Source organism: Chiroxiphia lanceolata, chromosome Z (assembly GCF_009829145.1).
Source record: "Chiroxiphia lanceolata isolate bChiLan1 chromosome Z, bChiLan1.pri, whole genome shotgun sequence".
Classification (NCBI taxonomy): Eukaryota; Metazoa; Chordata; class Aves; order Passeriformes; family Pipridae; genus Chiroxiphia; species Chiroxiphia lanceolata.
Genome location: NC_045671.1, coordinates 12,081,386 through 12,194,913, shown reverse-complemented (window position 1 = coordinate 12,194,913; position 113,528 = coordinate 12,081,386). Strand labels below are relative to the sequence as shown.

At 41.0% G+C, this 113,528-nt stretch overlaps 6 protein-coding genes and 1 long non-coding RNA gene across 28 annotated transcripts; 5 read left to right on the top strand and 2 right to left on the bottom strand.

The window, feature by feature from the left end:
- The first annotated feature begins 307 nt into the window (after positions 1-307).
- On the top strand, positions 308-10,743 carry CZH5orf34 (chromosome Z C5orf34 homolog). The gene is given in 13 exon segments (XM_032676049.1): positions 308-437; positions 440-501; positions 760-849; positions 2,446-3,080; positions 3,685-3,780; positions 5,028-5,151; positions 5,943-6,034; positions 6,250-6,319; positions 7,167-7,338; positions 7,979-8,075; positions 8,803-8,886; positions 9,677-9,717; positions 10,445-10,743. Coding segments are annotated over 13 exon segments (1,887 nt in total). The 3' UTR covers positions 10,639-10,743.
- A 498-nt stretch (positions 10,744-11,241) lies between these two features.
- On the top strand, positions 11,242-23,702 carry TMEM267 (transmembrane protein 267). Of its 3 annotated transcripts, none has more exons than XM_032676052.1 (4): positions 11,242-11,377; positions 13,513-13,640; positions 16,077-16,458; positions 21,688-23,702. In XM_032676052.1, the coding sequence occupies exons 3-4, from the start codon at positions 16,135-16,137 to the stop codon at positions 22,021-22,023; spliced, it is 660 nt and encodes a 219-aa protein (XP_032531943.1). In that variant the 5' UTR covers positions 11,242-11,377; positions 13,513-13,640; positions 16,077-16,134; the 3' UTR covers positions 22,024-23,702. The 3 variants fall into 3 exon arrangements, with proteins under 3 accessions (XP_032531943.1, XP_032531941.1, XP_032531942.1); XM_032676050.1 differs by having other exon boundaries at positions 13,513-13,698; XM_032676051.1 differs by lacking the exon at positions 11,242-11,377 and adding an exon at positions 11,395-11,475 and having other exon boundaries at positions 13,513-13,698.
- Positions 23,703-38,154: 14,452 nt separating this feature from the next.
- On the top strand, positions 38,155-50,272 carry CCL28 (C-C motif chemokine ligand 28). The gene is made up of 3 exons (XM_032675764.1): positions 38,155-38,277; positions 48,590-48,716; positions 49,433-50,272. The coding sequence occupies exons 1-3, from the start codon at positions 38,214-38,216 to the stop codon at positions 49,587-49,589; spliced, it is 348 nt and encodes a 115-aa protein (XP_032531655.1). The 5' UTR covers positions 38,155-38,213; the 3' UTR covers positions 49,590-50,272.
- A 5,902-nt stretch (positions 50,273-56,174) lies between these two features.
- Positions 56,175-67,652, top strand: HMGCS1 (3-hydroxy-3-methylglutaryl-CoA synthase 1). 2 transcript variants are annotated; one of them, XM_032675152.1, is made up of 11 exons: positions 56,247-56,337; positions 59,865-59,892; positions 60,882-61,339; positions 61,705-61,830; positions 62,321-62,485; positions 63,177-63,345; positions 63,471-63,641; positions 64,432-64,538; positions 64,878-65,003; positions 65,274-65,437; positions 65,837-67,652. In XM_032675152.1, the coding sequence occupies exons 2-11, from the start codon at positions 59,879-59,881 to the stop codon at positions 65,927-65,929; spliced, it is 1,593 nt and encodes a 530-aa protein (XP_032531043.1). In that variant the 5' UTR covers positions 56,247-56,337; positions 59,865-59,878; the 3' UTR covers positions 65,930-67,652. The 2 variants fall into 2 exon arrangements, with proteins under 2 accessions (XP_032531044.1, XP_032531043.1); XM_032675153.1 differs by lacking the exon at positions 59,865-59,892 and having other exon boundaries at positions 56,175-56,337.
- Positions 67,653-68,302: 650 nt separating this feature from the next.
- NIM1K (NIM1 serine/threonine protein kinase) lies at positions 68,303-96,501 on the bottom strand. 10 transcript variants are annotated; one of them, XM_032675157.1, is made up of 6 exons: positions 95,985-96,052; positions 95,600-95,738; positions 93,236-94,220; positions 77,921-79,084; positions 72,017-72,285; positions 68,303-70,069 (listed from the first exon to the last, which is right to left on the bottom strand). In XM_032675157.1, the coding sequence occupies exons 4-6, from the start codon at positions 78,210-78,212 to the stop codon at positions 69,320-69,322; spliced, it is 1,311 nt and encodes a 436-aa protein (XP_032531048.1). In that variant the 5' UTR covers positions 78,213-79,084; positions 93,236-94,220; positions 95,600-95,738; positions 95,985-96,052; the 3' UTR covers positions 68,303-69,319. The 10 variants fall into 10 exon arrangements, with proteins under 10 accessions (XP_032531048.1, XP_032531045.1, XP_032531050.1 ...); XM_032675154.1 differs by lacking the exons at positions 95,600-95,738; positions 95,985-96,052 and adding an exon at positions 96,127-96,501; XM_032675159.1 differs by lacking the exons at positions 95,600-95,738; positions 95,985-96,052 and adding an exon at positions 96,127-96,501 and having other exon boundaries at positions 93,891-94,220.
- LOC116780326 lies at positions 95,384-101,284 on the top strand. Of its 2 annotated transcripts, none has more exons than XR_004354423.1 (3): positions 95,384-95,534; positions 99,518-99,618; positions 100,880-101,284. It is a non-coding gene; the product is annotated as an uncharacterized LOC116780326 (long non-coding RNA). The 2 variants fall into 2 exon arrangements; XR_004354422.1 differs by lacking the exon at positions 95,384-95,534 and adding an exon at positions 95,735-96,145.
- On the bottom strand, positions 97,622-113,248 carry ZNF131 (zinc finger protein 131). Of its 9 annotated transcripts, none has more exons than XM_032675146.1 (8): positions 110,216-112,709; positions 109,493-109,631; positions 108,694-108,795; positions 107,540-107,684; positions 105,393-105,756; positions 105,068-105,290; positions 101,683-101,813; positions 97,622-99,874 (listed from the first exon to the last, which is right to left on the bottom strand). In XM_032675146.1, the coding sequence occupies exons 1-8, from the start codon at positions 110,324-110,326 to the stop codon at positions 99,212-99,214; spliced, it is 1,878 nt and encodes a 625-aa protein (XP_032531037.1). In that variant the 5' UTR covers positions 110,327-112,709; the 3' UTR covers positions 97,622-99,211. The 9 variants fall into 9 exon arrangements, with proteins under 9 accessions (XP_032531037.1, XP_032531032.1, XP_032531033.1 ...); XM_032675141.1 differs by having other exon boundaries at positions 105,068-105,756; positions 110,216-110,351; positions 111,146-112,709; XM_032675142.1 differs by having other exon boundaries at positions 105,068-105,756; positions 110,216-110,351; positions 112,019-112,709.
- Positions 113,249-113,528: the final 280 nt, after the last annotated feature.

Below are 113,528 nucleotides of genomic sequence, written 5' to 3'. Positions count from 1 at the left end.
ACTTATAAAACTTATAAGGCTTACCAATATTAGAAAAATAAAAAACCATTAGGGGCTTAAGGCATCAGTGCGTAGGCAGGTGGGAGAAGCAGCGCAGTTCTGCGTGAGGCTCCCGTGGGCGAGTGGGGTGCTGCGGGTACCTCACCTGGGAGGAGCGCGGGAGGAGCTCTGGCGGGAGCTCGAGCGGAGCTCAGCGCTGCCCCCGTCCTGCCCCGCTGTTCCCACCGTTCGCCGGCAGGGACATCTCGCCCCGAGCGCTGTCGGCCGCGGTCGATCCCGTGCGGTCCCAGCTCGGCCTCCTGGTGCGATGGAGGCCGAAGAGCTGATGGTGCTGTTCAGGGGCGACTTGGTGGAGGTGCCTTACGCGGAGGGGTCCCGCCTGCTGCTGTCTCCGTGCAGCTGCGAGTACCTGTACGAAGGGGCGCTCCGCGCCGCCGCCAACCCCTCCAGCCGGCGGAGACCACCCGCCAGCGGGTCGCCTTCGTCGTCAGTGCCTGCAGGGTGTGGGACGGGCATCGCCTTTGGGGAGGGCAGCGGTACCTCGTCCCTGTGTTGTCCCAGGAAGCTTTCCTTGAGATGGAGGTGCCGGGGCTGCAGGGGAGTCACAGCACAAATAAAGTTCTTGTTTCTCTCTCTTAAGTGGAGGGGGTTTCTTAGATCAGCTCCGTAAAAGATAAGTAAAAAAATTAGTTTAAAATGTTATCTCCTCATATAAAAACCCGTAATAGGGTGGTTTTGTTTTTCTCCACACTTCAACAGGAACAACTTTTACGAGCTGTAGATTTCTGGAACAAGTTTTCTTCTCACCTGTAATTACCTTCTCATGTTATACCTCCAGAGAGAAAAAAGGTGGGAGGTACACGTGCAGTACTTTCGTAAAATAAACTTCCCTGGTGTACTTAATGTAACTCCACATGCTTTTGTGTGAGTACAGGCCATGGAGATATATCGAGTGCAGTTTGCCAATGGAGCTGTCAGCTTGACTGGAATATTGCCATTTTAGGTTACAGTTTTAACTGTAACTTAGCCCTCTATTTGTGCATATCCTTTTTAGCCATACATTAAAATTAGTTTACTCCTAGTAAGACTAAAGATTTTATAGCATTTTGTAGATAGGATATAATGAGCTGTTTTATATGTTGTTACTTTTTGGCAGTAGAAGCCTTTCAGGAAAGACCCAGTGAAATAAGATGGTGTTTTCCAAGAGGCTGTCAGGTTCAATATTCCATTGTTTTCCCACTGAATGACCTGTGTGGGACTGTTGCTGGGGCCTGTGAGAGAAATGGGGCAAAGCATCATCTGCAGGAATGGCTGCTCTAGGTCAGACTGAACGTCCATCCAGAGACCAGTTTACAGTTTCTGGGAGCTTTACTCCTCATCAGCATCCCTCTGGTGTTCCCAGTGAATGCCGGTGTGGGAGTCTTAAGACAACTGGTAAATCAGGTGAGTTTTAAAACTTCTAGATGACACTTCACTAGAAGTGTAACACACTTCATGCTAATGCTTAGCAGCTTAAACACTGTCACTCGGTATCACTATATATGTGCCACAGGGCACAAAAACACTTGTACTGCATTACTTGGATCATGCTTGAGTTTAAAACAACTCGTTACTATGGTGTGCTTAGGATCTCCTTTGGCCACTCTAACCATCCACATCTCTAGACAGCTTGATGAGGGAGATCTTGTCAGCAGTATGGCCTCTTCAGAACTGCAAACAGTATTGAAAGTGCAGGTTAACTGTGAATACATATTCAGTGTTATCATTATATCTTCTGTTTGTTCTTGTTCCTTTCATAGAATTTTCAAACGTATAATACACTGATTAAACTGCTGTTGAGCATTGAGTATGTTTTTGTGGGACTGACAGTTATAACGCCAAGATCTCATTCCTGGTTGGAGGAACTCCAACAGTAGCAGTCAACTCAGAGCCCATTCTTTTATATAGAAAGCTAGGACTGCTTTTCCTCATATCACATTATGAATTTTTATCTGCAGCTTTATTATCTGGTCACTGTTGGGGATTTTTTAGGGTCCTTTTGCAATTCTTTATGAACTCAGCCAGTAACTGATATGTACAGGATAATTCAGCCATTCTCCTCAGTGTTTCTTAAGAAGCAGTTTCTTGGAAATGGAAATACGTACAGTCTATGGGTAGTTGTGCCTTGTCAATTCCCCTGTACCTCACTACTTAATGAATTATTATTAAATTATAACCTTATTGCTAGATAGAACTTTGTTAGAACAGGAGGAAGCAGATATGAAGGTTAGATATTTTGCTTCTTCTTGAGTTTATATATGCAAATAAATACAGAGCAACATTTCATGTCATACATCACCTTGCAGAAGAACTGAATTCATTTAAATGTAAATCCTCCATTGTAATTTCTGAGAGGCAGGTCATTTTTATCGTGCTGCACATTCCAGTTCTTTTTTCTTGTATTAGATTCTTCTCAGTGATATCTTAGAAATTAGATGGCCTGACCCTGCAACAGCTGGTCTGACAAGATGTATAGACAATGGCAGTGTGAAGATCTCATCTGTAGATGGCTATGCCCACCTTTACCTGTCAGAATTGCAGCAAGAATTTACAGTGGAGTTCTTATGCAAAGTCAACCAGTCATCTGCAGCATCCTTATGCTCCTCTCAAAGGTACAGTGACTATCAAAATGGAAAACCAAGTAGTAACTCTGTTACAGAAATGTCGTTGAAACAAACAAGAATAGAGAATAAGAAAAATGAACATGGTTGTGCTGAAGGTAAATAGAGAGAACCAACCAAACCAAAGGACCGAGGAGACAGAGATGGAGATCCATTGTTTTACACCAGTTGTTCTTCTGAATACACATGGGTTACACAGTGTTGGTCTGTTTCCTCCTGTCCCAAAGAATGGAAATATCCTTTGTCTTTGGCACTGGTGTGCTGTAACTTACATACTGTTAAGAATGTAATGAAGCCATGTGGGAAAAATAACCATGCACCTATCAAGGCTGATGTTGTAACAGACCCTGAAACACATGAAATAGTTTCTTGTTTACCTACAGCTTTGCCCCTCAGCTGCAGAGCCCCACATTTACACAGGTAATTTAAGCTCTTTAAACTGTAAATGTTAACGTGTTTCACAATTCTGCAATTTGGAACTTCAGCCTCTAGGGAAATAACTGAATTCTAGCTATAAAAAAAAAAAAAAATTAAAATCACTAGCAGTTGGGGGTTTTTTAGAATCTTCTTCAAACATGACATTTGTGAAACCAAGAAACCAACATTCTGTATCTGTAATGAAACTATAGGAATTAGTCCAGAGAAAAAAATAAATTCTGTTTTCTAACATGCTGTATAAACATATAAATGGAAAAGAGAATAGTACACAGGTGTTAGGTTGGGTTGGGTTTGGGTTTTTTTATTATTTTTGAGAAGATAATACTTCTGAGGTGGGTCAATGGCACACGTTCTTTTGTCAGCATCACTAAAAATAAAAACATTTGCAGGGTTGAGAAGTTTAATTTGGTAACTAATGTGAATAACTAAGGAATTGGAGGGCTCTGAAAATATGCGGCCCCTTCCTTTTGAATAGGTGTGCATGCATCAGTTCTAGTTACAGAAATGATTACCAGCACACACACAAAAGAAAAAAACAACCAACCAACCTTTGGACTTAGTGAGACTTTTATTGCATTTTACACAGGTGGACTTTCTGTGACTTCTTTCAGAATGAAGACACTGAAAACTATTCATGCCCTCAGCTAATTCAAGTTGTATGGTGCCAGGGTGTTTTTTATAGGTATGTAGGAAGTCACGTGTATCATCATTGGAAGACCTTATTTGTATGGGAATTAAGCTTTAAGATGAAATGTCTTACTTTATCCATTTATCACTCTTTGAGAAATTGAAGACAATCTTCATGTAAGAGTTTCTTCATTTCTCCTGTTTGTTCATTGGACTTCAGATTTTCTAGTACAGTGTATTTCCAGGTCTGAATCTGAAACCATGTTTAAGGCTTCTAAAGAAATTATCTAATTTCTTAAAGGTTTATTGGACAGCTGGACTTCCCTCAGATTTCACTGACAATCATGGTACTTGGTTTCTTTGCAAATTACTTAGCGTTCCTTTTGATACTGATGATTTAATGCTTTAGAAATGTTTGTCTTGGTGACCTCCATAATTCACATGTTGCAGGCAATTCAACTGTGGATTTTCCTGGCTAGTCACCTTGTCCATATGGTTAAAAAAAGAAAGACTTTTTTCTTTTAAATGCCCTTTCATATTGAAATGGTTATAATTGCTATCAGCATCTAAAGGTCTTTGATAAAAGCATCATTGCTGTTGAAACCTTTAATCCTTTTGCCCAGTGTTCTTCATTTTTCTTAGTGTAATTCCTAAATTTTCATCTCATCTGAACAAAATGTTTGCAGCACTTCAGAGCTTTTTTTCTCAGAAACCTCTTTTCTTTGAAAGTATGCTGAGTAGCCACACTTAACTCAAAAAAGTCCCACCTCCTAAGTCCAGGTATCTAACAACGGAGTTGGGTCATTAAGTGGGTTTTAGGCTCGAAGATACCATATGATCACAGATAAAAGACCATTGGCATTAATGAGAAACACACAGCTGTATTGTGTTTTTGAGCTTCAGATTGTTCAGGAATCATTCCGTCTGACAGTTTCCTGTGTACACTGGGTAGGGCTGGTCTACTAAGAAAATTGGTTATTCTCTTCAGAATCACTGTGTTTTGTGGTCAGTGATATGAGCAGCTCTTGTGAGATGTTTACCTCAACACACACAAAAAACTTTAATTAGCTTATTTAAATCCTCCCCCTCATGCACACATGCAAAGAAACAGCCCTGGTAATGCTAATCTTCTGTGTTAAAAGAAATTGTTGGTACATTTCGCTCTTTATGAAATTTTTTTCACGTGAGAGTTGCTGAAAATATGTTTCTGCTTATTGCTTTCTTCAAGTGTACTAACCTGTTTTGCTTGTCTAATGAAACAGCATTTTAAATACCTGTTAAAAATTATGTAATTTTTCTTAGATTTGTCCATGGTAGGACAAACATCACAGAAATTTATCCTGGTCATGACTCATTTTTCAAGTCAGGGGGAGCATTTTTTTGAAAATATTTCATACATTATGCAGTCCAAAAAGGAATGAAAAAGGTATAAAGCTATTTTAAAGTATATTCCAAATCCCTTTAAGTTAGCAGCTTTCTTAGTTTTAATACATTTGGCTATGCACTCTGTAGTGAATTATGCCTGTATCAAGCCATTGATCATACAAAAAAATGAGATTACTCCTTCTGCTTCAGAAGGAGTATTTTTGGAAATTACAGACACAATAAGGAAAATTTTATTCACTGTCACATTTATTTTATCAAACCCAAGAGTAAGATACTACTACTACCATTTGTCACTAATTTAGAAGTTTAGTTTTTAAACTAACATATTGATTATTAATCTTTATGGACTTGGAAGTGTTTTCTTTTCTACTGTATGGAGACAGAACCTAGAAGATGTGTTCTGGCTTTGCTACAAGACCAGCTGTTCAGTGCTGGAGAAAGGATTTTGCCTCTCTGTGTCTTCCTGTTGCTAAGTTTCCCCAGAGCAGAAATCCTCTCAAGTGCTTAGGCGGTGCCTTGTATTTTTAAAGCAGAATTAAGGATCAGCTTTGTACTCTTCAAACCCAGCCTTTAACTCATAGTCAGGTGTCATTACTCAGTAATGAACTACAGTCTACTCTGATAAGAGAACTTCTTGGCCCTTACTGAGTGCAGAGAAACTGAATATTTATTTTTTTTTTTTACTTTTTGAGGAGAAAGTTGTTCTGGAGCAGATTTAAATGTGATTATAGTTTCTTTCTGGGAGATTAGAAATTTCATAACTTGCAAGCTTTTAATGCTGTTTTCATGCTATGGTACCTCTAACTAATTAATCTTTCTGCTCTACTGCAGGTGGAAGAAAAAATGTATTCAGTGAACAGTCTTCCTCCTGATGTACCAGGAAATCCATACTCTGTATCCTCCATTATTACTCAGGCAACCAAGTAACTTTACCTTTGTTACATTAATTCTTCTGACTTAGAAAGGACAGGAGTTAAAATTACACGTAACACTTATTATTACATTAAGTATAAAAATTAAAGGAATTTATATTAGCACTGAGGACATATGTAAACATAAAAAACAAAGCTCCTAACTGCTTAGAAGACATAATAAGAATGAAATGCTTAATATTTTGTTTGGGTTTTTTTCTCCTCAGAATACTTCATTATTGCTGCAAGACAAAACTGTTATTAAGTCATAACTATCATCTCTGCTGCTGGAAAGCAGTATGTAGCTGAAAATTTACTAATCTTTCAGTGTTATAGGGAAGATTATATAGACTATAGGGAATAGGACTAAATCTAGAGGAATGAATGTTGAGTGTTGTCGGGGTCGACAGCGGGTCTGTCAGCACCTTGGCGCATACTGACGAAGCAATCGATGTTGACCAGATCAAAGTATATCCCTGAGATGGACTGAAAGACAGGAGTGAGAATGGAGGCCCTGATCCTGACAACATACTGATGCATCCTGAGGAAGCTGTCCCGTGGGAACAGAGAACACTGTCTCATGAGAACAGGAGCATTGTCTCATGAGAACAGGGACCTGTTTTGAACGAGAGTGGTTGGGAAAAACATCAACATGAGAGAAAAATAAGAGCAGGTGCTCGGGACTGTTGTGGGAAAGAACTGGGCTGTTTTGAGAAAGAGCAAACTTGTGAGAAAGTAGAGTTTAGAAAATGCACCTATTAGATGTAAGAATTCTGGTGTGAAAGTTTGAACTGTCCTATCCGTGTGAATTACGTGTGTGCAAAAACTGTACTTAAGGGGCTGCGAAAGCAGCCCCGGCGTTCCGCTTTTTCCTTGGAATAAACCTTGCTGGAACCTTTTTTCGTGTCGCACGGCTGTTCCTACCGCGACAGAGTGTATTCTCACAGATCAGAAGGTAGATATTTGGGAACCAAAAGCATGCACTGTAAAGTTATATTTATGAAGCAGAAAGAAATTGCATGATGAAGAGAGCTGGTTGTAATTGGGGAAAAACAAGTGAATTGAAAATCTGAGCCAGATACAAACAGCTATAATGATGTAAGTAATCTTTCCTCAAGTTTTTGATGTATCTGTTTGGTTCCAGGTACCTGAGACAGATGGATGAGAAATGTTGCTAGTTTTGCTGTATGAAAAGATTATTCCCAACATGGGAAGACTCGTTGTGTACTCAGATCATAAAGTCCATGCTGCTTTTTGGGATGGGTTGACCCTGATTGTGGTTTGGGATTTCAGCTCCTCCTCTAGTGAGATCCAGATAAGTTAGAGGAAGGACTATTCTTAAAACTTTTAATTGAAAAAGTGTTACTAGGAAATCAATGAGAAAATGAAGCAAAAGTTCTGATGCCTATAAAATACAAAAATAAAAAAGAATTGAAAATTCTGCAGGTTTGGAGATGTTTCTATGCACTTTTAGAAATAATTTATTCTTGAATAGCACAGAGCAGGTGTTGGAGCTATGCCAAGGCCTTTTTCCCCTGCATTTGTCATAGCAGACTATACCACAGAATCACAGAATCAGTTAGGTTGGAAAAGACCTCCAAGATCGAGTCCAACCTGTGAACAAGCACCACCTTGTCAACTGGACCATGGCACTGAGTGCCACATCCATTCTCTTCCTAAATACCTCCAAGGACAGTGACTGCACCATCTCCCTGTGTAGCCCATTCCAATACCTAATCACACTCTGTATAGAACTTCTTCCTAATGTCTGACCTAAACCTCCCCGGCACAGCTTAAGCTGTGTACCAGATTCTATCCTTAGCAAAGCACAAACTTATAAGTGTTTGAACTGGATCGTTCATAGATACTTAATTCTTAAGTTGGCAAATTATACTTGCTTTTTCTTTTTCAGACTGCAGCAGAAGATTAATACTTGTAATGTTTTTTCTTTTAAGGTAAATGAAGATATAGGCTGGTGTAAGTTAACTACTCCTGATGGGGTACAGCAGTTAATACAAATAAGTCATCCTGGAGTCTATGAAAGGTATAAACAGTTTAAGCAATTTAAATATAAAATAATCCTGTACAAATCCATTTAGATGAAGAAGCAGTATTTACTGACAATATACTGGGAGGGCTGAACCAAACACATAATGATAAAAGCTCCATCTTACATCTGGCAAAGATTCAGGACCTGTATGACCCAGGGCCACTGCATGCTGCCATTACATCATAATTGTTACTGCAATGTCTTTTTAGAAAAATAACTAGGGCTGCAACTGGGCATTTTCCTCAGTGGATAAGAAAAAAACCCAAAAGCATTTGTCCTGTGTAGAGTTGGTACATAAAACTGGACAGCACTTTATCCAATTTTTGCTTTATTACAGATAATGACCTCTGCCTGCAGATTACTTTCTGTAATCTCCTTGCTCGAATTACAGCCTCATTATGGGTATCATCAGAAGCTTACTGTGCTGCATTTTAGCAAGCAGATATTAACAAACAAAAATAACCACTTGTACACTGTTCATCACAAGTTATAACAGCTTTGTTACAGTTTTCTGTAACAGCATAAATCTAAATATGAAGGAGATTCTGGACAAAAAGTGTGAATCAAAAAATGACAAGGTGAACTAGAGAAAAAGCTAGATTTCGAATCATAGCTTTTTCTTTCAGATCCAAATGGATTGCTTAACACTTTCAGGTTTTTGCTTAAATTAATAGTTTGTTTTTCATATAAATAACTGCTTTTTTGAATTTTCATATTAACATAAGATCAGAACAGCAATAGAATGGTGCAGAAGTTTGAGTGAAAGGAAAGAGATTGCTGAATATACTGCGCACTCTGTAACTGAAGAAAACTGGTATTCATTGTTGTCCTAAAAAATTGACTATAAATAACGTTGAAAACAAAACTCAAAAATATTATAAACTGCGAATTTTATAGATTGCATTTCCTAGTAGTCAAAAAGACCATTTATTTTGTATGGTTTCATATTTTTCATTCTGTTTTTAAAATGTTAGGTGGGTTCCAGGTGGAGGTTGTTTCATTGAGCCTGTCTTAAATATCAGAATTATGGTGACTTGGCTAAAGGAGGATTAATGTTACAGAGATACCATCTTGCAAGGCAAAAAAAGAGAAACTAGACAAAGAAAGGTGTCTTTTAACAGAACATCAAGCAATTCAAAACAGGATTTTGAACTTAGCAGTTGTATCTCTTGCTGATGTATCTGCCCTTCTTAACATGCTACTGACCAGAAGTCTACTGAAATCACATGCAAACACATTTGGGTATTAAAAATGTGTTAATTGACGTCAATTACACTTGTACTTGTTACTTAAATTATAGCAGATTCAGCTGATACATTTTATAGCTGATGAAATGAAAATTGTATCTATATTTATAGATACATAGAGCAAAGAGACTATTCTTAGAGCAGAGCCTTGATTTTTGGGAACACAGATGATTAATAAATGTCAGCCATTGAACAGTGGTATGAAAGACAGAAATGAAGCATTTTTTTTTCACTTGGATTTTGCTGATCTAACTTTCAGTTTTGCTGGAAACTGTTAAATAAAATCTGAGTTATAAAATGTCTTTGAGAACCTTTTATTATACTAAATAGTTTAATAACCTTTATTTTTTTGGACAGGTCTGCTGATGCTGAGCTCAAAAAAATACAGAGATTTAGTTGTGTCCTTTTGAAAGCTGTAGATTTTTCACTTTTATATTTTGCTGTTCATCTGTATGTTCAAATATTTACTTTAGATCATCAAAGGCTCTCTATCCCGTTCCTGCTTTCTTTTACTCCCTTACTCACTTCTTAAAATTACCTCTTTTTCTTATTTATCATTTTTGTTTTATCACTTATCTTGTCCAACTTCTACATCACAGCACCAAAATAAAAAAGTCACCAAAAAACAAAGCCCTTTAATGGTCGTTGCATCAGTTTTGCTAAGTCATCTGCTGATCTGTTCTTGAAAGACAGAGAAGGCAGCTGCCTTGGGGCTTGTTGCTGCAGTACAGTATCTTTCTGTTTATCAGCTACCTTATTATTGTTTTATTGTCTTCAGCCAGCTCAATATGTGCGCTGTCCTGAATCTGCTTAAAGCCACTCTATAATTGTCTTTAAACCAGTGTACAATTCAATTAGTGTGAAAAGTGCACACTGTTAAACTCCAGTGTAACATTAGTTTTCTTTTTAAAGTAACTCTTGGGAAAATTGAAGTCTAAAAGACATTTTTATATAAACATTATAGACATTTTAAGTAATATGCCATCTTTATTTTTTGGCTATATGTAATTACCATGCTACAAAATGTGAGACTTTGCAATGCAGAATGATAAATACAGACATGCAGAATTATTTTTCTCATTAGGAGGAAGAGTTTGATCTTTTTCCTTAACAAAGTAACACTAGTTTTATTAGACAGTAGCAATGTTCCGGAAAGGAAGAATGCTGCAAAATCCAATCCGTCTGGTGTCGCTGTCAGAAAAAATGAAAGCGGGAGTGAATCGAAAGAACTCAGTGTCGGGTGTGTCTTCAAAGCTTTGGAGAAAACTTCTGAAGTCATTCAGGATATTGAACCTCTGCTTGCAGCTTCTGGGAAGTGAAGCTTCCTAGCAGATGAAGACCTGTGTTCCGTGTCCTCGTAGGAGCTGTCCCAGCTGTGTCTGAGGGAGCTCTGAGGGGGGCGACAGGAGGGCTGAAGTTGCCATTGTAACACCCGTGAAGTCTGTGAGCTGCCACTGTAATGTCAGTAACAGTGCCAGTGGTATATTTGGTATAGACAAAGAGAACAGGTGATAGTAGAGCACAGCCGTATAAACACATCATGGCTGACCGGACCTCGCTACTTTTAAATGTTTGAAGTTGTGTTTGAATCAATTGATTTTACAGAACAACTCAGTGAAATGCTGAACTGACTAGAGTAGGGATAGGCAGTTTTAATTGTAGAAACGTGCTTTTATTCAGAAGCTTACCCAGTCCAATAAAATGTTTCCCAAATGCTTTATATTCTTTTTTTTTTTTTTTTAAGTAAATAAATAATTTATATCAGGGCAGAAGACGCTTTTCTTCCAGCGGTGTAACGAACCACAACACGAACACCCAAACACTGTTTTTAAGCTCCCCCACCCCCCTCACGACCCCCCTCAGGACAAACTTCTCCCTCGTAACCGGGGAGGGCGGGCATGGGAGGAGACAAGGTTGATGCGGGTCCCAGGCTGCTCCGCGGCCACGCATGCTTCCTAACGCGCTTCCTACTCCGCTCCTGCTGGGATCGGGGCGGCCGGGGCGCTTTTCCCTCATGGGGTGAGGGTGCCGATGGCGGCGGCCGCGGCCGCGCTCCAGGTGGGATCCGGGGCGGGCTGGGCACGGGCGGCGGCGGCGGCTCCCAGCCCCGTCACCCCTCGGGGGCTCCGGGCTCCCCTCACACTCCGGGTTTTCCGGTTAATTTCCTGCCGGGTTAAATTTAGTTAGTTTTTCAGCGTCTTGGTAAATCCTACGGGTTCCTTCTGGGCTTTTGTCCTTTCCCGCCCTACAGCCTCAATAATAGATTATAATTATCTGACCCAAAGATACTTGCATTGCCAGATCTTCATAGATTGTCTTAGGCTGGGATCTCCTTTTCCATGAGTTAATATGCTTAACGTTTGAGCTGGTGTCTTAAATGGTAATTCTACGTCATGCAGTTTTTAATATAAATTAACATCCAATATTAAAGTTTTTAGGAGATAATAGAGTTTTAAGGGGCTGCAGTCTTTTGACTTCTTGCATAAAGTCCAGATAATTCTGCTGGTTGACATGGTGGTGTTCGCTCACAGGTTGGACTCAGTGGCCCCAGAGGTCTTTTCGAACCTAATTGATTCTGTGATTCTGTCGTTTTATGCATTAAATACCTATACGTTTTCCCATACCTCATAACGTCTTGCAAAACTGGAGAAAAAATTTGGGAGAGCAGTATTTCTAAGTGATAGTTTTAGCCATTGGACTTTTGTTTTGCTCATACAGCATTAGTTGAAAGGCCTCTTAGTGTCGTCTCTTTTCCCCAAATGCGTATTTACAGTTTTGATGTAAATATCTTGTGTCACTAATTTAAAGTGTTAACTGTGCGTTTGGTAAAGTATTATTGGTAACTTTCTTAAATTACATTAAACATATCAGCAAAATTGCATTTTGAGGGCGTAGGCGTAGATTATGTATAGTGCTTTATCTCATATAAAAATGACATGAAAAATCACAACTCTAGGCAGTGTTACTCTGTCAGCTTTTGTGTTTTATGTGAAACCAACATAAAGCTTCCCTTCAGCATGTTAACTGGACTGACTATCCAGTTTAAGCATTCCTGTGTGAATCATTTCCCAATTTTATGTTTTAACAGGAATGTAAATTCCACCAATATGCTTTCTGAGATTTATAGGATAGAAAACATATGACACTTTATTGTGATATTTTGTAAACAGCTTGAAAATCATAACTTTTCAGACAAAAAAAAGTTTCTAGTGCTACATTAAATTTATCATTTCAGACAAAAAGGGTTTCTAGGTTTACATTAAATTTATCATTTTGAAGATTATTTTGGTTGAACAGAGTTTTTGCCTTTTCTAGTCTGATTTCACTCTTAATTTGCAGAATATTTATAGTTAATGTTGTTGTGCCTGGGAATGTGACTTGATTTTTATACTTTTTTTTTCTAAAAAGGTGGCAGAAATAGGCTGTTTAAAAACAACATTTGGACATGGCTTTTCACTGAGGTCAACCTGAAGCCAGTTTTGCATCCTGTTTTTCATTCTGTATGAAAGAAACCCTTTCACATACAATAGTTCTTGTCCAGTTGGCATTATTACCTTTATTTCATGATAGATAATTCTCAAATCATACTCATTTTGGATTTTTAAAGTCTGTAGTGTTACTTGTCTTGTGTACTTTATGCACATGGTAATACTATTCATAGCAAAACAGTGTAAGTCTAACACCAAATTGACACAGATTTCTGTTGCTGTTTCAGTCTCTAGATCTCTGTTTATCTATTCCAAGGCCACTTGCTAATGGGGTGAAATTAAAAAACAGATCCCCGATTGTGGCTCATAAATGTTTCATTAGGTGGGAATCTTTCAGGCACAAGAAGGGATCTGTTAAAATAGATTGCTCTATATTTTGAAAGGCAGTTACTTAAAAGACAGGAAGTGTTCTTTTCTGAGTTTACCACTCTGGGGTTTATTATCTTTTAATTATTGTGTTCTGTCTTTATGTGTGCTCTTCTCTTGTTTTATGGTCTTTTTTTCCTGCTTTCTTTAACAGCAATTCAAAGCCCTAGCTGGAAGTTGCTTTTAGCTCAATTATATTTGTTCATGAATGAATTAAATATATGTTTATCCTTTCTGGGTTTTTTTTTACTATTGTTCAGATTTTGTGTGTGTTTTGTAAAACGTTTGAAGAGCTTTGTGTAGTATCAGTCTTACTGCTGCCTTGTTTGTGTTATTTAGAATGGAACAAATGGTGTTTGGTATTTCCTGCTTTGGACTGGGCAGACTGGATTCAGAAAGCACAGAGGCTCAACTCTGAGGCAGAGACCACATCTGCTACTGGAATAAGGCACTTGCAGTGGAAAAAAGTATGTCCTCCTAGTCCCAGGATAAGTTTGATTTTGAATACCGGTGTGCTTTTTAAAGGTATGTTGCTGCATCAACTCTGCACAGATTGGATTCTTACACAGATTATATGGTAATTTTAAGTGAAATCCAATCTGACATGATGATTATATAGAAGAAACATTTGTGAGGAGATCACCATTTTTTCTTTAAAATGGAAGTTATTCAGAAATGTACTGTAAAGTCCAGAAAATTGCACTTACAGTGTTTCAGGAAATATTTTGTGTCTACACGTTCATTCAGAAGAGGCAGAGTCATGGTTAACAGATGCTAAACTTGACCTACTTTTTTCATCTCTGTACAAAGACTATGTATTACTCATGTTTTGCCGCGGTCCGAATGGGGGGAAGGGGCCGTGGCACAGCACGGGTTCAGGATCCAAGGTAGGGTGCAGGTAGAATGCTTTATTCAAGCGTGCACGCGATTTTTTATCAGCTCAGGAGGGGGAAGGGACAAAACGTGGGGCGGAGAATGGGACAGACAAGCGGGGGAACGAATCAGGATAGGGACACGGGCAAAAGGGTGAGAGGCGTAGGAGGAACCGGGGAAGGAAAGGGCGAATGAGGGCTGTCTCCTCTCTGCAGCTTCTCCAGCCAACCAGCAGAGAAGCAGGGAAGTGAACAAGCCTGGACATGCCCGGGAGATATAAATTCTGGGGAAACATACAGTGTGTATGTACATAATAACTGTAAAGTCTGCATCATAAAGTCCTTTCAGTCGCTGTACATATTTTTCCACTTCTGAAATCGTTCCCATTCTGATTCTTGGTCCTCGACAATGCTTTCTTCTCTTTTTTTTTTAATGTTTTCCACAGAAATGATTCAGCGGGCTTTTTTTTTTTCTATAAAGATGCCAGCAGTCATGTCTTGCAGATAATTCTACAATAAGCAGGCATGGAAATAGTCTGGAAGAAACATATTTTCTGAGACTTAAAATCAATAATATGTTTAAAATCATAAACTGTTATGTGTCACCATTGTTATTTGTTTTCAGAGGAATTCTAATCACTCACAAAAAGTGCCTTGAGAGTAAAAGTTTACCTAATAGAACTGTATGAAGACAGATTATCAAGGTTTAATGTAGTGCACAAAAATGGCAAATTCATAGGAAGAACCCATTTTTAGATAGGATATAGGCTTCAAAACTGTGGTCTATCCCTATGGCTCCCCAAAAAGACTAGCACAGCAGTTAGGACAGGTAGAATTGGTACTATCCTTCAAAGACAGCTTTTCAGTATGTTTAACGTAACAAAGCTAGGGAATACTTCATTAACATGAGGACTTTTTTTTTCAAAAGTGTTCTTTTTAATGTTATCACGTAAATGAGTACTGTGTTTTTGTAATCCAGGTATCCTATAATTGTTTTGGGGGAATAAGATGGAGATCTTTAAGATCTTTAATTATTTTTGGAATTTCTTTTGAGGTGTTAATTACTTAAGGTAAGTAATTATTCCCAAGAAATCACCTCTTATCAGAGGGTTTCATAAAAGTCACAAAACATAAATAGGTTCTAAGAACTTCAAAATTATTATTAATGTATATAACAATGCTGTTATTTTCAAACGGCAACTTTTGAAAAGTAAAGTGACTGGGATTAGTTAATTTGCTTTTTTTTTTCTCTGCAAAAAGAGGAGTTATGAAGGTAATGTGGCAGACAACACTCCTAAAACTAACAGCAGAATTTGCTGCTGGAGAACATACTGAGGAAAAGCATATGTAGTTTTCTCCTGTAAGCACTCAGTTTTGGTTACTTTGGTTGACTGAATGGTTGTTGTCTTTGTGTTTATCATAAATAGTGAAGATATGTAAGTGGTTCTGGTTTTCTTAAGGCTTATTCTACGTCCCAGTCTCCAAACTGAACAAGGAGTTGCTCAGGAAAGTGTACAAGGGTGATAATACGTATGTTTGCAAAATATGTAAATTAAAATAGTAGTTTGGATTATAGATTAAAAACTCAGTTATAACAGTTGTCATATAGAGAGATCTGGGATTTTTGAGCATCAGTCCTAGGAATCCTCCATATTGGGTAATCTTTTGTTGTTACATTGTGAAGTATTTAATTCAATTAATATAGTGTATTTAAGACCAGAAGGAGTCTTGAAACGTATTATCATAGACGTGTTTCAAATTACTTTGTAAAATTTAATATTTCAGTAAGTGCAATTAGAACTTTCCATGTTATTTGTACTTGCTCTAATTAAAACAGGACAAGTGTTTTAATTCAGAGCTGTGGTGTTCAAGTCAACAAATTAACTGAAACTAAAAATTCCCTAGGAATATTAAGTGCTAATGTTGAATTTGGGGGGGGTTTATGCTCAGTTTTAGTTGTGATAAATGCTTTGTGCTAATGGATTTTTTCTTTAATAATTTTCTTTCTGATCTCTGACATTTTCCGAACAGTGACGATACAAAGGACAATGCACAGTGTGTATCCTGATGACATTTGGTGTGCTCTGACATGGCTTTTGTCATGGCATCTGAGACTGAAAAGGCCCACGCTCTTCTCCAGACTTTCAGCACAGCTTCAGTTATTTCCAGTCTAGGTTTGGGGATATTCTGCTTCATAGCAGACAGACTTCTGCAGTTTTCCTTCATTCAGCAAAATGACTGGCTCCGAGCCTTCTCTGATAATGCAGTGCATGGTATACTGGGAATGTGGTCCTGGGCCATAGTGATTGGACTCAGGAAGAAAAGTGACTTCACTGAGGTCACTCTGGCTGGCTTCCTCGCCTCTGTCATTGACGTGGACCACTTCTTTCTTGCTGGATCCCTCTCCTTAAAGGTAAGTCAGTAGATCAGTAATTTATTTCTTTTATTTCTTCATCACTGCTTACTTTATTGTCCTAAACACGAAAGTTAGATATATGGAATTATATGCAGGTTTTATGATTTTAAAAGCCATAAAATATTCTATTGTTCGGTTTCTGCTATTTAGAAAAAGAGTTCTGAAAGCTGTACGTGCTATCCTATGTGTGTCATGTAGTTGCTTTGTTACCCAAGTTAAGCAGTTAAAGTGTTGCCTTGCACGCTTTTGTGTGTAAAGTGGATTATTTCATTTCTGTTTACAGCAAGGGTTAGAAATATCTGAAATGTGAGGCAGAACTATCTGCAAAGTAGATGATAGAGCTGCTGTTTGATTTCATTCAGTCTTTCTGAGTAATACGTTTGGATCCCATACACAGTCACCATCACAGTGAAAATGTGTTCCCTCCCAGGAACCTCCTGTGTTTCAGTCCATTCCCATTGCCTCTTGCTCTGTCAGTGGGTACCAGGAGCCTGGCTCTGTTCTCTTTATGCCCGCTCTTCAGCTTGGTTGATTAATGGATCCTATAATGTTAACATTATGGAATAGAATTTAAATGTCTTAATTATTCTCGTGTTTATTTTCTTGTTTTAAAATCAGTAAATGCAAGTAATGAATGATTGGCTATTAGAAAGTATTATTGAAATTGTACTGCTGCTTCTTGCATTGGAAATGATTACCAGTATTTTTTTCTTAATTGTGAACACTAGATGTCTCTCTTCACCGATGTCTGTTTGAAAAATTGAGTATTGAATTGCATCATGGAATTAGGAGGTGACCTGTCTCTTTGCTGCTTTCAGTGAGGCGAGGTTAAATATTCCTACACTTTCCATGATGGAGAACGTTTGTGTATCTGAAACACAGTAAATTATTGTAATTTCTTGAATTAATTTGTTCCTGTGTTGTTTCAATTCCCAAGCAGCTAGCAATTCATTTTCTAATCCAGGCTACTGTTGTTGACATTTAGATCTTGTTTTCTTATTCTTTAAGGTTTTTCTGCAAAAGACAGCTAATTTCTCTGCTCTCCCCCAAAATGTTTTTCACATCAGAAACACACAGTGTGGACAGTAGAATCATAGTCCTTTCAGTAGCCAAACTTATTTAGCTGAGGTGAGGAAAAATCAAGAAGTCCAAAGGGTTTTTCGAAGTGATTTGCCTACAGACTCCTTCCTTTTCCATATGGTAACTGGGCTGATAAATGATGTTTAAAAAACATGTAAAAAACTGTAAAACATATCCAGTGTAGGTCCCTTGACTCTTAGAGCGGTAACAGCATTACAACTTGCAAGCCATTATGCTTTACAAAAACTCTCTTCTCAATTAAAATAACTTTCAAAAAAAAATTGTACAGGGCTGGATTTATGTTTTCTAAACCTCATACTATTTTTCTCCTCTCCTCCAGATTGCCTTTTGCCTGAATTATCTTCAGGGTCCTGTCCCAAACTATGAGTAGTATTTTAGGTGAGACTTCATATGAGCCAAATAGCATAGATTAATTCCTTTCAGTGGCACACAGATACAACACTTTTGTCTTTTTAAAAAGGAAAAAAAATCACTTGTTACAAGTTCTACGTCTTCTTGCAGTGCCATCAGTCTCTTTGGTTTGTGATGTAAGGTAATCCCCATAAACTTTTCTGCAGTGTGCTGTCTGGCAAGCTAGATCTGATTGTAATGTGTGATTTTTCTTTCCTCAGTTTAATATGATGCACCTCTCAGTTTCATGTTAATTTCAGGCTAGTTCCTATGTAATTTATTACTTCATGGGATACTTTTTTACTATGTATTTGTTAGTTACAGTCCCATTCTTTGTCTTTAAATTGCAAGATTGAGAGTAATTGATTTATGACACTACAATGTTTACTGCTTATGCAACACATTACTAATCAATTAAGAAGTCTAATTAACTAACCACACCACTATTACTAATTTGTAACAATAGTACTTTTCACATTACTCTACACAATTGCCTATAAAGCTCTTTATCATCACTTTTAAATCTGATGACAGATTAACTTCTTTAACCTTTCTGTGCAGCGCAAGGCAGTATTGCCTTCTGCCTCCACTTGCTACCTTCACACTACTCCAGTCACCTACTTCTGTTCCTGCTGACGCAGCTCACTACCTGGATTGTGTGGCCATTGGTCTGTTTTTCATGGCCATCATTATTTTTCTGGAGTATTCAGGGTAAATAGTCACCTGCGGTATTTATATGTTTGCTGTAATAAATACTTGTGTACCAAGTACCATGTGATCTGCCCTTTTGCCCACATTATATTTGCAGCAAGTATGAAATCTACAAGAAGTTCACTACTTGGAATTTGTAGTTCTTTGTGTTCCGTGTGCTTTGTACTGTGCGCCCGAGTGTAGAAGAATCAAGGAATCACTGTTTGAAGAATCTCTTTCATTGACTAACTCTAAAGGTGATAGGTACTGCAGCCTGTCATCAGTCAGGATTGCTGATACAGCATGAGGGGCTGTTCCCAGTGTCCCCCAGGATTATAGCCTAGACACTCATCTTGCAGAACAGACTTGCAGAAATTGCTGTATTGCTACTGAAGACTCTGAAAGTGTAGAAAATGCAGTTGGTGGCAAACAGGATTGTACCAGCAAATATACATAACACAGCTGGTTAATGTGCCACTGCTGATCAACATGGGCTGAACAGGGGCATTTCTGGAACTGGAGAATAAGCTTTGCACAAACACAAATAATATAGTGTTGAATACGACACTGTATTGTTCACATTATTACTATAATATAACTATATATGTTACATTGAATATGTTACTATAAAATAAGGACTTCAGGCTTGTGAAGAGTCAGAGGATATGCCCAAGGGAGCCTGTGTGGTTACTTAACATCCATGGCGTTACTGTGAGCAAAGAGTTTGCTCACAGTTCTCCTGCATGTGATTATTGTCTCCTCTCTCCAGCTGCTCACTGCAGTGCGTGAGAGGGGCTGGAGGAGCAGGAACTTCCAGATCATCTTGCACCTGACTGAACATATAGGTTCATTTCATGGAAAAGGGCATTTGCGAATAAATTCTGTTTGCAACATTTTTCAGGCAGCTTAAGGTAGAAAATTGTGCTAACTTAAATTATTTTTTTTAAAAGATCTGTTGATTTCTAAATGCAAACAAATCTGCCTGTTAGGAGAGTGTAACTGCTTATATTGCCAAACAGAATTACCTGTCTGTCTCTTGGGCTTGGCAACTCAAGGATGTAAGTGTTCCTCTAGTCACAGAATGTAAAAGTGGAAACAGACTATTCTGAGCAACTATTGCTGGGCACAGCATTTCAGAAGCCTAATAGTTGTACTGCTGTTATAAAATAGGGCTTTCTCTTGCTGAAATTGAACACACAGGTTGGCTGTATGAACAACCCTGCCCTCTAAAATTTGTAGGAAAAAAATTTAAGCCTCACCTTCCCAAAACTGGATAAAGGTTGGCACCAATACTGCTAAACTGGGTATGTAAGTAACATTAAAAATATCCTTACTCACTGTGTTGCTATTGGTACCTAACATTAATAGGGCAGAGGGATAAGACTAATTTAGACTTTGCTACTGATTTTTTCAAAGTGCAGAAATAAAGATCAGTCAGTCGGCTATCTGCCAAAATGTATCACTATCCAGGTTTTTTCAGAATTAGGCTAGTATGGACTTTTGAGGTTCTTGTTCACAGTGAGAAAAATCTGACTCTTTGCAGGGCAAGTGATAAACAATTTCACCATTGCAAGATATTTTTATTTTAATCCATGAACAATCTGCTTGTGTGAAACAGAAATTAAGTTGTAGAAAACATACCTTTTGAACCAACTTAAAGGTCCATAACATTAACCCAAACTTGGGTCCATAACATTAGAGTTAAAAATGGTTGAGACAGTTTGTGAGATTTTTAATCCCATCACCTGAATATGAGTCAGGGACAAACATGTGATGGGAAGCTAATAGGGCAAAGCTTTCTGCAGGCCTTGTAATGTTGGCTGTGGTTTAAAGCAGAGGCTGTTATATTCCAAGGTAGTCCATAACTTCCCATCTCTGTACTAAGGTACGGCTACATCAAAGTTTCCTTCACAGAGAAGACAGGGTTCCAGGCAGTTGTCTAAATTGTGCATGAAAGCTTGATGAAGCTGTTCCAGAGTCCCACTACCAGGTACTCCTGCTGTTGAACCCTGCAACGATTAAACACAACCAAAGACCGAACAGGATAGCAATGCTCTGTTTGCTTTCTGCATTAGTTACAGTGAGGGATTGTTCAATACAACAGTGAGATAACACCGTCAAGTTACATCTCTGGTGCCTTTTACAGTCCTTCCAAATGTTCACCAGTATCTGCACCTGTATAGATCTCTTAGCAATGTGCTATCGCTTCTCCCGTGCTTACAGAAAAATGAATCTACTTATTTGTCAATAGTGTCTTTAAAGATATTATTACATTTTTTTTTACAGTGTTTGAATTTGTGGCAGTGGTTCTAGCTGCTGCTAGTAAGTACATCCACAGGATATTTTCTCAAATATGTACATTAAATTTACATTATCACTTCTTAAAATGGCTAAATCAAATCTCACTAGCTAGATTAAAACTAAATATAAGGCTTTCAACTAAGTTAATGTTAAACAAACAGTTGATACAAAAAAAAAAGTCACAAATGTTTCAGATGTGGGCTTCTGAACTTTGTTTTGCCTGTCTGTGAAGAAGACTGTCTCAAGGCAATCAAAATCCATGTAACTTTGATCCCATTTTTATTGTACTGAAAATTACTGTTCTGTTTTAAACATTGTGCAACTGAAACAACCTTACAGGTGCTAACTGTAGTAAAATACAAAATGCATTTTTAAAATAAATGCCATTGAACCATATGATTTATTTCAAGTAAAGCATATTAAATATTTCAAGTGTATTGGTTGCTTGAAATTAAATACAAATAGTCAGTGCAGCAGATTATACAAGTTCCTGCACACCATATGACTGTATGACAAGTAGGATCCCTCCTTGTGTTGCTGTTGATAATGGGTAGTAGGATGCATGATTCATATCATACAATAGAGAGATAGGGGAGCACACAGGTCTCATGCATAAAATAGTCATATTGTTAGTTTTGATTAACTGTAGTGAAAAGGAGTGGTTTTTCTTTGCACTTCCACTTAGTCACCTGACAGTATACCTGTAAACATCCATGAACCTTATTATACTTTTCTTTCCTGCAGGCTGCTCTGACTCTTCCACGGAGACCACTTCTTCATTGTTCTACCATGATTCCCGTTGTGGCTCTGACATTGAAGTTTATTATGCACCTTTTCAGGCTTAAGGACTCATGGTGCTTTCTTCCCTGGATGTTGTTCATATCCTGGACTTCTCATCATGTCCGTGATGGGATTCGTCATGGCCTCTGGATCTGCCCATTTGGAAAAACTCCTCCTTTGCCATATTGGCTGTATGTGGCAATTACAGCATCTTTACCTCACCTGTGTTCATTCATCATGTATTTAACAGGCACTAGAGAATTAATGTCTATAAAACATGGAATTCACATTGATGTGTAAGAATGATGGCTTTTAAAGGCTGTATTATCTCCTGGCTGTCTATTACTGAAGGGGTTTCTTTCTGTTTCCTACACCTTCCAAGTTAGGCATTTTAAGGTTGTGGAGCCAGTTACAGCTGTGTCAATTCCTTGTTGTCATAGAACCTATTTAATGAATGGTGATAATTTTATATCTGTACACTTCCCTTGTAAAGCATGTGATCTCCCATGATAGCTCATGCATAGCTAGCTGATTTATAAAGTTCTTAGTCTCTCTCTGTAGTAATTGCATTTCTGTCATGGATTTTATTGTCATGGTGCCATTCTTCTGATCACCATTCACTTTGGATTTGTATTTTGCCTTTAGAGAATACATTTCAATCTAGATAGTATTTGTATAGCGCTTTAAAAATATAAAGTACTATATAAATGCAAAGTATTACTGGGGATTTAATAGTGTATGGCAGTTGTAAAAAAAATGTTAGCCTTCTGAATTTATTTATTTGTTAAGAGTCCTGCTGGACTCTTATATTGGACTGTTTTAAAAGAAACACTGTCTGTATTTCACACTGTGCAGCTGTCTACGCACCTCTTCAAACCCTGCTATCATGTAGAGTTTTAGTAAATTCTGTTCCCCTGTAGTTGCTTGGTACTAAATTTGCAGATAATTACTAGCTTCATGGTTAGAAAAGAGAAGGCAGTTTGGTTATAGTATTATGATGTGTTGACCAAATTGTTTTTAATTTTTAAAAATACACTAATTATGAATACTATTGAATTTGAAACTAAGGAATTTTAGTAAATATTTAAGGGTTGTGTGAAGGCAAACATTTATTACAGTAAAACATAAGCTTTAGGGAAGATAGAAGAAAATAAAAATTGCTCAAAATGTGTTTGCAAAAAAGACATTACTGTCTTACTGTACTTGTAAATGGCATTTTCCATTAAGTGCAATATCATCCTCATAATTGTTAAATAAAATGCATTATTATTATTATTATTATTATTATTAATTGGGATGACTGGTTTAATCAGTACCAGAGACCTACTGTGGCTCTTTGCAGCACACTGTGCTAATTATGGAAAATGTTTTACCCCTTTAAAATGCGTCTTTCCACCAAAAGAATAGTCTCCGCACTGTTTGTTCTTCATGTTAGAAATGTATGCTAATGCAAACTTGTCTGACAGTACAGTTTAGCCTTTATCATAAAATGAATAAAAGGTTTCTTTCTTGGAAAGAAAATTGGAAAAGCAGAACATTCCTTAAAGGGTTATCCTCATGCCATGGATTTCTGTCTCTTATAGGGTTCCAGAAACAACATAAGAAACGTCTTGCTTTAGAGCCCTCAGAGCAAGAACTGTCTTTTATGCAAAGGCATGATGGTTTACTAGAGAAGCACTGCTCATTCATTTACTTCTGTCCTGTATTTTAAACTGCAGGCTATGAATGCCAGTAATGAATATATTTGGTGCAAGGAGTGAACACTGAAGTCCATGTAGAAAATTTTCAATATTCTTGTTTCATGGTATAATATTTGTATAATTTTGTGCTTTATCCAGATTTGTTGCAAAGGGAAATGCATATAGGAACAAAGTGGAGAATTGCACTTTCTCACTTTCAGACTGTAGCTCTAGCATTTTTGGTAACTATGTGTCCACCAATAGTCCTTAAGATTGGTACTGTACTGTTCTAGCTATTTTTAAGGATCAATTAATGGGGATGTCTTCAGTAGTTTAAAACCACATATTTTCATTCTCTGTATTTCTAGCTATTTTTGTGTGAGTTTTTACAGTAATTGTTAGCTGTGTTTCAAAATACTGTTTTTTTCTGGTCATGTTCTTACACCAGTTCTACGACAGCAATGGGTGAACACCACTTGGAAATGTGTTAAGGAAAGCAGCAAGCACTTGTAATACATGACTTCTTTCCCTCTCCTTCCAAACAGGCATGGTAGTCTCGCACCTCAACCTGACATTCAGGCAACTATAGCTGACACTGGCAACTTTACAAAGTAAACAGAGATGTTGCATGTATTGCTGTAATTTGTACATAGAGTAGAGTACAAAGGAGGACTGAAAGTGTTTGTCTCACCTGTGTGTCACGGGCAGAGTGGGAGCTTCAGAAAAAGTTTATTAGAGAAGTCCCCCCCATTGAGTCAGGAGGCACAGAAGGGACCCTCTTGCTTTCTAAACTCCTTCTCAGAGGCATCTAGGTATGGCTGGATCCAGTCTTAGCCCCAAACTTTGCCAATGGTTTATGTCTAAAGGATTATACATGTGGAATTGAACCTTAATACAGCTTTGTCCCACAGAATTAAGAATGGCAATATTTATATAAAAATAAATTCTTTATTGTGATAATGATTAGACTAAAAGGTCTTAACTAGAATTATTTACTACAGAGTTTTGGTAGCTGTATAGTGCAGTGCAGTATTTTTGATGCAATATTGAAGTTATTATATTAAAGCAGTTCTATTGAAGCAATTATGTCAAAGCTAGCAAAAGCAATTATTAAGCAGAGATTGATGTTACTCAGCCATACCAACGACTGTGAGCAAATCTCGTTCTCTCAGTCTTGAGGAGTAACCTTGAGGGCCATCCCCACTCCAGGGAGGAATTTTCATACACACTCCAGAAAGAGGGATGTTAGAAGACACTCAAATTAAAAAGTGGAAACTGGGCCATATGTTTCTGGGTCAGCTGTGTCAGCTCAGCATCTTTCAATCAGTTTATCAGTGGTATTACTTGGTTGTCCTGTATCAGGTACTTGACCAGGTCTACCACAGCTTCACCTCACTATCAGGATGTTTAACTCTGGGACTGATGAGTCAGGCTAGTTTCAGCATTATTCCACACCAAAAGCAGCAGGACAGCCCCCTTCTCCATTCCCCCGTAGCTTTGCAAAGAGGGCATTGTTGGAGTTGTTTTACCCCCACTCCAGGCAGAGCATCCTGCTACACCCTGTCACCTGGGAGATACACCTGCCTGTTACAGGTGAATGGCCTAACAATTCCTTACCGGTATTGCATGTACATTTCAAATTCACTGGTATTTTTCAACTATGCATTGATGCCTGCCATGTGTAGCAAAACCATGACAAAAATAAAACAAAATGCTAAAAACATAATGACTTTGTGCTTTACTTCATGCGTTGCTACAGAGGGTAAATGTGAATGCGAAAAAGCATGTGCATTGCACAAAAGATGGTTTACAAACTCAAGCTGATGATTTTGCGCATCATGTGTGATATGTATCACTAAAATATTAGGTATTCCAATGGTTCATTTAGTATGCCAATCTAAATTTTTTTCATTTCCAGTTTTATTTTCGAGTTGAACTTAAAAAAGTTGAAGTAAGTATGGGGTTTTCCTGACCTACTCTTTTTCTGTTAGAACTGTGCTGCTTTTGTTCCTGCTTTAATGGATTGCTGCTGTAAAAAGCAGGTACTAATAATTGCCAAGTTAAAGGAAAACTGTTGGAATGTTTCTTCTCCCCAGTTCTGTAGAAATAAGATAAAATTTCTCCTAATTCCCTAGTGGCCATACCAGAATGAGTGAACACATTTCCTGTCAGTTCCTATCCATTAAGTTCCAGAAAGAGAGAAAAGGGGTAAAAATTCAGTCTAAAGGAAATGTTAGTACATAGTTAATGTGGAACACGTTTTTTTATTCCATCAGTTACTGTCAGTATGAAGCTAAGTGATGAAATGCATCAGAAGAGAACATTTCTGTTTAAGTAATTGAGCCAATATAAATTCTGTCAGTTATGCATATTTTTCAGGGCAGAAGAATTTTGTATTCTAAGTGTTACATATCACTTTGCATATCAGGCTTTGATCAACTGGTAATTTTGAGTCCACAAGCTAGGTTTTGCTTCCCTTCTACAGGCAGACCTTGCATTGAATCAAAGGAAGAGCTGTCAGGTTTAAGTACCCTTTGCATTCATTACTGAAAAACAGGAGTAAGACTTTTCCTGAAAATAATAAATTAGTGCCTTCAGTTATTTCTTAAAATTTCCCAAATTTTACATCCTCTGCATTGCATTATAAATTTGAATGCTGTACTGTAGAACTGTTTTCTTGTACTAAACCCTCTATTGAAGTGAAATGGTGCTTGTATTTATATGTGTGTATGTGTTGATACATATGTTTATATGTATCAAACACTGATATTTCCTCCTGTCTTCATATATAATTCTCAGTTTGCTTAACCTAATTTTGGATTGATTTTTCCTGGGGTGAGGAGGAGTGTTTATTTCTGTGACTGGGGAACCCAGGTGTGCTACTACTTAGCAAAAAATTTAGTTCAGTGTGAAGGAAATCTTCAGAATATTGAAAACTAGAAAAGAAATTGTACTGTACTCCTTTTGATGGAAGTGTTAAGTAGATTTCTAGGCAGTTTGTAGAAACAGATTTGTTTAGTCAAAATTAATTGACCAAAAACATTTTTATTAGTAAGAATGTTTGAAATGGTCTGTGTGAAAATGGATTTGTTTAATGAAACTGTTGCAGGGGTAATTGGCCAAGTTTCTGTATGCTGTTGCTATATCCAACACAGAAACAACTCCTTTGACCAAGGAATGTTACTAATATCTCTGGAGCTTTCCTCGTGTTGCAAGGGGAATTTAATCTTGCTTTGATCTTATTTTTCTCCTTAAAAATTGTATAACATTGAGCAAGGGCTCCTGGACTGATGTAGGGTAATTTCCTTGATCTCATTCACAACAATTTTTACAGATGAGCCAAAGAAGCTGGTAGCTGTGAGTTCTAGTACAGGAACTGCGGTAAAGAAATTAAATCAAAGATAGTAGATGTAATAATGGCATAAGGGGTTTAGAAGGTTATAATGCTGCTAGTTTCACATTTCAGTTTATTGCCAATAATCAAAACCAACTCCTTTTTATATATTACTGCCAACAATTTAGTAGCAAATTTTGTAATGACTGCTAAAAATATGAAGTGTTTCTGGGCCAAATGAATACTGTAAGATTCAAGTAATAAGGCTTTATCAGTGTATTTCCAGCAAAATCATCTGTGTCTTTTTGTTCCTTTAACTGTACATAATATGTAGATACAAGCACTCGGTTGTTTCCTAGTCTTGCTGTGGAAACATGGTTGTGTCTTGGGGAGTTTTGATACAGAATGCTCTAGCTAGCAAAACCTTTTAGCACAAGTAATTTTTTTTCATTAGTTCATGTAGAGAGAGATCTTTCCTTCTGCTAGACCTGTTTTGCTAAGGTGAAAATCTGAGTGATTTGCCAGCATCTTTTGGCTGAGTATTCTGTATGCCTTGCACATTAAATACAAATGAGCAAAGCAACGACACTTAGAACCTTGTACCATAAAAATGGACACAATTTATGTATAATTTTTCCCAAAGTGAAAAATAATTTAACATGTTTTTGCAACATGCATCTTGCATTTAAATATGTATAAAACTATTGACCAAGCATATTTCTAGTAATTTTGTATGGCTGCAGAGACATCAGCAGTGTTTCTTGCACTCTCCTTGTGCTTGACTTACCTCAGGTTGGATGAAAAGCGTGGTTCAGCAGACTAAGTGGTAGACATCTGTATCACAGCAAACCATCGTAAAGACCCTTTTTCTTATTCAGTGTGTAGCTGGTCAGTCTGTTCAATGGTGCTTAAAATGCAATTTTTGTCTTCCTAGAACAGATGTATACTTCCAGTGTACATGCTGAATTGCATTCCTGTCATCCCAGATTGTACTAACTAGATGGTAGCTGACTGTAATTGGCATTGTAGGTTGGGCTTATCTTCCTGTCATTCACATGATTTCCTATTGTTCAAAAAGGAAACTGTCTCTTCAAAGATTGTTTTATCCAGGAGATTGTTTGACATGCAAGGAAACATAAAAAAGTGAAATAACTAAAGGCAGATCTCATGAGGCACTGATTCTATGATTACTTCTAGACCAGTATATTCCAGTAGAGGGATTATCATCTTTTTAAATGAATTTTAATGTTTAAAATACAGATCAATCATTTGTTGTAAAGCTAGACCATTTTATTTCTCAAAATCTGTCCAAAGCCAGGAGTTTCTCTTTGAAAGATTTCACAGTTGCAGTTAGTACATTTAACATGGCTGAAATATGCAGTGCAAAATCTTTGCTTCAGTTTCCATTTCTTTGAAAAAAATAGTTTGTTCTAGCTCTAGTGTATGGGGACTTGGACTGGGAACATGAAATTTGTTAAAAACTTGCACCTCTTTCTCTCTTTAAACTAAACATAGAAGAGGCTCTACTTGGGTGTCCTACAGCAGAGCTTGTACTAGGTACTGTCAGTCTCTCTTAGTGGCAATACATAAAAGCTGATCACCTGATCTTGTCATGATAAATATTTATTGCAGTTAGAAGTCTCTGATACTGCTCTTCAGCACTCCCAGGGAGATGTGGGTTGTTCTCCCTGCTGCCATCTGCACACTCACTGCAAAGAAGGAGTGCTGGAGCATTAGGGACAGCCACGGCTTGAGTATGTGCTGTATGAGGCTCCATGATTATGTAGATTCTGCGAGTGTTAAAACCGGCTTCTGTTAGAAAGAAAATCATGAGTTTCAAAAAAAGAGGGTTTTTTTCCTAATGAATTTCTGCCACTGAAAGTCTAGTCGAATGATCAAATTTCTTGAAAACTCATTTCAGATAAGAAAACCAGTTTGGCAGTGATTTGATTTACAAGTAAGTATATTCTTGCTGCTTGTTTAAAAGCAATGAATGTTGGCACATTTCTGTGGTTCTCTGTTGCCTGGATTAGCTTTGCAAAAAAGGCATTGTTTTCTTAGTTACCAAGTGTGACCATTTCCCCACTTTATAGTGAACAAAAGTTTGGAAGTGATGAGTGCAACTTTTTTTGCCTTTGGCACATATTCACAAGCATTCACTTGTCACAGTTATGAAAGGTATTCAGCAGAAGATGGAAAGTGCTTAGGACTAGTCATACACTGAGCATGTAATCAGAATCTGTCCAAACTGCTTACATAGCAGGCTGTAGGTGAATCTGTGGAAGGAAGGAACTGATAGCATGAAAAAGGCTATTGAAAAACAAATAATTGAAGATAAGAGTTGCTTTGCTTTTTCCTTCACCCAGTAATTCTACCTCCCTGTCTTGCAGAAGGACTGGTCTTTTGGTGAGTTTGTTCTCGTTGCCACATAGTGTACACAAACTCCAAGCTTACGTGAAAGATTAAAGGTTTCAAGTGCACAGGTGAAGGTGAGTTGAATGATTGTAGCAGAATGCTGTGTTGCTCCGTTAGTGGTGTGTGATACCAAGTAGGGGCAGAGGAAGAATCGCTCAAAGGGATTAATATTGAAGGTAGAGAACATGTAATTTCCATGGCAGTGGTGATATTTCATTATGCCAGTATATCTCCAGTTTCCCTGGCCGGAGTTATTTTATTGATGGAGGTAGAAGCTTTAGCTTTCAGTTGAGATTCCAGGTGCTTTGGCACACTGACATTATTACTTCTACAGAGGTAATAAACACTGATGTTTCTGTGTAATGAAAAGAGCTTCTACTAAGATATTCCAAGTTTGTGCTATATCTAGACTTGGAAAAAAATGCAACAGAATACTTTTTATTGAAGATGTTGTCTGAAAACACTAATCCAGCCGTGCTTACAAAGGGTGTTTGCTATTTCTGCTGACTTTCTATCCCAAAGCAACCCATACTTGCAGGCTTTTATCCACTTCACAGAGAAGGATAGGACTTGCAGAGTGACATACAGGAGAAAATTTGGTTCTGGAGGCTTTCTGCTAGGCTTTCAAAGTCAAAATAGTTGAGCAGAGGTTTTGTGGGACTCAGATAAAATACATTTCAATGCTATCAAATGTTTTATCCCTTCATGCTTTATCAAAGTAAAATTTCACTGCCATTTGTTTTCTTTTCTCCAGTCCATGACTTGTCCTTTCTTTCCTCTATCTCCATGACTCTCCTGGTGGTAGCATTTCACATTTATCTCCAATGTGCTTTGCAAGAATTACCCAGGCTCACTGGGTCCCTAGTTAGTTTACAGGAGGAAAAGAGGTTTATTGTCTAAATTGAAAAAGTGGGGGAGCTGGGCCAAGAAGTGTGTTGAAAGATAAATTCTTTGAAACTGAAGAAGTAGAGCTGACTGGAGAATGATATGATGAAATGTAGTTTTTCAAGAAAAAGCTTGCTCTAGAGAAGAGCTTGTTTCCAATTTTGTAAAGACTAGCTCGGAGTTTCATGGTTAAATGGTATATATCAGTCACTTCCTGCTAGCTGACCTAAAGTGATGAAATAATTTGGGTTTTAAAGTTACAAAAACAGAGCAGGTTTTGCAAACAACTTTCCAATGCCAGAAAATAGGATTTGGAATAGTGATGAGGAACTAAGATACCAAAATCACTTGCCAAAGTAAATCACCTCCATGCCCCAAGTTAGTCAATAAATACAAATGTGTAGGACTCTTTTTCCATCCAGGTATTTGATGGACTGGAAACCATTGGATAATTTGAAAAAAAAAAAAAAAAGGCATTGAGAGAGATTACAAGTAAGACAATGTGTGTAATGTCCTCTGGAGGGCACGGAACCGTGCCTGGGCAGGACAGTCAGCATTTACTTGCAAGATTTGGTTTTTTGTTGAACTCAAAGACTGGATCCCTGAAGAAGCGGACAAGTCATGGTCATCCATCTTTAACTGGAAACATACAGTCAGTGGTACTTGAATGTAAATGAGATTAAACAAAAACACATATTTACTTGCCCTACTTCAAGTGGTTAACAACATAAAAGCGATTTAAGTGCAAATTTGTACCTTTGTATTTTCGTGAATCCAATTTACTCAAATATGTGGAGCCTTGATCTGTTGGCTGTGAGATGAGCTTGGTTTGCTGTGCTGGTTTCATGCAAATGAGAAGTATTTGCTGCAGCTGAGGAATGTTTTTGGTGATCACATTTCTTTCAGTGGAATTCAGAACAAAAGGCCAAATCCAGCAACCAAAGTCCTTCCCGGTATTAGTGAGTGAGAACCACAGAAGCAGATGTATTATTAATAGCATCCTTAATAATAATTTATTTGATCTGGGTGGCACAGGAAGGTTTCAGTCACTCATTACGTTAGCTGTTGCGTAGCGGGAAGACAGTCTGTGCCCAAGTGGTCATACAGTATAAATAGTCTGGTTTATATCATCTGGGTAACATTTAACTGTAAAAATATGAAAATAGAGGAAGCGATTCTGATCTTGTTTAAGTTCAAGTAACAGACTTTATAAATGTAAATTAGAACTAATAAAGGCAAATCAGTACTTCTTTTTTCAAAATGTTGGCATTTCACATACCTCTTGGACTTGTGAAATTCATGTATCTAGTATTCCAGAAAGAGAGCAGCCAAGAATAGTCACACACTTTTTAAAATTTTCCTTCAAATTCTCGTTAAAAGAAAATTCTTAGGTACGTTTTCCTCAGACAGTGGCATCATGAAGGAAGATAGGGGGGATCTAGATCCAATTCATGCATCGTTTTACTGTTCAAAAATTTGCTCTTTATGTCTCCTATTGTTGGTAAAGTACATCCTTTTTCAAAATCATTGTAAATCAGATTTTCTCCAAATGGGGCAGTAGAAATTAACCCAGCTGCAGCCCTGTCTATTGTGCTTAATCTTAACACATGATGAAGTTGTACACTGAAGTTCATTTGTGCCCTTCTGTGAAAAAAAAAAGAACCAGAAAAAGATAAAAAAGGCAAAAAAAAAGGAAAAAGCTGTTTGGGATGACCACTCCTTGCATGGTGAATTTCCCCACTTCTGCCAGGCTACCTGACAGCTCTGGAGACAGAACGAGCATTGATAGGAAATTTATGCAAGACCCTGAGGTGAAAACACACCACTCTTGTAGTAAGTGGGCCTGTTCAGAAAGGAAAGATCCTTCATTAGTGTCACCCTAACATTTCTTAGCCTGGGCTAGGAGAAGCATAAAAGTCTTGATCTACACAGGGCTTAAAGAAACTCTGAATTCAGCTCTGAATGAGGAACCACATATACTCTGTAAGACTAAAGAGTATTGCATACCCTTAGTGAGCGGACAACTACCTGATACCTGCCAGATCTGAGGTCATGTGAAGTTGTACAAAAGTGCTGGCCAAATAACAAAAATGTGACACAAGGGCATGATGTTTTAGAAGACAAAATTTCATTTCCTGGTATAAACGAGGGCTGCAAGAGATCATAGTTCATGGTTGGTAGTGACTTCACAAGCTACTGTAACGGTCAGTGAATTTGGGTCAGGAGAAGAGAGAGAATCGCATTTTTTCCCTATAAAAGTGGTGCAAGACTGCTGGTCCCCATGCGTTGGTGTAGCGCGCTGCATGTGCTCCACACAGACCCATGTTAGTATGACCTTGTCAGGAGGTTATGTTTGTTCTTGTCCCTGCGCAAGTCTCCCGTTACTGTAAACACATTTTCAGCCGAAGTGCAAAACAGAATGTCTGTGTATTTATGTGTGTTGGTAGAAAAGAGCAACAGCCTTTTTCTAAAAACGATTTAACACATTTCCATTGAACGTTTGTCACTTTTTATTGTCCCCCTATAAATGCAATGTTGGTTTTTAAAGATAGGGAGATCATAATAGATCTTCTCCTGAAAGCCAGCGTCAAGCTTTTTAGGACTCAGGAGAAGCAAGTTAGAAACAGAGCATCATGCTGATCCAGAGCACTGATATGTGTGTGGTCAGGTACTGCTTCTGTAGGGCATGAGTTTTCACATGTTTGTGCGTAGACCTTCTGTCCATCCCCCATTTTGATTTTTGTCTTTTGGAATCAAAATAATAGATTCACTCCCTCATTTAAAAGTTGGTTAAGGCCTACGACAAAAATAAACATCCAAAACTTAGGGGAACCTAGTCTTTGGCACTCAGCTTTGTCATGACAAAAGACAAAGGCTCTTGGGAGGCCGAGTTGGAAAGAGGCTGTGTGGACACTGATGTAAATGGTTCCATTTTACATTTTTTACTTGGTTTCAAGAATGACTAAACTATGTAGTCAAGAAAATATGTTTATTTTATAACTAATAAGGAAGCATGCAGATGTACTGGTCTTTGTTCTATTCAGAAAAACGAATCCCAGTCTACTTATTTCTCACTTGTGCATCTCAGCATCAGGTTTTCTCCTGAACCAATCAGGCATCTGCCATTCTTTCTCTTCAGCATCCATCTTGTGGTCCTCTAAATTATGATTGATTTTTTTAAATATAGAGATTGAGAAGGGAAGGTTCTTCAGTTTTTCCTTTTGCTCGCTGCCTCAATGGGTTAGGACATCTTCTAATGCTGCATAATAATATGTCAGCCTTAAGTGTCATACTGGATGTACAGGAAGGGTTATAATTTGGCTATCTCAAATGAGGGGAACATGCCATTGGAAGCCAAACTTTCCAGTTCACTGGCAATAATGTACTCCTTGGCAGTCCTGAAGAAAGTTCTTGAGGGGAATCCTGGGTCTCTGCTCAGGGCTGACTTCCCAGAATGGTTCAACATCTGCAACAAGATGCTAACTGTGCTGGTCTGAAAGTTAACCAGCAGAGGAAACCAAGCCAACTCAAAGAGAGATTACAAGTCAGAATAACAATTTAATAAAATAATACAATAAGTACAACCACACAGACAAGCAACAGGCACTAACCCACAAAAGCCCAAATGTACAACCCAGCACCCCGGGGCACAAACAAAGCGGTGCTACCTGGGCCCCCCCTTGAGTCCAAAGCAAAGGGAGAAGGGAAAAACCTGCTGGTGGGAGAGCTGCTGCAGTCCAACCAAAAGTGGTAATTGTAGTCCGGCCGAGGGTGATGAGCTGCAGGTTGAGAGCGACGAGCTGCGGTCCTCCTCTGGATCCCACGAGTGGTAAAAGGGTTCCGAAACTCCAGGTTTATATACTCTCCAGTTCAGGTGGGAATGTTCAGTCCTCCCCTCAGAGCGGGGAATTCCATAAAAGGGTATGAGGGTGCTCATTCCATAAAAGGATATGAGGGTGCTCAGGAACATTCCCCCCCCACCTCGCGGGCCTCTACTGACAACAGTTTCTGGGAAATGGCATGGAGGGCTATAGAATACACAGTTTGGGCTATACCCATTCAGTGATGAATCGGTCCCAGCTGTTCTAACCAGGACACTAACACAGCATTCTATCAAATGGTACTCCTTGCTTCTTCAGTAATGGGTTTTTGGGTGTCTACCTCCCTAGACTGCAATATTTTTTTGCCCATCTTCCCTGCAGTATCTGTTTCTTGCCTTCATAGAGGAACAGAGTCACAGAACTTGTATCAGCCTCAGTTTTCCTCATAGTTCTCGCTTCAGAGAGATTTTCTCTTCTCTTTTGAATGCCAGTCAGCTTCTCATCCCTGTTAGCATCTATGCCTCCTCCTTTGGTTTGGCCTCTCCTGTCAGGAGCAATCACTTTTTGCTGTGCCCTAGTGGTAGAGGATTTCTCTGTGCTGTTTCCATTGGTGGTGATAGCTGCTGCCACAGTAAGAGCTTAAGTCCAGCAGAGACACCCCCAGGTAAAAGGTAAAATGGGGGGTGTGAGGTGTGTTTCTGTCTTTCTGTCTGTCTGTGTCAGCTGCTTCCCATGGAATTCAGAATACCCATATGGAACATTTTACTGAAATGAACATGGAAAATAAGAGGTATTTCTCTGCAATTTTAGCACTGCACCCAGAACTGGTTCTTTTGTTTTATTGGTCTGTAAAGCCCAAAATATCTTTTTCAGAACAAAATCCTGCATTCTTCCAAAAAACTCAACTTTCATCCTATTCTGTCATAATTTAGCAGTCAGGGAGTGGGAAGTCCATGCCCTAAGTGCCAGGCAACAGCACAGACAGGGACAAGCCTCTCGGCTTTTCCTAGAAGTGCTGCAGCTCTGTGCACCAGAGGGTCCTGGGGAGGCTGAGCATCACAGGAGCATGACAGCATTCTCTGTTTGTGGGTAAATTCACCTGACGGAAGGGAAGTGGGTGCTCCAGTCCCACCTCAAGTTTCTTCTAGATTTTATGTAGCAAAAAGGTGTAATGCTGAGTGTAAAATACACCCTGCTGAGGCTTTAGCTGGCTGTTGGGGAGTTTTCCTGGGAATTGGGTCTATCCATACCCTCTTCTCAGGCAGAGAACTGAATCTGGCTGGCTTGCATCTTAGTAAGTGCATTAACCATTTATAATGTTCACAGCTCAAAGTTTTCTTCTAGACTCTTTTTTTTTTCCAACTAAACTACCCACAGATAAGGTATGCAGAAGGCTGAATGAGAGTTATGCAGAGAATTTTAAGTGAGGGGGTTTATGGTAGGCACAGGGCCAGCCGATGCAGTCCAGAATAGGGGACATCTGAGGAGTTCACAGTTTGGGATTTTGATGCCCACACAAAAATTGGAGACATTGCTAGGAAGGCCAAAATATAATTTTGTGAACTCTTCTATTCATAATTTAAGCAAGTCCAGGCTAAAAAAAATAATTATTGTGAGTTGATGATTATGATCATTTACGGAGTAATGGGAAGTACTGTGATAACCCTCTTGCATCTATCGGTATGTCAGAAGCCTTCATCAAATTAAGTCTTGCTGGAAACAGCAAAGATCCAAAGTTGTTTTGACATGAATTATCCTGCTTTAGCAAACGAGTCAGTGGTTTAGTCTTCCTCAGTAATCAGCACTCCTGTGGCAAAAGATTGTCTGATGAAAAGGAGTGGGTTACAAAAGGACCATTTACTCTTGCCTCCACTTGAGTAACTGGGGAAAGGTATATATAACTGAGGGTATCATGTTACAATGCATATTAATGTAGAAGAAGTTAAAATCATTAACCATTGCTCAAAAATTAAAGACTCAGATTAAAAGAGCTGTCAGTTTTAGCCTTTCTAGCAGTTTTACATTCTCAAATAAAAGCTAGAACTTCTGAAAAGATTAAAACAAGAATTTGTGTCTCAGGATGGACGTATGACTAGCTTCTCATTTGCAACACTTTCTGCCTGCAGGTTAGCGCTTTGATTTGACCTTTGAATGTAATCCAAATCAATATGTCAATAGAACTCTTCGCCTTCCTTCAGCTAACTAATGCCACTGTCAACTATGTCAGCCCAATTCTTGGAAAAGAGTTTCTGGCTAGCTCCTTCTTCCTTTGTATATTGGATGGCTGCCTACACATTCATGTGGAGCCATAGCACAATATTTGCTATTGTTCTCTGACTTTGGTTTTATTTTTAATTTCTCAATCTCATAGATCAGCCTTGTTTCCTCAGTTTACATTTTTCCTGTTCTATTAGTTTTAGTTCTATTAGTTCTATTAGTTTAGCATTTTAAATTGTTGACACACTATATAGCCTCCATAAAGTGAAAAGCATGTTCCGGGTCTGACACAATCATAGTTTCCTTGCTGTACTTTCCCATTGAAGTATAAAACCATTTACTTTATTTTGGACCTATGAATGAGACCATGAACTCTGAGGGAACATGAGATGTAAAACTTGAGTTCAAGCTGAAAGAAATAAGTTTTATTCAGTGTGCTGTTGTTTATTGCCAGCAGCAGAGAAAATAAATACCTGCAGATACCTGTATTTGCTTTGTGTTTTTGAGAACATAGCAGGTGTGGGTGTCTGAGTAGTCCCCTGGGAACACTTCAAACTTGTCATACAGGAACTAGTCGTAAGAAACACAGGGTGCTTTGGTTCTTTCTCCATCCCCATCACTGCTACAGCTCCCTGTACTCCATAGTACACTGTGGTGATACTTTTGTAATCTGCATCAGACTTTTAAAATTATACCTGGAGATCCCATGTGAAGCATTTGCCAGAACAAACTAATTGGTTATCTGCAAGGAAACAAAGCACCCCAGTTTGCAGCGTCAACCAGAGACTGGAATACAAATTCTAATATTGACTGAAGCTGTTCCTTTAACATGTTACTCCAGTTACACCTATCTTATTGTATTTCTCTTACTCTAACTTGTTCCTCTTCATGCTACTCTGAAGAACATTAATGCTGCTAATAGTCTTGTACTTATATAGGTTCAAGTTAATAAAGGTGTTGTGAGCTGTTTTAGTGCTGACCATCATGGTTTAGCTTTTATAATACAGATTTTTTCACTGTAATTAAATGGTGACAATGAATCAGCTTGTTGATTTCATCATAAGTTACTTCCCTGAAATCATACTTTAAACAGCACACATCATTATCATCTACTCTTTTTCCTCTTAACAGTAGACTTGCATTTCAAGTACAACATTTCAAGTGTTGTACTCTGTATTTGCCCCAGTCTCTTATCCCGATAGATAACAGTGTCAAGCAGAAACCAAGAGCTATGAAGTAAAACAATGATAGCCAGAAAGGTTGATTGCACTATATTAATTTATTATTAGATGAAATTGCAAAACTGGTGTTGGGACAGTGTAAGTATAGATTAAAGTGCCTGAGGTTAGCAATGTCTTCTAACCTGTGCTGTGGAAATTTAGGAATGGTAAGGACGGCTGTAATAAGCCAGAGCAAAGATGAGCTTGGTTGAGCAGCCTAGGTAATTTCCTGTCTCATTTTTCTGGTTCAGCCCTGGGAAAGGTCAGTGCAGACAGCCTGCTGGAATACAGCAACTGCTTGCTACTCATACAGCCACAGTGTTCCATTCAGACTGAGATTGCACACTAGTCTTTCTTTGTTTTTTTAAGGTTTGAACCAGTGCTGAATGCCAAGTGTGGCAAGAATAATATGGCCCTTGCTCAGGGTCCTTACAGACCTTACAGCACAGGTCTCCTTGAGGTTGTACCTGTTTATAACACAGCAGGTTTGGCCAACAGCAATGCTTGTTTAGCTTCATGGAGATGATACCTAATAGCAAAGGATTTTTCTCCTTTTGCCTTAATCCCGCAAGGACTTGTTTCTGAATTATTTCTACTCTTGGCATTTCTATTGTTGAAGAGCCTCATCAATGGGGGCTGTGAGGATCTGGCTGTAAGGCAGTACCATCTTGGGGCCCTATGTGGAATACAGCCGATTTTCCCGTCTGGCAAAACACTTAACCATGTGTCTGCAGGTGGGAAGAGGAATCCTGCTGAAGTCCATAGTGCCACACGGGACGCAGCCAACGTCAAGCGGCTGCTCAGGGTGGGGCTTTAAGCCACGTTCATCCCCAGCAGCCGGGAGGTAGGGTCAGGTGTTAGTCCTGCAGCTCAGCTCGCTGCCTGCTCTGTGGCTGTGCTCCCACAGCTCCTGGGAGGAATGGATACGAACTTAGTCACTGTTTTGGTTGTTCTAGCAGTCACGGTTAGTCAGACGTCTGAGAGTAAGTAAAATTGTATTTTATCTATTTCTATACTTTATTCTCTTAAAGAAAAAAAAAATACACCAAGTGTGTCTACCTGGAATTGTGTTTGCTTGAGCCTTTGCAGCTCTGTACAGGACCAGAGTGGATAGCTTAGAGGTCTCTGCTGTAGCATGGGAAGATTCAAAAAGTGAAACCTGGCTCTCTTAACTCCACAGAGCAATTGGCATTTTCAGTGGAGTCACCTGAGCATTTCCTCAGCAAACTCAGTGTTTCCACAACAGATGTGGGCACTTTATCATTCTGTGAAGTGGCCTAAGCAAGAAAAAGCCAAGTGAATTATTTGTCGTAGGAGACATTATCAAGAAGATAGCTGAAAGATTTTAGCTGCTGAAGGAGAAGCAGTGATCTCCTGAGGGAGCACCTAGTAAAATTTCAGTATTTTTTCAAAAGGATCTCTCTAGTTCAGGTGTGAATGCCTCCTTTCCAAGCTTCTCAGAGAAAATATGTTTAGAGAACCACTTAATGTTTTTGCTTTAAAGTGAAATTGCCCTGGGTGGCAAAGGTTTCAAAAACCTTTTTATGACAAACTTCAAGTAACTGATTTCTCTCACCAGAAAAGCAGTTTTGCATGCAGTTTTGCTCTGCATTCAGTGCAGGGTGTCTTGAGGATTCAGGAGATCTAATAACACTTCCATAAAAATTTTAAAAAATTCAAACAAGATTGGCCAGTGCTGTGCTTTAATTCTTTGGTTTTCAATGTAATTTTTATTATTAAAAAAACTGTTCACAGAGAAGATAACTCAGATTCTGGAGCACTTCATCCTTTGGCGTGAACCTTTCTCAAGCTCCACTGGCTTCAGTAGGAGTAGGAATAATGAATTTCCTTAAAAATTTACACAACACATGGACAAAATCTGCCTTAAAACTTTATCCTGTTAAAATGGCAACTGCACCTGCTGGCATGGGAAAGCTTTTGTACTAGATTTATGATCTAGCCAGTCAGCAAGGTCTTGCACAATAGGACTGGCACGTACATGCACAGGTCAAAGTAAAGGTTCTCTTAGAACATTCTTTTATACTGAATCACCTAGCACAGGGGAAATGCCTTTACCACCTAACTTTCCTCACCCAAACACACTCCATACTTGGCAACGATACTTAAATGATAGAACCAGCTGTCAGGGTACAGGCACAGCCTACCATGAGCTGAACTAGATTTGGCTTTAACCCAGTGTAGCCTTAGGCTTCTTAGGCTCTCCATTATGCATCCATTTATTTCAGGGTGACAGTACAGATATACAAGTGAGATTTGGGCTGGTACATGTAAACTTGCAAAAGTTTACTTTGCCTGTGGATGTGAAGTGGTAGCTGTTGACAGAGGCCAGGAAAGCCGTATGTTGGCCAAAACCATACCTGGCCACAGGAAAGAATGTGGCCTGGCCAGGCAATGCCAGAAAATGAGATCAAGATTATTTTGAGGAGTGTGATGGGGATTTCCCCTGCCACAACCTCCACTCCTCCACCCCCACTCCCCATAATACAATTCGACAGAAGTTTTTGCAATTTTACTTTAAAAAATCTTGATAGCCTTCTATAATCACATCTTAGCGCCAGGGATTTACAGAGTGCCAATACCTGCAGTGAGGGGAGCAGCACTGCATGACAGACTATCAGCAGGTTGGACAAGAGAACTTATTTTAAAGATGGTTGGTTTGGGAATTTCAATTTGAGAAGACAGAAATTCTCTTTCAGAAGCTCCTGCATGTACTTCATCTTGAAGAGAGAAATTTGGTAATCCTTACACAGTAATAGCATCTAAATCAAGTGTTGGATGCTACAGCATAGGAATAACAATTAAATAAGACTGACTGAGACTTTCCAGAAGAATTATCTGCAGTTATCCAACTCAAGTTATTCTAATAATGCTCGTCTGGTGAGACCTAGGGTGATCTGTGCAGTGTTGGAGATGGGTTCTCTGTTATCAAAATGTGTTGCTTTATAGATAAAAACAGATCTATATTCACATGACAGCTTTTTGCACTTAAGTGCAAGGCATTATGAGGTTTGGTTTTGCTAGGCGAGGCACTAGATATTACTGTTTGTTTGAGCACATCAATATTACACTCTGTTTTGCCAATTTACAGCCTGCATTTCCTTGGTGCTTTGTAATACAATCATCCAGGATGTTGTACAGGGACAGAGAGCTTGGAAGCTGATCATTATTTGATGGACAAAGACCAATCTGACAATCCTGATGTGTATGAAATACTCATCTGTCTATCTCCAGTCATTCTGCCAGCCCTGAAAATGTCCGTATTAACAGCAGTCCTCATAGCAAAACAGGAAAAGCATCACTGCGTAACTTCATTTGTATTTATTCTTTGCCACAGAATTATATAGTATGATTTATAGATTTATACATTATTAATTATATTTGATTTAGAGTTATAGGTTAGAAACTGTTCTATCCTTTTTCATCTCTCAGAATTGTGCTTTAATTGCACTAGTAGGATGCACTAGTGCATTTTTCAGCATTTGAGTTCCCCTCTCAAGTCCAGCTATTAAGCAACCTCCTTGTTTTAACAGACTGCAGCTATGCTACATTTGTCAAGGATTCTAGCACTCCACTTTGTTCACCTGACAACCAGGATCAGAGCCTTCTGCACAATGAAATAGTTACTGGTGTGCATTAGGTTAAGCTGAAAAGACCTACCTTGAGGTGCTGAACTCTTAAAATAGCCTCGAGTTTGTTTCAAATGAAAGGAACGTTTTCTGACAGCTTCATGAGCAAATGAATACTAAATGAGCTGCCTTACAGTAATTTAAAGTGTAGGCAATGTGATAGTAGATTTCCCTCCAAGGGCAGAGCCTGGATTCTACGTTCATAAGCCAACAACATGGGATTTAGGGCTGAAACTTGCCTGTGGCTGTATTGATACTGGAGCATATCAACACTTTCCATGTTCTGGCTAAGCAAGATATTAATCAAATTAATCAATGCAAATTGTTTTGTTTTGCTTTGTTCCTCCAGATGTAAAAAGGCTATTTTGTAACCACAAAAGAATTCCATTGGGAAACACTAATGCCTGCAGCTAATAGCACAGGTGTGCCAAAGTTGTGCAATGGGTGCAGAGCTGCATCAGTTCAGCGTGAACTTGAGGCACATTAGTGGCAGGTCTCACATTTCAGCATAGAAACAGCAAATGCCTAAGATTTATGCTTTGGGGGAACCCGTCCTGCTCAGTAACATTATGCATATTTGCTGGGCTACCTTAGTTTGTGTAAATTCCAGAACTATTATTCTTGGTTTTTGGTCACATAAAACTACCATGGCCTTTCACTCAGCAGTCCATGGGTCACAGCCAATGCAAAAAGGTTAATGGGGAGCTCTGCCAGCAGTACTGACAGTCTCCTCTGTGCTGCCAGCAGAGTTCAGGAGGGAACACCAATGGCCTGGTCAAAACACTAACTGCTGGAGCGAAACTTGTGAAGAAAAGAGCTGTACAGGTCCTGCCTAAAGCAGCAATAATTGCTTTTAATATTTCTTGCCTGAACCCTACAAGACGCAGCCTTCCTCAACTGATTAACGTGTGGCTCTCAAGTTTGAGAATGACAATGAAAAAAGTGAAGCAGAGGGATGAGAAAAGTTTCTGTGGACTAAGTTTGGCCAGGTAGCAAATAGGAAATGGAAAAAGAAACTTCAGGCAGTCAAAGAGACTTGATATTGATCAACTCAAGTGTAAAGACACATTATGTATGAATAGTACTCACAGAGGTCTCGTACCATCAGATGCTTTGTTTTCACTGTGCTTCACTCTGAAGTACTCCACTTCCATCATAGAATGGTTTGGGTTGGAAAGGACCTTAAAAATCATCTAGATCCCTGCTGCCCTGGGCAGGGACACCTTCCACTGACCAGGTTGCCCAGGGCCCCATACAGCCTGGCCCTGAACACTTCCAGAGATGGGGCATCCACAACTTCTCTGGGCAACTTGTTCCATTGTCTCACCATCCTCAGAGTAAAGAATTTCTTCCTAACATCTAATTCCTAACATCTAATTCCTAACATCTAATGTAAACCCGCCATTCTGCCTTAGGTACTGGAAGACTGCAATTAGGTGTCCCTGGAGCCTTCTCTTCTCCAGGCTGAACAACCCCAACTCTTTCAGCCTTTCCTTATAGAAGTGCTCCAGCCCTCTGATCATCTTTGTGGCCTCTTCTGGACTCGCTGCAGCAGGTCCATGTCCTGAAGACCCCAGAGCCCCATCACATCAATTGAAACTCACTGACTCTCACAGTCTTTGGGGATCTTCTACATTTAGGAGCAACATTTTAATAGAACAGCTTTAAACAGGTCTATCTGAATGAAGATGAAAACACTAATCTCTAAATGCCAACCGCTTTGGATTCTTTCAGCCTTAAGAAAGTGACACAAAGATTTGACAGACTTCCAAGAAAACAAGCCACCATGGGAAGTTTAAATTAAGTTCATGTGCTACATTCCTTGAACAACAAGTGCTGTTTAAAAATAATTAAAAATTTTAGGGATTTTTTTTGTTGAGAAACAAATTAAGTGGTTTTGGGGTTTTCTCCAAATGTGCTAAATAACTTAAAAACCAATAGGTCTTTCCCTGTCAAGAGTTCCCAGGGAAAAAAATACCAAAACAGATAATACCACCTGCTGAAATAACAACAGAGCAATCCCTGAGGGGACCTGTCTCAAGATCCATCACTAAGCTTGTTGGTCCTTTCCTCAGCTGCTGGTTAAAGAGGCTCAGTGTTAGACAACAGGTCTAAATAATTTTCGGTAAGCTGCTGTGTATTTCTGATTGTGCCACTGAGCCACAGAAACAAATGAAATGGACAGCACTGAAAAAATCTCACTGACTGATAAATGGCACATGAAGGGCCACCCATGTGGAAAACCACAGTTCTTTCCTTTTAACTACCGTTTAGATTAATGATTACTAATAACCTTGACTTAAACGATGAAACCACAAAAAATTATGATATTGGGTTGGGAAGAAATCATTAGCTTTGCTTATTACCTCCTGCTTTGTTTGCATTTGCAGGATTAGAGTGAAGTTGGAGTAATAATGGAGCTGCAGGATGGCTCAGTGCTCCAGGAGAGTAGCATCAGCTCTCCTGGGCTCTGGGGAAATACAGCAATTCCTTGGCTCACTGCTCTAATCATTCTTCACACCCAGGAAAAAAAAAAAAATCACTTTTAAAACTGGCTCCCATGTAAAAAGGTACCAGTTATCACAAATGACGCTGTCAGCAGAAGGTTGCTGATGACACTGTCATGTTCCCTGTCCCCTGGGCACAGGAAGTCCCCAGTGCCATGCATTCATCTGTGATTCAAAGATTAATTTCTATTTTCCATTTGTAGCTGCACTTTCACGCACAGAACAAAACCAAAAAAAGAGACAGCTTCTTTTTCATTAAAAAAACTAGTGCAGATCACAATTCTTTGAGGAGTAGATACCAATGAAAGAAAGAAGCCTCTCCAGGCACACATCTCCAATAAAAAGTTACTAGCAGCCTCTCAATCTCCATAAGAAACACTTTTGTCTCTTTAGCAAGAACATAAGCACCACCTTGCTTACACGATACAGAGAATTTCTCTTGGTGTATTGACTATTTCACATGCAGTCTGCTACCCGTGCTCACGTCGCAAGGCATAGCTTTTGTACAACTGTGTGAACTGGATGTCAGTGGCTTTAATGCTCCGGTTCAAAGGTTACACTGTAAAGTGCAATACTGATGGTTTAGATCTGAGTAATCAGATCAAAACAAGCGATGTTTTTAAACATAAAGTAGGATAGGAGCAAGAGATGGTAGCTAAGCATCAGCAAAAACAATTGAGCCACAGTTCAGAGGACAGCTGGCTCTCCCTAACACTTCCTGCTAATATCCAGCCATTCCACGGGAGCTGGCAGTGCTGGCCTTGCCAGGTATTTTAGTTTACTAGAACCCAAAAAAGAACAGGAATAGATCTCTCCAAAAAGCACAGCAGGCAACCTCAGATAGAGTTCAACATATAATTACCCTTCCTTGAGTTTTCATCCAGCATAATCCTTCTGTCAGGAGCTGACAAGCAACAATAAAAATTTATACTTTAGTGTTACCAATGCTGCCTTGAGGCCTCAGAAAAAAACTTACACTTAGTGGTGTTCAATGAGCTGAATTTCCATTTGTGAACATCAATTAATTGGCTTCACAAGAAGTATGGCGTTGAAGAGAGAAAAGCAAAGGACAACAGGGAAATTACACAGGTAATGCTCAACAATTAATTAGTCCTTCTGGACCACGTGATTATTTATAGTCCTTCTCTCTGGGTTGTTGAGGAGACAAATGCTAAGTCAGTTGCTGTCTTTCACCCTCCCTTCTGACTGTGAAATCCCAGGAGTCTGTCATCAGCCCCGCAGGTACAAAAGCCCCCCCTGCAAGCTGCAGTGGACAGTGTGACTGCTCTCCAGCAACTCCTGCTCCCCTGCCTGCTGCTCAAACTCACTTCTACAGCTGTGCTAGCATCTGTTATTCCAGCACTCAGCAAGCACTCTTGTCAGGACCAGAGAACACAGTCTTCTTGCATACAGGAAAAATTTTGAAGAGACTTCTTATCTCCTGCTTACAGGAACTGAAATTCATTCTCTGTCTTTTTTTCTATTGCTGTGAGTCTTGTGCTCAAAGCTAAATGATTACTTAGGCGACAGCATGGCTAGGAAAAAAATTCAAACAAATAGGAAGAACACTCTCCCCACTTCTCCCAGATTAGTTCATGGTCTGGGACACAGGAGTCCTTGCTGTGCTCACTTTGAAACACAGATTTAATCTTGAGACCTTCATCCTGGGTAAATCTCTAAGCAATATAGCTTTGTTTGTCCTTGAGCTGATGGAGGAAATTCCTTTCTGTGCCAGCACAGAGAAAATCAAATACCAAGATGTTAGTATTTGTCTTTAAAAAAACACAACCCCCCCACACACAAACTACCTTGAATTACAATCTGCTTTTTAAAGTTCAGTGACTTTTTATTTTCAAGATGGTATTAGCAACCAGGAAAAAATTCAGCAGATTATTCCCTAGTGGAGACACATTCAGGCATGGGAGTCCTTGAGGCAAAAGAAAACACAAATCCCAGCAACAGCATTAATAATTTCTAAAAGATAACAAGAAAATGGCCCTGATTCTACCTCACAAGGCAGATCTTTTAAATTATATTCCTGACACTTTCTCTGTCATTAATCTTGGTGATCTTCTTCAAAAAAATTAAAATAATTTTGACAGGAAGCTGAACATGAGCCAGCAGTGTGCCCAGGTGGCCAAGAAGGCCAATGGCATCCTGACCTGGATCAGGAACAGTGTGGCCAGCAGGACCAGGGAAGTGATTCTTCCCCTGGACTCAGCGCTGGTGAGGCCACACCTCCAGTGCTGTGTCCAGTTCTGGGCCCCTCAGATCAGGAAGGATATTGAGGTGCTGGAGCAGGTCCAGAGAAGAGCAACAAGGCTGGGGAAGGGACTCGAGCACAAGTTCTATGAGGAGAGGCTGAGGGAGCTGGGCTTGTTCAGCCTGGAGAACAGGAGGCTCAGGGGAGACCTCCTCACTCTCTAGAACTTCCTGAAAGGACGTTGTAGCCAGGTGGGGGTTGGTCTCTTCTCCCAGGCAATCAGCAGGAGAACAAGAGAGCATGGTCTTAAGCTCTGCCAGGGGAAGTTTAGGTTGGATATTAGGAAGAAATTTTTTACAGAGAGGGTAATCAGGCATTGGAATGGGCTGCCCAGGGAGGTGGTGGGTTCACCACCCCTGGAGGTTTTTAAGATGAGACTGGATATGGCACTTAGTGCCATGGTCTAGTAACCACAGTGGTGTTGGATCAAGGGTTGGATTTGATGATCTCAGAGGTCTTTTCCAACCAGGTTGATTCTATGATTCTAAATATTTTAAAATTATTTTTATTTTACTGTAACAAGCCTTTACATATGTGTGCACAAAGAGAGGTAAAATAAATTGTTCTTGAAACAACAAAACCACCAATCTCTCTTGTGGGAGGAGCTGAGAGGATGGTATCTCATAAGCTGTAAAGATAATTAACCCTTGACACCACTTTGAAATGCCCTTCAACTAACAGCATGGGGAGCAAACAGGACTCTGAAGTCTGTCTGCAGGTACAGGGCTGGTAGCTCACTGGGGTGAGTGGTGGGATGACTCACATGACTGCTGTGCTGCAGCTGAGGAATACGGGCTTTCAGGAAGAGCAGGCTGGAAGGCAAGGAGAGGAAGCTGGCCTTTATGCAAGAGAGCAGCAGGAGTGCATGGAGCTCTGCCTGGGAATGGATGATGAGCCAACAGAGAGGTCACAGGTCAGGATTAGTGAGGAGACCAACATGGGTGACTTGGTAGCAGGTGCCTGCTATAGACCTCCTCACCAGGAAGATGCAGCTGAGGCCTTCCTCAATCTTCAGATTCACAGGCCCTCATCTTCATGGAGCACTTTAAGCACCCTGATATCTGCTGGAAGAGCAATACAGCTAAAGCAATTGCTCAAGCAATCCACAAGCTTTTTCAAGTGCATTGATGACATCTTCCACCACAAGTAATCAAGGAACTAGCAAGGAAAAGCACTCAGCTGGACCAGATACTTACAAACAAGGCAAACCCAGTCAGGCACATGAAATCAGAGGCAGCATTGGCTACAGAATCCATAAGATGGTGGAGTTTGGGATCCTAGGAGAAGGGAGCAGGGCAAAAAAGCAAGATCACAGCCCTGGATTTAATGAGAGCAGATTTACAGTCTCTTCAGAGACCTGTTTGGAAGAATTCCATGGAATATGGTCCTAGATAAGAGAGAGTTGAGCAGAGCAGGTGGATGTTCAAGGGCCCTTCCAAGCTCTAGAAAGATCTGCCCTGACAAACAAAAAACTAAGCAGTGTGTCAAGAGGCCTGCATGGATGTGCTCAGAGCTTCTAACTAAACCTGAACATAAAAACAAAGTAAGGAACAAAGGGGTGGAGGCAGGGGCAGGTGACCCAGGTGGAGTCATATAGTTGTTATATAATATGCAGGAATGGGGTTATGAAAGACAAAGACAAGACTGACCTGGAGCTGAGTCTGTCAAGGGATGTGATGTGTAATAAAGTATTCCACAAGTAGATAAATAGTAAAAGAAAGAGGAGCAAATATGTGAACCCACTGCTAAACAGGACAGAGCAACTGGTGACAAATTACATGGATAAGGCTGAGGTGCTCAACACTTTTTTTGCCTTACTCTTTACCATTCAGACTGGCCTTTAAGAATCTCAGGTCCCTGAGAGGGAAAGTCTAGAACAAGGATGACATACTAGCAGTGGAGGAAGACCAAATTAGGGAGCACTTTTAAAACCCAGACCTACATAAGGCCACAGGACAAACTGGCCAACCTCATCTCAGTCCCTGGGAAGGTGATGAAGAAAATCTTCCAAGAAAGGATTCTGAAAGACCTGAAGGACAAAACAGTGATCAGGAGTAGTCAGCATGGATATATGAAGGGGAGATTACATTGTACTGACCTGGTGACTTTCTTCAATGAGTTGACCAGCTCACTGGTCAAGAGGACAGCAGTGATGTTGTGTCCCTTGACTTCAGTAAAGGCTTTGATGCTCTCTCCTGTAATATCATCATAGACAAGCTGACAAAGTATAGGATAGATGACTGAATAGTGAGGCAGACTGAAAACTGGAGGAAGGACCAGGTCCAGAGGTTTGTGTTCAGTGGCACAAACCCCAGGGACCAATACTGTTCGACATCTTAATTAATGACCTGGATGATGGAAGAGAATGTGCCTGTGGCATGTTTTGCAAAAGATAAAATACTGGGAGCACTAGCTGATGCACCACACGGTTTTATTGACGTTGAAATGGGCAGAGAGGAATCTCATGTAGTTAACAAGGGGAAACGCAAAGTCCTGCATCTGGAGAGGAATGATGGCAGACAGCAGTACATGCGGGGGGGCGGTAGGGAAGGGAAGTGGAAATCTGCTTGGTTTGTCTGCTTGGTTCATAGGATCTTTGGGGTCTGACAATGAGGGAAGGGGCATGAACACATGACTTGCTTGGTCACAGAATGGCTGCTCACCTCGTAAAATGGTGTTAGTTATGCCAACCACGTTATCAGGGGCAGAGCTTAAGCAGGACCCAGGGACCAGGTGGCCCTGCTTGAGCAGGGGGCTGGACCCAATGACTTGCAGAGGTCCCTTCCAATCTCAACTCCTATGGGATTATGTGCAGTCAAACTATGACTTGTCCCCTTCATATCTCTGTTCTTTCTAACATTGTTACTACACTTTTTAGCTTTGTTTCCTGGGGCCTTTAACTGTTGCACAAAGATTACAGAAGAAATTCCCAAAGGAATTCTCCGAAGAGTGGAGAGGTTTGAAATCCAGAAAGCTGATGGCCTGTGTCACCTAGAAGCTGTTATGTAAGGAATATTTTGAGTCCTTTTCTGGGAAAGGGAGTTAAGTATAATCTTGGAAAACTAATACAAATTCAATGAAAACACCATTGTTTGTGATTTAAGAACTGTCTTTCCTTGTGCTATTTAAATTTTTTTGGTAAAATTGAATTTCTTTTTCAGTATAATATTGATCATTATTCAGCCTGCACGTAGACTCTCACTTTATTTTCAGAACTGAAAAACTATTCATGCACCTTAAGACTTCTCTGTTTTTTCCAATTATTAATCCCCTAAAAAACCTTGCCTAAACTCATTAAATAAGCTTTGCTTTTGTACATAAGCTATTTCTAATTTTATTTCTGGTACAATATCACATTGTTTGGGTTAAATTGGTACATTTGCTAGACTTTTGCATGGTAGTAATGACAATAATAATAATTATAGAGTGGCCTACTTATTTATTTGCAATAGAAATGTACTGCTTTGCACTGTGGTTCTTTTTGCATTGAAGTAGTAAAGCTTTTTTTCAGATTTTGGAAGATAAGTTTAATCATGTAAAACTTAGATCCTGACTTTGACTTATTTGAAACTAAAAAAAAAAGTTAATAAACACAGTATAAAATATAATTTATAATTAATCAAGTCTGACTTCATAGGTGAGTGCTAAGTATGGTAATTTTAAAAAGTTGGAGGGTTTACATCTTTTCTTTGAAACTGACAACCAGTTTTTTCTCTGTCAGTCTCTATATAGAAGGCAAAAAGTTCTGTGTGAGTCCACGGATTAAAAAAGTTAAAAAATGGATGAAGAAGATGAACCACAAGATTCACAGAAGAAAACTTCATGTTAGAAAGCAGAGAAGAACGAGAATTACTAAAAAGAAAGGACAGAAACAGTAGCATGATGAAGCAAGCCCTGTGATGAAGATACCTGTGGCATACGGCACTGTGAACAGAGACACCAGATTTCATCAACGATGGATGATTGTAGCATTAAAATGACTTTCTAAATGTCTATGTGCTAGAGAAAGCAGAGGCAGAAAACATCACTGGTACTCAGAACAATGCTGATCAGATTACCAGACAAATGACAAAGGCAATGTCTTGTAGCAAGTCTCTGCACCTCCTAGATCTATTGGCAGATTTAGATTCTCCTCTCTCCCGCTCTGCTTTCATGGAAACCTCCCCTATGATTTCTATTTTAACATGGTAGTATGCTGTTCCTTCTTATTCCTCCATTTTTTCCAGTCCTATCCCAAAAATAGTTATTCTTCCCTGTCATCTTTGTGCTGTTACCTGTCTTGTTTCTATTCTTCCAGACATTAATCTTATTTCTTTCTTCATTTTACATAGTTTTACAGATACCTTTTCAGATACTTTCAGTTTAAGTTGGCCAAAACCATGTGTCTTTTACCTATTCCAAACAGGTACAGGTAAAACCATGTGTCTTTTACCTATTATCTGCTCCCAGCTGTTACTATCATGAAATATCATTGCAGTGATAATATCTGAGCCTGTTCATAGGACTCAAAGTGTGGCATGCAAAGCTATGCAACAAAGATCATCTCTATTGCTTTTGTTCATTCAATTCCCTATTCAGATCCTTCAGCTGGGTCCTTCCTACCCTCTTTGCCGAATTTCTCATCATTAGTATTGAGGATTACACATGTCCACCAAGGTCTTTCTTTGAAGACTAGCAATGATGACAACCTGACTACCCACTTCCATAGCCTCTCTCCCACTGCATGGCACTGCCTGTCTCCTGTGACACTGTCACAGTCTCTGATTCCCTCCCTCCTTCCACGGAAACTTCAAAACTAACTTAGAATTTCCACAGAGCCAGCTCAGTCAAAAGCACTTCTCCTCAGCGACACATACACAGACAGCAGCAAATGAGGGTTAAGAAAGGTCTTAAAAAGAGTAAGTGCCATAGAATGCACACACTGAGGGAGCCAAAAATTACATAATATAGCAGTATAATTCTGTTCTTCCTCCTCTTCCCCTAATAATTACTGTTTTTTTCATTCACTGCATTCGACTTAAATTAGCTCCTCTGTGTTTGTTTTGTAATTGTTATGTCTAACTACATACTGCAAAGCATAGGAGACGGCAAGGCCAATGACAGGGGACAGAAACAGCTGCTGGTACGTTCCCTAAAAAAAACCAAAAGGAACATCTGTAGCAAGGTCACTAGAGATAAGTAGTACACTGCAACAAATGCAAATCTGGTGAAAGAAACTTGACTCCTTCCAAAACAGATAAACCAATTATCTTTCCTTATGAGCCAACAGCCTCCCAACAGGGATGAGGTAACTCATCTAACTCTTATTCCAGATTCTAGGGCATATTGTGTACCCCAGATAACATAGCTCCATCCTCTGCCTGCCAGCAGGAAGCCTGGATTGAATCCGGAGCAGGATCTGGGATTGCTCTCTGACTGAACCTGCACAGAGGCTCTTCCTCTCGATGGCTGTGCTCAGCTGCTGAGGCAGAGGAGGTGACCCCGGAGGATGAAGGTGAAATGGCAAACACTTTCCACCATTTCATTTGCATTCTGATGCTGCGCTGCCTGGACACCACACAGATACTTGAAGAATGGAATTTAGACAGAATCCAATCCCCTTGGGCCACAGTCAGCAGAGCACCAGGAATGCTAAATTGCTGAAACATTTTATAATATGGCATCAGTATCTTACTGCTTCTGGCAATTCTATTTTCTTCCTCATGTTCTGCTCTGGGTTCCAGATTTTACCATCATGCTTCCCTCTTGAGTCACAGATTCCTAGGTGGGTTTACGATGGCATCTCAGCTCCTAACAGCTGTTCCATGAACCCAAACAGCAGCCTTTCGAGTGTACAAACTGTACTCAACATACTGACTAATGCATGGAGTGTACCCTCATTTCCATGCCTGTCCTATGGGAGACAGCATGGGGTAGGGGAGGAGAGGAGAAGGGAAGGGAGGGGAGGGGTCTGCATTGGTTTAGGCACAAGCTGCTGGGAAGCTCGATGCAGTCCTGGCTTACAGACCTATCCTCTGCCAGTTGTAAGAACACAGCACAGCTGCAGTTGTCTCTCTGGTTTCGAAAGCAGTACAGATACTAGACGATGACTTGTCTTTGCACTGTCAGCTTTCCTGGCCCCCAAATCTTTGATTCTTATCTGTTCAGCAATTCCTGATTTGTATTTGAAATTATAACACTACTGCAGTTTCTCCTCTTACACATATCATAAAGAACCAGCCAAGTATGATTTAAATGCATTTTTATAACTTTTAAAACCTGTAATTGATACAACGTCACAAATATTTTAAGACTCAGCCAGAACCGCAACTCAAATGTTATTGAAATATTTGCATTTACTGGGCCTACTTTAAAATACAGGGTTTGATATTTTTGTTTAAATTTCCCAGTTCTTCAGATTGGGTGTTGTCTTCTATCATGTTAGCCTGGAATCAGTAGACCAAACTGAGATGATTACGAGATGATAGAAGGCCACTCTCCACTACCAACTGTGTTTCAAATCTGAGTTCCTGTGCATCCTTTTGGGAATTGAATTAGAAATAACTTTTACTAGTCATTCGATCTAAAAAAACTTTCTTCCCTGATACTGGTATATGAAATATCAAAACAACACTTGAGAGATCCACTGTCTTGTACAGTTTCACTTATCCCTGAACCCTAACACACATATGTAGAAGAAAAACCTTCCCGTTTCCAAACTTTCATTTGTGTGACCTCACACTCTCTGTCCCTGAGCATTATTTTTGACCTTTGCTATTCTGTACTTGGCAAAAAATAAAATCAATGCCTTTTTCAGTAAAGTCTTCTCAACATCTTGTTTTGTAGAAGAGATTGTTAGGGCACATTACTTTGTTTTCCCTGATAATGCTGGATATAACTCTCTTTCCAATGGGTTTAGGTGCCTAAAGATGTAGTTGGCTGCATCTAAAAACCCCAGTGAGTATTTTAGTGGCTTAGAAGTGTAACTTCCATTGAATTAAGTTCGAGTTAGGCTTGTAATAAATATTCTTGAAAATTCCAACAAATGCACTCTTAAAGGGTTTTAAGAAAGAGCTTAACAGATTATTATCATCTGGATTTTTTGCTTATTTTAAGAGTTATTAACCTAATGTGACAATCTCTATCTCTCTAGGAGGCTTTAAAACAATGTTACAGATAGCATTGCTTAAGAACTACTAAGCAGAAGCAAAAAAAGAAACTGTTGGATCTATTGAGACAAAACCAGCACCCTGAATTTGATACTCTGGCTTTAAACTAGAAGGTGAATCATCAGACTGCAAACAGTTTTCTTTCAAAACAGTATCAGGTTAGGAGTTCCCACCCACTTTTACATAGCTGAAAAACATTGAGAAAAAGTCAAATTCAAACTCCTCTTTTATCAAAACAGCCTGAATTTTAACAGAGGAAGAGAATGTGTGCTCTCACTAGCACCATCTGAGCATGTTTCTGCTTCAAGGTTATTCTGAGTCATGCTGAGTTTCTCCGGTAATACCATCTTTATTAAATGGACCAGTCTTTTCTTAGGTTTCCTGTTCTAAGGTTACTGAAGTGCAGCATTCATTTTGGTGCATTAGTACAAATTAACAAATTCAGCCCCGACTAAAAATCTCCCTGGGCAGACTGGTTGAGCTCTAGAGCCATGAAAGGGAAATGACCTGCATTCTCACTAGCTGGGCTGCAAATAGTACCATCACATGTCTGGAGCACAATTTGCTTAGAGGACTATAATTAATTACCTAAGAGGTTTGGAACAATATTCACCAGCAACTTTAATGATATTAATGCAATCTTTATGAGAAATGAATGCAAAACAGTTGTAGTCTATTGCAACAGGAGTATAGGCATATCCTTTCTTGTGAAGAAACATTTGTAATTCTTTTTGTAAGTATTCCCTTGTAATACACTCAGTGGCAGGAAAAGCAATAGTCTCATAAAGCTGAATAAAAAGAATAATGCTATTGACAACAATTATAAAATAAAGTGTACTGATTAATAAGAAAGAGTAGTTTTTAGTTCTTAGGCTATAAAGAACTAGTCATCCAACTAGTCTGCAAGAGGGGGACATCTGGATTAGATATAAATTTAAATTAACATCTGGATCCATAAACATTCTGAAGAGGCAAATACATTGCTTTTAGCAGCACAGAGACCAGGTAAGTCTCTACCTACCTGGTAGAGATATCTAGACCACAGAAAAGAAAGCAATAATATGGATCACCTCCCCAAGCTAATTAGCAGATAGTAATTTTGGCAGCTTTTTTTTAATCAGATCTGTTAAGATGTAACAAAGAAGATTGCTTTTTACATCTGCATTTATTGTTGACTATACACACACAAAAAAAATTACAAAACCCAATTCAGACTTCACGGTTGTGAAAGCAAATACAACATTTGTCATAAAAAACCCACCACATAAATGCAGGCTCACAGGTGAGCAGATTTATGGTGTCAGGGAGCAGGAAGGGCAGGTGACCCCAGAGCTGGACACAACAAGGCAGCAGGTAGGGCAGTGACCTCACCAAGGACACGCTCCCACAGTGCCCAAACAAACACGTAGAGCAGGGCCAGTGATGGTAAAAAAGGATCAACCAGGAGTCCAAGTTTCCAGGCAAATCTGTGGAGATGAGTAGGTCGGAGCTGAAGCTGGAAAGTCAGTGGGTCAGGATCAGCAAAGGTCAAAGGCAGGCACAGGCACACTGGTGGTACCCTTCAGGCAAAGGCCCAGGTTTGAACAGGGCTCCCAAGTGAAGGGAGAGAGGCCACCCAGGAGGCTCCTCACACCTCGCTGTCCCTCTGCTCCCTCCAGTACAGCCCCATCCCAGGCTACACGAGCAGGTCGGAGCAGAGGCAGCTCTGCACACAGGTAGCTGAGCCCCCAGGGAGCAGGGAAGGGGCTGCAAAGCTCCAAGGGGCACTTGCAGCCCTCAAATGAGCTCCCACAAACTCAGTGAGATGGACTGATTCATCTGCCCCTGAGCACCTGTTCCCTAGAGCCAGGACAGTTCAAGCACCCCCATGTCAAGAAACTTTTTGCCACCAAAGCACATAATGGTATTAGGAACCCATTTTGACATCTAGAACAAGGACACAGATCTCATTCTGGTTTTTTGGTTTTGTGGGTTTTTTTATGGTAGGAATGGAAAAGAAGAAGCAATTGGAGTCTTAGATTCCTAGAACAGAAGATGAACTTTCCTAACAAGTCTCTTTGGTCTGTAGGCACAGGAGGTAACAGCATCTCTACATGATGTTACTAAGCCATGACATACCAAGTTTGCATTTTGTCAACATGTTTTTTCAGAACACCAAGTGGAACTGGCTTCTACGCAGACTGGCACAAGCTTATCAGGAGACTGCAGGGTAACATGTGCAATCAAAACTTTTCTCAATTTCTCAGTAGTATTTCTCACTCCTCTCAAGAGAGTTATGTGACAAATCTGTGATGATTTTGCATGACAAGAGCAGAATAGTCACAAGTTCAAAACAGACTGAACAAACAGGACAGGAGGTAGCACTTTCAGTGACAGTTTTTCCCTTTCCTTTGCAGTATTTTTACCTGCCCCTAAGATGGTGGTTTAACACCCTGAGGTGTCAGGTGGTGGCCTGTGCTAGCTGCAGCAATAGGATGTCACAGAGCCTGACAGCTGCCAAGGGAGCACCATTTCCCTGACCTGAGCAGGGCTTTACAACCTAGTTATCCAGGCTGTAACATTTGTGTTTGACTTCTGTCAAGCAACTTCCCATAGGCAGCAGAGGTTTGTGCTCCCTGTTCTCTGGGGATGCTCCGTGGCCGGCGCAGCAATGGATTAGGTGGATATTAATCATGGCAATGGATTCAGTGGATATAAATCATGGCACGGCCCGGAGGCACGCGGGGCTGGTACGGGGAACCCGCACATTAGCTAATTGCCAATTTGTTAGGCAGCGGCTAGCCCGTGATGTGCAGCTTGACACACCGCGGATTTAACGATCTGGGACGAGACTGTGACGGGAAGATCCAGGGCAGGGCAGCGCTGCATTCATCACATTCATCACATCCTCCGTGAGGCAATTCTGCTGGCAGCGCCCCGTGCGAGTCCCGGGACCGAGGTACGGCGGCGCTGGGGCACGGAGGGACCGGGATGCTCCTGGGCCGGGACACGCCGGGTCCGCGATATGATGCTCCGTGTCCGGGATGCCCCGAGAGGCCGCGGCCAGGGCACGCGGACACTCCCGTTGCCGGGCAACAGCCTAGAGCACGGTCCGCGCCCGTCCTACCCTCACCCGCGGTCGGCCGCGCGCTCCCATTGGCTTCGCCAGCGAGGCGCTCGGCTCCCATTGGGCGCCCGCCGCCTCTGCCGTGTCCCCATTGGCGCGCCGCCCTCTGCCCACGCTACGTCACTTTCTCACGCCATTGCCCCCCGCCCGCCCCGCCCGCCGCGAGCCTGTTGGGAGGCGGGGCCCGGCGCGGCCGCAGCCGTGATTGGTGGGTGGGGCTGCCACTCAAGGCGCGCGCCGGGCGGCGGGCGGTGCGACTGCTTAAAGGGGCCGCGCGGTCGCTGGTGCTGTGCTGAGTGAGTGCGGAGCCACGCCGGGATCTACGCCGGTATCCACGCCGGGAGTCACACCGGGAACTGTCGCCTCCGAGGGGTGAGCGCGGCTCGGGACGCGGAGGGAGGCCCTCGGGGCCGGGGGGCTGCGGAGCCGTGTGTGGGGAAGCACGCGTGGGGCGGCGGGGCTGGGGAGCCGCAGGCAGGGCTTGGGGACGGGTCGGCACAGCTGGGAGAAGTGTTTTTAGGGGATGTGTTTGGAGTAGAGCCTGCAACGCGGCGAGGGGGGGGAGATAACAAAAGCGGGGGGGGGGGGGGAAGGAGGAAACGAAACAAAAAGAAAAGGAGAAAAGGAAAGAAAGAAAAAGGCAAACCAACAAAAAATACCCCAGAAAGGCGTGTCATGGTGTCCTAACGTCGGTGCCAGCCGGAACCCCGCGCCAGGCGCTGTCTGGAGCATCTGGGAGTATCAGAGCCCCTGGGGTGGCGTGCAGTGCCCCCTGCACGGGCAACCAGGCCTCTCCCGAAGGAGCCGCATCCTGAGACAGGCATCCCGGCCGCTGCCCACGGGGGAAGCCCCTAGCTGGGTGAGCTGCGGTGGGTGGATGATGCGGGGCTCTGCCCCCGCCTCGGGGCCACCGAGAAGCCCTCGGTGTGTCCCTCCATTTCGCCTCTCAGTGTCGCGACAGAGTCGCCCTCCCAGACCGGGAAAGGCGGGGCGAGAGTGTCCCCCAGTCTTCGCCGCCGCCTTTCGGGTAGAGGCAGCCTGGAGGTGCTCCCAGGGATGCCGCCGCCCTCCTTCCCAGTGGCGTTTGCCGCAGGGATGTGGGCATCCCGGCGCCCACCCGTGTTGCTGACGCAGCCCCGGTGTCGGATGTGCCGCCAACCCCGCGGGCGGGACAGCACGGCTCGGTCCGAGGGTCTGGCCCTGTGGTCTGGGGCTCTGCGCGGTTCGTCCGTTTCCCGGCGCCCACAGGTAGGCGAGCATCCCACGGGGGTGCCCGGAGCTGAGCGTCCCGCGGGAATGTCACCGCGATCTGGGCGGAGGAGCGGCATCTGGTGGCAGGAGCCGTGCGGGGACAAGGCAGTGATGTCACAACCCGGGGCTGCCACCAGCGCGGTCCCTCCCACCGGTTCCCCAGAGCTAAAGGCAGCACTTGAAGCAAAGAAGGCCGGGGCTTGTTTTCGAACTTTGAGTAGAATGTTCTGTTGGAATTAAAAATTTAGGCAGGAATTAAAAGAGTCAAATTATTGACATAATATGCTCAAATTCTTAAGAAAGACGATGAACGCCACTAGTTGTTGTGGGAGAACATGTTTCTGGTAACACCAGCAGTGGCTTGTCTTATGCTTTTTGTTCATTCCCAATGAAATCCTAAGGTGACACAAAACAAAGCAGGTTTCTCATTTATATCAAAGCATTTGGGGTTGTTGGTCTTTTAAAAGAAATCATACTTCTGAAAAAGTTTTAGTTTTCAGTAAAAACTGAATGATGGGGTGTTGTTTGCTGTTTGACCAGGAGGACAAAAGGCTGCTTGTTTTAAACCAAGTAAACACATTTTTTTTTTCTGTAATGACTAACTGACGTAAGATGTCAAAAGTCCCATTTCCTTCAGTGATCAGAGCACGCTCATAAAGCAGTGCTTCTCACTGCAATACATCCCAGTAGCCCAGACTGCTGCCCTGTTAGGAGTATCTGGGGAGCTTAGTATTTGGTGAGCCATGGGAATGTGATAGAAAGACCCTCCCTCTAGTTGTCTTCTGCACAAAGTTTTCTGATAAGAGAACTGCAACCAGTTAAATGCCAGTTTTGGATCTCAGAGCTCTGTAAGGAGCAAGTACAAAGCACACTGTTTTTCCTCAGCTCTCTCAACAGTAGAATTCCTCTTGGCATACTGCTTTTCCTAATAATTCATTGCCTGCTGTTCTTCTATGGCTACTGTAGGTGAAGTCCATTATGTGCTCTATGCAGGCTCTGGGGAGACCTTGCTGCAGCCTTGCAGTACTTAAAGGGAGTTTACTAAAAAAAAAAAAAAAAAGGAGGAACTTTTTGGATGGGCATGTAGTGACAGGACTAGGGGGAATGTTTTCCAGCTGAAAGAGAGTAGGTTTAGATTGGATATTAGGGAGAAATTCTTTGTGGTGAGGAACTGGAAGAGGTTGCCCAGAGAAGCTGTGGATGCCTCATCCCTAGAAGTGTTCAGGACCAGGCTGAATGGGACATTGAGCAACCTGGTCTGATGAAAGGCATCCCTGCCCTTGGCCCTAGGGCGTTGGAACTGAATGGTCTCCAAGGTCCCTTCCAACCCAAACCATTCAATTATTTTTGTATTCTTCTTAAATAAAATGAAGCCTCTGAGATTCTCTGCAGTTTCCAACTTTCAACTTTCTGGCTCTTGGAGCAGGAGTGAGCTCTGGTCTGGGCTCACCCTCAAGGTGGCAGCAGCTGGCACTGCTGAGCTGGCAGCAGCTGATATTTCCTTTTGGAAAAAATCCTTTGGAAAGATAATGAGGTATTTTGTGCCAGAAAGAGAGCTGAACTCCAGAGCCCTTTTCCCAGCAGGTATCTTGGGATCTCGCTGTGGGTGGTCTGTCTGCATTCATATGGGAGCCGAAAAGCAGCATCCTCTTCCCCAACAGTGGCTGTGCAGATTTGAGGTAAAACAGAACCAAGTTTCATACCCCGGTGCTGCTCCGTGACCCCTGGCCACGTGTATGCCTGGCTCATGGTGTTGCTGGGAGGGGATGTGACATTGCCTCTCTCTGCATGAGAGGGGATGTGACCTTGCCCCGCAGCTCCTGCGGGCCCTGGGGACCACCACGCTGCTCCCTCCCCTGGCTGAGGCTTTAGCAAATCAGCTGCTCCACTTCCAACAGCATCAACCTGCTGCTGTGCAACAACAAATCCATAATCCTGCCCAACAGCTCTTCCTGGAGGCAGGAATAATGTCTGGGAAGGGGTTGGGTTTTGGGGTTTTTTGCAGTCTGGATAATTTAAAGCAGGATATGGCACCGTTCCACCATTCAAATAGTAGCGAAGTGCCACCACTGTGGGGTAGGGTGTGGCCAGGGATTGTCCAAAAGAAAAAAACAAAACAAAACCGCAGGAAACCTCCCCAAACTGGAATTTTGGGTGCTGGTGATTTTTTTTATTATTATTTATTTATTGTTGGGGGTTGTTTTCGCCTCACGCGAGGTGGTGAAGCCAGCCGCACTACCTCGGCACTTCTCGGCCGTCCCCTCACGCCCTGAGGCGGGAGGGCGTGGCCATTCCCGGCGCACGCGCGCCTCCCGCGGCCCGCACGCGCGTTCCGCCGGGATCGGGGCGCTGGGAGCCGACCATGGGATTCCGCCCCGTGTAAGGGCCGGCAGCGGCGGTGGGAGCGGAGAGCAGGGAAAGAAGGCGGGAATGCGCCCGGGCCCCGCGCTGTACCGGGAACACGCGGCGGGAGGGACGCGGTGTGACCCCTCCGGGCCCATTCCTGGGGCTCCCGGCCGGCTCTCGGCTGGGGTATGGATAACCTTGAGGCGGCGAGGGCGGCAGTAGCGGGCACAAACGAGACGAAATTGGTGGTTTTGCTTAAAGCAATATTTGCTTTAAGGGGCGTTCTTTATTCCTTTATACAGCTCATCGTGGTTTTATGGAAGAAGCCGGGTAAGTCAGTGCAGCGGTGCCTGGAGCTCGGTAGGGAAGGGACAAGGGCTCCGTTAAGGATGGAAGGCAAGGCACAGGAGGATGGTGCCTCTCTGTGTAATAGAGGTGGGGCTGAAGAAATAGAGTGTAGTATGTGCTGGAGTGTAATATGTCCTCGGGTGTGGTGACGGGAAAGTCATGAGATTAAAACAAGGAAACTACTCGGTCTCTCAGGGAGAACCCTGTGTGTTCATCTTGTCTTAGCCTGTGAAATATTCCTCCAGGCTCGGTGTTGGGAGTTCCGGTGTTCCGGAATTCTGAAACACTAGAGTATGTTTGAGGAAAACAAACAGGAAGACCCCAAGGACTATACAAAACACCTCCCCCTACCTCGTGCTGAAAGAAACCCCAAACGTAAAACAAAAAAACCCCACTCTGAAACAATTCTGCTTTGTTACAAGTATAAACAAAACACAGTGACCTGTATCACTTTGTTTAAAACTAAAAACAATTTTGAAAAGCCCATGTCTGTTTAAAGGTAGTGATTTTCTGGTAAGGATAAGTTTTCAATTTAAGTTCTCGACTAGCAACATTAAAAAAAAATGTCAGTGTCTCTGGCTTGGTTGTTACATGCAAAATTGAGACTTTGCATATAAGCAGAAGTAAAATAATGAACATGAATTTCTCAAACACTGAACACTTACTAAGTGTGTGTTTTGCCTTAGGAAGATAATTTAGGCTTAACCTACGTCTCTTCATCTTTGGGGCTGAAATTTATATTTTCACTTGAAAGTACTTAATAAAAAACATTACAAAACTCCTAATGATGTTTACTGAATGCTCTCCCCAAAGTTTCACCAGAGGCAAAGGCATGCCTTTTGGAAATGACCTTGCAGAATACATGAAATATAACTTTTTACATAAAACTACAGAAACTGAAAGTAGATCCCTCAAAATGAATGTGAATAAATCACCTGGTTTTGTGGTTTTCTTTTTTTTTTTTCTTAAAGATCTACCACGATGCCTGGGTCTCTTCCAGTGAATGCTGAATCCTGTTGGCCCAAAGATGTGGGAATTGTGGCACTGGAAATATATTTTCCCTCTCAGTATGTTGACCAGACAGAGCTGGAGAAGTATGATGGTGTGGATGCTGGAAAGTATACCATTGGGCTAGGCCAGGCCAGGATGGGGTTCTGCTCCGACCGGGAGGATATCAACTCTCTCTGCTTGACTGTGGTCCAGAAGCTCATGGAGAGGAACAGCCTTTCCTATGATTGTATTGGGAGATTAGAAGTTGGAACGGAGACCATAATTGATAAATCAAAATCTGTGAAGACTGTCCTGATGCAGCTGTTTGAAGAATCTGGTAACACAGATGTCGAAGGAATTGACACCACCAATGCATGCTATGGAGGCACTGCTGCTCTTTTTAATGCTATTAATTGGATTGAGTCCAGTTCTTGGGATGGTAAGTTCATGGTCATTTTTTGAAAAGTTATATCATCCTTACATCAGTCTGCCCTACAATGACAGTGTTCATGTCTAACCATATGAAACCCAGAGGGTAAACTGTTTTTCTGTTCTGGTCTTTTTCTTAAATGCTGTGGGCATTTGCCACTAGGAGAACAATGACATAGCTACGAATTGCTGTTCCCATGTAAATTTTGGCAATTGCCAGAAAATAAAAACTTGGGGGAAAAAGTCAGGATTGAAGATCCCTTTAATTTTGGTGTCATCTCCTCAATAACCAAAGTCTAAAAGTTGCTGATGGATGTTAAGACAACGCCAGACGCTTGGCTGCTTCTCACGGTTTTTCCTGTGTGTTTTTCTCAGGACGCTATGCCCTCGTGGTGGCTGGAGACATCGCTGTCTATGCCTCTGGGAATGCCAGGCCGACTGGTGGGGCTGGTGCTGTTGCCATGCTGGTTGGTCCAAATGCACCCTTGATCTTTGAGAGAGGTTAGTGCTGTGGGAGGACACACACTGTTTAGGCAGATTTGTTCTGAAACCTGTTTCCCTGTTTTTTGCCTCACTGGAGTGGTGGATTAACTCCCACTAATGTCAGAAATTCTTCTGTGTCTCCTCCTGCTCTGGGCTAACTCAGCCAAGTCCTGTTATAGCATGAAGCAGGAAACAACTAGAGATGGTCCTATCTGTTTATTTCCTTGGGAATTCTCCAGTAAAATTGGCAGAGTGGACTAGAGCTGAATAACACAACATTCTGCTTCCAGGACAGTATGATGACTGTCTTTTGTTGCTCGTTTGTCATGCTCAGTCCTACTGTACTTAACAAGCAAGAGAACTGTGTGAAACCTTGCCTAAAGGGTGCTATGAAAACCTGCTTGACGGGGGGCCAAAACTGCTTGTTTCCGTATGTGTGCTGTGTTCCAGTTGACTGGGAGCAGCCGAGTAAAGCAGTTTTCAACTTTTGTCAATTTCTGCCCACCAGGGTTGCGTGGAACCCACATGCAGCATGCCTATGACTTCTACAAACCAGATATGATCTCTGAGTATCCTGTGGTGGATGGCAAACTCTCTATACAGTGCTACCTCAGTGCTTTGGATCGCTGCTATACTGTCTATCGCAACAAAATCCATGCCCAGTGGCAGAAGGGTACGTAGCCTCTCCTGATGGTACTGCAGTATCTGGCAAGTGCCGGAATGTGTAACTACACAGACAATGTATTTTCAAGTTTTAGATTCTGATCTAAAGACTATTCTGTGGGTCTCTTCATGTTTGTGTGTTCTGATGCGATTGAAATATTTGCTCTCTCTTGTAAGAAATTACTTCTGTTCTCACATGGTTAAGTTCCTGACAGTCTGTAATTACAGGCATGTGTTGGCGTAAGGGATACTATCTTGTTCAAAAGCATGCTATTACCCACCTCCACCCAGGCTTTTAAGAAATTTAGATTAATATTTAAATGTTATGTAACAATACTCTTTTTTTTTTAATCCAATATGTTTAGTAATTGCTTCACCCAAGTGGCATAGGCGTGAAGAGAGTTAAATGACAGATTATTATGTCGGAATGCTGAGTAGAGATTCTGCTAAGCTTATATCTCTTTATTCTAGAATAAGAGCAAACACTGTTAGCTGGTGCAAAAGATAGTAAGGAATTAATTTTTAAGTAGAAGCACTGTCAGTGTTTTAAATGCACCTGACAGCAGTATTTGGTGTTACTCAGTGTCTCTTGTATGCTGACATGTTACGATGACTGGTATCCTGCCAGCTCCCTGCTTTATTTTCATAGTTGAAGGGAGTACTAAACATAGGTTGTAACACAACACTTCTGCTACTTCCAGAGGGGACAGACAGACGTTTCACCTTGAATGACTTTGGATTCATGATCTTTCATTCTCCATACTGTAAACTGGTACAGAAATCCGTGGCTAGACTCTTGTTGAACGACTTTCTCAGTGACCAGAACCCAGAAACAGCGAATGGTGTTTTCAGTGGTCTGGAAGCTTTCAGGTGAGAATGGCTACTGTATTCCTTATTCACATAATCTTATTCTGTTACACATCCAAGGTGTGTTTTTACTTTTTGCTATTTTAGTAACTGTTTCTGAACTTCTTTTTTTGATTTGTTTTTAATAGGGATATAAAACTTGAAGATACATATTTTGACAGAGATGTGGAAAAAGCTTTCATGAAAGCTAGTGCAGAGCTCTTCAATCAGAAAACCAAAGCTTCATTACTCGTGTCCAATCAGAATGGAAATATGTATACCCCTTCAGTGTATGGTTGCCTTGCCTCTCTTCTAGCCCAGTAAGCATAAAATTTGGAAAAAAGTCATAGCTGTTTATGAATAAGGACATAAAAGGTTTTTGTTTTAGAAAGACTTCTGTGAAACCACTGTCTAGTAAACCTTTTCCTACAAGATTGCCTTGAGCAGAAAGACTAAAGTTAAAAAACTATTCTGCACACACATTGAGTTCAAGTGACAAGCAGACTGAAAATGTGTCAGAAGCTGATGTGAAACAGCTGCTTACTGCCTTCCACAGTAGGATCTTACTTGTGAGGCGATGTCTCTTCTCAGCCCCAACTTTTCCCCTTTCCCTCCCCCTAGAAAAATACCTGCAGTGGAAAAGAGAATCAGAATGTCTTCTTTGTCTCACTATGACCAAACTCAAATTAAATTAGCATTTAACATTTTTTTAATTATTTTTTTGCAATGACAGCCTTTTACAAAATCATTTTAAGTTTAAATTAAACCACTCTTTCTGGATCGCTTTTTCTTTATTCTGACATTACCTTCCAAGATGTGTTTGTTCATTTTAGGCTTTAGGTTGCTTAAGAATGAAAACTGTCTGCCTTCTAGATAGTCATACTCTGTGCATTTCTCAGCTCTGTTTTGCTTAGGCAGCTTTGGAACTCATCACATAACAGTATCTGAATTTGTGTTTTTAAAAGTCATCATTTATGCACATAGGTAAATGTGTATTGTAGACAATGTGATTTGCTGGCTGCTTTTCCTAAGCTAGCTGCAGTTTCTAATTATTTAAAAGTGACACCTGGGCTTAATTCTCACTTTAAAAAGCTGTTGTTTGATTTGCAGGTACTCCCCAGAGCAGCTGGCAGGACAGAGAATCAGTGTGTTCTCCTATGGCTCTGGTTTTGCTGCTACCCTGTATTCCATCAGGGTCACACAGGATGCCACTCCTGGTGAGTGACATGAGGAGGTGTTAACCACCTCCCTTGCACAGCTCACTCTCAGTGCACTATTACACAACCTACCAGCATCATAAAACCTGCAAAGCAATGCCTAAAGACATCATTGCCAAACTGAGGGTATTCTAGCTCCAGGGAATGTTTGTGTCTCCTTGAACAAATAATATTCTTCAAACTCCATTAATGTTTCGATTGGGTAATTGGGAATACTTTTAAATGACTAACAGTTGAGATTCTGTAATGCAAAGTACTTTAAATGGATTTTAAATGTTAATGTCCTGCTGTGCAGTTCTCAGCACTGGTGCTGCCTTACACGATGGTTCTGTATTGCAGGTTCTGCACTGGACAGAATAACTGCCAGCCTTTCTGATCTCAAAGCAAGACTTGACTCAAGAAAGTGTATTGCACCTGATGTCTTTGCTGAAAACATGAAGATCAGACAGGAAACACACCATTTGGGTAAGAACTTCATAAATATAAATCATTCCTACTCTTAAAGCAAAATGCTCATCACTTATTTCAGCTGACTTTAAATTATCAGAGCGTAGAATGAAGGAAATGTCCAACCCTTTCTGCTTCTGAGTAGCTTGTCTTCACTGGCCCTATGTGGCTGAACTAAAATCCAGAATTGTTTCTTTTCTGTCTTAGTGCATTCAAACTGCAAAGGCCTGTGTTGAGTAAAACTCTCACCAGGAAACAACTAACAGTCTGTTATTCCCTTTTTTACAGCCAACTATATTCCACAGTGCTCAGTAGAGGATCTCTTTGAAGGAACCTGGTACCTTGTGCGCGTGGATGAAAAGCACAGGAGAACTTACGCCCGGCGCCCACTCCTGAATGATGGACCTCTGGAGGCAAGAGTTGGAGTTGTGCACCCAGGCATTGTTCATGAGGTGAACGCTCGGCACTCTTTCAAAGTTTGATGTAAATGGTGGAACCATTTACATGTCTGTCTTAGCATGTGCATGTATGTTAAGAGGAAGTGGTTTAACGAGTTATATTAAATACTTTATTAACGTGCCTAACATACAAGCCAGAAGTAAAGAGTTGAACATGGGATTTTAAGAAAGTACATTTCATCATAAAGAGAATGAAACTGCACAAGAACAAAACAAGAACAAAACTGGCTCCTCTCACACAATCTGTTTGCATGAAGCATGACCGATTTGACTGACTTTAGGCCAAGCCGTCCAGTGTAGCATGAATGTTGTTTGAGAGTTGGACTAGCCATGAAGTATGAATGTATGTGAACTGGAAATCTGTATTTAATGTTTTTTTTCCCTTCTTCTTAGCACATCCCAAGCCCTGCTAAGAAAGTGCCAAGAATCCCTGCAACAACAGAAACCGAAGGCGTTACTGTTGCCCTTTCCAATGGGGAGCATTAAGATACCTCTGAGAGGTGGGGAAAAAAACAAGGTGTGAGGGTAGAGTGAGCAAGAGAGAAAAAGGATTGCAGTAATGCTGAAGTTTCAGTGTACACTAGTACTTCACTGGAGCATGAAAAACCTGTTTAAGCTCCTTGAAAAAAATCATCATAATACGGTGTGCTGATTTTAAAGTATTTTCAGAACACTAAAATCAGGAGTATATTGGAGATAGAGGGACTTGCTAGGTCCTCTTTGGATTCCTTAACATGTCTGAATTTTTTTAATTGCTGAGAAGTAGCTGTAGTCTATTACAAGGTCTTTGTACATAAAAAAAAAAAAAAAAAAGGAATCTTCTGCCTGCTATTTCCATGTAAAATGACTTGAAACCTACACTGTTAACTTCTACTAGTACTCAAGTGTGTGCAAACTAGTCCATGCTTTTAATGTTAGGGTTCTCAGTGCCTTGACAATAAGCAGTCAGTCTTCTGAACACTGCAATTCTCTTTCACTTTATCACCTTCCCTTTCTTCTCCCAGTCTGCCTCCCATCACCCCATCGCTTTGGGAAAGGTATAGAACCAAGTAACATCCATTGTTGGAATGGAATCTCTCTTCCCTTCAAAATTACTGGATCAAGAACAACTAGGCTGACAAGTAGTTTTCTTGGAAGAAAGTCTGTTATCCATTGGGTTAGTTACTACGTAATTTCTCCTAATATCCATATTATGTGTTTTATACCTGCATTGCAAGTCACAGCAGCCTGGGAGGAAAGAGGAAAAAGAAGGGAGGTAGTAAATTTTTTCTTCTAAAGAAATGGGATCATTGATTTGGCACCTTTCTGGATTGTTAAGTAGAAGTATCCAAGGCAGCAGAATTTTCAAAAAAAACTTCTAGACATTATGGAGCTGTTGTAATTGGCAAACAAAGGAAGAGAGTCGTCTTCATAAGTTTGTCCAGAACTCTGGCCTCTCACTAGTCTTTATATAATACATTTCCAAAAGACTATTTCTAACTTTGAATTTGGCTTTGTACCTTGAAGTCCTTCTCACTACTGTTAATACTGTAGACTAGTGTCTTTTATTTCTTTTGTTTTAGTTTGGTTTTTTTTTCAACAAGCTATCCATTTTGCCAGTAGTAGATTTATAGTGGTAATGGGGAGCCCATTCTGGTAGATTTTTAAAGCCCAGATTGGAAACGAACTACGACATGAGCCTTTTAAGCCTGTAATATATATATCTATCTATCTATATCTATATATATAGATATATATATTTAAATTGAGCTAATGTACAGATTAAGTTTTGTCGAGTTTATTTCTTTGCTAATTCTACAAAGCCACATTATCTAATATAAAGTAGCAAAAAATTATTTCTCTGTTAATCACAATTTTTTTGTGTGTGTAATGAAGTGTTTGTATTACCTGTCACTCACTAGGACTTGATAACTTGCTGTATTTGTGCGGTCAAGCCTTGATAAAATAGTTGTTTAATATAAATTGATGAATACTAATCTGTTTGTTCTGCTAAAAATGATGGAGCAATGATGCATGATGATAGTGTTTGCAAGTATTTTGGTTTAGATTGCCCTCGTGAAACTTATCTTGGCACCAGGAAAACAAACTGTCATGGAACAAAGTCCATTGCTGGCAGTGGACGAACCAAGAAGTGAGCTACTAGCAGAGACCTCCCAGGTCTGTGAGGCTGATCCTTTATTAAAATAAAGTTTGAAATATTTGAAACCTGTTGGAGTAGTGCTGACTTGTTGGGTTTTCAGGACACTTTATTTTCAACAGGAAAGAAAGAGGAAACTGGCTCTGTGAAAACCTGAAGTTGTGGGTTCACAGGCTGTGTGGATATTCTGGATCTCTCTTCTTTGTGTCATTCCCAACAAAACAAAGGGGTTACTTAGGCTGGTGTAAAACCACTCCATCAGGGCTATGTCTCAAGATAACTTAAAATGCTTTCATATGGAAACTGTTTATAGCAGAGGAATTAATCCCCACCTCATGAAATGGAATTAATCTTTATTACTGTCTTACAGAAGATGGTATTGTTTTATCCACCTCAGAAAATCTGCAAAGGGGGCTTGGTTCTTGCTTTGTACATACCTGAGCCTCACTGAGTCCAGTTTCCCAGGAGTGGCTTTTCAGACTCCTTCTGTTGCTCATTTAAATTAATTACTCCTTCCAAAATCAACTTATCGTCCCATCAGCCCTAATAATAGATAAGGCATCCTGCCCTTAACATTTGAAAGCACCAGCTCTACCTATGTAAACCTTCTGTCAGGTATCTTACCTTAACTAAAGTCATACAGGCTCTACGTCTTAGCTTAAGCAGGTCTTAGCTTAAGGTCAGCTGTCCCTGTTCAGGGAAGAAAGCTACCATTCTTGTCCTTTGCATTGGAGCTGATGCTGTTGAAGGTATAAAATCAGCAATTAAAGCTGAAAATTCAAGCATCTACATCTTGGTGATGCTCAGAACAACTGTTGGTGTCAGCCTATCCAACTTTAACTTGCAGTGGCCAAGTGTCAAAATCATATTTGTTCCAGCTTTGGTTGCCAAAGCAGCGTGGCAGGACTGAGTGCAAGCCTGTAATGCTCAGCAGATACAAGTGGATTTTGCTACTGGTTGTGTTCAGCTATTGGTAACAAGTGCTACAGCAAGAATTTAAAACTACGTGAATTTTGGAGTACACTTAAATCTTTCGTTATTGAAGTGCAATGAGTTGAAGCAGTTCCCAACTGACAGAATCATGCAAGTAGTGGAAGGGGTCAGAAGGTTAGCTGATAGTAGTCCAACCAGTCAGGCATTAGGAATGGCAACCACATATGCACTGTATCTTAATTTGTCTTTTGGAATCATGACAAACAGAACTGCAGTCAACAGCAGCATTGCTGTTTCTTAAAAGAAAATGCTTTTTTAAAACTATCTTGATGAGGAAGTTCAAAAGAAGAATTTGCAATTGTTTAGATTATGGTCTGGTCTCTGCTTAAATTTAGTTCTGTGCAAAAACTGTCCTGGTTTGCAGTGGTAGAGTTGTGTCAAGCTGACATACAGCTTTTCAGAAGTTAGCTGTTACATTCCTGTACCAGGAATCTCCAAGTGGCTTAAATACAGTGGTATGATCTTTACTAAACGATCACCTCCACTCACGATCCTTTCAATTACTGGGGTTCTTGCACTGGCTATACCATGTCTCTGGAGCAAGGATCAAACAAATGCACGAGAGCTCAGTGTTTGAGTGCTTCACTGTGACTTGAGAAATGCAAAGAAGAGGAGGCATTTTTGGTTTATTCAAATTACAAATAAAAAAATGTAACACCAGAATTTAGGAAAAATCAATAATCCCCTTTGAAAAGTGAATAATCCCCTCTGTCAAATGTGCTGAGTATAAAGTCTGCAGTGCAAATTTATAAAATAGAACACAGCTTGGATGTGTGCTTAATCCCACTGTAAGAATGGATTGCTTTCCTCAAGTCTTGTTCTGTGGGATCTGGGTGGGACATGATAGGAACAGATTCAAGTGCCCTTTTCTTCTGTACTCTATGCAGCACAATCCTGTAGACCCCTGTTATTGAGCTGCGTGCATCTCTTCCCCGGTTATTTTGAATGTGCTGCTCTGTGATTCCCAGATCTTCCAGGATATTTTTCACTTCAATTTCTTCTTCTTTGAGTGTACTGATGTCTGATAAATACTTAGGATCCAGTTTAAATGTCTGTAAAGGTTTGGGAAACTGTATGCCTTGCATCCATTCGCTGTTCATAATCAGTTTGACAGAGTATCGCTTGGTTGGTATGGGCTGAAGGACTCCTTTTATCAGTTTCTGGCAATTTTCTGAGAGGCAAGGAGGCAAAGTGTATGTCCCTTCAAGAATGCACTTCTTCAGTTTGCCTACAGTATCTGCCCGAAATGGCATGCTACCCGTCATCATGAAGTATAGTAGGATTCCTAGTGCCCAGATGTCCACATAGATGCCTATATAGTTTTCATCTCGGAAGAGTTCAGGAGCAGCATAAGGAGGAGAGCCACAGAAAGTTTTTAAAGTTTCATCTCTTTTACTTATTGTGCTGAATCCAAAGTCTCCCACCTTAACACAGGTGTTACTGGCGTAGAAGACGTTTTCTGCTTTCAGGTCCCGGTGAATTATGTTATTGTCATGCTGTAGGACAAGAGGAGAAGTTGGTATTGGTTTGTTCACTGGGAAGTTCTCAATGGCTACCCCTAATTGATTAGCTACCCCACAGGAGAAGGGGAGTTATCTTGGGCAAAGTCAGAAACTAGTATTGCAACAAAACTGAAAAAGTATTAAACAAATATAACCTAATTCTCTAATGATACAAACCCAATTCAGTAGGGGGAAAAGAAGGATGCTGGGATTTTTTTAAGAACAGCAGTCCCAAACTATAGTAAGTATTTTTGTGAAGCAAATTTGTGAGGGCAGAATGGCTAATCCTACAAGACTAGATAGATACCTTCATGTGCAAAATCAGTATTTTTTCAGGGTTCACGACACTTGGTTTTGCAGTTACTACACGTAACAGCTTGTGGAAATAAGTGCTTATTTAGTTCACTGAGTGAACATAATCACAGATAGAGTAAGAAAGTTACTACAATTGTGTTGTGTGATCTAATTCCTATGAGCAACTGGTGGTGGCAGGAGAAAAGGACCACAGACTTGGGCTTCGTGGTATTTCATGTTGCAGGATACCAAGTTTAGTGGTGTCTTCTAGTTTTAAAAAGCTAAAATAAATACATTCACTGTAACTTCTACTTTTTTTCCCTTGGAAATAGTAGTAGCTAAGGCCTCAAACTGAATTTGTTCTGCTTAGTCACAACATACGCATCCTGATTAGGTAAGGGTTTAGCGTCATTTTTGAACTAACAAGAAGGAATGGATGTGTTTGAGCACACTCTGCCCTACCCTCTGGAGTAACAAGGTGCAGTATCTGGAGGCAATAAGGAAACCATTTGACATCCTCTTTCAACTGACGTCAATAACAGGCAGGGATCCTCTGTTCTTGTTGTGGACTGGCAGCAGTCAGATGGGATTTATACAGTCTGGATTTGATGTCTTACCAAAAGTAAAATGTTGTGCAGAAGTCTGTGTGTACAAGTGAAGAGGTTGGCCAGCTCAGTAATCTGGGTTTAATTCTAGGAAATAGGTGTGATGTAATTTTGAAATGTAAATTAAGTTCCTGTAGCTGCAGGGTATCTGTCCTGTGGAAAAAGTGTTGGAGCTAATCCATCACTTACAGGGCATACAATCATTTTGTCAAAATATATAAAAAATGCATACTGTTTATGTAAGAGAGGAGCAGTGAGTGACCTGGGAACACCCTTGCTTCTGACCTCACCAGAGGCTATTATGTGGCAAGAGAACATGAGCCGCCGGAGGGCACTCTGAGCCAACTTTAACGAATACTACTTGTCAAAGTTGTAGAACAGTCCTCCGTGTTTTCATGCTGTTGTTTGAAGTACCTGTAGTTACTATGCAAGGTTCAGAGGACATGGTATTGAAGTAGTTAATTGCTCCTTTCTGCCTTTACAAGGTGCTTTGGGCTCTACACAAATGGCATCATCCCAGATACAAGTACTGAAGACCAGGCAAGGGGGAAGGGACTTGCTGGGTGTTAACCTCACGCTAAAGTGAGGACCAGGAATGGCCTGTCTTTATGTGACAGACTCCCATGTTCATTAATAAGCAAGCTGGATTTTTGCAAACCTAACAAGCCTCTCTGGAACACTTCGTTCTAGCAGAAGAGTGACTAATCCCATGTTTTGAAATAAGTGGAGGGAAAAAATGAAGCTTTGTTCACTGGCGCCCAGGCACCTTAAAGCAGACAGAACACTGTTGCAAAAGGGATGATTTGAACACCCACTAGGTGTTCCCACTTCAGTCTCCTCCCAAAAGCTATTAACAGAGAGGCAGTAACTGGAGGTAGATGTGCAAGCTCTCTGGTATTCTCTTCTCCAGCTGTTTTGCTTTTCAGAAATGTGGGCCTGAAACTTGCGTAACAGTAAATCTACTAGTTGAAATCCAAAAGATATACCCACAAAATCTGCTAAGACTAGTGAGGGGCAACATGCCTGTGTAAGAGCAACTTACCATGTGCTTCACAGCAGACACAATCTGGGAGAAGATTATTTTACACTCCGTTTCTAGCAGCTTTCCTTCTGTACTGATTTTAGTGAAGAGCTCCCCACCTGCTGCATACTCCATCACCAGGTGCAGTTTTGAGAGTGTCTCCACCACTTCATACAGCCTGATGATATTTGGGTGGTGCAGCTTCTCCATGCTGGATATCTCATGAGACAGCAAACGCTGAGTCTTCCGGTCTAGCTTTGTCTTGTCTAAAATCTTAATTGCAACTTTCTCTGAAAAGGAAGATATTTTTCCATTATACCATAATTATACCTATTAGTGCAATAGGTACAAATGGTGATGCTTTTTACGACAATGCTTGGTTGTTTCACACCAGACAGACAAACTTGGGGGGAATTTAGAGGCCTGGCTATAACCCTGAAGGTTTATAATGGAGAGATTTTGAAGCAGATGCAACTTACAGAACTCTTCCCTAACTACTTCTCTCATCTCCCTCCAGATTCTCGGTTAGCAAAATCAGTGTTGTTGAGGTTTGTCTTTGTCAGGATAGCTGTACCAGTTTCTCCAATGTGTTCATGTATTAATAGTTCTTGGTACTGTTCAGAATACAGGAAAAGTACGTTTTTATGTCTGTATGACACAGTGGGCCATGAATCCACATCATACACAAGATTTTATTCTGAGGAAGGGAGAAAACAGTGAAGCAGAGTACGCTGCAGGGATCCTGTAGGACAGCAAACCTAGCTGACATATGCTGTTCTGGTAATGCAAAGCTGCTGTTAAGTCCTAGATGTTTTCTGTAGTATATCTACAGTGAAGGCAAGAGCCACAAAACACAGATATACATCTGCAGCTGCACCACATCATCAGGGTAGCTCAGAGCAGGATGAAGAGGTCAATCACAATTGCCCTTATGCTTCTGTATTAGTTTGTAGGTTATGGCCTTTGTCTTTGCTGTTCTGAATACAGCTGGTATTTGAAGGATTAGTCTGGTTAAAACAGGTTTACAGTGGCTTTGTATAATTTGTCAGGACAGCGAAATTAAACTGGATCACAGCAATAAAAACAACTATTTATTCCTGGAAATAAATATCTTAGTCAACCAATCACAGATTTCTTAACAATGAATCACTTTTAACCAATCTTTCAGAAAAAAACTTCACCCTGCTTTCTAGCACATGGGAGTAAATTAGAAAAAAAAAAAGGGTATTGTTCAATTTTTACTGTAACAGGAGAGTGATAAGGGTATTATATTTGTACATGTGTTCTGGTATAAAAGTACTCAAGACGTTTTTACTTAATGACATAAAGTTTGTAACTCAAGTTCAGTATTTCAACATATCTAAAGGAAGTGTTAAGGATACTTATGCATATATCTTACAGATCAAGAAAAGCCCATGTTTGGTACATTTACATTTTTTAGTACCATACATGCATCAATTGATTTCTCTACTGAAGTGCAGCAAGTACTTGAAGCAAATATGATTCTTGTGGAAGGTACTGAATTACCCTTGATGTGCCTGTTTTCAGGAGTCTGTGCTAAGTACAGGGCAGTTTCCCCATGCTGCTTCTCTCTGACCTGTTTCATGCTTTCTAAGGAGCTCCTTGGGTAGGCAGGTACCTGCTCCTGTGTGGCGAATTGGGAAGAAATGCAGCTACTGACACTCATCCTGGCAGTGCTCTGACTGCTGACCTAGCAGTGACAGACTAAAATCCTTGTCATGTTCCTAGCATACTGATCTCTTAAACCACAAGGAATGAACATCAGCTTGCAGTAGGCTACTCAGCTAAATGGTTAGATACTACAGGCAGAACAATTCTCCCAATCTTAACCATTCAATTTCATCATTACATCTTGATTTATAAAAGTTGGGGTCATTAGGGCTTTAAAAAAGAAATCTTCTCCCCTTTCCTTTTGCTGGAAACTACTATTCCTCCTTGTCAGTTTTCCTGCAACGTTTTAAAAAGAAACAGGGGGAAAAAGAAGAATGTTTACAACTGAAGGCCTGATCCTGTTCAAACACCACCATAAATCAGGACCAAGCTCCTTTAAGTCTACATAATTGCAGTTGCAAATGCATGACATTCGAAGAAACCCAGCCCACCCAGAGGGTAAGAAACCTGACACCTTCCTTTTCTTTTGTAAACTAGTCCTCTCTGCTTCCAAAAAATTATTTGTTTGCAAATCCTCTATTACCCTTGCTTGGCAGCAGTGCTAAACAGAAGGGCATTTTTAGCAGGCAGCTTATTTACCAAAAAACTGAGTTGAAAGATGTTTGATTGACTATATACAGTGTATGCTGAGGTTTGAAAAGTGCTGGCTGAAATCTTAGTAAGAGAAATTAGGAAAAGGTTGAGAAATAATTTCAGGAGGAAGTGGTATTCACTGTGATGGCAAAAAAGAAACAAAATACAAACAAAACCAGGTTAAAATTGCTTAAAAAAAAAAAAAGGAAAACTAGGTGCCTGGAAATCTGTGCTTTTGCAATTCATGTTTCACATTACACTGACTTTTTATTAGCTGTACATTTTGGATGCTCTTAATTGCATCTATTCAGGTGTGCTCTCACACTACTTTTGTCAGTTGGAAAGCATGTAAAATAAAGGTTACACAGAGCTTAGGAATGTAATGGTCCTTAGCAAGAAGTTTCACAGGTTTCTGGAAAAAATCTCTGCCAAAATTCTGGTTGATATAGTGGATAATGCTCCTGAATATCACAATACACATAGAATCATAAAATCAGAAAGTACCTCTAAAATCATCACATCCAACTGTTAACCCAGCACTGCCAAATTCACCACTAAACCATGTCCCCAAGTGCCACAACTACATGTCTTTTAAATATCCCCAGGGATGGTGACTCCCCACTTCACTGGGGAAAATGTGAGGAAATTTTTCCTAATGTCCGATCTAAACCTTTCCTGGCACAACTTGAGGCCGTTTCCTCTTGTCTTATTGCTTATTACCTGGGAGAAGAGAATGACCCTCACTTGGCTACAATCTCCTTTCAGGTATTTGTAGAGAACAAGGTCTCCCCTGAGCCTCCTTTTCTCCATACTAAGCACCCCCAGCTCCCTCAGCCACTCCTCATCAGACTTGTGCTCCAGACCTGTCACCAGCTCTGTTGCCCTTCTCTGGACTCACTCCAGTCCCTCAATGTCCTTCTTGCAGTGAGGGGCCCAGAACTGGACACAGGATTTGTGGTGTGGCCTCACCAGGGCCCAGTACAGGGGGACAGTCACTGCCCTGGTCCTGCTGGCCACACTACTGCGAATCCAAGCCAGGATGCCTTTGGTCTTCTTGGCCACCTGGACACACTGCTGGCTCATGCTCAGCCACTGTCAATCAGCACCTCCAGATCATTTTCCACTGAGCCACCTTCCAGACACTCTTCCCCCAGCCTCTAGAGCTGCCTTAGGTTGTTGTGACCCAAGTGCAGGACCTGGTACTTGGCCTTGATCTTCATACCATTGGCCTCAACCCATCGATCCAGCCTGTCCAGATCCCTCTGCAAAGCCTTCCTGCCCTCCAGCAGATCAACACTCCCAGCCAATTTGCTGTCATCTACAAACTGATTGAGTGTGCCCTCAATCCCCTTGTCCAGATCACTGATTACGATGTTAATCAGGGCTGGTCCCAACACTGAGCCCTGGGGAACTCCACTAGTGATGGCCTCAGCTGGATGTAACTCCATTCACCACCACTCTCTGGGCCCAGCCATCCAGCCAGTTTTTTACCCAGTGAGGAGCACACCTGTCCAAGCCACATCACTGCACCAAAGATTTTTCTGTATTCTCTAAACAGCCAAGACAGCCCTTATGAGAGAAACAAGGTATGTCATCCAGTAAGATCCTGAAGTTTTTTCCTCTCTCTCTCTCTCAATCATGTGTCCTGCTGTGACAGACCACAAGGACAATAGAAAAGCACACACAGTGTAATTGTTACAAAGGCTCGTGGTAGTAAAAGCCAAAACTGTTTCTCTGATATAGGGTGACATGTATGGAGAGAGACCATACCTAACACTATGGTAGCAACTGAGGAGCTGAACAGCCCTGACACATATGCCACCCCCTACCACAGAGATCCAAACAGCATTAATAACGAAGCCTTTGTATTTATATAATCAGCAAAAACAAAGACTAGTACTCATTAACATTGTGCAGGAACATCATCACCAATACAATGATGTGCATCTACTGCAAAAAACAGAATCCTCTTTGTGGGAGTGGGGAGTGGGTATGGATGCATGCCTGTGTGCACGTCCCTGTTCTTCTGTCTATGTACTGTATTTTATGAGCACAGATAAGCTCACAGGCAGAGAGGGGTCAGGAAATGCTTATCTTTTATTCTTCCTTCCTCATGACAGTTGCAAATTTAGTATCAAGAAATCAACTCTTTGCCCAGTGAACATTTTAACCAAAAAAAACTACAAACAAGCAAAAAAAAAAAATAATTGGAGAGATTTCTGATGAAAAAAGAAACTTTTCAAGAAAAAGGAAGAGTTTTGCTTTTGGTATTTAGTTTGTCCAAGCTTATTGTATTCACCAAGTTCAAATTTTTTCAATCAATTCTATTCAAATGCTAAAGCAACCTGGTTTTTAAATAAGTTCAGCAAGTAAAGGGTTCATCCAGATCAAATTTCTAACTGCCTTTCATTAGCATTCCTGCTGCTCCAGATACAGGAGCAGAATTTCTTCCAGCAGTAAGTACAAGACAGTTACCTCTGGAAGAAAAAAAGAATCACAGAAGAGGAAACAACTTGCCATGGGCCAAGTAGAACTGAGTTGCTTTTCTTAAACAAGCAAAATCAAAAACTCCACACCCAGTTAAAGCGACCCTTGGTCAGAGGCAGGCTTAAAAGTGAAAAATTAACCATTAGTTCCCCACTTAGATTCCCAGTGCAACAACTCTTGCACACAAGTTCTCACCCTCTGAAGTCTGGGCTGAAAGAGGCAGTCAGAGAAAATAATGGGAGATAATACAGGTTTTGGGGCATATCTTGTTCTCTCACCTACAAGAGGATGGAAGGAAGGACAGTCAATCAGATTGAAAAAGCAAGCTCTGGTATTGCCAAAGTGGTGTTTGTGTTGAATTGTCAAGTATTTTTCTCGGCTTAAATACAGAAAAGCACCCTATCTATGAAGGACTAGAAGGGTTAGGTAACTGCAGTGGACATTTCAGTCACAGGTATAACTAAGAACTTGTCATCAACTGTCCTATTTCTTCTTCTGCCTCTGTCTGACAATAATAGAAATTGTTCTTGTTTTCCATCAGGGTGACTAGTTTTCTCTGCATCTTTGTACACTTACTATTGCGGCATTTTTCTCAATCTGATTCTCCTTCCAGAGCTTGTTTCCTTGCACCTGCTCAGCCCACACCTATAGCCCCACTCCAGCTGTCTGTAATGAGTCTGTAAAGCGGGCATAACAGTTGTCACCAAAATTACTGTGACCAAATAAAATCTTGGTCCATAGTAGTACTACTTGTTATGAAACAGAGGAAGCCTTGCTACGTCTGGCTGCAGGCAGGAGCATGCCCAGCCACACTGCCATGGGCATTCACCACCTGTAGCCCTGCAGCCCATGAGCTGGGGCAGGGAAGAGGACAGATTGGCAGGACAAGTTGTAGGAGGGGAGGCACAACACATGCTTTAAAGTGTGGAGTGTTTGAACCATGGGATGAGATATGTTAACACCATGGAGTGCAGTGATGAACTTTTCTTGTAATGGTTGCTATCTAGAGAAAATTTTTCCAACCTTGACCATTTTTCTGTTACACTGCCCACAGATTCACTTAGCAACATTAAAAAGACACATACGAACTATATATGTATTTAAGGTTCAGGCAACACCTTTCTTCCCATAGAAGGCCGTTTGTAAGGGCACTCAACGTGCAATGGTGCCTACCTTTAGTTAGGGAATGAATTCCAAGCTTCACTTGTGAGAAATTCCCACTTCCTATTTCTCCTCTGACTCGATAGAAGGCAATTCTCTTTCCCAGGGTTAATTCTTTCACCACTTTTTCATTGTGAGACATATCCTGCATTAGTTTCTCAAATGGGGTCAGCCTGTGTTGCCTGTTCACTTCATCTCCTCCATAGCACTCCGGGTGCCCATCATCTTCTCCACTATCCTCATGATTCCACCTGGAACAGCGGTGTTTTCCATGACCTCCTTCATTCACATATCCTGTTGTCATAGTCTACAGGGTAATCACTTCCCCATTAACCAGATGTCGCAATAGCAAGCTTAAATGAAGTAATTCTGAATGAATATGCAATCCTGCACATAATAGAAACTGTGACAAATGTAGCAAAAAAAAAGCTGTTTACGGAAAGTCCAAGGATTAGTTTGAAAATTACTCAAAAAACATATCTGCCCAATCTGCATATTGCATGTCCTGTTCAAAATCAGAGATAAACTGGAAGCCGTATACATCAATTTTTCACTCACAGAGTGAGTACGTCGGGATCTTCAGCTACAAGGTGAAAGAGGCTTTGCAATTAAAACTGCAAAATTTGTGCAAGAAAGCGGCAAGGTGCTCAGTGTCTACACAGTACATTTGACACATGGAAAATATTTGACACAAATATTCAGGCTTTAGCTTGATGCTTTGAAAAACAACTTGATAGATAAAGGTCAAACAGAAAGCTGATTAACTGCTCCTAATAAATTCAGATACCTCCAGTTAATTTTGAATAGCTGACCTTAAGAGCGGAGTTCTACTTGATTCTGGTACCAGTCCAAGAGCTGGCTGTAGGGTTTGCCTTTGATTCATTCTTCAGCTGTGAGCTTGTCACTGTGCCTTGGAAATGTCACTGTGTGTTGAAGCCTTGCTGTAGAAAGTTCGTTGCTCCTCTGTTTCCTTCCCATGGTGGGTTTAATGAAGCACCTAATTCTAGAAGATGACAGGAAAGGCAAAAGCAATGCTGCGCCTTAGTATCCCTGCAGTCACATGGCAGGACAATAAAGGATTAAGTAACTGCAATGTCACGTTAACTCTCCTTTATTTAGATGAGCTTTCTTTAACGCCTTGAGCCTTCTCAAAATTTTGCCAGACATCTCGTGTTCCTAAGCAGACAGATGAAGAAAGTAATTAAAACCTTTACATAACAGCCACATGCTTCACTAAATGACAGCCTCCTGCATACCATTTCACCAGTTTAACTCTGGCAGCACAGACGTGGAAGTCCTTACTCTAAATACACAAGCATCACTTACCTTTAAAGCAGCACACCACTATTTTCTTCTTTACCTTTCTTCTTTAACCTTGGAAAACAGGAGTTGATCAGCAACTGCTAATCATGCAGCCTGAGGGTGATGAGCTGGGCCTGAAAGCTCTTAAGAGTGCAGAGCTCACCTCCCCTGCTCTCAGCCTGCAGCACATCCGACTGATGAACACAGGAGACACCTCACTGCCAGGACAGATTCGCCAGACTGAGGAGGAGTGAATTAGACCAGTAACTCAATGCCTGGGGCTTAGGTAGACAGTCAGCTAAGGTGCTGCACTAGCAGAGGGCACGTGACATTGCCAGGTGGAGCTGCCCTCCACACCCCCTCCCGCATCTCCTGTGTGAGCAAGACAAAGAGAGGTCAGAGGTACCACCTCAGGTGTCTGTCACTCTCTCTGCCACTTCTCTGAACCAGGAATGCCTCTTATATTCTGTTTGTTCTCCCTTTGGGGAAAGGATGATTTCTTGCAGGATTGCCTGAATTCTGACCCATAGTTGTTTTCTGCTTTAACTTGTTTCACATCACAGTTGTAAAAATATTTTAGGCAATAAAAAACTCTTTATATGAAACTCAACTGTATTTCACAGTTTTTGTGGTGGACAGCACTCTAGCAGAGCAGGGCTTTTGAAAACCACTCATCTGCTCTATACTGCCACAGCAATGCAGATATTAGAGAGGCAGAACTCTGATCCCATTCTGCTCTGTGAGCTTGAGGATAACCACAGCTGCACAGGCTATCCATACAAAAGCCTGGAAAATTCCATGAGCAATGTCGGAAGTCCCATGTACAAACAACAAGCTATTATTTAAATAAGTGTCTTTGGATGGGCGGTGACATCCGTGTCACCTTACCAAAGAACAGCTGTAACTTATGGCTCTGAGCACTCCAGAATGGCAGGTATGGGCAATCCTGCTTTGCAAAAGGAAAAACACAGAACTACTAATGGTGGGGAAAAGCCTACCAAACAAAAAAAAACCACAGGAGGGTCTGGATAGCTCAGTCTTATGAATGCCAGCCTATTCAGCATCAAGTCAAAGTCACCCAGCTGAAGACTATCTTCTGCAAAAATTATAAGGGCCCTTGCAGTTACCTGGCTGTGCAGAAAAGGCTGACTGTGTAAGAAGGATTTCCTTCAAACAGACTTGTACAGACAAGTCCCTCCTGAATACATTTGGTTAAGGCAGAGAAGGCAGCTAGCCCATTCCATGAGAATCACGGGGACCAACACACCACATGGGAATGCCAGAACCTTGTGGGGATAGAGGAGTCAAGAGAAAGGCAAAACTGCCTTGAGCCATCAGCACATGGCTGAATTCTTCCTGAATTTGCTCCTGCGGAAATTTCTCCTGGGGCTCAACATGCTCTTTTTTAGAGCACAGCCTACCATTAATCTGCCTTTCAGGCCTGCCACTTAATTGTCAATCCTGTAACCTCCTGGCATCTGGCCAATGGGTGAGGTGTTCCCTGTCTTTTGAGATGAGCTATTTCAGTATTCCTGCTGTTACAAGAATATATGCCATCTATTTATGGCCTACATTCTTTCCTGTATTCTAAACCAGTAAAATCTATCCTGATATCACACAAAAGGGCACTGGCTGTAAAAGAAATTCTAAGAGAGAAGGGAAAACAAGGAAATCAGAAGCGATCCAAATACAATGAAGGACAATAATTTAATTTTTTTTTTGCCAGTCTGGCTGATTGGTGACCTTAAAAACCTCAGAACTTATCTGCCCAAATAATAACTTTAAAAAACAAAATAAACAATCAAAAGAAAACAAAACCAAAACCAAACCAAACCAAACCAAACCCACTACAAAAAGCAAAATAAGAGAGTGAACAAATGTATCAATCCTATAAGACTTGTGCCAGCACAACACTGCTGTTGTTTAACCTTGTTTTTCAAACTGACATTCTAGTACTATTTTAACTGCTAAATACCCTCAGGCTTCAGCTGCAGGCTCAGTTTAAACCCTGCATCACAACTCAAATCCTCAGAGTAACAGAGTTTTTATGAGGATGCCACTGGATACTGCAACACATTCACCAGAGTTCCCTTTTCAAGCCCTCTGCTGTCTAGCCCGAGGAGATGAAGATTTTGAAGGTATTTCCCTAGGGTAGGGGATTAGCTTAATTTGTGTAAATTCCTTTGAAGAACAGCATGTCTCCTGCTTAGTACATTATATGCACCATGAGCCAATTCCAGAACCAAATTGAATTTAAAGTAGCAGGGATTTTTTTTAATGTCATTTGCAGGAAAAATATTGTCCCCTTTTTTTAATCGTAGCTTTGAAAGTACAGTTTTTGCAAGCAAATACTAACAATCTAGTATACTCCTGTGTATAGAAGACCTATCTTTTATAAAAGACAGAATAGTTCACCTGTACCACAGACCACACATAACACAAAAGCTCTGCTGTGCAGCCAGACACCACAGGGAAAATAATAGCTCCACTTTTCTGCTTTTGCTACAGTAATATTGAGTGCACAGCTGTTGTGGCCAAAGGAATTCAACATTTTTTCAAGGTTTGCCCTGAGCACATTTTTTGATTTAAGAAGCACTCTCAGTCTTACCTCTGTGAATGCCAGAAAACAGAGTACCTATATAAAACACAACCCAGAGCTTCATAGGAGTTGTTAAAAAAAACCCAAACAACTTTTCAAAACACAAAATATAGCACAGTTACAGGCTGAATGCAGACCTGCATATTCCCAGATCAAGTGGGAGGAAATACTAACAGCAGAGAACCTCCAGAAACAATTTGCTCTCTCTGCCCAGGGCCACATGCCACCCATTTCTGTACATCCCAGAATTACTGCAGTTAGTTGGTATAGCACTCAGTTTGCCCTTGGCCTTACCCATCTAAGAGAAGGTGACTCTAATCAAACCTATATCCTGAGGACCTGGCTGCCACCGTCCAAGCTCGCTCGGCCCTGGCAGATGAACCTTAGGATTAAAGGGTGGGCTCAGTTCAGCGCACACTGCATCTCACCTAAAAAATCCATTGCGCAGGCTTGAAGGCCCTACCCACTTTTGCAAAGCCCTGTAGCGACATCTTCTACAAATGCAGTGGTATTGGCCTTTTTAGCCACCAGAGCGCTTGTGACAAACGTGGGTAGAGACCTTTCCCAAATCTTCGTTCGTGAAGCCCAGCCATGACTCAGTTTGCCAGTTATTGTTTGACAAAAACCAGACATGATGAACATTATTCTTATCAACTTCCTGCTGTGCCTGGGAACACTTTGATAGCAGCCACAGTGATGCCCCTGGGCTGGCAGGTGACCAAGGCATCACTGCTGTTCCTGTGCTGCTGTGCTGGACAAGCTGGAACTCCTGTGGGAACTCAAGCTGAAGGGACTGTGACCTGCAGATGAATCCATGTGGGAGCAGGTGCATCTCAAAGCATCTGTGGCTGTAGTTATGATTGTGCCACAGCTAGTATGCCTCTGAAGGGATTATGGTGCATTTCAAAGCCACTGTGGCTGTGGATAAGTCTCTCCCACAGCAGGTATATGTATCTCTGAGGAGACTGGCTCAGAGATAAAGCTCCACTCCAAGCAGGTACAATCCTGTGATCTGTGAGTAAGTCCATGCTGGAGCAGGGGCAAGGGGAGAACTTCACTGCAATGTTAAACCATGACATCTTAAGGATCTTCCAACCTAAATGATTCTATTATTCTCAGTCTTATAAATATTCTTGCCTAAGACATGGCATTGTTTTTCCACATACAGAGTACTAACATATGCAGCAGCCCTGGCTGAAACAGAACACAAACACCTTCAGTGGTTTCTATGTGAAACTGTACTGACTCCTTCACCACAACAGAATATCTGCTGTACACACTGCTATCAAACCAAGAAAACAACAATTCTGATGTAAAAAGGAAAAAACAGCCACAAAACCACCCCTCCACATTAGAACACACTAACTCTTGCCCACAACTTAATTCTACAGTTGTAACTCAGAGGAGAAAACAATGGACTTTGAAACCTATTTAGAAGTTCAATAAGCCTGAGCCCTGCATACTGAAGCAGGATACATGTGGATGCTTGCTCAAGTGTCTCCCCTTAACTGCACCAGAAAGACTGAAAACCCTTATCTTTTGGGTTGATCCCACACTCGTTCTGGAATGGACCTCTAAAGACAAACACAGTAATTTCACTGATGGAACCTGATCTCTCAAGGATTTTACCTGATCAGCCTATTCCCAGAGCTGCTGACGGGATACAGGCAGGAGCGTGGAAAGCACAACTTGGCACAGGTCACCGTAGACGAAAACTATAAATCCAAGCAAGTTCCCATGTTCATTTAGTCCAACTTCCTTCTTGCCAAAACCAGAGATAAGAGATAGAGGAAAATCACTGGTGTGCCCTAATCTGTAACCCAGCCTTAAGAGATCTTTCCATGATCTTTAGGCAGTGACTGGCTGTGTCTAGGGAGCGTTCCAGCTTGACTCACAAGACCCACCAGGGACTGACAGGCAGTTCATGCCACACTGATATCAGGGTGCAGCACAGACTCACCTTTCCACCTCCCCAGGGGTTATCTGCTGACTGGCTGGTATAAGCTCTTGGATGAGAGATGAAGGAAGGATGCACAGAGCCCTCAGCACTCAGAGCTCACGTTACCCTACCAACACTGGCTGGGTGCAGCCCACCTGGTGGAGCCTCACATCAAATCCACAGTCTGTAGAGTGCTTAGGGTATATGGAAAAGAAAATCAATGTATAACAATCAATGCAACACAAACAATACTAAGCTAATACATTAATATTTGTGAAGTAGAAACTAAAATGAAGGGGAAAAAAATCCCTTTCATCCTTTCACAGCTAGAAAGAGAATTAAAATTAATTACTCTGTCTTTGAATTGTGCAGAAAATTGCATTAAAAGCAAAGACAAAAAAAGAATTTATTAGCAGAGCCCATTGATTTCCCAGGTCTTTGAAATACATGGGAGGGAATAATTTGAAGTCTTTTGAAATTAAATTTACCCTTTCAAAACTTTAACCAGGCCAGTCTATTTTATTTCCTTTCCTGAGGTATAATGCATATTGGTCAATTTGCCTTGAAACTGTTCTTCTAGGATAAAATCAGTTTCCATTAAACATGTATTCAAAGTCAACAGAGATGCCTTTTAAATAACAGAAAAAACTCACATCTAATTCAGTTATTTCACTAAAAATGATTTTGACATATAAGTTTTCCATGAAAATAAAACAAATCCTCTGGAAAAAGCAAAGTGTAGTACAAGAAGTAAGAAACAGGCAATACTTTGAGTCCCACTGAAATCACAGAAGAAATCAATCTTTACTCATATCAAGAAAATAATTGTATATTTAGGCAGATAAGCACTGCTAAGTAGGTGGCCTGCAATAAAATCACCCTACCATTATTTGCAAGGAAGAGAAATTTAAAATGTATTTCCATACAAGGAAAACAGAAAATGTTCTGGTTTGGATTGCCTATCATAGTTTTGTTTCACTACTCCTCACTTACTAGATTGGCCCTAGCAAATAGAAACAACATTACCTCTTACAATGTAATCAAGTTTATTACTCTATATGCACTCCTCAAAAGTACTGAGAACTAAAAGGTTAAGTACTTATAAGGTGATTTTTCAATGTATCTGGGCAGAAGAAAAGCAGTTGATATTATTCTTCAGGGAGTAATTTGAAAAGACATAACAGATATCTTGCCCACTAAAGATTCCTTTCCCACTGGATTGAGAACAGGAGTGAAATTAGGACGGGTATTTTTGAAACTGGGATTTAGAGAAAAAGTGTAATGTCAGCAAGAAATATTCAAGACAGCCCACTGCAAATTCAACTTCTCTCAGCTTAATCTGCTGTGATGCATAGTAAGGATCCTAAGTGAGGGATATTAACCCAAAGAAGATAGAACACAACTCTAGATTTTACTCTTCTTTTGTGACTTTGGCTTCAGTATTGCTGCTAAATGCTTCACATGCAATCCTAGGCTCTTTTATAAGCCTTTTTTTTCCCTCCCCCTTAAACTTGTCTGGTTTTGGAGCACTGAAAAATTCATAATATTGTCTCTCAAACCAAATGCTCAAATACATCAATGTGTGCTGAGGAGGCTGTACCCCAACAGGTTCAGGCAACTGCTTTGTTCTGCTGCAAGGATCAGCAAAGAAGCCAGGGTTTGAAGGCAGGGAAAGCTGCCAGTGATTGGGGGCAGGCACAGACCAAGACCCTTCTGGCTGGGAAGGTGCAAAAGAGGAACACTACAGAGGGCCAAGCAGTACAGGTCTCACTACTGATTCACTGAAAGGCAGAATCATGCAAAAAAATCTGCTACATCTCAAATCCCAATCTCAAATCCATCCTACTTTTCATCACATTTGAACAGCAAAACCTTTCCTGACTTGAGTGAATATTAATGTTAATACATTTGGCTAGTATTTAATTTCATTAGCTAATCTCATTGGCACTTGTTCAGTATGTGTCCTTGAACTCAGACTATTATTTTTGTTATTATTATTATTATTGTCAAAATGAAGGTAAACAGTGTTCCATTAGAAAGAACAGTGCAAATCTGAGTATCCAGCAGCATTAGGAAACCCATCAGTGTTCTTTCCACTTTACTTTTTCTAATTAAATCCACTGGAAAGGGAACTGTTTTTCCAAAGATTTTTGGAACAGCTAAATATATATCATATGGCATGAACTGCCATACGAAAGATCATAACACCACACAGAAGACCACAAAACATATCAAAAGCTAAGACAGCTGATATTTTGTTAAAATGTTAATGAGTAACACATTCAATGTTCAAGTTTAGGGACCAGATTTTGTCAAATTTGAAAAATGGAAATTAAGAGTAAGTCCACGGCATTACATGTAACTCTATTCTTACATATAACTCTATGGTATTACACAGATACAAATTACATTCCATGATTTCAGGAAGTATAGGTTCACTATGGAAGCAAAAAGCAAATATACACTGAAGTACAGCATAAGCAAATTTTAGAACATGTTTAAACCGCAATCTTCCCTGCAAGGATCCACTCCCCCGGTGCAGTTCCATTACAGCCATCATTCACACAATACGATCTGAAAGCCCACGTTTATTTAAAAGTCTACAGGTAAGATACTCCAGTTCCTCACCTTCCCTCTATTTTTTCCTTGAAGAAATCTGCAGGAGAATTTCATATGAGAATCCAGAAATGCATCTGAGACTAGAGACATGCAGAAGAGTTTATAAGCTATTCCTATTAGACTAAAGTTCTGAAATAGCAACCTATTTTTAAACAGACGACAATGTAATGCTGCTAGTGGTTCATTCACTGACTAATCTATCCTGGATTTGCTTAATGCTCTACTCCTTCCCAGCAACCTTGTATCAGCTCAAGAAGGAGCAGCTGCCTGAGGGAAGCAAAATTCAATATAAGGGAAAAAACTCTAGTTTCATTTTATTTTGTAAAATGGGGGAAAAAAACAATAGGAAAACAATCAGAGGAACTAGTTCATAATTAGTGTTTAGGAAAAAAAGAGAAAGGAAAGAGAAAAAAATGGAAAGAGTAAAAAATTTGTAAGAGTCTGTACTACTTTAATGGTGATAATTGCTAGAGCACATTTTTTTTTCCATTTACCATTATAATTAAACTATAAAACCTCTTGGATGGGAGTTTTTTCAAGACTGCAACTGCTGTTTAAGTGGTATGCACATGAAATTATATTACCAGCAGGAAAGGATGCTGAGAAAAAAATATGACTTTAAAACCACAATGATGCTTTGGTGTACTACTAAAGGCAACACACAGTGTCACTGGTGGATCATGTGACGTCATTTAAAAACATAAAGTCATAAGACCTGCTAAGGTTTCTAGGACAGTGTGGTAGTTTGGGCTAGGCCTTCCTTGGTGACCAGTTTGTAACCAAGGAAGGGTCCAGATCTACCCAGTATTCCCTACGATTTTTACATAAACCAGACTATAAGAAGAAAGGAGGAGAGGCCTTCGCTCTCTTTCCTTCCGGCGGCTCGGAGGTGCAGGTTCCCTGGTGTTGAGTCTGCCAGGTTGGGGAGCGAGGCCTGGTAAGGCCTTGTCGACCTTGGGAGGCGGAGGTTGCCGGCGATCATCCCGGAGCGACTCTCGGTTGTCCCAAGGAGAGTGGTGGGATATTTCTTTGCTAACTCTTTAGTTCCTAGATCTCGGGCTACTGATTGGGATATATATACACACATATATATTTTATTTTGGTTTTGTTCCCTTTCCCTTCCCCCTTCCCCTTCACTTGTGAAATTGTATATATTTTAAATTGTATATATTTCAATTGTAACATAAGTGTAAATATATTTATATATATCACTTTAGCTGTCTCTCTCTCGTTTTGGGTTTTCTTAGTTGGTTGTTTTTCTCTCTCTTCTCCCTGAGGTTTGGGGGGGGGGGGAGACTTCAGGTGGTAAGGTTTGGAGACTTGGCAGGGAGCCAGCTTCAAACCATATCAGACAGCTTTTGCAAATAGAGGAAAATGGAAACAAGAGATACAGAGGAAGGGCCTGTTCAGCTTTTCCAACTACACAGGCTAACACCATGAGGCCAGAAAGATAAAATAAGACACGAAATGCTTAATGTTGCCCTGAAATCTGAACAAAGTGCAGCTGGCAATCCAGAAGCTTACATTCTCTCAGGACAAACTCTGACTTGTCAGGTGCTGGGCAGGACATCAGTCTGGGCACAGTCAGAGCCTCTGGAAGTAAAAGGCCAAGTTCTCACCCCTTCTCAAGAAGAGTACCCTTCCACATCCCTGATTGTTAAAAAAATGCATTATGAAGAACTGCAGAGTCAAAACCAAAACCTTTTACTCTTCACAGCCATTTACAAATGACATTACATTGTTTTAGCACTACAGAGCGATAGCAGAAATCAGGTCTGGAAATGAAGACATTTGCAGTATTTGCAGTAACAGCTTTATTTTCAGGTAAGAGGGGACATTTGACTTATTTGCTCTCTTACACCCTCTATCTAGCAAACAAGTTCCATTAAGAGCCTGAAGCCTGTCAGAAAGCAGTCTCACGATCAGCTCCTGAAGAAGTGTATTTGAAGAAATTCTCCATCAAGCATCTCAGAGTAGACATGACACTGCCTTTAATCTTGCCTGGTGATGTACCACGTGTGAACAGTCAACACTGCCTTGAACTATAACTGCCTGCTCTGCTGGCACTAAGCTTTTCAGCCTCTAACACAATGATTAAGAGCTTCTTCTGGTTCCTTCAAAGGTCTCTGACTCAACCTTGATGGACAATATTTACTCTCCTGTCTCTCCATGGCAGCAGCATTTCTCAGTGCCACAGCACCAGTTGAGAGAGAAAAAGAAAGAAAATGCATGTCTCTTGCATCCTCTTCATATAATTAGTACTTAACCCAGCTAATCACACCACTTAATCTGGTGACACCATGCAGAGCTCAACAGGACTGGAAAGAGATTATTCTCATAACCTCTAAACCACAGGGCTGGCATCATTTGGTTTACTGGATGAAAGAACTTCATACATTTCTGTATCTCATTTTAAACCTGGGGTATACCCCAACCACTCGAAAGGCAAGGATGGAGTTATTTATGGCAGTGATCATGTACTCAAAAAACAGAGAACCATTAATTTGAAAGCCTGTTCCCATCTCAAAGCCAGCATCAAGCTGATATCCTGTATCCCCTGCACTCTCCAGATAGAACTCCACAATTTTTCACAGACATGATATGGAACTGAACATATACACCACTTGTGTGCAAAGTTAAATCAAATTCTCCTTGCTATGCTCTATTCTTGTTCATTAAAATGAAATGAGATGAGCACATAGACTAACATATTGTTCACTTTAGGCAATGCCACAACTTCTGCGTACTTCCCCTGATGAGGATACTCCTAATATTCCTTTAACGTGTTTTACATATTTTTCCCCTGTACGACAGCCCTAATTCCACATTTCCATTTTACATCCTTCTGATCCCACACTCAATTATATCTTACAATGTACCTATCACATAGACACGTATGTAAGCAGACAGCCACCACAGACTCACATGTGCCATATCCAAGGAAAACCTGCCAGAGAACTGGGGGTTACCGCAATTCCTCTTCCCACATTGGCTCTGACTACCACCAAAGCACCCACTGCTGTTATCACTGGCTTCTCCCTCCCAACAGGCTGCCAGCGGTGGTTCCTCACTTGCCTGAAGAGAGCAAAGCATGGAGTGGAGGTCAATGGAAACAGCTTCTCCCATTCACCCCTAGATATTGCAAGTCAACAGGTGCAGCAATTTCCAGTTAAATGTCACTGTCACTGTGGGCAGCCCAGTGCAATACAGCACATTCAAAATCATTTAGTATATTCATCCAGCCACATAAAGGCTTTTATCATTAAGAAGTTCTCAGATCAGACTGGACAGAGGAAAAATAACCAAGAAGAAAACAAGGATACTGCCAAGACAGGCTCTTCTCCGAAGGAAACAATTTCTGAAACAACACATCTGTACAGGAAGCTACATTCTTATGGTGAGTTACTGATGTGTTGGCTCCACTTTTCAGTTTCATTGATACCAGTGTCTTTTCCCTATGAATAGCCCAAGATTCGATGTCCCGAATCAGTATCTTTTTTAGTAAAGGTCCTGTATGGCCCCATATGTTGGTTATGTGGAGCTGATAAAGGCAATTTAGTTTAAGAACGCGAAGTTATTCCACATCCGGAATAAAACAACTTCCATATGTTTTTAAACAAAACAAACCCAACAAAACCCATGTCAAAAGAGCTACCACAAAATAACTTCATGACTGGAACACCTACTCAGATTTTGGTGGTGTATTTGAATCCCTGTCCTAAGCCCTGAAGAAGGGTTTCAGATGCAGTCTTTCCATGTGCAGAAGAACACTATCACTGCTCAACTATCCTACAGGCATGCCTTAGAAAACCCATAAGTGCCTTTAAAGTAAATTTCTAAAAGGTTAGACAGAAGACAATTCACTGATTGTGATGCAGACCCATGCAGCAATTTACACACAAAATTTATGCATGAAACTATCACCCCCTCATGTGAAGAAAAGTTAAAAAATATTTTCTCAACATCAGGCTTTATGGGCATAGCTCTGTGTGAGACACCCAAATAATGTGATGTTTAGCAAGAATTAAGCCTCAGTCACAATGATTTTGTTCTGCTAAGTACAGAATTTTTGGCAACACCAATCTCTATTCCTATATATTCAATATAATTTGCTTAATGACTAAATATTCATGTCATGGGCTGGGCTAGTTTCCAGGTATTTCTTAACTTCAATCTTTGATTTTTCTACCAAACATGTTCTCAGGCGGTGTACCAGGGTGAATTTATGCTGATACTTTTGGTCTGTGTTTGGCCCTGCCACCTGCGAAAGCTTTGCTCTTTCCCTGCCAAGTTATGGGAGAACAAGCACCGATAAACGGGAAAGTTGTCCTTGAAGAGAGCTTCTTGTATAAACTGCTTTAATTGGTATTCTGTGATTGGCTAGTTGTCCTCCAAGGTCACTTGAAGGAGAAATTGAGGAGGAGGAGGATGAAGGACGCCCCCAGACTCATTTGGAAAAGACCCCCCCGAGTACAGTACGCAGGCGCAGGGAAAGCCACGCGTGCGCAGAAAAGATGCACTTACATAACCGGGAGGTGCGACTGAGGGCCTCTGGCTGGGCGGTGCTGGCCACACCTGGGAGGTTGTGTTCACTCAATTAATTGTATAAAAAGCAGATAGTGCTTTCTTGGGGGGAGCTAACTTCACACCAAGGACAACGTTGCCTTTTGGCAGGGACGCCTGCCAGTTTGTGAACTTACTGACTCTCCAAGGATGCAGCTTATGCTAGGTCGGTAAGATAACTTTATGGGCAACAGCTGGGTAACTGGAGAGGTCGTGCTGGGGGGTTATTACTCTCCTCCTTCCTCCCTTTTGGGTTTGTTCGTTTTGTTGGCCACCTCTTGGTAATAAATATTGGTTTTTGTTAAGCTTTTAACGGTGTCATGGTTTTAAGTTTCAGTATGGTTTTGAACCGTCCCTAATATAGGCAGTCATTGAATCCAGGGTCATCAGAGACCAGCAAAGAGGATGATATAATCCGCATCTGGGAAAAAGGCCAAACCCAGCTCTTACTGATGCTCCTATGCTTTGATTCTGAAGGGAAACCTGCATCTCATTTTTCTCTACTTAGTAAGATATCAGCTGTTTCAAGTGATATCAAGAAACCAAAAGGGGTTTGGGACAGAAAAAAGCACAAGGGATTAAAAAACCCCAAAGCAAAACCCTAAGGAAGAATAAGCAAGAGGGCACTGAAATAAAATCTTTACAAATTTTTATTCATTATTTATGAAAAAAGTTGTCAATCTTAATTGCAACTGAACTGCTGTCAAGAGAAATCTCTGCCAAATGGAGCTGATTACACTTCAAATTAAAATAAAAATTTGTCATCGATATGCTGTAGAAGCTGACACTTTGCATTAGTATTATTTCTGAAAAGCTAACATCCCTGGCTAAACATCCCTGGAAAACTCAAATCCCTATGCACCTCTGGCATGCTGCTTGATAGCTCAAACAGCCTTGTGCACTGCTGAGAGTAAGTAAAGAAAGACTTCCCTTTAAATGCCAATGAAAATGTGCCACTGGAAATTAAAAACTGATTACTCATCTTAAATGTTATATTTACTGAAGCTGGTAAGTGATCAGCTCTCCTTCAGTGCAATAATGCCATGCTTGGCCAGAGAAGTGGAACTTTATTTATTATTTATTATTTATTGAAAGAGACTCTTCAACTTGAGTTCTGCAAAACCAAATGAAGATTCTGTGGAATCCGTAACCAATGAAAAAACCCCCCAAACTTACACTGCTCTGTCATGCATAAAAATGAAACCAAAACCGAGAAGCACTGGTAGATTATCCTTCTATAATTATTAGCGTACTTTCATGCTGCCCCTCTCAGCCCACAATTAATTCATGGTGGCCTGGCAGGGCAGAGAAGACAACTGCCAGTGCAATCAACTCCCGCAGGACTAAGAAAAGCTGATTCTTTCAAGTGTGCTCTAAGGAAAACCGCATTATCTGTGGGCCTGCTGTGCAGGACAGGGCTGACATTTTACACAAACACAGCCCCTAGAAGAGGCCATGTGAACTGAGCCTGGTTACCTTGACTTCATGAAACCTTTTACAAACACTGAAGTTCACAAGTACATTTCAGCAAATTACACGAAAAGCTATGGAAGTAATAATTGCAAATAATAATGGAAATAATATAGAAATAATAATTGCAAAATAAAAAAATATACTAATTATAAAATAATGAAAGAAGGTTCAAGACATACCAGGAGTAGTTGTCTTGAATTGTTCAATGCCAGATGAGTTTTCAAGCACACCCTAACTGCCTTGCAGGGAATATTCATGTTTCTTAACTTCCTTTCAGATTAAATACCTCCTTATTTTGCAACAAGAGCTTTAAAGGTCATGATAGCATCAGCACGCATTGCTACACAGTGTAATAACCAGGTTCTCTTAATGAGGGACTATTGAGTCCTTAAACTTCTGATATAATTTCTAAAACATAAATGACATCGTAATTCAGACTGAGAAAAATTACGTTAATTATAAACACCTGAAGAATACGGGACGTGGGACACTGAGCCAAGTTGTACACTGCTATTACAGCAGCAAATTGCTCCATGGCTTAACACCATGTCTTTCCTAGAAAACTGGAGGCGTACTGGCTGGACTCCGGGTGCTATTTTCAGAGAAGTGAACAGACAGCATTTAAACCAGCTGTTATCTATCTGTTCAGTATTGATGATCTAATTTGGAAATGGGATTAAACTGCACGCACAGATTAATACACTGCTGTGCAGCTGCATGGATTTGTGACTGTCATGACAACCAGCAGAAAATGTATCCCAATAATCCTCTACGAACAGATCTGTCTCCATGCAGTATTAAGAAGATTTATCACTAGCACAGACATACTTACAATTATTTCATTGCAGATACCGAGAGTGGTATAATCTCTAACCCTCTCTGCATCTTAAAATACCAATTCACAACCAGAAGAGAGGCTCATCGTATGAATGAATGCTGAAAGTAATGAAAATCCTTGGAAGCTGTTGGAAATGTATAATTTCTGAGAAAATATTAGTGTTTTCCAAGTAATTTTTCATGGTTCTGAGTGTGCAAATTTGTATTTATTTTATAAGCATAACAAAGTCAGTATTATCCCTATACTTCCCACATTAGGCACAGCCTCATATTTCAAGTAAGATTTCTATTTTGGAGTTATCTTTCTTCCTAACTTGTTTTCCTTGCAATAAGAAGAGTCTTTGGTTTTATGCTTCAGGAGAGAAAGTTAGAAAGCGGGACAGTGTTTCCAGTTACATTACTGCCTGCTTGCAGAATTATTTAGTCTGTGTAACCATAAAAAATACAGAAAGTTAAAAAGGGGAAAATAAAAGTCATTTATGTACTTTACAGGAAGACTCAGAGGCTGAGCTAAATAATATTTGCCAAGTGTCCCAAAAGAGAGTTGTCTATACATGAAGGACTACTTTCTTCCCAAATACAAGGAAGAGCCATGCTGGAGATTTTTCTAGTGTTAGCCAAGAATTTCAAAGGTTGAATTTATTTCCCACCTCACAGTAAAAATCAGGAAAAGAAGCAAGCACGCCTCACTTCCAGGGCTTCGGAATAACACTACAGGCTACAACTGGCCATGAAAAAGTTGTGTGGTATTTGCAGCTGTAAGCAGTTAATCCTTCTAAGAGCACCTTTTGGACATGTATCTTACAACCACTTCAGTTACAAGTGCTTCCCCAAGCAAAGCTCTACAGCTGCCATGATGCTGTGTCTGCTTGGGTCAGTGCTGTGTATCTCGTGGAACAGGAACTTGCAGTGGCTCCACTCCATGGAGCATCTCATTTCCTCAGAGGTGAAATCCAGAAAATCCTGCTATGAAGTTCAACCTACAGGAACCAAAGAAAAATCCTTTTTAGCAAAGGGCTAATAGATCAGTTTATTGCAATGTGGAGGTAGTATGAACAACCAAATATTTTCCAGTGCCACTTAATTGCCTTCAAAATTGCCTAGTAATATCAGAATGTATTATAATGAATTATTTGCATTTGCAATAGTGCAAATCCTGTTTACAAAATCACTATTTTCATCTGATAAAGCTATGGACTCCATAACTGGAAAATATTTTTTAAAATACCCCAGAAGGTGCGATTTAAAAAACAACAACTTGGAAATATTCCAAACAAGCAATTGTTAAATATAGAAATATCAGCATATTCAGGCATCTTTATTTTGCAGTTCCCAAACAGACCTACTATCTATCTATCTATCTATCTATCTATCTATGAAGTCCTCGTGTCTCGTTGTGAGATAAGATACTATTTAGAAAAGAAGTCTCAATTGAACTAAAGGCACTAGAAGATGGATGATAATATTTAAGTGGACAGGAAAAATAAACTCAAATTATTTGCTCATTTAGAGTCACGAGATTGCTCAGCTCCTGGAACTGGTATAGATCTGAGAAAATATTTAAAAAGTAAATACATAGTGCAAGAAAAAATGTCATATATATAATTTAGGACCCTTTTGGATAGGTTTATACATCTTAAATTCAGGTGGATTTTTTTATATATACATATAAACAAACACTCTTCTCTCTCTGAAAAAAAGCATCAGTTTTCAGTTTTCTTCCTGAACTGGGACCATTTAAACATGCTGGAACATGTGTGTACCCATAATATCAACAAATCTATTGGTGTGAATCAACTGAAATGCCAGATTACATCCTTAAAGGAGCATTCTTCTGATACCTGCTGTTAGGGAAGTGACTGCGCCTGACGTTCTGGAGCTATATGGAAAGATTACACTATCTAAGGAATAACAACCCAACCAGAAAACTTAGTAGTGTGTCTCTGCTCCTTCCATGGTCAAGCACAGGATGGGATTTCTTCGAATGAAAATATTTTTGCCTCAGGCTCCCATTAATTCTAAATGTGAGAGGGTGTCAGATAAGACACGCGTTTCTCTCAAAAGAATCTGCATTTAAGTAACAAATGGAACCCACTCCCTGTTATGAGGTATAGCCTCATGTTGCTCCGAGGGTTTTGAAAATGCCTCAGCGTTAGGAAAATGCACCAATAAGCCCACCGGGAAATGCCAGAATTACAGAATCGTCAGGGTTGAAAGGGACCACTGGAGACCATCCAGTCCACCGCCCCTGCCAAGGTGGGTAACCTGGAATAGGTAACACGGTTCGCGTCCAGGTGGGTTTGGAATGTCTCCATGATTCCTTTTCGCCAGGATACTTCCTCTAGGCAATCCAACTCACAAACTAGAACAGCAGCGACGTGCTATTACTGAAATTATCAGTAATAACTCCCTCAGCGGCATTTTAGCAGATGCTCGAAGGGGGGTTCTTTCGCCGGCACGCAGCCCGCGATCCCCGGTGCCCAGGCTCGCTGGACTCCCTGGCGAGGCAACTGAGGGCCAGTTGCCTCCCTCCGCCTCCATCCCCGGCTCCGCAGGGCCCCGCCGGTCCGGCCCCTCCCTTCCCGAGATCCCAATCCCGGGCAGCAGCGCCGCCGCAGACCCCCGGCCCTTTCCCGCTGCCCGCCATTTGCTGCCCTCAGGCGTCCGCGCCATTTCCCCGCCTCCTGACACCGCTCCCCTCGCTGCCCTCGGGAGAGATCCCCGGCACCCGGGAGCCTCCAAACCTCGGACAGCTCCGGCCCCGGGCGGCGTCGACCAGCCCCCGCTCCCCAGTGGCATCTCCAGGCCGTCCCGGCCCCCCTCCCCACCCCGCATCCCAGGAGCTACAGCTGCTCCCCCTTCCCGGCTTCAGGAGTTTTAACTTACAGACAGGCGTAGTTCCAAGGTACAACTCCCAGGACACAGGGCTCCGGGGACCTGCAGTGCGTGCTTGTTTAGGGAGAAGAAATCTTCCAATAGTGCATAGGGAATACGGAGCTGAGAGAGGTCTGTGTGTCTATACAGACATTGGGGGCTGAGAGAGGATGGCAAGGTGGCTTTTCCAGACCTTCCACTCCCCCATCAACCTTCCCTCCTTCAGGATCAGCTGGTGCAGCAAGGAGGCACAAAGGACATCATGGATGGGAGCATTTTGGGCTTCAGTCATATGGGAAGGGAATTACAGGGAAGGGGGGGAAGGCTCTCTAGCAGAGCTACCACTTGAGGAGAGCCTTTCTCCCTGTCCCTTCGGGGGAGGAGGGGATGAGTCATAATCCCATCATACTCATTGGGAATCTAGACAGGGTACCAGTGGGCCCAACACCAGAGTACTGTTTCTCTCCTACCAAATTAATCATATAGTGCTTTTGGAAAACTCCATAAAAGAGTATGGCGTAATAAACACTTGAAGAAAAGCACCACGATCAGTGTCTACAAAGCCATAGTGTTGTCCACTCTCTTATATGGTTCCGAATCACGGGTCGTCTACCGCCACCACCTGCGACTCTTAGAGCGCTTCCATCAACGCTGTCTCCGTACAATCCTAAACATCGACTGGTCAGATTATGTGACCAATACATCTGTACTAGAGCAAGCAGCAGTCACAAGTATTGAGGCCATGCTGCTGAGAATTCAGCTGCGCTGGGCAGGGCACGTCTCAAGGATGAAGGACCACCACCTCCCTAAAATCTTGCTTTATGATGAACTTGCCACCAGCTGCCACAAGAGAGGAGCCCCGAAGAAAAGATACAAGCACTCCCTGAAACAACATCTCAGCCTTGGCCACATTGATCATCATAACTGGTCTACTCTGGCCGCAAACCGGGAGGCCTGGAGACACACCATCTATAACGATGCCGTTTCCTTTGAGAACGCAGGCAGGATTACTCTTGAGGAGAAAAGACAATGCAGAAAGAATCATATCCTGCTGAATACACCACCTAAGGAGTCTTTCTGCTGTGCCTCTTGCAATCGGATATGTTTATCTCGTATTGGCCTCTTAAGTCACCAGCGTGCTTGTAACAAACGTGGATAGTGCCTTCCTAAATCTTTGTTCACGAAGCCTGGCCATGATGATGATGACCAAATTAATGAACTGTTGTTGGAAAGGGGAGATCAAACTGAACGAAGAAATGGCCCAACTGTGCTTACCAAACCACTGGCCTTGTTACCAATACCCAGAAACTGCTCAGTTGATATTGGACTTTAATTACCTAAAAGTAGGTTTCACTGGTCAGGCACACAGATCCCTCCTTTAATTCCACAGAGACTGACTTTGTCAATATGCACAAATACCCCCACAATTTCAGCGTTATGCAGCTAAGCAAGGAGGCCTGTCCCCTCCATGTTATCAAAAGACAAGCTGCTTATCAGAAGCCAGGTATAAATATAATAACTGATTTTATTTTCATGATTAACACTGGGCCACATTCTTCCCTCTGCACAGAATCTCATCACAAATTACTTGCATCTCAGAAAACACAAAACATAATAAAAAAAGAATGCAAGTTACATTAATCAAATTGCTTGAAAGTTTAATTGAGATCCATGTTTGTTTTGCAACAGTTTCTCAAAAGCTACAATGAAACATATTCTTGAATGAGACTAAATAAATGCACAAATCCCAGGAAATAGTTCTGCATTTGAACATGGAATACAAAAGCCTGATTTTAGCTAAGACCTACAAGATTACCAAGAGCATTAGGGAATGTCCTTGCAAAAATTCCTCCATTTAAGGCTTTGAAAATAGTTTTTCAGAAATGTGGAGCACCTCTAACCTCCAGCAGTAATTAAGAATTAGTAGTTCTTAGCATCCTTGAGCATAGAGATAGACAAGTATTTTCTAAACAAATCTAACTTTACAGTAAAGAGATAATAATCATATTAAAAATGAGATTGATTCTTAACACTGGAAGCTGGCACTGTAATTGCCACTCAGTTGTTCCTAATGGATAAAACAAGTAATGCAACATTTAATGGTTGGTATTGTTTTATTGTCTAATATTGATTAAACTATTTACATTTCTACTTTTCAATCCACAGTTTAGCACTCATACCTATGGCTTTTACTTTTATGTTTAGCATATCTTTGTGTCAAGTGTCAGAATTTCTTTTCAAAAAAACCAAGAACCTGATATCATATAGACAAATCTCTATATTTATGTTTAAACATATTCATTTTCAAAAATGATTATTTATAAAAGAAGAGTCTGCTAGTAGCTTTTTTCCAATTTGTGTTTGCCACAAGTTTTTTCTATTTTTAAGTGTCCCTTTTAGAGTGTCCTGCTGCCTCCATGTGGAATCTGTTCCCTCCCTCAGCCCCCCACCTCTAAATTTAATGCAAAAAGAAAACCAGTAGCTGACAATTTTAAGCAAAAATATAAAGCACTATAACATTACCTACATTGCCTTTTACAGAACTAAATTCTCAAAAACTCTAGAAACTTTTGGGAAGTTTAACTAGTCAGTGCCGAAAAGGCACGGGATTTCTGTGCTCAGACACCTCCAGCAACAATGCTAATTTTAGCCCAGCCTGAAAGATCCGAAAATTCACAGGTACGTAATTGCCACTTACAATAGAAACCCTCAGATTTTAGTGATTCTCCTGCCACAGACACCCTGCAATACTATACAAGAGTTTGCTTCTACTGCAAGAGGAAAAGAGGTGAAATTACTCTTACATATACCCAGGAATGGTGTAACAATGATACAAGCTATTAATTGCTAAAAACCTCACCAAGGTGTCCATGTCTGTGGTAGCTTCTGTTCCATGGCATTAAATGAATGGGAAAGTTATTTTTCACATATGAGAGAAGTTTAATTGTACATGAATAAAGCTAATTTTGGTCCACTGGTCCAGCTTCCTATGGACAGCATATTGGAAAGGTGACCACTGACAGTTCAAAAACCAATGTAAAAGTTAACAAAAATAATTTGGTATTTCATTCCTAAACCTGCAGTGCCATTATTTGTCCTAGTCATCCACGTTTTCATTCTGCATGTCCACTAATTGTTGTGTTTTTAAGTCTTCAGCTTGTTCATGATGTTCCTTATCCACATCATCTATTTGTTTAGGTTCCTTTTCTTCTGCTTCTCCTTGATCAACACTTTGATATTCTACTTGTTCAAGGTGTGTTCCATCTATAAGTTCTGCCTGTACCTCTTCCATCTGTATTTGATTTACATGCTCAACATGTAACTGCTCCACATGAACTTCAGCACCTTGTTCAGTCTGAATGTGTTCAACTTCCAAGTAACTAATTTGCACCTGTTCTTGCAGTTCCTCCATCTGTGTGCCTTTGACCTGATTGTCCTGTATGAGATCCTGGTGCATCTGTTCCACAGTTACCTGTGCAGGATCCACCTGTACCTGAATTACTGGTAGGACATGGACTTGCTCAACTTGCTCTATTATTGTCATTGATGTTACTGGTTCAGCTTCCATAGCTTCCACTGGAAGAACCTCTTCTGTCACCAGTAGTTCTGAAATATTGTGCATTTCTTTGAGATGCCTTCTCAGCTCACTGCCTTGCATAAACCACAAATCACACAAGGTACAGTGGTTGGGTTTGTCACCAGTGTGTATTACCAAGTGATCTTTGAACTGATCCCAGCTGTTAAAAACGCTGTTACAAACCTGAAACAAAAGATACAGGATGTTAAACAGTGCCAACAGAAATATGACAAAGTATGGTGCCTCTCTGAGATCATGGCTTCACATAGTGTGGCTTCTTCCTACTTGGATTCAAAAAACATAGACATTAAATGTAAAAGCTGAGAAGCAAGCTTCAGACAAACAGAAGACTTAGTATTTATTTATTCATTTTTTAAGAACAGTGAGCTACTTTGAGTTGTGCCTGCATAGGACACTGACAAAATTTGTCAGTCAGTAGAGCATTTGAAGAAAAAAAGTGAAAAATTAAAGAAAAATTTATCCAAGACCTGCTGCAACTTCTTCAGGCTGAAGAAGTACTAAGCCACAGTCACAACATCTGGGAGAGGATGAGGAAATACAGAAAGACAAAGCTATGACATGAAGTAATTAGACCGAAGGATCACCAGTTGTAAGACGCTGGATTAGTGTATTAATTATTGGCTCGGACCAACTCAAGTGTGTGGGGGGGGGGGGGTGGGAGGGAAGGGACAGGTCAAATGTCATGGAGGTGAGGTGATGTCATATCCCACACCCTTGGAGCCTCCTGGGGCAGCCCCAGAACAGCTGTCAGTCCCTGGACAGGGAGAGCACTCCCCCCCCACCTGGTGGTGTGAGATTGTCACAGCAGTGGGGCAGCAAATCAGCAAATAAAAATGCTACAACCAACTTCAGCTCTTTTATTTTCTAGCTCTTCAGAATTGCTTTTAAAAGTGAATTAAAATTTATCTGAACAGCTTTTCAAATGACAGTTACATACCGTGACCAAGTACCCTAACAACCTCTACAGCATTTATTTTGCTTAAAAGACATTACAGATTGCCAGTGATGCATTTGAATTTTCTGGATTTTTAGCTTTTTGTAGATTTTAAAGTAGCTATGTAGTAAATATACATTTTTAATATAATTGTATAGTCTCTCACACTTTAGTAGTTTACACTCACTAAACCCTATTTCCCCATTTCATATCAAATTTTCTAAATTCTTTAGGCTTGTTTAGGTTCCTTTCAAGGTAGAATTGTAGAAAACATCTTCTGTTTAACAATATTTGCATCCCACGCCTGAACAACAACATACCATCATAGTCTGGAACGTTGGAGAAGCTCCAAAGACAATATGTGCCATGAAGAAGAGGAAGACGAGGAAGAAAGGGGTCTCAGGACCTCAATTTCTGGAGAGGCATGCTGGGGGCAGATTTGGGGAGGAACTGGGGGGCAGATAGTTCTGGGATTGGATGGACAATACTATAAAATTGTAGAACCACTGGACATGGTGTGCATGCATCTTTTCTGTACTCCCATGGTCAGAGGGCCTTCATTAAAGACCCGTTCTATTATCTTATCCCTATTAAATTTGCCTGGAGTTTTTTGGCTCCTGATCTTTAGGCAACACCAGCATAAGTATGTGTGGTATCAAAGAGAATAATAATAAAATAAAAAATAAAATATTATTTTGTATTTTGAACTTTAGTGAAGTGTTGTCAGAAGTGGGAAGGGCCTAGGTCAGTGCATCGAGAACCTTGAAAAGGAAGCAGAAAGACCAGTAAAAGGCAGCCTTCCCGTAAGAATCTAATTATAAGTATTATTAGGCTCCACATCAGTAATTCTACATTTTAAATGGAGCTACTTAGACATAAGAATTTACCTGCATATTGTGTTTGAATGTGATCTTTATTTTACTGAAGTAGCTCTTGGAGACATAAGGCCACTCTCCTTGCCTTTCTTGTTCAGTTCCCCCACTCCCTCGAAGGAGGGAGGTATCTAGCCTGGGACTCTGCTACTTCCATTACCCACCTGACATTCGTAGAGCTTCTTTCTTCCCTTTTTGGCTCCAGCTCCAGACTGACAGGCTGTCAGGTGGCATTTGAGTGTGCTATTCCTAGCAAAACGTTCATGGCAGTTTGGACATTCAAATGGTTTTTCACCTGTTAAAACAGACACAGGATTTGTAAATGTATAAAACCACCCAGTCTTCTGTCAGGTCTCTCTTCTTTCCCTTTCTTCCTCTTGTCTAGGCTGATAAATACACTGTAAAGATGTGGCCAGCTGGATTATTCTAGAGAAGAAGAGATGGATATGCCATGTAAAAGGGCAAAAAACCAGATGTGGAGTCATAACTCTCATTTAGAAGAAAACCAAAGTAACAATTACCAGTACCATTTAAGGTACATTTGCTTTTGTGAAAATAAATTTAGTGGAAATTAGATTACTATTCCAATGAAGTATCTTAGAGAAATAGCAGCTTTTTCTCACTTGTCATCTGATAATTGTTATAATTAAAATATCAACATTAGTAAATATACAAAGTGACACATTAAAGAAGTATTTAAATAATATAAACTTTTATTTTTAACAACAGTAACAGTTTATGCTTGAGAGCTTAAACTGAGCTCCAGAAAACTAAGGTGGCACATGATGAATGATAATGAAATAACAATCCACTAGTGTTAAAACGAACAAACCCCCCCCTCCTCTCCCAAAATACAGTGAAAAGCAAACACAGAAGGACATAAGTGGGCACAAGCAAGATAAAATTCCTTTCAGTTTGGCCACTTCTTTTTAATGATGGTATCAAACACAGAAGCCAGCTAAGGACAACAACAGAGGAGGCTGAAAACCGATCTTTTTATCATCTAAAGCAGTGTACTATTATCAAGTAGTAATGAACAAAAGGTCTCTCTTTACTAATTCCACCATGCACAAACACACTGAAATTCAAGCAAATTAAATTACAAGAAAACTGGAAGAGTGTGTTTCTTCTGAAAGTCTGATAATTAACCTGGGGAGGTACAACATCACTACTGAAACAAACTGCTCAATGAACTCCAAAAGAGCCATTTCAGTGAATACCATAAGAATCTATCTGAGTTAGTTTAAAAGCCTGCATTTTCAGGAATGCAATAGTTACCGGATATTGAGGTGGAAAGCCAATAAACCCACATCTTCAAAAATATTCAAAAGCTCCTAATTATCTTTTCAAAAGAAATCCACAATTCTCACTTAAAACACCTGAAAGCTAGACAAAGATGCTTAAATGACAGAAACATTGCCCTCAATGGTTACAAAAGGCTACATTTTTGGAGACTGTTGTAAAAGTAATGCAGAGGATGCTGAACTGCCTTCAGTTTTGCAGGTCAAAAATCATGGGTTTTGACCAAACAACTCATCAGGTTGGAATTAGATGATCAAGGTCTCTACTAACTACAATACTACAGAGCAGGGGGATACCTGCGTGGATGAACAAGGAGCTTCTGCAAAAACTGAAACACAAAAAGGAAGCCTAGAGTAGTGGAAGCAAGGACAGGTAGCCTGGGAAGAATACAGAGATTGTCTGAACAGAGAGGGAGCTGGTGGAGGAAGCCACTATCCATAAATTTTGAAAAGGTGTGACAACGACATGGAGTGATACAACAAAGGGGAATGGCCTTCACCTGAAAGATGGTAGTTTAGATAAGATGCTAGGAAGAAATTCTTTACTCAGAAGGTGATGAAGCACTCCAGAGAAGTTGCGGATGCCCCATCCCTGGAAGTGTTCAAGGCCAGGTTGGATGGGGCTCTGAGCAACCTGGTGTAGTGGAAGGTTCCCTACCCATGGCCCCAGGGGTGTAACCAGATGATATTTAAGGTCCCTTCCAACCTAAGCCTTTCTATGATTCTATTTCTGCTGCAGTTACTATTTTAATTCAATTTCTGGCATAGTGACTGATCAACAGTAGGATCAAACACTTTTTAGTTCATTTTGTCCCAGGCCTTTCAGTTTCATTTGAGCATTCAACCAGTGCTATGCAGAATTTGGAATTTAGAAAGCCTGTTACTGAATGGGAGTTTTTCCACTGACCTTAGGAGTTAAATGGTGATATCTGTTTTGATTTTGAGCTTAAGGCTTTTGAAAATGCTAAACTGGAATTAATTAGATTCCGTGTTATACTTATTAGATCAATATATAAAGTATTCTATACCTTCTGTGATATGCTAACTTCCTTTGAACCAAAAATACTTTTTTGCAAGAGCAAGGAACATATTACATACTTTGGGTTAATCTGGTTATCTGCCACAAACTTTTTTCTGAAAAGATTTTTGTTAAGTAGCTTGTATTTGGATTGCTCATAATGGAGAAACACTCCCTGCTTCGTAGGGGATAAGGATTTGCCAAAATCTATTTATAAACTGAACTTTTAAGAGGCTATTTGGAATAGACTGGACACTGCTATATATTCAATACTCAGCAGTCCCATACACAGATACATTTTAATTAAATTAAGCCATTCTAATTAAAAGGCTTTAACAGTAAGAAGCTGAAACAGAAATGGAGCTACTACCCTCCATTAAATTTTTTCTGATGACTCATGACTGACATATTAAACAAAAACATCTGGAAGATCAAGACCACATATATATTACATTCAGAGTTATCTGTGTCATGCTTGGTATCTGTTCAGACAGCAGACTTTTCAGTGAGATGAAGTAATGTCCCATACTATAAGGAAGAAATAAGGAGCACAAGTCACTTTGTACTCCAAAAATGCTATCTAGATTTCAAAGAGGCAAATTTCACAATCGAAAAGTGTACTACAGTGACTAGAAATGCTCTGCTGTTCTTAGTAGTGTTGCTTAATTAACAAAGAAAATTCAAATCACAGATGAGGTGCCAAGAGCAAGGATAAAACTTTCCAAACAAGATGGTACAAGAGAGAACTTTTTGAGGGTATTTTATGTCTAATGCATTAATAGGCATTTGCTAAGAAGTTCTATTAGATAAAGAAATGCTCTAGACTGTATTCCACCAAGAAGCTCATGATCAGATCATATTTCAACAGAAACTTTTATCAGAAAATTTTGAAAATAAAAGTAGCTCGGTTTGGTACTTTTGAAGAAAGGAACATGCCTTAAGAAGGTATTTTGAAAAAAAATCTTTAAGATTTAGTAGACTTGACAGAGAAGCTTCATTAGTGCCTTCTGGTTTTAGGTGCATATTTTTAATCAACTCAATCCCTCAAAAGTTTACATCAATGTAAAACAAAAAAACAAACAAAAAGACACACCAGCATTTTAGCTGTAACTAGAAACCAAGTATTTCTAGCACTCACGACTCATGTGTTTTCTTCAGCATATTCTCTATTTCCCCAAAACATGCAAAGCCCCAAAATGTGAGAACAAAGGACTGTAGCAGTGCTCTTACCTGTGTGCTTCCGCAGGTGCTCTTTAAAATGTCCAAAGTGGTCAAACTGCTTATCACAGTACTGGCATACATGTATTTTCTTGCCAGGTCTTTGCTTCTTGCTGACACCACCTTCATCAAGGTGGTAACAGGTGAGGTGCTGTTTCAAAGCACTCTCTCGTAGGTATCTTTTATTGCATATATCACACTTGTAATTCTCAGTAGAGTGTGTTTTCATGTGTTCCTTAAAATGGTAAAACAATTTAAATGAACGGTTACATTTCTCACAGTGGAATAAATTGTTCACGTGTGACAGCTGAAGTTCCACAATTTCAATACCTTCTACCTGTTTGCACGAGGGATCAGTTGCATTATCACCTTCTTCTTGGATCTGGCATTTTCTCTCTCCCTGACGATACTTGCTGGTGATATCTGCCAAAAGAGCCAAAGCAGATTCATCTGATGTACCTGTTGTCTGTATGTACTTTATGGATTGCTCTGCAGAAGCTACTTCTTCAAGTGTTTCAATGCTGTCGTCTTCCACTTTCATCGTCCCTTCTGCAATCTCAACCTCAATTTCAACAGGCTCTGATTCTGCAGATGGCAGTGTTTCTGTGATAACATTAGAGGTTTCAGCAATCTTCCTCTTTTTTGGTTTATTTTTACCTTGCGCTTCATTTGATTCTAAGAGTGATGAATTTTCTTTGTTCCTGAAAATCATTTGCATAAACATCGTTAAGATCCATAAGCACTGACATAGGAACTCCTGCCTAGTAATGAGCTTCTGCATCCAACACTCTCTCGCCATTTCTCAAAGCTGAGTGATGAATGACCACTTAATCTGTGTGCATGTCAGAAGCTAATTTGTCCTTGATCTACACTCCTTAGTGTAGTAAAATAGCATAGTTAAAACTGCTAAGGTGCTGCTCAAATGACACAAAGCACCTATCAAGAAGAAAGGCCAGTTAACCTAAGACATAGGCTTATCTAAAAAAATTGTGAAGTTCTGTACTTGGAAAGAAAAATTGCCCAAAAGAAAGAGTACTTTGGCCTGCCTACTCAGAAATATGATTCAAGTCCCTCCTATGCTCTTCAATTCTTAAGCTCTGAGTGTGTGCAGCTTCCCACAGTGCTAAGAGCTTGTTAGAAAACACTATAGCTGTGACTTCACACAGTGGTTATCATAGCATCTTATACTTCAGGAAGGCACACAGCTAACAGCTGAGGTAAAAGCCAGCAGGATGTGGAAAGAGTATTCTAGTTTAATTTTCTGGGCTTGAACACAACCCTCAGTTCTGTTGCTATTTTCCCTGCATAACACACACTCAACTCCCCTTCCTACAAAATGTCAGAGATTGCATGTCATCTCAAACATAGACAGAACTGAGCAGGTCAATGCTTTCAAGTCATTCACAGCACTTCTGTGCTGCAGGTTTTGTTACTGATTATCAGTTTTGAAAACGAGTGGGTATCTCCCCCTCAAACAGACTAACTGGGGTAAGCCATGCTTTTACCCTCCTTTGCAGCAGGATGAATCCTTTCACGTAATGTACTCCCTATCATTTCCACGTTTTCTAGTAATAGGAGACAAGACTTGGCCCAATATCTCCAAGTCATATGTCAGACATATGTGACTAATGATGTAATGCAGGACACAGCTTATCAAATTGCACCTTACTCTAGTCATACACACAGGGAAACAGAGCAGCTAAACTCAGTTTCATCTAGCCTGGACTTCTGATGTCTACAAGATGATAGTTACATTGCACATTACTGTAAGGAGCTCTGGGATCACGTACCAAAAACCAGTAGTGTAGCATGCAGAAGGAATGAGAACGTGAGAGCACTTTGTGGAAGTGAAAGGGAAGAAAGGGGATGAAAAACAGCATGATGGGACTGGCACCCATTTTTCCTCAAGCTTGGCAATGGAGTACAGTTCCCGGTAGAGGATAAAAGCTGCCACAGCAACATTTGATTAAATATTGAACCCAGATAAAACTGACTACCACAGTTAAATTCATTCAAGAAATTTGACAGGTTAGCTTTGCAGCAAGAAATTTTAAGATCAGTGCTTATTCTCTCAGAATAGCAGAAAGCTGCATGAAATACAAACACCAGCACAAACTTGTTAATGTGTTCTGATTACCTGAGGCACACTGTCACTGTGCAACCAGTTGTCAGTCAGGTGTGGGCCTTCAGGCAGCACAGAGACCTGGTATCAGTTACCACAAAGGCACAACCCTACAACTTTGGCAACATTTATGAGCCATGTCACTTGCCATTGAGCTCCAGCCCAAAGAATGTGACATTCTTTTTTTAGCCTGTATATTTCTGACATGTACGCCATAGCAGAAGAGTTATGGTGCTACAGATGCTAAGGAGGTTCCAGCATAAGGAACAGCACTGCAAAATACTGGCAGCCAGCTCTTACAGAAGGATTCTTAAGACTCTATATTTTAAGTGGTGGGAACAAAAAGAGGCTGATGTGCTTACCTAATTTCAAGTGCTTTGATTGCTTCTAGCATCTGTAGATACTCAGCTGCTTTCCAAACATCATTTGCTTCTTCCTCACCTTGGACCATTAGTTTTGCTGTGTAGGTGAACTCAATTAGGTGACGAAATGCCATGTTACTTACACCTGTATACAGAAAAGAGAAACAACAGCTTCTTTTAGCAATTCCTCAGTCTCATCTACCTGATGAATCTTGCACATTTGCCTGCACACCATTGTGATCACAGTACTGTACCTGCCAGTTTCATAAAGATAACACTCTTAAAAGGCTCCACAGAACCACTGAATGGTTTGGGCTGGAGGAGACCATAAATATCATCTAGTTCCAACCTCACTTGTGTTGGAATAGAAAGTCTGCTAAAGAAACGTGAACACTATGGAGTTTTGCTGTGACAAAGATAAAAAGAAGGATGAGATGGACAAAAAGCTGTTTGAATAATATATAGATTTAAACACAAAAATACTATCTCTCTTTCAAGAGGTCTCTGAGCAGCAAGGTACTGGAGGGTGAAATACTGCTCCAGGAATTTGCTCCTTGCCTACCACACAAGTATTGCTCAATGTCTATCATGCTCTTGCATCCCAGCCAAGGCATCTGCCACTGGCCATCACTGTCAACCTTTTTCATCTGACCAGACTGGCTGTTTTCAGGGAAAAGATTTTGTCACACTGCAAGTTCTAAAAACATACAGGATCTGCCTGACCTCCACTAGCCATGTATAGGGGAAAGAAAGGAAAAAAATTAAAAAAGCACCCACATAATCTCACACTTTCCCTTCCAACAATTTAATTCAAGAGTGTTCTTTTTCTTTTTGATTTTTCTTCAGGGGAAGTTTTTTTTCCAGTGGTGATAGCTGTCTCAGAACAACTCAAGAGGTAAGATCTAGAAAGCTAATTATATGACCAATCATCTTTAAGTGTTCAAGGCCAGGTTGCATAAGGCCTTGAGCAACCTGGTCTAGTGGGAGGTATCTCTGCCCATGACAGTGAGGTTGGGACTAGATGATCTTCAAGGACCTATCTAACCCTTAACATTCTATGATTCTATGTATGTAGGCCTGTACCAAGGATGCTATATTAATTTCCAGCTTGAGCACACAACTCTGAGTGGTTTTAATTGTATAAATAAGATTACCTTCAATCTCCACCAAAGGCTCTTGAGTGAAATCTTGGAAGAATTTGTGGAAGAACTGGCTACAGGCAGCAAGAACAGCCTTATGAGCTTTGAAATGGTGACCTGCAAAGAGAGACAAAAATTTTGGTTTAGGGTAACATAACTCCCTCCAAAGTGCAGAATAAGTGTAGATGCAGAAAAAGACTAGCCAGTCTAAACAACTATTCCACTATTCCAGCAGCATACAGTCACTGTGTCTCCATAAAACATGGGATACTACTGCAGCTATCCTATCCCATCTCTTGCAGAACCCTGGTGACATCGCTTACCTTGTGATGGTAACTCAACCAGACGGAGGACTCAGTCACTCCAGTGTTTCTCTGTTCAGATATTTAAGTTATGATACCAGATACCAGAGAAGCAAGAAGTAAATCTTATTTCAAGGTGTGATTTTATTTAGACACAGTATTTGTAAAAGTTCTCTGTGTGCAAACAGTCAGCTCAAGTCAGAGAAAAATATTTTAATAATGCTTTGGAAATCTTTAGACAACACGTTAAGTATAGCACAGCAGTTTCAAAGAGGGCTTCTATCTGAAAATATTTAGCCCTTTGTTTGGAAAAGCAGAAGCAAAATTATTAATCACTGCTGGAGTCTGTTGACCCTGAGATGCTAAATGAAACTTTGCAAGTAACTCACACACGGTGCAGAACCAGCCTGTTTGCAGCCCAGTCTGACTCTGACCTGTGACAAACCCAACAGCATCCTAGCACAGCCTTTAGAATTCCCTGTATACCAGCTGGTTCCCAGGTCCATACATACCATCAACAATCAGGGTGATATCTGTAAACTGGTCCTGCTCACGTTGTTCATTCAGTCTATCCAAAATAACTTTATAGTGTTCAGGGAATTCCTGGATACATTCCATTGTTTCTTCAGCTTCCATGGCAAAAGACCTGGTCTGCAAAAAAGTACAGTGTGAGAGTAAGAATTCTGTGCCACTTGGTAAATACTGTGCACAGTCAGGTCTTTATACAGACATAAACTAACTAAAACTTTGCATGGACTATAAAACCAATAGAAACAACAAATTGTTCTGGTAACAGGTTTTTTACCTGATATGAGCTGACAGGTAGGAAATGGCACAGTTACTGATGTGGAATATTGTCTTATTTAGACACATGAAAAAACAGTCAAAGTGGATAAGCGTATTTTTTTATCCTACAGTTTCAGCAAGGATCCACCATCCTCAAAGCAAATACTGCAGGAATGCAACATCTCCATGGCTAATTATTCAACACCACAGCAGGATAATATCAGAATCTTTATAAAGTTACTTCTCACCATCCCACCACTCCACCTGGTAGAAGAACAGTTCTTAAAAATTTCATATTAAAGTCACATTTTGCTCCTTGTGAACACAAGATGTTTACTTCCTTCAAGCATCCATGTAATCGAGCAGCAATTTTCAACTTCTAAGTACAATGGAGTTGCCAGGGATTTCATTTGCTGTCACACCCAAGCTTATTCATCCCTCCTACTTACACTTCTTCCCCTGCAAGGTGAAATATTCTTTGCTAGCCTTTCTAAAGAGACACATATGCTTGTAATCTGATGGCATAGGTGGGTGTAGCAGTTCCACAGGATCTCAGACATAAAGAGGTTTAGCAAAACTCTCTGCCTGTGGATGAGATGCAGATGTTAGTCTCCTGCTTATGCAAAAGAACCTCAGGAAAGCTTCCAAGTGCTTCAATGAAAGCATTTCACAAATCACCCCCAGGCAAAATTACTTCAGATCTAAGCAGCAACACTCATCCTCAACTCTCACATTAACACGGCTTACACTTAGAATGCCGCAGAAAGGAAGAACTATGGAGCTCCTATTTTCACTACAAAACACACTCTTTCTTGCACCTCAAGAAAAACTGCCCAGAGAAGTCATTTTGCCAAGAGAACAAAATAAGTAGAGAACAAGCAACCACTTAGGGAAATCCAGCTCCACCTGCTATTGCTGCGTTGCCAACCAGGGAAATGCCCACAAAAATTGGCGTGCAACAAGCCAATAATTAAACATTCGAGAGAGACACTGATTATCTATTTCAGAGTTATGCAAGCCTGGGTTCTCGGTGGTATTCCACAAATCAAGCACACCAACTATCAAAACTTTTTACTATTTTATATTACTATTTTACTATACTACTATACACTATATTACTATGCATTTTAGCAAACAAAGGAATTAGTGTTCGGTGGCTACAAATTACATGGTTTTCTTGTTAATTAGTATTTTATCTTCTACTGGTTAATGATTCTCTTGCTTCTCAAGCTAATTAATCCACATTCTCAGTCTTTCTCCCGAGTCCCTAGGTTTCTTGGGTTGGTGGTCATGATCACTCCTTGGCAGAATTACCTTTTACCCAATAGGAGCAGATTTCAGCACAGTTGCTCGGTTGGCTTTATTAGTTTCTTCCTCACCTTGGGGGTTCTTCTCAATGTCCCTGTGGCCTGTAAATTCTCCATTCTTTGTATCCACTGTAAGTGGGCATTCTTCTTCCCAAGCTCTGTTAACCTCCCCCTAGGTCTGAAATCATTGAAGCGTGTCCAGTCCTAAACCTTAACAAGGCAGTTCTACCAACACATAATGTGTTTTTCTAATGCCTGGACATCACTTAGAACTTGCTGGCTTCTCTCTGTTTCACAGATTAAATCTCCCTTCCCGTTGATCAGGCTCGAAAATTTACAAAGATCAAACATCAAACATCCTTTCTTAAGAAATTTTTACATATTCCACTTTTTGCAATAGAAACACCTGCCAGGGTCTTCAAGGAGGCAGAGACCAGCCTACAGGGGAAGGTGAGGTGGAAGGGAGTGGATGCTGCTGTTGCAGTGACTGCATCTCATCTGTAATGATGAGTCTGAGACAGACAACCAGCAGCTCCTGCTTTCCTCCACCATCTGGTATTTCACATAAAGTCTCATGTGGGAAGTTGTGAGCCACTTACTTCACTGTTTAATTCTTTTTGCCCATTTTTCACACATCATAAAAGGGTAGATGACTTGCAGTTAAAAACATAATTCCGTAAAACAAGCAAGATTTTGATCTCCAACTCTCATGATTTCTACCTACCCAAATGCGATTTAGTTTCAAATTGTTTGTTTAGAGGGATATCCCAAAAAACCCTCCAAACCCTCAAAATTATAGAGTAACCTCACCCCAGCAAATCCAAGATATTTTAAAAAGTTTTTATCTCAGAACTCTTACGAAACACGAGTAAGGAGACATACAACTTATGTTAGCTAGTTCATTGTCATAAATTTACACAGAACTAGTAAAAAGTGAGAATTTACTGTGTATCTCAACGAAGTTACAGCATTCATTGCGTACTCTCATGTTAAAAACTCGGTCATACTGCAGAAGAAAGCCAGGCAGAACAGCACATGTTCAGTAGCACAACTGTTCTGGACAAAGAAAAGGAAGGTACAGCTGGGAAAACAGAACAGCTCAGGAAGATGGACAGAAGTAATCCAAGTTCCCTCTTATCAGCGGGCTCACAGATGAGGGATGGAAACTGGAATACTTCAGTTGTTCACCCAATTTTCTTGGAACACTCGTTCAACTACTGACCACCTTTCCAGCCTGTACTCCTTTCACGTCACATGCATACGATTTAGAGATTTTTAAAAATCCACCTTAACGGAAACATCTTATTACTACCACCCTCCTGGACTACAACGGGAACTCCTTGTATTTTAGGCACCAGACATTTTCCAGCGCACGGGTCCCACAGGGCAGCTCGGCGGGTCTGGTGCAGGCTGCCCAAACCACCGCCATCTTGGGCAAGGGGGACCTGCGGGGTGTGCAGTGAGGCAGCAGGAATCTCTCGTGCACTGAGCCGCACGTTTTTGCCCCTTGCCACCGCCCCGGCAGGCGCCACTTCCGCTCCCATTTCCATTCCCGTTCCCAATTCCGTTCCCGCTCCCCCTTCCCGCACTGCGGGGCCGAGCCGCGCCCCTCGCCACCGCCAGACTGCGTCACCGCCCCCTGCGCCCCGCCCGCAGCTCCTGCCGCCCGCGGGCTTCGGCCCGCGCGCCTCGCGGCCCCATTGGCGGGTGCCGCTGTCAGTCAGCGCGGCCCCCGCCAATCGCGAGGCGCGGACCTAGCCCGCCCCGCGCGGAGGAGCCAATGAGCGGCCGCCTAGTGCCCGGAGCGGGCGAAGGCGGAAGGCCTGGCCCGCGCCCACGGCCCGCCGGGCACGGCCGGTGCGGGCGCGGGGCGAGCGGCGCCCGCGGGCGCGGGGATCCCGCGGGGAAGTCCCAGAGGGGGAGCTCGACCGCCGCCGGCTCGAGTCGGGCGCTCAGCAGCGCCGCCGCCTCGTTAGTCCTTATTACGTCATCAAAGCGCGCATTAAATCGATCCCTTTTCAATTCCTGGCCGGGTCGCGGCCCGGCGGCGCGGTGCGTCGCAGGGTGGCGAAACGGTTCCGCCAGGGACTCACCAGGAGCAGCTCCTCGCCGCGCCGCTTCCCGCTCCGCCGCCGCCGCTTCCTGCTGCCCGGCACGCTGGAAAGGGGGCGCGCGCCGGCCAATCCCGACTCGCATTCCCGGCCTGCCCCGCGCTCACCTTACACGCGACAGGGCGCGCGCGCGGCAGGGGCGGGGCCCAGCGGCCCGGGGTATGCCGGGAGTTGTAGTCCGCGGCTGTGGCATGGGTGGGGCGGGCTAGGGGGTAGAATGTGGGACGCAGCACGGGGCAGTGTGTTATCGGGTCCAACTACCTTGCTCTAATAGGGCCATCTCAAGGCATATTGCACCGAATTGCGTCCAGACAGCTCTGGAATATCTCCAGTGTGGGAACTTC

Coding starts and splice junctions, on each gene's coding strand:
- TMEM267 (XM_032676052.1), top strand. CDS start 16,135: ATGGCTTTTGTCATGGCATCTGAGACTGAAAAGGCCCACGCTCTTCTC. Junction 16,459..21,687: donor CTGGATCCCTCTCCTTAAAG/GTAAGTCAGTAG, acceptor TCTTTCCTGCAG/GCTGCTCTGACTCTTCCACG.
- CCL28 (XM_032675764.1), top strand. CDS start 38,214: ATGGATACGAACTTAGTCACTGTTTTGGTTGTTCTAGCAGTCACGGTT. Junction 38,278..48,589: donor GGTTAGTCAGACGTCTGAGA/GTAAGTAAAATT, acceptor TACACTTTTTAG/CTTTGTTTCCTGGGGCCTTT. Junction 48,717..49,432: donor TGTCACCTAGAAGCTGTTAT/GTAAGGAATATT, acceptor TTTCTCTGTCAG/TCTCTATATAGAAGGCAAAA.
- HMGCS1 (XM_032675152.1), top strand. Junction 61,831..62,320: donor ACCCTTGATCTTTGAGAGAG/GTTAGTGCTGTG, acceptor TCTGCCCACCAG/GGTTGCGTGGAACCCACATG. Junction 65,438..65,836: donor ACCCAGGCATTGTTCATGAG/GTGAACGCTCGG, acceptor CCTTCTTCTTAG/CACATCCCAAGCCCTGCTAA.
- NIM1K (XM_032675154.1), bottom strand. CDS start 78,212: ATGACAACAGGATATGTGAATGAAGGAGGTCATGGAAAACACCGCTGT. Junction 72,286..77,920: donor AATTCATTCCCTAACTAAAG/GTAGGCACCATT, acceptor CTTCCTTTTCAG/AGAAAGTTGCAATTAAGATT. Junction 70,070..72,016: donor TGTCTGCTGTGAAGCACATG/GTAAGTTGCTCT, acceptor CTTGTCCTACAG/CATGACAATAACATAATTCA.
- ZNF131 (XM_032675141.1), bottom strand. CDS start 110,326: ATGTCTGAGATCCTGTGGAACTGCTACACCCACCTATGCCATCAGATT. Junction 108,796..109,492: donor TATCACCCTGATTGTTGATG/GTATGTATGGAC, acceptor CTCTCTTTGCAG/GTCACCATTTCAAAGCTCAT. Junction 107,685..108,693: donor GCCTTTGGTGGAGATTGAAG/GTAATCTTATTT, acceptor TTCTGTATACAG/GTGTAAGTAACATGGCATTT.